Raw genomic sequence first — 116,853 nt, 5'->3', positions numbered from 1 at the left:
AAAAGGAAATTGAGAACAAATAAGCAAAGTTACTTGATAAAAAACTTATAGAAGAATCTTATAGTCCTTTTGCGGGCCCGGTAACTTTAGCTTTCAAAAAAAGAGGACAACAGAAAATCAAGATTATGTTATAGATTTTAGAGATCTAAATAAAATAGTGGTACCTCAAGCACAACCATTTCCATTGATGAAGACCTGGTGATTAAATGACAAAGAATTCAACATATTTCACAACATTGGACCATCATTTCAGCCTTCTGGTCAATCCCACTAAGAATTGAAGATAAGAAGAAAACTGCCTTTGTAACGCAGGAAGGACATTTATCAATGGACGTGTTTACCTTGGTTGAAGACATCACCAGCAATCTTCCAAAGGATACTAAGTACATTTTAAGAAAGCATAAACTTACCAATTTCGCAGTTAACTACATCGATGATATTTTGATATATTCAAAGACTTTTTCAGAACATATTAACCATTTAACACAATTTTTAGAGCTATAAAAATTGAGGGTTTTCGATTTAAAATTCACGAAATGTAACTTTGCTTCTGATACAGTAAAATATCTCGGTCATATAATACATAATAACACAGTACGACCAGTAAGAGATAATTAGTCTCGATAAAAGATTTCCCAATACCAAAAAATAAAAAAATGTTAGACAGTTTCTCGGAAAAATTAACTTTTATCATGAGTATATACCAAAAAGTTCGGTAATATTAGAACCCCTACATCAACTACTTAGGAAAAATCAGAAATTTGTTTGGTCTGCCGATTGTCAAAACTCATTTGAAAAGATAAAAAACCTATTGTGCTCACAGCCAATCTTAGAGATATTCGATCAAAATTTGCCGATAATAATTACACCCGATGCATGTTTAGAAGGTATTGGGGCAGTGTTAAAGCAAACACAAACAAAATGGAAAAAATAAGCCAGTGGCATACTTCTCAAAAAAACTAAATCCAAGCACAAAAGAAAAAAAAGGCAATTTATTTAGAATGTTTGGCTATTAAAGAAGCCCATAAAATACTGGCAATACTGGCTAATAGGTAAGTCGTTACAGTGTATTCTGATCATAAACCATTGGAAATTAAATATTAAATCTAGAACAGATGATGAATTAGGAGACTTAGCATATTACTTATCAAAATATGACTTTGAAATTAAATACGCTCCGGGGAAAGAAAATATAAAGCGGATTGTTTAAAGTAGGAATCCAGTTTTGGATGCAAGTTGATACAATGACCAATTAAAAATATTGTTAGAAGTATATAAATTATATCTAAATTGTACAGCCAACAAAACAATGAAAAAATACAAATAATAAGTCAAAATTAATGACAAAAAAAATGTTTATTTAAAAAAGTTCGAAAGGTGAAAATAATTTTATCGGAAGATTTTAGCAAAAAACTTGATTAAAGAAGTACACGAAAAATGTTGTCGCTTGGCGTAAGATAAATTCAAAATAAAATCGTATGTCCTTCCCTCAAAAATTTAACGATGAATATTAAACGCATTGTAAAAGTTGCGAGACATGTATAAAAAACAAAACGACAAAACGGATAAATTTGGTCTAATGTCAGGATTTAGGTAGGGGCCAACAAAACCCTTTCAAATAGTCTGCAATAGACACAAATGGAGGTTTTGGAGGGTCCAGATCAACAAAAAGATATTTACACCTTTTAGTGGACCACTTTACACGTTATGCCTATATTGTTACCTCAAAGACACAAAGTGCTAATGATTTTGTCAAACTAATCAATAAGTAACAGATTGTGATACAATTGAAATACTTCTTACCGACCAATATCCGGGAATTAACTCAAAAGAATTCAAAAGATTTTTAAATGAAAAGTCATACAATGATATTCACCGCAGTAAATGCCCCTTTTTCCAACGGCTTAAATGAAAGACTTAATCAGACGCTTGTGAACAAAATCAGATGTAAAATAAACGAAAAAAGTAAAAAAATAGCATGGACAACCATTGCTCATAACTGTGTAGATAAATATAATAAACGGAACACACTGTCACTGGTTTTGCACCAAAATACCTGTTGGATGTACAGATGTTTCCTTATTACAAATGAATTAAAACAAAATAAAACAGAAAATGAATGGGTTCGAGATAGGACAATAGCATTGGAAATACAATAAAATCACATAACTATAATAAAAAAATATTTGATAAAAACAGAACTTCATTTAACTTCAAAACAGGAGATATGGTATATGTAGAGAATGGAAACAAACTAAATAGAAAAAATTGATGAGCTGAAGATTGGACCGTATAAAAATTATGGAAAAAATATCAATTCAATATATAGAATTAATACAGGGCATAAAAAGTCAGAGTCGAATCTCTTTCATATCACAAAATTAATACCTATACCTGTATAAAAATAATAAGATAAGATAGTATATTTGCTTAATATAAACTTATTTATATCTATAATTTCATACTTTCCTATAAGTTAGGTGCAGATTAATGAAAATTTTTTTTGAAAATTTTCTTCTTTGAGGAGGGAGATGTAAAGAAACTTATTTCTTTAGTTTATGGTGCGCTCTATGACGGTTAATACGGTAAAGCAGATTATTTTTGGATTTGGAGTGACAGAAGTAGAATTCATCGTGATTACACATAATGTTTAAATATTACAATAAGTAACTAAATATAAAGGGAATTGTTAAACTTAATAATAGACTTTAAATGTCGTTTCTTTATTTTCAGGTAAGATAATGATTAAGTTAGTGTTTTTCATGTTTTATGTGTATGTAAGAACCTACTACAATAAAATCTTTATTTTCAGAGCAACACATATTGTTTATTTATCATTTAAAATTCCTGCAAAGTGACGAAAGTGTCTTATAATATATATATATTTTTAACAACACTGATAATGTGATTTACTTCTAAGTAAAGAATCTCCACAGTAGGTAGGTACACAAAAATACTGTAATGCCCCCGTGCCGCCCCCTCCCCCCTGGATCCGCCCTTGGAATTATCAGATCGTCACATAGCATGGTGACACCATGTCCCATGTTCTTGAAGATTTTGATGAAATATATTTACCTATTACTTAAATTTTTTTAGGTAGTGAGCATGCCTGCTCTACCAGTTCCCAATCAATGGCCTACCTTTCCAAGAAGAAATATAGCAGCTCTAGCTAGAGCGGGTTATCTTAGAGGATCCTCTTCCTTCAAAAGAAGCATTTCAACGTTGGCCAAAAATGGTCAATTGCCTACATTTAGGGCACCGTACGATGGAACTGACAAGCAAGAGCCAGATGATGAAGAATCTCACGAAAAAAGGAACATGGCTTCTATAGCACGACTTCGTAGCTACTCTGCCATGAAAAGGAATGTCCAAGCGTTAGCCAGAGACGGTTATCGCGGCGGAAGAGGGCAGTACAGTCAGCAAACCGATAAGCGCAATGTGGCCGCTTTAGCCCGGAATGGCATGATTCACCTACACAAAAAGGACGTGGCTAATGGCGATGAGTATTACTTTCCGTTTTATCAGAACCCCTTGCCACCGCTCTCCGATATCGACGGGCCGTTCGACGCAAATGAAATGTACGATTTCCAACAATCGGTAAATCCGGACATGTTCCCCCTCTATCACAAGTCTACAAAAGGGGTGGGCCTATGCGCAAAGTGAATATGAGTACTCAGATGACAATGGCTATGCTTATCCATCGGAAGATTATGATAATTGGTATTATAAACGTGGGTCTGCTGGTTTACCAGTATTTGGAATGTACAGGCCGACTATAGGAGACCAGAGCACTAGGACCAAGCGATACATTCTCTCACTTCCCGATGTCATCGATCATAATGATATTCATGAACCCGATGGCAATGATGTTGAAAATGAAGACAAACGCTCTGTGGGTAAGTACCTAATGCTTAGCTCCAAGATCTCAGCATTTTAATAATTGTCACAATGTTTACTCAAAGGTGATTATTTTGCCTTCATTGCGTCTGTTACAGATGAAGATAGCGATGTGCGCGATAATTTTGACAAGCGCCATATAGGGTCCCTGGCCCGGTTAGGCTTACTGCCGTCGTTTAGGTTTTCAGGAGGACGCTATAGTCGATCTGGCCGCGCCAGGTTGCTTTGGCCTAGTCAGGAAATGTACAGGTCTTGTGGACTTCGGATGTAATAAATAGCCATCGATGTAATAGTGTGTAATTTAACGCAGTAGATAAAGCAGATTCGCAATGCTTTATGCTTTAAGTTTAGAATTGGCGCATAACTTTAATAATTGACGATTATAGAGGCATGATAAGTGTTTAGGTATTTAATGCATCTGTTAAATGTTTCCGTAGGTGGGTCTATTTTTAGATAAGCAAGCCAGTTATGATCCGGACAAATAGTAGCAACAGTGGTGCAATTATTGTGCACGAAGATAACGATGTTAATAATATGTCGCATGGTTGTGAACGTCATAGAGTCACCGCAGGGTTCTACTAAAAAACACACGTGGTTCGTGGGTGTTATTACAGAAGATTAAGTAGTTACATTCATAGCGCAGCAGCGTGGGGTGCAGGATTAGAAATAGCATGACGATGTAAATAATACAATTTGTGTTTAGACTAAAAATAGCGCAAAACAAAATCTTTAATTAAATAGAGGGTGATGTTATAGCCGCAAGATAGTTGATGTTAGTTTGCAAGCGATGGTTAATTTACATAATTAAGTAACAAGCTCTATTATTTTGCAGGAAGCATTCCCCTGACGAGAATTTCGGAATTAGGTACGTATGCTACCAGTTTATATAAATAACTCTGTTTCTGTGTTTATTGGAACTTAAGTAGGAACATGTATTTCGGGAGGGCTTTGCATATGTTATCGGCTCTTTAGGATATGGAAATGAGGCTTGAACAGAATTACAATATTTTGGTTTAGTATTTTACTAAATGAATAATGTCGCTGTACAACAGGCGCGGTCGCATTGCAGCCTGAAATTTTGGTGGGGGTCACTAATAATAAATAATACAATATGTCGAGTAATGCTTTTTTTTATTTTGTAAATTCTTAGATTTACAATTTAACGTGTACAATTTTGGGAGGGTCATGACCCCTTTGACCACCCCCCCTCCCCCTTCGGAACGCGCCTGCCAACTTTCCTGATATTTAACCTAAATAAGCATGTTAAAGTAAAGGAAAAGATACTGAACAAGATTTTTTAATGTAGGTATATTTTTATGAGTGCTCTATCCTATCCTGGCTAATATTATAAATCCGAATTTGAGTTTTTTTCTTTGTTTGTTACGTTTTCACGCGTAAACTGAACCGATTTAAATGAAATTTAGCATGGAAATAAATCAAGGACTTAGAAAAGTAAAGGAGAAAAAGAAAGGGCGTAGGATAGTTTTATCTCGGAAAATTGCACAGTTCACAGACGAAGTCGCGGGCAATAGCTAGTTTTCATGAATACCTATAGTCATCGCATCAGCTGAGAAGCAGTGAATGTTATTTCGTTTGCAGGCAATATATCGCTAGTGCCGAAGCTGAGTCAGTCGATCCAGACGACGCCGACGTACCGCCGCCGCCAGTACTTGCTCACTCGCACCCGACCGGCCGGCTCCTCCACCGACCACTAGACAACGACCTCCCCAGCTCCACCCCACCTTTAAGCCCAGTAGAACCATTCACCAAGAACCGATGGCAACTGAACAACAAAGAAGTACCCAAATTCTATTATTTTAGGTCGCTTAAAGTTCCTTATCACACATCGGGCAAACGATATCTGCTGCTGCCGGCCGTGGACAATATTTTGTTGAGGAAAAATTACCCGAACAGCAGTCTGCCGGGACGTCGCAAGAACCAGTAGCCATGCAACTGCAGGCGGAACGAGGCGCAGCGGCGTCTCGCTTAGATCGCTAATCTCCACAAAACGCACCAAATTCTAAGACTAGGCTCTAGGCTGATCTGTTCAAGGTTCGCCTGAATCGATTTCGACAATTAATTATTCTGTCCTTATTTTGCGGTTTGCGAATTTGCCAGAGAACTATAATGTAATGAAGTATAAGCGAATAATTATTCTGTGGGAATTAACACAATCACATATAATTATTGGCTTGGCTTGTGGATACCTATTTTATTATGTGGCCTAGACGTTTCTTTACGAAATGCAAACATCTAATTGTGCTGAACTTATATTTAGTAAGGTATTTTTTTTACATCGCAGGAAAAAGGATACCGGATTTAAGATAGACAATAATTTTAGTCTAAATGATAAACATTATGAATTATTATATTGATGTTAAATGTTGTTGTGACAATGAATTAGTTAAGCACGAAGATACGTTTACATCAGTAGGCTAGTGAAACGTAGATTACAATGGAAAGGATCATTTTTATACAAACGACTTTGGCCAATGATACACGTGACAGATATTGTTTAACTAATTAATAAGTTTATGTTGTCAATCACAATACAAGAATAGTGAAAAACGTAAAAAACATGATGTACTTTTAACTTTATAATAGTTAAATAGAATTTCTTAAATAAATAACATAGTCCTAGGATACTTACCTGTCGACTGTCTTCTTACAGATTATTTAAAATAACAAAGGCAACAAAGCGATTAAAAGAGTATTTTTAGATCTCTTGCTAAAGTTAACCGTTGTACTTCGATAGCGTGTAAGACTCATTCTCTTCTCGACAGGACTAGCTGTGTTTGACAAATAAATTGAATAACATATTCTATTTTGCTTCTTACGAAGTTGTAATGTTTTAAGCAAGTTGAAGGCTGTAAACTAAAAAATTCTTTCGCTAATAATGGTGTTACGTCTTTAATTAAATACATTTAATATGTATCGTTTCGTTCAGCAACGGCTCTGTATTTTTTATTTATTAGTAAAGAGGTCTGTGATAAGATATAGGTTTCTAAAGGTTTTAACCAGAATTTAGAAGGTTCTATAACTTACTATTATAAAATTTCTTGGCTGAAGAAATTTGACAATAAATACAACCTAATGTGACCATAAAACGATAATAACTTTTGAAATCATTATATTTCTACTGTAGGTGCAACATTCTGTTTAAATTTTTTAAAATTAATTTGAAATAAGTATTTAACTTTACTGTCGTGTTTATTGTAAATATAGACAACCGTGCCAATAGATGTTTTATTTGGTTTTATATCCTTTTTGTTATCTTTTTCCTTATTCCTTAAATAATTACTCATTAAGCCGTGGTGGCCTAGTGGTTTGACCTATCGCCTCTCAAGCAGAGGGTCGTGGGTTCGAACCCCGGCTCGCACCTCTGAGTTTTTCGAAATTCATGTGCGGAATTACGTTTGAAATTTACCACGAGCTTTGCGGTGAAGGAAAACATCGTGAGGAAACCTGCACAAACCTGCGAAGCGATTGGTGGGAATTATGGCCCAAGCCCTCTTGTTCTGAGAGGAGGCCTGTGCCCAGCAGTGGGACGTATATAGGCTGGGATGATTACTCATTAACTCTATAAACAGAAAAGCGAATTATAATTTCAGTTTTCAAATATTTAACGACCATGTATCTTACAAGATATAGTAAGTAAGTATTTAAAAGAATGATGAAACAGCAGGTAATGGCGAGTAACAGATAAAAAGACTTTTTGCGCTTTAATTTATATATTTGTATAATCTGATCATATTCCAGGTTTTTATAACTCTATAACAAGGCCAGCGCACGTGAAGTAGCCGCTCTTCCATACTGTAAATAATAATAAAAACGTTATAAATATACGAAAAAAAAATACCTTTTTTGTTGTACAAAATACATAGGTGCAATATTTTTATCATGTTAAAAAAGAGATTGTAAAATCCACAAGGATTATAAGGCTGTCTCGTTCCTCGGGGTTCCTATTGGGATTGGAACAATATCTAACAAAAAAACCACGTAATAGCCATTCTTATGGGCATGATTTAGGTATGATCAGAGCTACATATGTAGGTTTTTAGGTTTGAAAAAAATTGATTATTATTGTTTTTTTCCCACATTAGTATTATTTTTTATCAACCTGAAAATAACGTGTGTTGATGTACAAGATATGAAAGATGATGCTGACGACGATGATGTCATCCACGGCTTATTCGTCGATTGCGTCCTCTTATGCAAACGAGGTAGATATGTTTCGCTCGGGTGAGCGAATACGACTGGTGAGTCCAAATTTTGTAGGTACTAAATGTACAAAAGGCACCCTGCCATCATGTTTCTAGGTGGTTGTCAATTAACCCTCGCCTTTGGTACATAAGACAACTTCCTGATAGCATAAATGTAAGTCGGCTGTACTCGTAGGTACCTACTCGTATCAAGTGCAAAAGGCGACTGTTAAAAACACGAAGCCAGTCGATAAACGAAATACTCAGTCATATAAAAGTGACTCTGGCGTTTCCTAAGTTGAATTAATGAATTTAATCTGTTACTTAATGCTTAAAGAATTTTACCTGCATGAATTAACCAGTGGAGTTACTGCATAGTTCACCGGGGAAGATAGAGCACCGGCCAATGTTACAGTAGGGATGAAAGCCGTGGCAATACTGTAGGCGGCCTACATTGTTGCTACCACAGCGAAGCGCCGTAGTGCAGCTGGTGCATGTGGCTCCGGCCTAAGTAGCAAATGAAAAATGGATTTAGTAGTCAACGTCAGCTTTAAATAACAATAATGATCAAGGTCACTAAACGCCCGTGGAAACTGTGTGTGACATTGACAGGCGTTAGCACTTACTCGGATTGCTTGCGTTGTTGTTTTCGAACATTTAAAATAAGATGGCGTAGTCTGCATTTACAGGTGTTGGGTTTGGGTTGTTGTGGTATTCACTTACTATCAGGTGGACCACTTACTCACGCCCTTGTCTTATTTTAAGGAAAATAGCCATAGTCAATCAGCGTCGATTCATGGTCAGACAGTAATTTGGTCATGTCATTCAGTCATTGTGGCAGGAAGTCACTTATTTTAATTTAAAATTAAATTATGATTGGTTTTGTTTGTTTTGTTGTGATGTAGTGTGTTTTTCTTGTCAATAAATGTTGTGAGTTTGTGAGTTTGAGTTTTTTTGGAGTCTTTTGGTATTTATTATTTCAACTCCAAATTTGTTACTTTTACGGGTATCCCGTGAAATAAAAATGAATGAATGAATTTAAAATTAAACTTACCTGGGTCGAAGAGTTGCAAGACACATAAACGGAAGGCGAGAAAAGGTTGAAGAAGAATCTATTCTGATGATCCCCGTCTTCGCTATTTTCTTCAGCCGCTGAAGCTTCGGCAGGAGCAGTGGCTTCAGCCTCGCGTTGGCCACCAAAGAAGGGGAGCTGGGAGAAATCGAAGGGGAACGGGAAGCCGAATAAGTTGGCGTGATTGTGGTTCGACTGGGAGCCATCAGAGCTTGAGTCACTACCACTCTGCGCCAGTGATAAATTCATGGTGGTCTGCAAATTTTAAATAAATATAATTAAATTAATACAGGGAATAAAACAATTTGTTGCACTGATAACACAGGTTTCCTGGGCTAACGTTTCGGCAAAACTGTAGGTGAGATAATGCTACCACTATTAGCCTACTTGTATTTCAATAGTCACTCCTTGTGTCGTAATCCTCACTACTCACTCCATGAAACATGTTTTTCGGACAATCGCTCTCTATTTGACACGGTCTTCGGCAGCGTGTATTGTACATACACACACATGGTAAGATTAAGGGAAATGTCTTGTTCGGAAAGAAAATACACACCACTAACGATGGGATTGTACGAGTAAGTAATGCCTTTATAATGTTTCATTCATACTGGTAGAGTCTCACCATGTAGCTTTAATAGGTTGGCCATAATTATAAGTCATAACTCCCTTAACTTAACAACTCGGCCAATCTAATGGTTAGGGTTAATTAAAGTTCCCCTTAAAAATTACACAGAACTATACGGAACCTATTGCGTAGATACGGGCTAGTGCTTAATTAGTTCTCTCGTTCAAATATTCACACAGTTTGGTTCGCAAATTTCTTGTTAGGGAAAGAATACACACTGCTAACGATGAGCTTGTAAGTAATGTAACATGTAAGCCTTTATCTGTTTCGTTCATACTGGTAGAGTCCCACCATATAACTACGAATAGAGACTACTCGCCATATTTTTTTTTTGTGGTGTCCGGAGTAAGATTTCTTTCAGCCAAGCAAGCCGCAAAAACCCACGTGACAATAATGAATGATTAATGAACCTAAACGATTTATTATTCCAAGAATGATTTAAATTTAACAGACTTTTAATTTTCCGTAAAAAACATTTAAATTGTTTATGATATAGCTCACCAGAACCGTGAATAACACAAAGAGCGATATTTTCAACATGGTGTCGTTCGGTAAGTTTTCTTCGTTAATTAATTTTGATATGTCTTCTTCAAGCCAGCTGAAATAGGTTGTGGTCGGTTTGCAGCTATTACCAGTTTATATGCAGTTAAATTATAATGGAATTATGCTAATGGCTATCAGCAGGGATGGCAGTCTTGGTGCTAATATTTTAATGAGTGGAGACTTTATTTCAATTAGTATTCTCAACTCAAGTGTTAATTAATACTGTGAAAATTGCCGGGTTAGAATAAAATTGTAATAGAACTGTGTCAAAATTAAACTTTAAATAAAAGTTTACCTCTTGCCTTAAGTAGTTTAAACAGAATAGTTACCTTAAGAACAGAATAGTCCTTTACCTACAGGCATGTAATGCAAATGCAAACATATTGGTAGGTAGATGGTACCACCTAATATTGTACCTCGGTATAATGGTCATAAGTCATAACTGCCTTAACTTACCAAATTCGGCCAATCTAACTGGTAGGGTTCATTAAAGTTTCCCTTAATAATTACCCAGAACTATATGAAACATATTGTGTATCTACGGGCTAGTGTTTAATTAGTTATCTAGTTCAAATATTCACACAGTTTGATTCGCCGTCAGCCCTGTACGATGAGCCGAAAGCAAACAACGTGGGAGCTGACTTCCTGTAAACAAGCATAGTACTAGCTGAAAGAGGCTTTCATTTGGAGCCTACGTCTGGCGTCATGTCACTTGAAGTGCGAACAAAAGGGTAGAATGTGAATCGTGAGTCGTGTCGTTTACCGTTTACAAAGGAATCTTACACAATTAGGGACAACATTAACTTCGTTATTGAATTCTGTTTGTGTTCATATAACTTTGTACGTTTTAATATTTTTTTATAATGGTTTGCTATCATGTAGTACACCCAAAAAAATAGTCAGGGCTCATGTGAAAACATCAAAGAAAATAGTTTCGCATTTTGTAATTTTTTAACCACGAGATTTCATCAAAACAGAAGAATAGTTATTTGTTATGCAAGGCTGGAAAGTAACTGTTTGGCACGAGTGCTTATATTGAAAGCCGAGCAAGCGAAGGATTCTAGGATTGAACCACGAGCGAAGCGAGAGGTTCAAAAGAAGAATCCTGAGCATAGTCGAGGGTTTCAAAGGCACGAGATGCTAAACAACTTTACAGCCGAGCGAAACAGACAATTTTTCACCTCACGACAGCGAGGAAAATGTAGATGGAAGAAAATAAAATGAACACTCTTATAAATCAGTTTCAGGTTATGCTAGCTAGCTTATGCCAATGGCTTCTTCTAAATCGCAGAATTCTCATCCCATGGAAATATAAAATACATCCACGTTCTTGTCTCCATAAAAAGAGGGAATTTCGAAGTCCAAGTATAAGTTCAGCTTTCTAGACCCAGGGTTTGGGTTGGACGTTGATAAGTGAGTTAGCCAGTAATTTTTACATTTAATTATGCAAGTAGCTAAACCTACTTAAATTTAAAATAATTATTCGGCACTAGAATGAGGGCTATCGCGAATGAATTCCCCGCTAGAGGCGCTAGTGTAGCGTGAGGTCTCCGAAATGTCAAATCTCATAGTTTTTGGGTGAGCTACGCGAGTTTATTTATAATTAGAATAATTTTGTGAATATTTTGCAATATCTGAAATTAATTATGCCTAATATGCGTTCCGGGGCAATGAATGTCCTTGTTTTGAGACAGTTTTGTCTTTCGGAAATCTTTGTGCTCCCTTTTTTCCGAACAAAACGGGGACTATGCAACTGTGGCATGCTCGATATTTTTATGGTACAGTTTTAAGGTGTATTAAATATGATTTTAATCTAAACTTTGTTTTCACGCCCGTAATAACAGACTTTGAAAGCCATACTTAAAAACCTCACGCAACAGTGCGCCATCTAGTGAGAAAAAAAACGATAGCCCTCATTGAATTGGTTTTTGATTGATAACATATGATATAAACAGATAAACAAAGATACAGATGTATCTCGACCAATATATATAATGTTGGCAAGTCATTTGGCTTAAGATAACTCGGAGTAGAGGATTGAAAATGGCTGCACTCATCAAGTTTACTGTTTTTGTGGTAAGTTAAGTACAATTAAATGATTTCTTGATAGATTACCTAGATTAATTAATGGGCGATTAAATTGATTAATTTGTACGCTCGTTGGAGATGTTAAAGTGATCGTTTTCTTTTCGAAGGTTTGTTGTTTTTTTTAATAAAACTAAGTATTAAAATTTCGTCAGCTGAATATGAATTTACAAATGTTAAATGGTTTTATTTAGAAAAATGTTTATTAAACAATACCTAGCCTAGTATATATCTATCTCCGGAATGCCGAGTTCTGAAATCACATCTATCGAAAATACTATTCAATAGAAATTAATCCGTGTTATTCACAGAAAAAATAGTCATAATTTTCTAATAGGGACTCTGCACATATTTCAAACTCAGCTCAATTTTTCACCACTCTGGAAAGGTTTTTTTGGATGATATGATTTGAATGAATCGGTAGGTATATACTCTGTAGTAAGTTTTAGCACGTGCCTTAAATATTTATAAAATTTCAGGTGGTGGTTATCGCGATGGCGAACTCCCAGCGTGTGAAAGATCTTCCCCAAGACATGCCCCCGGACCTGCCGTGGATCCCCAAATGGGTGGAGTGTGAGTTCGACTTAGAGGCCTACAAAAATGGGCCTATTTGCAACGACTGTTCCAGTACCATACATTGCACGCCTGTCGGAGGAGTGGTGAGGAACTGCTTTGGTTGGACGCCTTACTGCGTGAATGGACGGTGCACGAAGGAACCGAGCGCTGATTGTGCTGAAGTTGAAACCGTCACTGATCAAATTTTCGAGGCGTAATTGTATCTAACTTAATTACGTGTTAATAAATGTATTTGATGTTTTATAATAATTAAATTGCATTATTAATCCAAGGCTGACTTGGGTAATGGTTACTATCAAATCCGTATTTTTATATTTACCGATTACGAGTGCCTTGGACATTGAGATTATAATATTTTTTTCTCAAAATATTTATGTACATAAATATTATGGTAAGTATTATGAGGGCTTTAAATTAAGATTATGCTTGTGAACTTAAGCAAACTCTAATTGTCGTACCTATTGAGTTCGAAATTGGCAAGTGCTGTCAAAAAATTGGTAAAATGCAGTAAAAAGTACGTCAGCATGTCAAAAGCGTCCATCGAATTTCTTTGTAACATTTATATAATAGTGGACACATATACATAGTTAAGTAAAGAAAGGATAAGATTTGGTTTACCGGCTTCATTTTAAGATTTTGCATCTTTATCAGCATCAAATGCACTATTTATAACCAATTAGGCCCCAAGCTATTAACGTTGTCCAAGTGGAACAGCGTTAATTGGAAATACAACTCAGCTGGTAACAGACAAATTCGATATTGTTTACGAATCCTAGTTCGCATCTCGTTGACGTGAATTGGACGGGGTAACTAATGTCGGTTCAAATGATGGCTTTTGATTGTGGAGTGTACAGGGAACGAGCACAAACTCTGTGTATGCGAAAGTGTCCATCGATAAGTGTTAAATAGACGGCACTACAGTAGCAAGGGGTACATTGTAAAGGAAGCTTTATAATGTTAAACACAGTAAAATCACTGAATAGTGTTTTTTTACGATCACGAAAATTAAATCATCGTTCACGTTTCCTCACATAAGTTACATTAGGATAATATTAAAAAAATATTTCGGACTCTCTTGCTACTCTAGCGGAAATGTTTGGGATCCTTTTCTAATTTTTACCCGACTGCCCGAAGGAGGGTTATGTTTTTCGAGCGTATGTATGTATGTATGTATTTCCCTTAAAGACTTTGTCATCCTTCCCTGTACAATCTATTTCTTTATCTATCTATTGATATTTACAGCCTGTATCCAAAGAGTGTATGAGCGACACGACATAGCTTGAAATCACAAGCGATATTCTAACTCGCTCTTACGAATGTGAGTACTTAGTGAGCGTACGAATGGGATAAAATCTCGCTCGCGTTGTGCACCGATATTATATTATAAACGCATCGAATGCTAGTCTGGCTTGTACCGGGATTCACACGAAATGCTCATCAAATTGAATTTAGTGGTATTTACCAAACAGCAATACTCCAGTTTGACTACTTCAGATTCTATAGTTCGTATTTCGAGTATTTTCAATATAAATTTGAATAAATTTCTAAAATTATAATGGCATTGCGAAGTAAACATGTCAATGTCATTACATCGAAGTGGCGTTAGGCCACGTCATCACGTGTCACAGGTTCGGATTTCGTTTCTCCATTGTGACCTCTTTAATGCCACACACGGTGACTGTCGTTTCGCCGAGTTTCATTACGCAATTTTCGTTTCGCAGACAACTATTGGCAGATTTTTCTTTTGGCTGAGCAACGTTTGGTATAATTTCGTTACGCCTATTATTCGTTTCCGAGTAGTCGGCAGGAAGAATAGCGATAAGTAGATTTACGTTTAGTAGATTGTTTGTTTCATAATTGTTGGCAGTAAAATCGAGCAACTGTTCATCGAGACACAATAAGCAGAGTTATCATATGGCCATTAATATTGTTAAGTAGATTTAATTTTCAGTCGATTTTTGTTTCGTAATCTCGTAGATAAAATCGGTGAAACGACAACTAGGATTTATACTGAGTCTAACTATAATAAAAAATTTAAAAACTTTTTCAAAATGAAGTGAGGTGCGACGACGAGCGTCAGCGAGGAGGAGTGTTAGGTAGAATTGCGACCAACAATGTACGAGCCGAGCGAGCGAAGCGAGCGTGCCGCGGTGAGCGGCCGGCGAAGTGCCAGAACACAAACTGCTAGCATCGCGACAGTGTTTGTTTAGACTCCTATACAATGTAAATACAAAAAATGGTCAAATTACGTTTATACTTGCGTTATATGTTTAAAACTTGTGAGGGTAGTACATAAGAAAATCAAAAGAATGCGCGGTCAGCACGGTGTGTAAAAATGCAATAACGCCATAGTGTATTCACACATATTCGCGGTATTGAATGCCATTCCCATGCGAAACGAAAAGATGCGAAAAGTTGATATGCGCACTGAATAATAGTTCAACCGTTACAAAAGCGAAATGTTGTTCGACCAAATGTGCAAAATGTGTAGTGATTAATAGGCTAAACGAATTTCTGTAAATAGTTGTTCGGCTTACTGTCTCATATGCCAACTAAATAGTCTGCTAAAGGTTGAGTTACGAAACGTTAGTCTGCGAAACAATACATCTGGTACAAATTCATCGGCGTACCGTTACTCGGCGAAGCGTTGTCTGCCAATCAATAATCTGCCTAAAAATAGTCGGCGAATCATAAGTTCCCCCCACACGTACGATTAGTCGATCGAATCGTAAAAGATCATCAGATCGATCGTATCAAGACGAAAATCGTACCGTATATGGGTTGATTATGAGACAGAAGACAGTTAATTTGGGCAAATAAAATTTAGGAGAAATATCTACGTGAAATACGATACGTAGTTTAGCTGTGAAAGTACGGTTGTGATGAATATTAAGGCTGGAAATATACGTCAGATTTTTCGATAAGTACGCACAGTCTTACAACTGGCAAAAAATTGTTTTCAAACATATTATTATGAGTACATTTTAACCCGAGCGAAGGCCGGTTTTTATCTAGTTGTATAATAAACGCATCGCATGCTAGTCTGGATTGTACCGGGATTACACGAGACGAGGCTCATCTCGATGCTATTTCCATTTAGTGGTATTTACCAAACAGCAATACTCCATTTGACTACTTCAGATTCTAGTTTATCGTATTTCGGAGATCATCGCATGATCTGTGGTAATAAAATGGAAATTTTGGTGAGATGTCATAAAATATAATAATATTATTATAATGTACAACAGTATTTTGTGTTACTATTTTTAGGGTTCCGTACCTTAGTTGGCAAAAATGAAACCCTCTGGGATGGATCTTAATCACTTTGTTGCCCGTTTGTCTGTATGTCTGATCGCCTGTCAAAGCCCTTTTTCTCAGCGACGCGTGAATGTACCAAGCTGAAATTAATACATAATTCTCAGGTTTACTACGACTTATATAGAGCGGTGAAAAATTAAAACTTCTAATTATACCTACAGTCTAAAGATATGAAATTAAAAATAGGGAAATAAAAACCGTTCTCTAGTAAGATGACCCGACACTGCGCCCATTTTGCTTAGGAGAGGAATTCTGCTAACACTGCATATTCATAGAAATTTAGGTACTCAAGTACCAATGTACGGAGCTCTCGGTGTGCGAGTCCGACTCTATGTTTTCTTACGATTGCGCAATTATCACAAACTATCTTGAATCAACAGTGTTATCAAGTTGACAGATCGTACCTATTGTATGTTAGATAAAAAAAATCTTTAGATTTTGTTTGAATAGGTAGTCGTACCTACATTATACTGAACTAGCAAATAATAATTTGTATTTATTGGTATTATCTAAAATTGTTAGAAAATATTCTACATCTATTTTTTCTATTTCAAATTCTACGGATTATTCTAGGAATTCTCTATTTAAATAAAGTTAATATATTATTAATTACAGAATTATTGCTACATACAGTATCTAAATCCAATCTACAATCATTGGCAATACGATCTTTATGCAACCAGATAAAAATTTGTCAATATACATAACTATTGGAAAACTCGGCTGTACTATCCATAATTCATTATGATTATTACGAATAAACTACTTTCCAAATCTACTTCAGTTTTTCCAGATTTTTGTAAGAAGTACGATAGGTTGCCGTGCCAGACTTAGTTTATGTTACATCATCCTGTAAATGAACTTTATTGACGCTTAATTGAAAACTACTTTGTAACTATACTCATTAAAATGGCAAGCTGTATAACTCATATAAAATCGAAGGCTGATTCGGGTCTGGCAACTTGTCAGTAGCCTCGTACACAATAATGGGAAAGAATTTTCATTACTACGCTTTATGTGACTTGTATAAACCTACGGACAAGTCGGCGCCTAATTGGATTCTTGTGTGAGAATTTCAGGATACTAAACGTGGAAATGAAAATAAAATGTGTTTGTTTCAAATGTTATTGAGAATGAAATGTGCGATTACAAATTCATACTATGGTAACATACTATGGTCGTGTATTAAAAATGATGAAAGAATGACCGAAGTGAAGAATCGTATAGACTTACAATACGATTTTACAATAAAATGAAATTGAATAAATGGCGTTACTTTAAATAGTTAAAATTATATTAAACACTGATATTACAAGTCCGTTTTGGTTTTTATTAATACTATTGCAAACCTAAATCTGATAATAATACACAAATAACAACAATAAAATGAAATAAGATTGAATTAAATTTGCAATACTTAAATAAATTAATCAAAAGAGGCCTAAAACTTTCTTTTCATATTTTTACGTCCGTAGGTATAGAATAGATCAAAAGACAGTATTTAGGTAACTATGGTCGCAGTTTCTCAAGCGCTGGCGCACTCGGCGCTGGGAATTGGCGAGCAGAAGCCATTGTTGCAGTACGGCGCATACACATTGTCGCAGGCTATCACTTTTCCACCAATAGGAACGCAGATGATCCTAGTGCTGCAATCTTGACAAGTATACTTCGGGTCAACAGTATAGTCGCAGGTAGTCCAGTTAACGTGGCCCCTGGCGTAATTTTCATTAGCGGGACCATCTTGTGCTGCCTGTCTCTTCGCTCGGCCCTGGTTCTCGTGGGGCCCTCCTTGGGATGTGTGAGGTCCACCTTGAGATACCTGGCCTAAAACCAGACCGATGATGGTGAACTGAAAAATATGATTTTGTTCTTTTAGTAGACCTTAATAAGTTCACAACTATTGGTAGAGTTGTTTTACGATAATTCCTGTGTTAAAAACCGATCAAGTGCGTGTCGGGGCACGTGCAGTGTAGGGTTCCGTACTAAAACGCAACAATAATATTCAATATTCAGTTTTGATTGACTCATCCCAGCCTATATATGTCCCACTGCTGGGCACAGGCCTCCTCTCAGAATGAGAGGGCTTGAGCCGTAGTTCCCACGCGGGCCCAGTGCGGATTAGGAACTTCACACACACCATTGAATTGCTGAGCAGGTTTGTGCAGGTTTCCTCACGATGTTTTCCTTCACCGTAAAGCTCGTGGTAAATTTCAAATGTAATTTCGCACATGAATTTCGAAAAACTCAGGTGCGAGCCGCGGCTTGAATCCACGATCCTCTGCTTGAGAGGTGATAGGTCAAACCACTAGGCCACCACGGCTTTGATCGACTATTACTCGTCAACTTGTTTAGCTTACTATAAGCTGTGATAGTTTTTCTTTTAATTTCGCGGCGTATAAGTAATGTTATTATGATTTTTTACAAATTTTTCAAACCAACAGTTTAGCTTGGAGAGGTGAACACTTGACCTTAGGAAAATATTTTACAAATGGATCTTTAGCTAACTTATAAATTTAAAAGACTTATTTAACGAGACCTCACGTAATGGATTGAAACGGAAATAAATATCCCCACTTTACGTGTATTCTAACAAATATTTTTTATCAAGATTTTATTTCACCATTTAACTAAGCCATTTAACAAAGTGGGAGAGACAACTATAAATACCCATGCAAAGTTACAGTTTCCTAGCACTAACAACCTCCAAGCTAAGCTGCGGCCGGATGAACAGACAGACGGATGGACATGGCGAAACTATAAGGCTACGGAATTTTATGTCATCACTCTAGTAACAAAGTGTCATAGGCATAATCGTAAAATTACTCTATTCATAACTATAGTAAGTAGAATTACCTATCTAAAATTATGTCAAAACTGGTTCATATATGATTCCATAAATTAAACTTTAACTGCGAATCTGAACAAAAATCTAATTAAACTTACCAGTGCCAAAAGGCAAATGCTGTGACTAACAATCGACATATTAACCAATGCAATGATACTATAATGCACCTGAATGCGATCCACTGCTTTTATACTTCCTTAATATGCCTTATCATAACCTATTGCTAGACAACACCGGGTTTCCCTAGTGGAAAGTCAATAACGTAGCGCACATTGTTTTTAAACAGAAAATTCTATTATTTGCTTCAAGAAATAGAGAAAGCAAATTCTATTAATCCTTTTTACAGAGCTTGAGTTTTCCTTATTTTACGTCGGTGATAGGGTATAATTCCTTTGTTATGGTTTCATCTAAACTTATCTTCTTTAAGCTTTAAATTTCCGAGGTAATCGTCTGAGTACTAGCCATCACAATCTTTAATTTAATGTAGGTAATTATAGGCCATTACTTAGCATGTCAAGCTTAAAGACATTTTATTTTTATTTTTAGATCATAATGATATGTGTTTGAGCTTTAAATAAATTCGTGTGTTGGCTGTTAGCAGGGAGATCCTCTTGGTCCCATTATTTTTAGCTTAGCAATAAACCCTATAATTTCTTCTTTGATTTCAAAATTTAACGTATGGTACCTTGATGACGGTTCCCTCGGTGGAAGAGCATGCTCAGTGTTGGAGGACCTAGAATCCATAATTAGTAAATTTTCTGCTATTGGACTTCATCTCAATGTTAACAAATGCGAATTATTTTACTCTGATCATTTCCCAGTTCACAGTAGAGAAGGCATTCCAACTAAACTAAATTCCCTCTGTCCCAACATTTTAGTGCAAAACAAAGCTTCGCTGTCGCTTTTAGGTGCACCAATTTTCAACGAGGCAATACCTCCTCTAATAAATTCTAAAATAGAGCATTTTCTATCTAACTCATCTCGCCTCTTCGAAATTAAACCTCATATGACAATTTACATACTTCGGCTATGCCTTTTTGCTCCTAAATTCGTGTATCTTCTACGTAGTTGCCCTTTATGGAATTTTCATGGCGTAACCAATTTAGTGGATTTAACTTTGAAAACACATTGTCGAAAATTTTAAATATTCATTTTGATGATCGTTCTTGGACGCAGGCTTCCCTCCCCATTTCTCTTGGAGGTTTAGGCATTCGCCTTACCTCTAGTTTGGCTCTACCGGTCTTTCTGTCTTCTGGTCACGGCTCGCTATCCCCTCATCGGAATGATCCTCAATAAACCTATAGCCGATGTTCGGGTTGAAGGCCTGGCTGAAGCATTGTTGGCTTGGAGGGCTTTATGTCCTGATGCTAGTTTACCTTCCGAGACAGAGAAACAGAAAAAGTGGGACCTACCTCTATCAGAGTTGACCTACGCAAGTATTTTAGAACAGAGCCCGGACGACACGGACAGGGCGAGACTTCTTGCCGTGGCACAAGGAGAATCGGGCCTTCTTCTCCTTTTGATAATTTAGGTACGGTTTTGGATCCCAATTGTCTACGTATAGCAGTAGGGCTGCGTTTGGGCGCGAAAATTTGCGAGCCTCACAGTTGTCTGTGTGGTCACCCTGCAGATCATCTGGAGCATCACGGACTTGCATGTGTTAGAATATAGGATGTAAACACCTAAATTATTTTAATTTATAAGTTTTGTTATTGTAACATTAATTTAAATCATTTTGTTATTATGTATAATCAATTAAGAGTATCTAAACTGTTCAATCTGTGACAAATGGATGGAGGTGGGGATCGACCTTAAATACCGATGTTCACCCGCAAAGAGGGGTATTTCGCTTGGGAATGGCTTAACGGCTTGAACTCCCCGTCTCCAGTCTAATTTGTCACAGATAAGTATTTTTCGTATTATTAGCTAAGACCTACGTACCTAGTTTAGCTGGTAGTGGTAATTTTATTTAAAACAAAATAATTTATTTAAGTTTACTTTGAGTCAATTCAAATTTACTGTACAAAGTGAAAACCGTAAAATAAATGTTCAGCCTGTTTGTGTTTTTCTAAAATTTGTCTCTTCTATATTATATACCCATAGCCCGTTATAATTTTCTAGATTTTACAGTAAGATAATTTTACAAAACTCAGATGAACAATTGAAACCCCTATCTTTTTTTTATTAAATCTAACACATGCTTGAAGAGCGCCGGCCGTTTTTACCGGCATTGGAGTCTCAATGACATAGTCAAGCGAGCGCTCACCTCAGTTGCCGTGCCGGCAGTTCTCGAGCCGAGTGGCACGCTGAGGGATGATGGCAAGAGACCAGATGGAGCCACACTTGTGCCCTGGAGTCTTGGACGTGCTCTAGTTTGGGACGGCACTTGCGTGGATACGTTAGCTCCGTCTCACGTCACAAGCACCGCTCGGAGAGCTGGGGCTGCAGCCGAACAAGCGCAAATAATAAAGTCCAGAAAGTACTCACAGCTATGCGCTAACTACGAATTTGTTGCGCTGGTTGTAGAGACTTTGGGCCCGTCGTCGTCTCAAACAAAAAAACTATGCAAGGAGTTGTCCACAAGGTTGGTCCATGCCACTGGTGATCTCAGGGCTGGCTCCTACTTTGCCCAACGGCTAAGTCTCGCGATCCAGCGTGGCAATGCTGCCAGTATACTGGGATCCTTACCGCGGGTCAACTGCGATAGTTTGTATTTTTAAATTAGTATAACTTGGGACAGTTAAGAAAAAGGTCAAACACGCGTTTCGTACTCAACAAAGTTTATTAAGGAAACTGACAAAACACAGTGGTAACGGAACATCGTTATTATTTATAATGTAACACGCAAATAACCACATAAACAAAAGAAAAACATTGACTGGGAGAGATCGCGTGAGCCGCGGAAGACGCGGCTGCAGCGGGAGATGCAATTAATGCCCGAGCGTAGTGATGGATCGATCGCGACTGGTAATCCGCGGTCGCGCGGCGGTCTCTCGCGCTGCATCTCGCGCATGCGCTGTACGAGGCGCAGGCGATGAAAAAACAAATGGCGGCCGGCTACTGCGAGCGTAGGGTACCGTTAGGGCGTTGATGGGTTTCCGCGCGTTATAGTCTCCCCCTAGTCCGAGAAAGGCGCCCTCGCAGTCGACTAGGAGTCATTTGTAAAATTTTTGCGCGGCCCTACCACGACGTCGCTTCTGTCTGACTGGAGCTTCGACTTGGCCTACGAAAGGCGTAAGGTGCGAGACGTGGTATTTCCCTAAGTTGGAGCCGTCCTGTATATTCTCCAAGGAGTAAGTAGTCGGGCTAAGCGCGGACGCGACCCGGTAGGGTCCGTCGCGTCGTGGTATGAATTTGGCTGTTTGGCCAGGCCTGTATCGTTTGCCCCTGGGTCTTAAGAAGAACAAGGTCACCCACCTTGTAATCTGGAGGCGGCCGACGACCTTCGTCTGCGTATTTTTTCTGAGATGCCTGGGCCTTCTCGTGCACGTCACGGGCCTCTTCTAAGGTCGTGGACATACGTTTCAGGTGCGGCGTTATGTTTGGGACGAATTGTCCGTCTCAATCACTGCTCGTAAGTCAGTGGCGGCGTCGGACGGTGCGCGCAGCTCCCTGCCGAAGGTTAGATAAGCCGGCGTGAACCCAGTGCTAGCAGTTACAGCTGAGTTCATGGCGTACCTGATGCGGCGAGATGAGTGTCCCATGTTGCATGGTCCTGCCCGACGAGGATGGCCAGCTGGGGTTTGAGATCCCTGTTCTTTCTCTCGATCGGATTCGCCTCTGGATGGTAGTATGGAGTGAGGACTTGGTCGATGCCCAGCACGTGGCAGACCTGCTGCATGACTTCACTCACGAACTGCACGCCGTTGTCACTGAGAAGACGGCGAGGGACCCCATACCTGAAGAAGACTTCATTGATGAGAGTCTTGGCACACTCGAAACTCGTGGCTGACTCCAGCGGGAAAAGCTCGACCCAGCGCGAACAGACATCTTCTATTATTAGGATCCATTTGTTGTGTCGTGGCGTCTCCACCAACGGGCCAAAGAGGTCTACAGACACAACCTCGAACCGTTTGGACATCGCGGGGTCTGGAGTAGCCCCGCGGGTTTCCTGGTGTCGGCCTTGTAGCGCTGACATGGCAAACATCCCTTGATGTGGTTGACGACGTAAGCTCGCATGCCAGGCCAGTAGAAGCGTGACTTGATGCGGCTTAGCGTTCGCTCGACCCCGAAGTGACCCGCCGTGGGTGCATCATGGAAATCGGCTAAGATAGCGGCGCGCTCGTGCTCAGGTACTACCAGACGCGCCTCCTCACTATCGTCCCCTTCAAGATCGTACCTGTATAAGATGCTGTCAGACACGATGTACCCGCGGTCGGACCAGGGTCTCCCCCTAAACGGGTCGTCGGATTCCATATCTTCGAGGATTTTACGTACCTCAGGATCCTTGAGTTGGTTTGCACGCATATCAGCGCTACCTCTCGACGGTAAGTCCACGACCGTAAGACAAAGATCGCAGCTTACGTTTTCAGTACAAACCGGGCGCGAGAGTGTGTCGGCGACGACATTTGCTCGTCCCGGTGTATACTCGATGCGTAGGTTAAACTCCTGCAAAGTTAACGCCCACCTAGCCAGGCGACCACTGGGAGAGCGCATGCTCATCAACCAGCGCAGGGGTGGTGGTCGGACTTTACAGTAATTTGGGCTCCTTCAATATACCCGCGAAACTTACTCACGGCCCACACAACGGCTAATGCCTCGCGTTCTGTGGTCGAGTAGTTCTTCTCAGCGTCGTTGAGAAGGCGGCTCGCGTACTCCACTGGTCGCTCGTCAAGTCCCTCCCCCTGCATAAGGACAGCCCCTAAACAATACCCACTGCTGTCAGTTCTGAGGACGAACGGCTTTGTCTCGTCAGCTTGACGCAGAATGGGAGCGGATACGAGGAGAGACTTGACGCGCTCAAAAGCCTCTTGCTGCTTCGTACCCCAGTTCCAGGCGCTTGCCTTCTTGAGAAGATTCGTGAGTGGCCTCGCGACTTCGGCGTAATTAGGGATAAAACGGCGAAACCAACTGGACGTCTGCAAGAAACATTTTAAATGCTTCACGTTCTGAGGGGTGTTCATACCTGAGATGGCAGCCGTTTTATCTGGGTCTACGTGGATACCGCCCGGTACGATCACGTGCCCGAGGAACTTAACTGAGTCGCGAGCGAAATAACTTTTCGCTCGGTTGATTCGCAGCCCGAACATGGCGAGTCGGTCGAAGACGGCTCTGAGGTCTGTCAGGTGTCGTTCGAAAGGGCCCGGCGACAAGACGATCAGGTCATCTAGATACGCCAGTAGAGACACGTCCTTCACGTTGGACCGGAACCTATCGATCAACCGTTGGAACGTAGCGCCTGAGTTCCGCAAACCCATCGGCATACGTTTGAATCTGTACGTACCTTGAGGCGAAACGAATGCGGTCTTGTCTCGGTCATCTGGATGAACGTTTACCTGAAAATATCCAGACCGCAAATCTAGCGTTGTCATGAACTCGCTGGTTTTAGCCGTGTGCAAGATATCTTCGATTCTAGGGAGCGGGTATCTGTCGGCTTCGGTAACAGCGTTCAACTTACGATAATCGATGCAGAGCCTCATACTCCCGTCCTTCTTTGAAACTAAGACGACGTTAGAGGCCCAAGGCGATTCGCATTCCTCAATAACGTCGTCCCGTAACAACTTCTCCAGCTCCGTCTTCAAAGCTTCTCTGCGGCTTTGCGACAACCTATATGGGGGTGACGCTATTGGCTCCTGGTTCTCGCTTACTTTAATCCTATGGGTAGCGAATTCGGTGGCCGGGCCGTTAGGAGCGAACTGAGGCGCTCTCTCCTCGATGAAAGCGTTGAGCGCGCGTGCTTGGTCCTGGGACAGCTTTGATCCTTCGTCACCACGCAACGCCAAGCCGGATGACTCCGCACGCATCAGCTCGGTATCGCTGGCGCTGTTAAGGTGGTACTTACGCACAAAAACGAAGCGACGTTCAGGGTCATCAGCAAAACTCCAAGAGTCCCGGGATCCATCCAGTACTATACCGGCTTTAGCCAGGAACTCGAAGCCCAAGAGAGTCCTGGTATCGTCACCAGGAAGAACCATGAAATTTGCAGAGAAACAGCGACCCTCGATGGTGATGGGCACCTCAGCAGTGAGGACATCTCTGGTCTGCTGGGTGCCGTCGGCCAGGCGTAGAGTTCGTTGTACGTTCTGAAAACTTACATTATTTGCTACCAAGATAGCATAAAGACTGGGGCTTGCAACACAGTGGGTGGCCCCAGTATCGATAATCGCCACTCCTTCACGATCAAAAACACTTATCATCAATGTCGGATGCGGTGTGCATTGCACGTCATTGTTATAGTTGAAGTCGGCATTTTTGTCGGAATTGCACGTCTCGCACCTTGACCTTATCACCCCTTGCTTCCCACAACCGTAACAACGAATAGGCGCGGCTACCCCATTCGTGACAGGCGCGGTTGTCCTATCCGTATTGGGTGCACTTACCCTATCCGAAATAGAGAAGCGTTTACCTTACTAGAAAAAGGTGCACTCACCCTATTTCCTCCGTTAGTGTTTCGACAGACTTCAGCGGCGTGGCCGTAGACTTTGCATGCTGAACATCGTACTCGATTACGTTTAGGCTTATCGGGCGCGTTCGGAATAGACCCACCCGTATTAGTGTTATAGACGCTAATCGCAGGTACTTTCTCAGTAACGCTATCGCTCGCAATAGTTGTAGAACTTAGTTTTATCGCGGATTCGTTTATCGTGTCTTCCGCGGCTCGCGCTTTACTTAACAAGCTATCCACTGACTCGATAGTGTCGCGCGGCAGACGTTTACGCACGCGCCTATGCAATAGGCCGTAAATTACGTCAATTTGCATCGTTTCCGGCACTACATACGGTAATTTAACTAATAACGCGCGTATCTTGCAAACAAATACTTCGGCGCGTTCGGACTGTTGTTCCGCGCTGAAAATTTCGCGCAAAATTTTATACGCCGGTCGCGGTGCGCCGTAAACTGCGCGTAGGCGGGTGGCGGCGTCGCTCCACGTAGTTACGGTGCTCTTCACGCCGCGCCACCACACGGCGGCGTCCCCTTCTAGCAGCATGGACAGGCCCCGCACGGCGTGCTCGTCGCTCACGGCGGTGCACTCCTTGTATACTTCCACGGCGTCCAGGAAAGCTTCTAGTACTTCTGGGTCTCGCGCGCGTCCGTTAAAGCGCGCGGTGCACGTGCTGAAGTTCCCCGGCGGCGCGGCGGCGGCGGCTGGCTTCGTTTTTATTCTCCTACTTTTTTTATTAATATTTGTAACTTAATGTGTTAAATTTTTAGTTGCTATTTTTTCAGTTTAGTTATGATGTATATACTGTGTTAGTTTAGGTTAGGATAGTTTTTACTTCAATTGTACCATTTAAGCTGATCATTATTTTCTTAAACACCTAATTTTAATTGTATGGTTTATGGTTTTTATTTAATGCTTAATTCAGAAGAATTAATATAAGGGTACAGGAATGTGAATAAGTAAATATAGGTGCTTATGCTAGTTGTTTTTTTATTTATGGCACTACGTAATTAAATTACCTACAATGCTCTATGTTTTATGTGAATATAAAGAAATAACAGATGTACTGGATACAGTAAAACGTTTCTGGGATAAAATAGTAATAATTACTAGTACTTTCTGGAATTAAATGATGAAGATGATTGTTTTGGATTGCTGGAACTGGCTTATTCTTCTGTTTCTACTTCGCTCACGCTCACGCAGTCGTCGCTAGGAATAGCAGAACAGAAGCCGTTTCTGCAGTGAGGCATGGCAGCGCTGCCGCAGAACTTAAGTATTCCACCAACAGCCTTGCAGATAAGACGGGTGTTGCAATCGTGACACGTGAACTTGGGGATAGCTCTCCAATCACAGGTAGTCCAGTTTTTGTGTTTTCGTCTTTTGTTAGTGCTTTGATTAAATTCAGCATCATCGGCTCCAGTTTCTTCTGCAGCTGTGTCATCCACTTCTACTTCGTAGAGAGTGCCATAGCCTACTTTTTATCCTGGAAAAATGCACAGTTCCCGAGGGGACAGCGCGCGATAACCAAATTCCACGCTGGTGAAGCCACGGGCAAAAGCTACTAAATAATAAGTCCATAGTGTCAATAAATAGTCCAAAGCCTGACAATGCCAAATTGAAGCCAAATTGAAAGTGCAGGTTACCGATAATAGGTAAATAATGGAAAATTCTCATTCTAACTTGAATAAAGATTATTCCAGTTCAAAGCAGTGGCACGCTACGTCACAGTTGTGATGGTCAATTATAGGTTACTAGCTTTTGCCCGCGACTTCGTCTGCGTAGATTTCAATATTTACACAATACTCCCCATACAGTCCCAGTACAGTCGATCCTTTAGTCGAACCATTTGAGTCCCGGGTATGTACTGCCTTTTTAGAACTTTTCATTTCGGAACTCTAAAACTGTAAATATTTCAAGATTTATTTCAGGGCCATCGTGTAGAACCCTTTAGGTTACGTTAGGTTAGTTTTATATAAATCCTGAAACATTTATAGTTTTATTAATATTAAACAGTGGGAAATGAAAAGTTGCGAAATGAATCAGGTTGCCAAACGTTTTTCGCCGAAACATTAGTAATTCTTTGAGTCCTGAGTCAGGACCTAGCTGTAAAACAGGGTCTCCAGATGTCTCCCCAAAATTGTTAACGAAAATTATTAAGAAAAATACTTAAAAAAACGGACACATCCATACAATATTTTGGTTACACACCTGCAGACCCTGTTTTTACAGCTCGGAATCATGGACTGGGTTTACCTCCCAAATTTTGTTCAAATCGGAAAGATAAACTCAGGGAACAACGGTAGATAGAAATAATGGTATTGTATCATGCTCAAGGAACAAAATTTTACATACAGGAAGGCATGGGAACGCGTATAAAACGAGAGCCCAAAATTGTTTGACATTTATACTCCGCAAAGGCGCAAAGGAGGCGATACGTATGATTATCAATGCGCTATAATTTCGATTAGATATAGTTCATGTAATCATTAGGCAAGAGCCAGTTGGATTCGTAAGAGGACAGCAAATAAAATTTAAGGAATAATATCCAAATTGAACTTTATTATTACACATTATATATGACTATTAGAAAACTAACATGAGGTAAGTCTTAGGTATAATATGACAAGATATCTCAATACACAATACCTACTTAGGGTTTGTTTGTAATCGCAAACAAAACAATAACACACAGCCTTTTCAAAAACACAAATTTTATTACAATTTAACAAAATGCGTCACAGTTTGTGACCGCTAAAACAAATGAGGATCGGATGACCACATAATCGTTAGAGTATATGATCTTGGTATCAGAACAACGCTGCCGTTGATAGGTTGATCGAGGCTCAATAAAGGTGTTTAGGCTGTGGTTGGGACGGCACTGGCCGGGGCGCACCCAGCGGAGGGAGTGGCAGAGCACTCTCCGAGGTTGCAGTACGGGAGAGTGGGGTCAGTGCAGGCACGCTGCAGACCGCCGACTTTAGTGCAGACCAGTTTGGTGTTGCAGTTCACGCAGGCGCTTCCCACGGCGGTGCAAGGGTTCCACGTGGGGTACCAAGGGGCAGATGCTACCCACGGGGGCAACCAAGGGTTGGCAACGCCACCAGCGCCACCCCAGCCGCCGACTCCGGCACCCCACGGCCCAGCTATGGGTGCTCCCCAGCCACCAGCTGCTGGCACGGCTGACGCTACTGCGACCTGTAGATAACACAAGCAATTATTAACAATCTCCTAAAACTGTACCCAAGCTAGCCTGTTCATACTTTTTTCGCGATTAGAAACAATTTGAAATTTATATTTAGATAAGTACGAGTAGTTATTACTGAAAATTGTCTGGGTTTCAAACTTGAAATTTAAAATTGGCATTTAAATTTCTGATCCTTTAATGATGAACCTTTTTTTTTGATGATTTTGTATAAGATGAGCTAAACTCCAATATTATGACTTCAACACTTACCATAACACAAAGAGCTAATACAATCTTGGAAACCATTTTTGATGATTAAGTTGATTCGTAATCGTTCGTTCGTGTTTTTGCTTCAACTAGTTGTTGTGGAGGCGTACAGTGTTCCTTGTCTTTTATACAATATTCTATTTAGATAAAAGATTAATGTTTAACAACCCATTAAGATAGTAACAGCTGAGGTTTTCCCAATTGATGTGAATAATATTCAAAACAGATAAGGTAAGTTTTGTACCGATAGCAGCATCAATTTGCTGATGTTGAAAGATATCCATTTGTGTCTAAACAAGGAGAGGCAGTAGGTGAAAGATGTCTGCATATTACAATTTAATATGCTCTAATACTATCAACGTATTGCTTTGATAGTCTTCACTCTTCTTTCACAATAGACCAACATTCTGGTTTCACACACAGCCTACTCTAAAACTTAAGAAAAACATTTTATCATCTCATCTCGGCCTATGTACGTCTCACTGCAAGGCACACGTCTCCTCTCAGAGTGCCAGGGCTGTGGCCACAATTCCCACGCGGGCCCAGCGCGGATTGGGTACTAGACACACCACAATTTAGTCTTTTTGCAGGAGTATGTAAGGTTCCTCGCGATGTTTTCCTTCATCGTAAAGCTCATGGTAAACTTCAAATGTAATTCCACACATTAAATCTTGCTTTGAGAAAAAAAAATAGTAAATAGTGGTTTTAATATCAGTTAAAAAAAATTATGCCAAAGATTATGACAATGAAATTAAATGGCTTATCAAATTAACTACTTACTTACTATATGTATGTATGTTATATAAGATATTTTTAAATGGCATTGACAAAAGCACATTAACAACATTCTTTATTTGCTTTAAAATAAAGGGGGTTATCTATTGTTTGCTCGAAAGTTATATGCCATAATTTCATTATCCCGAACTTCACATGCCCAAAACTTCATTTGCCCGAATGTTTCGTTTATTAGAAAAATCATTTGATATATTCTTATTTTCCCGAAAATTAGATGCCATAATGATACGAATGCAATACGTATTGTTTTCCATATTATTAAGTGCAACAACATTATTTTATAGAATATTCAAACGCCATACTACATAGTGTTTATTTTGATTATGATTGATTAAAATTGCTTTTTTCTATTAAAAAAATACCTAACATTGAAGGCTAAGGCGGGAGCGAAGCGGAGCGTAGCTTCGGAACCTAACCTATCCGAGTCGCTTCTGCTCCGAAACGTTTTGCTCGCTCGCTTCGTTCGCTCGCACAAATCAAATGTCGCAATTTTTACCAAACGTAATCTTTGTGATTAAAATTTACCTAATTCAAAGGCTTGTTTGACGTATGGGATTTATTAGTATATAGTGTCGATACTCACCATTTATATGGATGGCAAATGATATTATGGCATGTGATACTTATGGCTTACAATGATTATGAAAAATGAAATTATTGAAATTAATATTATGGCAAAACAAAGATTCTGTCATTTGATTAATATGGTAAACAATTAGTAGTGAAAATGAATTTATAAGAAACAATATTATGACGGTTGAACATGAAATTCGGGCAAGCAAAGGTATACCAAAATAAAGGCCACTATTTTCTATTTTTGTTGGTAACCTTCTAGTTCGTAAATATCAGATTTTTATGTGTGTGATATTTGGAACAATTTATTTTGCCGACTCTACGTTCAACTAACTTGTTTTTGCAGTGTTTCTGTTGACACGGTAGGGAAATTTTCAGAGAGCTATTTGCACTTGGATTACATCCCGCTATGTGCACAATTACAGGGGGGCCGCTACCATGTGATTAAATTGCCGCTACGTGAAGCATGCAATCCTCATGCGTTGTTACTAGCTGGCACGAAATAATAATGATAATGAACCTAACCAAAAACCTGGCTCTTAGTAAATAAGCAATATCTAAACATGAAGCAAATAAAATGTGCTTCTTACTCGTAATACATGCCTACTTATCATGATCGGTATCGCCATCTTACGGTATCCGTTCATTTCGCAACTTACGTTTGGCAACCTGATTCATTTCGCAACTTTTACTTTCACAAACTCTAAAACTGTAAATATTTCAGGATTTATTTCAAGATCATCGTGTAAAACCCTTTAGGTTAGGTTAGGTTAGTTTAATAAAAATCCTGAAATATTTACAGTTTCAGAATATTAAAAAGTTGCGAAATGAATTAGGTTGCCAAACGTTAGTTGCGAAACATTAATGAACTCCATCTTACTGATTATATCTGCGCAGCTGCTGCAGCTGAAAATGCAACTGCAACCCTCTGAAGTTGCGGGTATTAATGTCCATGGGTTGTGGTGACCATTTACAAGTGACCCTATTTGCTCGGTTGCGTTTATGCTACCTACACAATTGTTTGGCTACAAAATTTTGGGTTGCAAGTGCTTTGTTATAAGTAGTTAATTTATAAAAATAGGTTAGTTAATTTATATAAACAGTCGTGTGATAAACAGAAAAACAAAATACTTAAAAAATAAATATATTTAATAATTATAATAATAATAATAATATTTTATTCATCAAGAAGAGATTGTACATAATTTTATGAAGTCACTGACCACTGAACTAGGTGTAAACCTGTATCTCAGGTGTCAGCATCTACTCTCAAATTCATTACAACATTACAAGTGAACGGTTTCAAGATAAAATCAAAACATTATTTATTTATTTTATTTCATAGTGCGCTAAATGACCTCATCCGTCGGGCCCTCACTACCGCTTCAATTCCAGCAACTCTATCTTAGGGTCAATGCCTGTGACGGAAAATCTTGACGAAATTTTTACTTTGTAATTTTAGTTTAGCTTATATTTAGTTTTCTAATTGTTTTTAGTCAACCGTAGTCAACTAGGAAAGGAACCCTTATAGTTTCGCTACGTCTGACCACGGCTAAGCTCAGAGTTCGTTAGTACTAGAAAGCTGTTATTTGACATGAATATACTTATCAGACACGCCGACAAAGTGGTAAAATAAAAAAAAACAAAAAAAAATTTTAGGGTGCCTCCCTTACACGCAAAGTGGGAATGATTTATTTTCACTTCCCTCCTATGTTGTGGGGTATCGTAGGTATTTAAAACAAAAATGAAAAGGGGTTTGCAAAATCAGAAAGCCAGTCTCGCCATTTCCTCCGCCTTTCCCTTAGACATTATGTATATTACAGTTACAGTAGACACTATATTTGAGCATAGGCTCGCCAATGCCGGTCGCAATTATTTCCTTAATACCTCCGTTTATGATGTAATTTTATATTACGCCATACATAATAATTAAGGTCTTCCTATGACATTAATAGACTGTTCATCAGTCAAAAAAAATGTATAAGGGCCATCTGCAATAAGCCCCCCTTAACATCGCGTAGACAACTATTTGATGACATGAAACTATTAACCCTACCATCGCTGTATATACTAGAGATGTGCAAATTCGTAAAATTAAATCCTAACCTATTTACGCAGCTCAAAAAATGTTGTCAGTTCAATACTAGGTATCCCAATAGACTAGTACTACCTAAAACTGTTTCGAAATTACGCTCAAGGAATTGTTACAATATGGCAGTAAGGTCTTTAACAATATTCCACGAGATATTGCTGACTTGAAATATAACCAATTTGTAAGAGTACTTTTTAAATGGTTACTCATAAAAAGATTCTATTGTTTATAGGATTTCCTGTCCAAAAGAAATTGATCGAAAGGAAATGAGAGTGACATGTCTTAATAATAATAATAATGATAATAATAATAGCTTATTTCCAGATAATTATCCATAAAATTGTTATGGGCTTAAAATATCTTAGTAATAAATATATGTGTCTGCTAATAATGTCTAATCTCCATAAATTATTTAATGTTATAAGTTGCTTGGCCTACTATTGGTTCTTCATCATCATCATCATCATCATCCCAGCCCCACCATAGGCCTCCTCTCAGAACAAGAGGGACTATTGGTTCTTAGTCGTAAATTATTACATGAAATTAATTTCTACGATTTCTACGATTTCAACTTTTATATTCACATGCTGGTGATGCCGGCGAGAGTGCTGAGCATTATACTCATTTTTATGTGTATAGCCTGAGATCTGGACGCGGGAAAAGCGATCGTCAATTGTCAGTTTGTAAAAGAAGTCTGGCCCGAGTCGACAGTCTCAGGAACTGTTACGCGTTTCTTTATTATCGTTATGATAGCTGCATTTCTAAGATTTCAGTGAATGAGTGTCGTATTGTTTTGGTTTTATCTTGACCAGTGGACTTTTGTTAGTTCTTCAAAATAGTTTCATTCTCTGCCCGAATCCCACTTATTATGCCCACATTGATCATGTCAGGGTCGGATCCCGGCTCTCTAAGTCCTATCTTACGACTTATCTATATAATGTCACTTTCTTCTTTAAAATATTGTATACCATGAAAAGACACTGTAAAACTTTTAATACCTTATTTATATATCTATGGTCTTACAATAAATGATTTGAATTTGAATTTGAAGATAAACTTGTATTTATACCAAATAAAAAAATCGGCACACTTTAAAAACCCTATAAATTTGCTGATCTAAAACTGATAAGTTTTTGGATATCGATACCTTTAGGTTCAATTGGCGTAAAGGACAAAATACCGAAAATGAGTTATATATACAGTTTTGTTCAGAATTTCAAGCTCTATCGATCTGTATTGTTAAAATTTTGATATCTTGAAAAATTCGACCTTTACGCCCCATATATTGACATGCCTAAAGACCAGAAACAAATAATTTATTGGGTGTAAATATCAAACCTGAAATAACATGGAACGTAAAGGTAATCATAAACTATAAACTACGACGTAAAGTCATAAATTTATGCATCTTGACCTTTAAGACCTGCCATTTGCATGACTATAATAACAAGACATGTAATGAATATGGGTGTATAGGACTCACTTTATAATGTTTGCCCTTTACGACCTGATTAGCTGGAACCGTTTCATGTTAGTTGGTCCTTTACTACCTACATTTATCATAAAAATAGTGAACTTATAAACAATATTTATTTATTATTCTTGTCTTTGATGATGTCACTTTGTAATTGAAACGTTTTAAGAGGTAGGTAAACGATAACTTTAGGTTCAATTGTCGTAAAGGACAAAATGCCACTTTTTACAAGAAAAAAACGTTTTTTATTTCAAAAAATCTGTTGTATTTTTTTTCTTTGTTGACCAATATTTTCGATGTCTATGAGAAAAGTGCTTAGAATTCTTGTCTTTACAGGTTAGTCTGGTGACCATAACGCTAAATAAGATAGTTAAAAAGTTAAGTGTCCTTTACACCGTGGAAAAAACGTCCAGTAGTCCCTTACGTCCACATCATTTTAAAAAATATATAGTAATTTGGGCCGTAAAGGTCACTTTCATACAAAGTAAATGCAATTTTGGGGTGTAAAGTTCACTATAACTTACTAAATACTTTTTATTTTCTGAAGATTACTATAGCTATAGGAGTAAATTATGTAAGAATATTTAGTATTTTGCTATAGTTATACCTCTTTAGCCCTCTTGTTCTGAGAGGAGGCCTGTGCCCAGCAGTGGGACGCGTATATAGGCTGGGATGATGATGATGATGATGATAGTTATACGCTAGTAATTATAAGGTAATGATATTATTGATTACGTAACGATAAATTATCGTAAAACACATTTTCACAGTGAATTAACATCCATGGAATATATTATATATTATTGTTGTGTAAATACTTATTAATTATATTTTGGTTCGTTGTTTTATGTTAGTAAATTAATCTAGGTTGTGTTGTGAATAGAAACTCAATGATGATAATGGTAACAAATTATTTTAATCATCTTTAAAAATCAGATAACTCGCAGCTAACATACATTAGGTATTTACTTCACTCTTATAATCAACTAACTCGACTTAGTCCAAGATATTTTTTTATAATGAGATCGCTTTAAAGTCAAGTTATGCTTACATTAACCCTAACAAGTCATATCTGAACAGCAAAACTCTTAACGCTTCAGTTGGAATCACAAAACAAAATATTTTGTTTTAATAAACAGTAGTTTTTTTCTAGAAACTTAATGATATTAGTTCCTGAGAGTAATAACTTACTAAAACATTTGTTTTGTTGCAGTGTTTGCTAATTTAAGGCTCTAAGTACAAAAATGTTATAGTAAATTATTACTGTCAGGAACTAATATTTATTTATAAGTATTTATTACATTTATTTATAAGTAATATTTATAAGTTCATTTTAACAAAATATTTTGTTTTGTGATTCCAACTGAAGCAGAGTTTTACTATTCAAGTACATTTTGTAATATGCAGCAAAAAGTACAAATATACTTTATTAGGGTTAATGATTTTTAATTTTATTTTGGATAAATCGCGTTAGTTGATTATAAGAATGAAGTAAATATCTAATGTATATGAGCTATGAGTTATCTGATTATTAAAGATGATTAAAATAAATTTTATTGTTACCTTTACCATCATTGTTTTCATTCACAATACAACCTAGATTAATTTACTAACATAAAACAACGAACCAAACGAATTAATAAATATTTACACAACAATAATTTACTTCCATGAATGTAAGTTCAGTGTGATAATGTGCTTTACGCTAATTTATCGTTACTTAACCAACAATATCACTACTATGTAATTACTAGCGTATAACTATAGCAAAATACTAAATATTCTTACATAATTGACTTCTGTAATTATAGTAATCTACCGAAAATAACAAGTATTTAGTAAGTTATAGTGAACTTTACACCCCAAAATTGCATTTACTTTGTATGAAAGTGACCTTTACGGCCTAAATTACTATATATTTTTTAAAATGATGTGGACGTAAGGGACTACTGGACGTTTTTTCCACGGTGTAAAGGACACTTAACTTTTTAACTATCTTATTTAGCGTTATGGTCACCAGACTACCCTGTAAAGACAAGAATTCTAAGCACTTTTCTCATAGACATCGTAAATATTGGTCAACAAAGAAAAAAAATACAACAGATTTTTTGAAATAAAAAACGTTTTTTGCTTCTCCTGAAAAGTGGCATTTTGTCCTTTACGCCAATTGAACCTAAAGGTATCGATATAATAAAAGTTGTTAAAAGATAGGCCATAATCGAGCAGTTCATTTGAAATTGCGAGTAAGTCCTTATTTATCACTTATCAGTCCCATGTTTGTAATGTACTTAGACAAATTTTCCAGTCTTTACTATTGTTACATTTCAAATGGAAATAAAGTACCTACGAGTATTTTTCACTGATAAGATAAAACATTTTATGTTTCTCTGACCGAAAATTTTACCGGAATTTCGTATATTAATTTGGCTTTAAAAATCCGCGAATTATTTAATACGATCTCGGTCTCTAGTGCACCCTTGTCCGTAGATTTTCATCCAGCAAAATACCTTTGTAGCTTCAATGATTCCTGAATTAAAACAGGTTTTAATATTACTTCTACACTGTTTCCTGGCAAAACATTTTCGTGTCCCCAATTCCCTGAAAGCCTCTTTAGGATTATCTGAATTTATTCTTAACATAATTTATATTAAAGACCAAGAGCAACCAAAGACAATTAACGTTTCTTAGGCATTCAATTAAGTACCAGTAACAGAGCCACATAGGTACATGTTTATTATCAAAGGACTCACACAACAACAACTTTCATGAAAATATCAGTAATGGTAAATATCAGCGGGGTGAAATCAACGAGTATATTTTGCTGCTAAATTCAGCCTGACAGCTGTATTTACTAAATCATGTCCAAACATTTTCCTTTTACGTATCATTTCAATGCATCGCACGTCCGTGGTAAGCCTTTGAAAGGTACACGACACGAATACATTTGATACCGAGCATTTATAGGACTTCGCCGAATAAATTTATAACGTAGCTCACAAAACCAGACGTTTATATTTTCAGGATATTGTTTTGGTAAAAAAATGGGATTGTTGTGAGAATAAAAAGCTTTCAAACATTTTGTTGAATTTGCCAATAGAGAGATGTATGTATCTTGATTAGGTTATTTGTAAAAATCTAAAAAGAACAATTAGTAAACAAAAGTCATGATAAAATACACATAATAAAGTAATAAAGAATTTGTAAAAGGAATAAATACAGTTTGAAATATTTAGATACTCCCAGGTGATCTGTTGGTAGGACACCAAAAGCGATACGGGCTCAACTTCCGTGTAATAAGTGCAAAAAATAAAATGTGACGCGACGCGAGTTTAGTTAAGGTGCGAGGCGTATAGGCGTAACATATGACCAGTATTAGGTACCGAGGGCACGGCGGTGGCCCTGCTAGCCGGGACGAGACAAGCGCAGCGCGATGGCACTGCGTTCCGTCGATTTTTTGGACCCTCATAACTTAGGTTTGGATTATACGAGTACCAGATAAACAAAATTCTCGTAATCTTATGTTAATAGTAAACTTATTACATGTGAAGTTTCAATTGCATAGCGCTTATATTTTAGATTTTATTGATATTATAACAAACTTCGATTTCATCACTGACCTGACTAACATCAGTCAGTCGATCATTAGGGCGTGTCCGTAAATTCAGCTAAGTTATATAACTTATGTTCTGTCCCTATGAATGGTCCGTGGGCATATAAATGGAAACCGGCCAAGAGCGTGTCGGACACGCCCAAAATAGGGTTCCGTAGCCATTACGAAAAAAATGACATATTTTTCTAAGGATTTATAGTATACGGACTCTTCCAAGTTTAGGTATATTTTATACCTTAGGCTGCTATTAAAGGGTAAAACTACTAAGTTAATAATTCTCAAGCAAACTTAGCCGTTATAGTTTTCCTTGAAAGTTTGATATACTTACTATCATCATGAATTTTTTGAAATTTTTCCACCCACCGGTTTAGATTTTACTGAAAATCGATTTTAATGAAAATTTGCACTTTAAAGTTGAATATTTCGCAAAAAAATCAATGAATCGAAAAATCGTCTTAGCAAACCCCTAATGGTTTTAAAAGACACCTATCCAACGATACCCCACACTATAGGGTTGGATGAGAAAAAAAAATCACCCCCACTTTACGTCTCTGGGAGGTACACTAAAAATTTTTTTTAATTTTTTTATTGTACCATTTTGTCAGCGTAGTGTACATATATATCCGTGCAAAATTACAGCTTTCCAGCATTAATAGTCCCTGGGAAAAGCCGCGGACGGACGGACAGACAGACATGGCGAAACGACAAAGGTTCCGTTTTTGCCATTTTGGCTCCGGAACCCTAAAAAAACAAGTTGATTTTCACTGCCAATACGTAGGTACTGAGATAGCAGCGCCTCTCACTAACTAACACGTCATTCACAGCTTCAAATATTTATGTTCTTTAAATTGCTATGTTTTATTAAGTATTTTTGTTAAATTGGAAGTTCTTTGTTATTTTTGGTATATTTAATGGTTCCAAGAACATTATGAGTTAAAATTACTGTACCCAGATTTATAAAAAAAAAACATTTATTTCAAACTCAAAGAATCCATATCGTGTTAGTAAAAAAGACAACTTAAAAACTAGATATTAAGTAGCTAGATATATGTAATATTTAAGATATTGGTTTTAAGGAAATTACAAATATAAAAAAAAAAACAAGGGAATAGGAAGAAAACGGCAAGCACCTATTATTGTTAGTCAGTTGTGTAGATATTATCGCTGGGCAGCAAAGTAAGTATTTACAAAATGTTTGCTGACAAACTGGTGGAGCATCGTCACCACCCAGACGCAGTAATCCTCTATGACATGACGAAGCAAAGCATTTAAGTAAGTGTACGCAGTTGGTTTTAAAATATTTGGAATAAAACTCACGTTGCTGAATATTTATTTTATTTATATCCTTTATTTTGATGTTATTATGGACGTATCTTAAATAGTTTTCAAAATGTTGCAAAGTCTCTACAATGTCAAGTGGTTTTTCTAAGCTGCAATTATTTTGCAAGATTCCTGGGTAAAGAGTAATATTCTATTTAGTCCGTTAGTTAGATACTCGTAAAATATTGGACATGGGACACAATTTTTTTGTTTTTTCAATTAAGCAAAAATTTACAATGATGGTAGTCGTCAAAGTTCGGAAGTTGGGAGTCCGTGACGTCACTCCTTAGTAAAAAGTGTACGTAGGCGTGACGTCACATGAAACTTCAATCGGCTATAATGTCCATAATTTTTTGTTTAGTAAATAAAAGAAAAAGTACATGTAGGATATTTTTTGAAAATCTAGCTGACGGATTAATTATATTTTTCAGAAATGTAGCCTTTTTCTCCTGATTATATTTACACAGTGGTTATTTTTTAGGTAAGGTAACGGCGCCTATTACCGTGGTACTTAAGGAAGTTTTCAAATGAGTCCCAAAAATTAAGGGTATCAAAGCTCCTTAACAAACGAGAATATTTTTTTTATTTAAGAGCGTTTATTGAACTTTCAGTGTCTTAACTTTTTGGGCTCGTTTTAGTTATTAGTATTTGATAAAATAATTATTGAAATCAAAATACCCAAATCTTCTATTACCGTGGTAATGGACAGGCTGTGATTCCATTACCGCGAATTGAGCTTCTATTACCGAGGGTATAAAAAAACGGCAATTTTCTACCATCGGTAAAAGGAACCCGACACATGTTTTGGAACTTAATACCGAGGGATTAAAAAAGGGTAATGGCTTTGGTTCTGTATAATAAATTGTACATCAAATTTTTTTGAGAAAATTTAAATAAAAAACTAAAGTATGATTCGAATAGTGTATCCAGCCCATTGTATTTTATTATGCTTATGCCACCAGTTATAGTTTGATGTATGCATGCTGAGTAAAAGTCACAACTTTATCTAAAAAATCTGCACTTACGGTACCCTAAATGTGAATTATTTTAACAGAAAAATAAAATGTCACTCGGTAATAGGGACTTCTTTAAGAACCTATTACCGACCCAAAGACAATTGAATGGGTCGGTAATAGATTCCCAAACATTCTATTACCGAGGGTTATGCGATCATACCATCGTTAATTGGCTTAATTTGGAGTATTGTAAAATCTAATTCCGACCTATAAAAACTATAGGATAGAGTTGTGTTTGAATTACAAATCAAATATACTTATTACATCCTTGGCATATAACCAAATTACATAACTGGTAAGTAAATATAAATTTCATCGCAATATTTAAACAACTTGGCAAAATAACGGTTTCTATAGAAACTACAAATTCAGTATTGAAGTTTTGCTAAAATTAAGAGTTTGTTAATACTTTTCATACCACGGAAATAGTTTTTTAAAAGCGTGAATAGATCAAGATTGAAATAACTGCAACAAATTATATAAACGATAATTTATACCAAAAATAAAGCTTGAAGAACCAAAACTACCACTTTAACTATTACCGTGATGTACCACGGTATTACAATCAACAGTTAAAATGGCGCCTATCGCCGCTGTATTTTATTTCCATTTTAATCGTATTTCCGGGCCAAAAATGTACAAAAAGTATTCAGAACTCGTACAAAAAACTATAAAAAGCCATTTAAAACCATAACATTAGTTCAATTGCCATAAATATTGTAAAACACTAAATAAGATTCGAGTCTGCTTGTATGTGGTGTCACGCGTTAGTATGGCAAATCCTCTCCGTCGGTGCCATTTCGAAAATCACGAATTGCGAGATGTTTGATTCATTCACATACACTAGCGCTAATAGATCCGTGAGTCGACTAAATAAGCTTTTATCTTGTAAATATATTTTTTTAAGAAATCTATCGGTTTGATTATAAAATGCGTATTTTAAATTGCCGCGGTGATGACCGTCGATTTCGATACCCCGGTAATAGGCGCCTTTACCTTATATAAGAAGGGGAAAACGGGCATGCGGATCACCTGATGGGTATGGGTTGTTATTATGTCGTGACGATTGTAATCAAGTTAATCGTTATGCAAAAACCCCTCAGTAACCTGTGTCTGTAGTGGTCGTAGTGGGTATGTGATATGCTAATACACCGCTTCCTCTAGTCGTTAATGAACAATTAAGAAAATATGCAAACACTGTAATCTACGAGATAAGTTCTGTATTGAGACACGTGACTTTCATTTACGTAATTTGTTTAACCTTGCCTTTCAGTGAAAACAACAGATTTTTTACACGAGTATATTTTAATGAACAGAGATTCCTTCTCGGAATAATTCTAAACAAAGGAAAACATCATAATAGACGGCAATAAACTTACCTTTAAGAGAAGTCGACTTTTGAGCTCCCGTAATTATGATATTACAATTTATATGAAAATCCGGAAAACCACAGGCATAGATAATTACGTCTAGTCCATACTTACACCATTTCATCTAAATATGTACTTCTGTTGCCTAGTTTTCAAATGAGACCGGGAGTACGTTTGTATGGAGAAAGGATCGAAGAGACAGCTCAGTTGCAATATCATTAACAAATGAATAGCGAAGACGTCTCAAAGATCCCAGAACTAAATTGTGCTACCGGAATAAGCTTTTTAATTTACCCTAAGATCTTACATATTTTGACTTAACCAGGAACGTATGGTTGATCAGCTACTTATAACAAAAATAAATAACATTATTATACATGTCAATTTACAGTTTCCGATATAGAGATATATTTCCCGCGAAGGTTTATGAAAAATACGCAAAGAGTACCTACGTGCGTGCGTGCGTGCGTGAGTGCCTGCGTACATATGTGTGTTTGTTTGTAACTCCTTCACGCTTAGACAGCTGGACAAATTCAAATAGAAATTTAGTATGTAAGTAGTTAGATAGCTGGACGTCTGGAATAACAAAGAGGCTACTTTTTATATCAGTACTCCTACGGATCGGAGTAAACTCCCAAAATTTCATCTGCTCAGTTGCCAAATTGCATGAATTTGGTGCGGGTGTTTTACATATATGCAGCCATAATGAAATTCACGATTTAATATTAGGATTTTTCATGAAAATTTTGTAAAATCCCGCGGAACTTCAATTCAACTGCCTAACCTTTTACGTGGGCGAAGCCGAGGATAAGTCTAGTTTTTAGAGTTCCGTAGCAATGGCAAAAACGGAACCCTTATAGTTTCGCCATGTTTGTCCGTCTGTCTGTCTGTATGTCTGCGGCTAAGCTCAGAGACCGTTGGTACTATAAAGCTGTATTTTGGCATGAATATACATATCAACGCCCACAAAGTGGTAAAAAAGAAAATAAAAAAAAATTAGGGTACCTCCCATACACGCAAAGTGGGGATGTTTTTTTTTCACTTCCACCCTATGTTGTGGGGTATCTTGGATAGGTATTTGAAAATGAATAGGGGTTTGCAAAAACATTTCTTGATAAAGTGAGAGATATTCACTTCGAAAGTTCAAAGTATCTAACTGTTGAACCGCACGTCTAAAAATATGGAAATTAAGCATAATAAAAACTTTATAGGAAAATTATTTTCAAATTAATCAGATAAGCAGTTTTTAAGTATTTGTAAAAAACGATTTCTAAGCTAAGATTGTAATTTAACCGACACTGCGTGCATTTTTTTAAAGTACCTATAAAATCACGCTAAAAGTATCTTCTTTCAAACAAATTAAAAATTGAAATCGGTTCATATTAATAAAGACTTATCTCTGAAAAACCATTTAACTAAAAAAGTCGTATTTTAAGTCCACCTATTGTGACGGTCAGGAACTACGGAACCCTACACTAAGCATGGCCCGACATGCTCTTGACCGTTTTGTTTACCTTCTATGTTGCTGTCCGGCTGATGATTTAACGATTTAATCGCTTCTAATGTCATCGCTCATTATTGTTAAATTTTAATGGCAACAAGCATCAACGCATTATTAAGTTAATAATGTTAACACAAGCTATACAGGGATTAGCTGTGCTAAACGTACCTTGATGTTGATTTAGAACATGTGTAAAAGAATAATCCTCAACGGCAGATTCTTCGATGTGTGTAGTGTAGAAAAAAAACCGACTTCAAAAAACCACGAAAATGATTTTCTACAAAGCCATTTGAAGTTTTTGAAGTCGAATCTATGTAGACGATACGGAATATAAATCACTGCTAGAATAAAAACGTTAATTGAATCAACCAATAATATTTTTTTTACCTTCTATGTTGATGTCTGGCTGATGATTTAACGATTTAATCGCTTCTAATGTCATCGCTCTATTTTTGTTAAATTTAATGGCAACAAGCATCAACGCATGACTTAACAAGCTATACAGAGGGATTAGCTGTGCTAAACGTATAATAATGTTGATTTAGAACATGTGTAAAAGAATAATCCTTATCGGCATATTCTTCGATGTGTGTACTGTAAAAAACCAAAACCGACTTAAAAAAAAACACGAAATTAAGTAATTTTCTACTAAGCCGTTTGAAGTGTTTGAAGTCAGTGTCTCAGCACGAGCCAGCAGGAGTGAAAGAAAATCAACGTATTTTAAGTAGCCAAGATAAATGACTAGGTGTACCTACGACTCCTCTTGGCGCGTGCTGCGGCACCGGCTTCGAACAGTTAGTAATGTTAAAATAGTTACTAAATACAGTTAATTAAAGTTGAAATCAATAATAAAATGAGTACTTTAAATGGAAAAAAACTCTAGACTTCACGTGATTAAAATCGTCGGTACTGGGTATCAAAGCTGGATATAAGACTTCTAGTGGATATACAATTCTTGGTTTTGGAAACAAGTAAGGTAAATCTCAAAACAAGTAGGTAAAGAGCCGAAAATCATAGTAGCCCCAAAACAGCTTTGTTTATCATAAAAATGGTATGAAGTTTTAAACTATATATTTGTTGACTTTTGAGTTTCTACGAAACCGTCAGTGTTCGAGTCCAACTCGCATTTGGCCGGTTTTTACACTAATTCTTCCAGAAGCTGTATATTTCTCACTAGATCAAAATTATAATCAACTAAAAATAATAATTCATCATTTTAATTTAGATCTTCCAGAAATATTGAATTATGTGAGTCTAAATCAAAATGGGATACCTATTATATTTTGAGTTGATTTTGTTTGGTACGTACTCGTACAGTCACCAGCACCAATATCTGACACAACAAGCGTGCATAAATATCTGATACGACTCTATTTCTAGGGCCGGAAGGACGTGTCAGATATTTTTGCACGCTCCGCTGTGGCAGATATTAATGCTGGTGACTGTACAAGCAAAACGTCTGGTTTTGGATAAAATCTGGCACATGGGTAGCTTCACACATCGGATTGTATGCACTATCAAAATGCTTAAATATGCACTAAAAAAAGGGCGAAATGTGCACAAAATATGCACAATCAAAAACGATTTATTATTAGAATTTAGGTTTTTTCGTTACATTATATTACATAAATATAATGAGAAAATGTATATACATTTATTTACGATCTTTCTATTCTATTTTGTTAGATAACGCAGTAGGTAGTTGTTGTCGACTTTTTGTAGGTTTCTGTCTTGCAGCTAAATAGGAAGCAGTACGTAACAGTACTCACATATTGATCGATTTGATATTTTTTTGAAGAAGGTATTCGCTTCTCAAAAACTTTGCAAAAAATCACAGTGCCATCAGTCGTAAATTGGCCTGGGTATTTTTTTATCAATATTCCATTAAAGTCTGGTTTTTTACTGGCGGGATTATTTCAACAAAAATAAGATTTTCGTAGATAGATCGAACGTGTCGACGGCATTAAACAATACGCTTAACTACTAATATAAGCACTGTCAATCAAAAACTACCAAAATATGCTATACCTAACGCTATAAAAATGCAAACATGCAAATGTATATAATACGATGTATACTTATAACCTAAATTAACAGATTAATACGATATTTTTATCGGGGCACTTGCAGCCGGGCTTTGCAGAGTTCCTAGTTGCCATAGATATGTTTCACAGACAAAGACGCGGACAGCTTTATTATAGTATTTTATGTAACAGTTTTCTAACAGGGTTAAAAAAAGGTGAGTGGCGTGAGTGTAAGCTCACATCGTAAGAAAAAGATTTTTTTGACTTACTTGTACAACGTTGCATACAATACTTTTTCTTCGACTGGGTACTTATTAATTACAATACAAAATTAGAGAAAAAGTAAACTTTAAATGTTTTCATACTTTAGTAAAAAGTATGGCAAACGCAAAGAGAAGCTAAACAACAATAAACAAGTGAGAAATATAAAAATGACAAAAAATGTCTAAGTTAAATTTTGCTTTTTATTAACATTTACTTGCCTGTGACGATGTTAAAGATATGCATTACTTATGTTGGCAGGCTATGGATTATGTTCAGAAAGTTTTTATTCTGTATAAAAACCATATAAAATAATGTAACTGGCTGCACCTTAGCCTGTCCGAACCTACGAATTAGGAAAAAAAACCGGCCAAGAGCATGTCTGACATGCCCAAAATAGGGTTCCGTAGCCATTTCGAAAAAATTAAGTAATATTTTTCTAAGGATTTCGTATTTTATACGGAGTCTTCCAAGTTTAGGTATATTTTATACCTTAGGCTGCTATTTACTCTTAAACTACTAATAATTCTCAAGCAAACTTAGCCATTATAGTTTTCCTTGAAAGTTTGATATACTTACTACCATCCTGATTTTTATCAAATTTTTCCACCCACCGGTTTAGATTTTAGAGCTGTTATGGGGAATAGACAATATAGATTTTTCCAGAATCTTGTTATGTATCATCATCATCATCATCCCAACCTATATACGTCCCACTGCTGGGCACAGGCCTCCTCTCAGAACAAGAGGGCTTGTTATGTATGCTGTTTGGTCGTGAATTCGTGATTAAGTAAATCACAGATTACAGTATAGGAGTAGAAAAAGTAATAAAGCAATATCAATACAGTAAAGACAGTTATTACGAGATTGTATGATATGCGACATCGTAGCAATACGATATTATTTAATTAATAGGTAGGTACCTAAAATAATTGAGATAGTGCTAGCAATTTATTTTGATGTTTTAGATTCACAAACTATCAAATTTTTTATTATGTAAGTAATGTAGTTTTCCTTTTTATAAACGATGGCCTTTCAGGATGTTCTTATTTTTTATCTTTATGAAGAATAATCTTTTCACTTCCTTTCGTAATTACAATCTTATGGAATTGTGCAAATATCCGGTTGTTTGTACAATCTAATTAGCACTTTACCATTCATCTGCAGTATTACGTGTGATAAATATACCATGTTTATTTTGAGTCAGACGACGCAAAACGTTCGTTTGTGTAAGGCTTCATTCGACACAGAGTTATCTCGGCAGTACCCTTTATCTCTCCTTATCTTCACTAATTGCTAGACGAAGTATAAAAGCATGGCTCTATAAAATTTGGAACAAATTCTAACGAACGAGCTCATATGAGACACACAAGTCTTAATACTTAAGTGTTAACCACGAACGAATTTCGCATTATATAAAAGTTTAAACATCCACGATGAGGATTATATATTTACTACTTATTGTAAGTTAAAGTTGATTTGTGTGATTTGTATTTTTATTATAAAGTAACGTCCTAATATTTTGTGAAATTTAATTTTGTAAACGTGATCATATCGATTAGAAAGTGCACTGCAATTTGTTAAAAAACAAATTATTTACCGACATAATCAATTGCCAACATTAATAATAACTTATCTTTGACATTGACTTGGAAAAAAGTTGTATTCAAAGTTTGCTTACTGATTTCATTTATTTATTTCGTTTTCAGGTAGGCGTATGTGCCGTCAGTGCGAAATATTTACCTAACGAATCGAATCCATTAGCTAGATCACTGCTATCATCTGACGATAATGACGATTCATCATCGTCTTCAGAAACCGATGAGGATGATAACAGTAATGTAGTGGATTCCTGGGAAAGAAAAATTGAGGAAAAGAATCGGAAACGTCTCGAAAAACTTGAAAGGGAGAGAGAAAAGTATGAAAAAGAACAGCTAAAGCAGCAACGAAGATTCGAGGAAGAAAAACATAAACGCCTGGAAGAACTTCAAAAACAAAAAGAGAAGCAGGCTGAAGAGCTACGTAAGCAACAGGAAAAACAAGCTGAACGGGAACGTAAGCTGCAAGAAAAATTAGCAGAACAGGAGCATAAGCGCCAGGAACAGTTGGAGAAGGAGAGGCATAAGCAGGAAGAACAAGCACATAAAGCAGAAGAACGAGCACGCAAAGCAGAAGAAAAACGCGCCAAAGCAGAACGTAAGCGTCAGGAAAAGATTCGTAAACAATTAGAAAAACTAGAAAAAGAAACCATTGAGAAGGAACAAGATTTCCAGGAAGCTATTGAATCAACGGAGTCTAATGATGTTGACCTAGATGATATTTGGAAGATTTATGTGTACGAAAAATATGGCTTAACTGCCCTGAGCACTAGCCTTGAGAGGAAAACTGCCCTAAGTAGATATTTGAATGAGGAACTGGGAATTAATGAGAACAGCACCAGGACGGAGAGGCGACAAGCTGTCAAGACATTTATTCAAACCAAGATATATGAAGATGTTGCCACCCTGGATGCCTGGAGAAATCATTTAGAGCGGTACTTAAATACAAAAACGGTACAAGCAGTGCGAGCTAAGCTCGAGAAGAAAATTGAGAAGCTTGAACATAAAACTGTCTTACTCCAAACTGTTAGTGCACCATGGACCGCAGTGGCGCGACAGAAAATTGAAGAAAAGAAAAGTTTACTACAGTCTTTTGCGCAACTTTTGTCAAATTTGCTTGCAAACTGGAATCCTTTTGCTTCATCCACAAATGGCGCTAATGGAGCTGGTAGCAACTCAGTAAATAATCCTGCATCTGCTATTATTCCTGCATCCGGATCCGGTGCTGAATCAAGTGTTTCAGGAGTAGCTGGCTCTGAAAGCCCTGCTGGACCTGAGGGTGCCATTGCCTCTGGAAACGATGCCGCTCCTGAAAGCCCTGCTGGATCTGAAGGTGTCGCTGCCTCTGGAAACGTTGCCGCCCCCGAAAGCCCTGCTGGATCTGAGGGTGCCGCTGCCCCTGGAAACGTTGCTAACCACGGAAACCCTGCTGGATCTGAAGGTGCCGCTGCCTCTGGAAACTCCGGCGCTCCTAGCAGTTCTGCCGGCTCTGAAGGGGTCGCTGCCTGTGGAAATGTTGCCACCCCTGTAAGCCCTGCAGGATCTGAGGGTACCACTGCATCTGGAAACTCCAGCGGTCCTGGTTCTGAAGGTGCCGCTGCCTCCGGTAACGTTGCTGCCCCTGAAAGCCCTGCTGGATCTGTGGGTGCCACTGCCCCTGGAAACGTTGCTGCCCCCGGAAGCCCCACTGGATCAGAAGGTGCCGCTGCCTCTGGAAACTCCGGTGCTCCTAGCGGTTCCATCGGCTCTGAAGGTGTCGCTGCCTCTGGAAACGTTGCCGCCCCTGAAAGCCCTGCAGGATCTGAGGGTATCACTGCATCTGGAAACTCCGGCGCTCCTGGTTCTGGAGGTGCTGCTGCCTCCGGAAACGTTGTTGGCCCCGGAAGCCCTACTGGATCTGAAAGTGCCGCTGCCTCTGAAAACTCCGGTGCTCCTAGCAGTTCTGCTGGTTCTGAAGATGCCACTGCCTCCGAAAACGCTGCCGCCCCTGGAAGCCCTGTTGGGTCTGAGGGTGCCGCTGGAAACGTTATCGCCCCCGGAAGCCTTCCTGGATCTGAGGGTGCCACTGCCTCTGAAATCTCCGGCACTCCTAGCAGTTCTGCTGGTTCTGAAGGTGCAGCTGCCTCCGAAAACGTTGCCGCCCCTGGAAACCCTGCTGGGTCTGAGGGTGCTGTTGCCGCTGGAAACGTTGTCGCCCCCGGAAGCCTTGCTGGATCTGAGGGTGCCGCTGCCCCTGGAAACGTTGCCGCTCCCGGAAGCGCTGCTGGATCTGAAGATGCTGCCTCTGGAAACTCCGGTGCTCCTAGCAGCCCCGCTGGCTCTGAGGGTGCAGCTGCTTCTGGAAACTCCGCTGCTTCTAGCAGCCTTACTGGATCTGAGGATGCCGCTGCCTCTGGAAACTCCGCCGCTCCTAGCAGTCCCGCTGGCTCTGAGGGTGCAGCTGCTTCTGGAAACTCCGCTGCTTCTAGCAGCCTTACTGGATCTGAGGATGCCGCTGCCTCTGGAAACTCCGCCGCTCCTAGCAGTCCCGCTGGCTCAGAGGGTGCCGCTGTCTCTGGAAACTCCGCCACCCCTGAAAGCTCTGCAGGATTTGAGGGTACTGGAAACTCTCCCGCTTCTGGTAGTCCTGTCAACTCTGAAGGTGTTGCTGCATCTGGAAACCCTGCCGCCTCTGAAAACTCGGCTGCTTCTGAGAGTGCTGCAACTGGCGCTTCTTCAGCTGCAGCTAACTCTGCTCCCCCTGCTGTATCTGACATTAATGCTCCTATTGTCCCTGTTGCACCTGATGCTGCTGCCCCTGAATTGGCTGCCGCAACTTTCCCTGCAGCTGCCAGTGATATTGCAGCTATCCCTGTAGCTGCAGCTGCTCCTGAAGCAGCAACTACTTCTAATACCGCAGTTGCCCCTGAAGCAGCAGCTGCCCCTAATGCTGCGGCAGCTGCCTCTAACATTGCACCTACACCTGCTGCTGCCCCTGAAGCCGCTGCCGCACCTGAAGCTGTTGCCACTTCTGAAGCTGCTGCAGCCCCTGAGTCTGCTGCTGTCCCTGATGCTGCTGCTACCCCTGAAGCTGCTGCTGCCCCTGATGCTGCTGCTAACCCTGAGGCTGTTGTTGCCCCTGAGGTCACTGCTGTGCCAGAAGCTGCTGCTGCTCCTGAGGCTGCTGTCACGTCCGAAGCTGCAACTGTCTCTGAATCTGCTGCTGCATCTGAAGCAGCAGCTGCCCCTGAAGCTGCCACCGCACCTGCACCCTCCGCTGCTCCTGCCGCGCCTGAAGCTACTGCTGTCCCTGCGGCCACTGCTGCTCCTGAGGTTGCTGCTGCCACTGAGTCAGCTGTCGCTCCTGAAGCCAATGCTGCCCCTGAAGCTGCCGCTGCACCTGCACCTTCTGCTGCTCCTGCCGCGCCTGAAGCCGCAGCTGTAACTGAATCTGTTGCCGCACCTGGAGCTACTGTTGTCCCTGAGGCCACTGCTGCTCCGGAGGTGTCTGTTGCCCCTGAGGCAGCTGCCGCTTCTGAAGCTGCTGCTGCTCCTGAGGCTGCTGCTGCCCCAGAGACTTCTGCTACCCCTGATGCTGCTGCTACTCTTGAAGCTGCTGCTGTCACTGATGCTGCTGCTGCCCCAGATGCTGCTGCCCCTGCTGCTGTTGCTGCTCCTGAGGCTGCTGCTGACTCTGTAGCCGCTGCTGCTCCTGAGACTGCTGCTGCACCTGAGATCGCTGCTGCTCCTGAAGTTACTGCTGTCTCTGAGGCTGCTGCTGCCCCTGAGATTGTTCCTGTCCCTGAGGCCAATGCTGCCCCTGAGGCTGCTGCTGTCCCTGAGGTCGCTGCTGTCTCTGAGGTTGCTGATGTCTCTGAGGCTGTTGCCGCTCCTGAGGCTGCTGCTGGTCCTGAGGCTGCTGTTTTCCCTGAGGCCACTGCTGCTCCTGAGATTGCTGCTACCCTTGCTGCTGCTGCCCCTGAGGCTGCTGCTGTCCCTGAGGCTGCTGCTGTCCCTGAGGCTGCTGTTGTCCCTGAGGCCTCTGCTGTCCCTGAGGCCGCTGCTGCTGCACCTGAGATCGCTGCAGTCCCTGAGGCTGCTGTTGCCCCTGAGGCCTCTGCTGTCCCTGAGGCCCCTGGTGTCCCTGAGGCCCCTGCTGTGCCTGAGGTTGTTTCCAACCCTGAGGCTGCTGCTGCCCCTGAGGCTGCTGTGGTCCCTGAGGACACTGCTGCTCCTGAGATCGCTGTTGTCACTGAGGTCACTGCTGCCCCTGAGGCTGCTATTGTTCCTGAGGCCCCTGCTGTCCCTGAGGCTGCTGCTGCTGCGCCTGAGATCGCTGCTGCCCCTGAGGCTGCTGTTGCCCCTGAAACCGCAGCCGCCCCGGAACCTGCTGCCGACCCTGAAGCAACACCTGCACCTGTGGATGCTGCAATTATTGAGTCTGTTGGTGCGTCTGAGTCCACTGTTGTCCCTGAAGCCGCGGCTGCCACAGAAGCTGCTGCAGTTCCTGCAGCGTCAACGCAGGGCCCTGTCGTTGATATTGTAACTGCAGCGCCAGTACAAGTTGCAAATGAGATTGCACCAGTAACCTCTGAATCTCCGGTCACCTTATTAGACATTATTTCTGGACCAGTAACACAAGCAAGTGTATCAGAAACCGCTGCACCAAATGTAGAGATAGACCAGAGCACGCCAACTGATTTACCTGCTGATATCGTTCCTATCCCGGTTGAACCCGGCGCGAGTGTTGTGGAAATCACCCCACAGTAAATTTACGTCTAAGCCGTCAAAGAAACATTTCAGTGTATAAGAACAATTTTATATTATGAATTATTTATAAAAATGTCCTGTTATATAATGCAATAAATTTAATTGGTAGATTAGAAGCAAATATTTATACAATTTTTATTTTGTATTTAATTTCTAGTCCCTACCTTTGATAATTTATGTGAACATCTCTGTTAAAGATGGTGTTGCAGATGTTTATGGGCGGTGGTGATGTCTTACCATCAGGAGACCACTTGCTCGTTTGCCATCCAGTCGAATAAAAAAAAACCACGGCTAGATCAGCAATGTTAGAAATTATCACCGTAAACAAAAAAGAACAGTCCCATATGGGTTTAACTGCCTAAAAACAGATGTTCAACAAGGTACTAAAACAAGTCATTATGGTGGTTTAGTCTCACGTTAAACACTCTTTTAAACATTCACAAACCGTGATTGACTGTTTAGGAGTTTCCATAGTAAATTTAAAAAAAATACTGTAATCCCTCGAGATTAATGAGGAGCTTTTAGTTCCGATATGCAGGCTAAAGTAACATTTTAGGAGCATGAGAAAGAAGGGAAAAAGGATTATTACACATGTTTTATTTGTAATATTGTTTGATTTTCGTTTTCGGGGGCCACGGCAGTGCCCCTACCAAGTCGAGCAAAACAAAACCAAAGGCACGGCCGCACCATACTTTTGTCGAAGTCATTCAGGCTATTTTCAACATCCTATAATTTTGTTATAGCTTAAGCTAGAACCCTGAATTTTCAGTTACCTATAAGGGCCTAATGGGCCTTACATATATTATTAAGAAGTCGAAGAAGATTACATGTTAAAGTTCCTCAGTTTTGTCACTGACATACTCACTGACTCACTATCATCACAATTCTAAGGTACTTCTATTGGACCCACAAGCTCCAAATTTGGGTGCCCCTTGAAATTACGACAAACTAATTATCGAATTTTATTTCATCAAAAACGATATATGAATATTCAACTCTTCTGCAGAGAATAAGCGGATTTTACAAATGTTTATGAAAAATCCACTATTATCTTTGCGTTCTGGGAAGAAAGGTTAAAGAAATATGGTTTATCTATATCTATAGATACAATACGAAGGCATTTGATGGAATATGGATTCAAATTTCGAAGTACTATGCAGAAACCTCTCCTTACTGAAAACACACGGAAAAGAGACTGTCATGGGCGAGTGAAAACAAAAACCGGGATTGGAACAGTAAAATATTTTCAGTTGAAACTTCATTTTGGGCAGCTAATTACTCGACTTGGGCTTGATTTACGGCTGATAAGAGATTGTTCGTGCGGACCGTGAAACACCCAGTAAAGGTGCATGTTTGGGGATGGTTCTCAATACAGGGTTTTGGCCTTTTGTACTTGTTCACTGGTTCATCCAAAAATGGCGAAAATTTATGAAAAGGCATTGTTACCTTCCACTAAGAAGATGTTCTCAAGGCATAATGCTTCATGGATCCTGCAAGAAGATAATGACCCTAAACACGGAAGTCGGGTTTGTACTGCGTGGAAGGCCGAAAATGGCATCGATGGTTTGGGTTGGCCCTCACAATCACCCGATGCCAATCCAATAGAAAATGTATGGGCGTGGATGAAGCTATATTACGAGGAAAAAATACTGTTAGTGTTGCTGATCTATCTCGAGAACTGAAGTCCATATGGAGGTCTTTACCTCGCAGTTACGCTGAAAATTTAGTTGAAAGTATGCCTCAAAGATGCCAAGCGATTATAGACAATTGGGGAGACTGGACGCCTTATTCGAATTCGAACGTTCATCAAAATACTCTTTCCAAGCTAGACAGTTGAAATTTTAAGCATCATAGATGATGTATTTCTGTTGCCGCTATAACAACAAATACTAATAAAAACAGAATAATATAAATATTTAAGGGGTACTTATTACGGCCACCTGCTTGAAATATTGACAGTATTTATTTGTATTTTCATTCACTTAAAAAAAAAAAATAGAATACAATAGAACTGAAGATATTGACTTTAGCCAGCCTATGCATTTGCGAAGTTGCAGTCTTTGTCAAGTCAAATCCTACGTTGTTTCCATTGCAATGTAACACACAACGGCTCCAGAAGTGTTCGCCATAAACATAAAATACAAATTATGAAAGGCAGAACAGCCTTGTTAAGGAAAAGTGTCCTAAGCATGGCAACAAAAAATTATAATTCATTGTCCGAAGGCCTTAAAGAGTTAGATATTAATAATTACAAAAAAAACATTTAAAGGCAAGGCTAATAACTGAAGCATATTATACTATTGATGAATTTCAAATTAATAAAACCTGGCATTACAATCAATTACCTATTTATTTTATCGTGACACTGTTATAATAATATTATAATCATTGCTGCTGTATAGATGTGATTGATTAATAATAATACTGTAATAATATATAATAATAATAATAATAATAGCATCTTAATAATACACTTCTTACATTCTTACTTTGACAACCGATCACAACACGTAGAAATCGAGCATACAGACCTTAAAACTGGTAGAATCCAACGAATTAGATCTGATATTTTGTTCATGATCTACATTAATGATCTACCCTCTATACTAACTGAGTACTGTACGCTCTTTGCCGATGACATTTCAGTCACATTTCCATGCTCAGATCCTAGTGAGGTGGAATAGTACATTGTGTCTTAAGGGCGGCAAATAAGGAATTACGAACGAGAGTCTATTAGAAGTCTTTAATGAGTCGATGTTCGTAATAATAGTACAATGTTTTTCATCACATTTGCAAGTAAAATTTTATATTTGTAAAAGAAAAAATATAATTCTTCCAAATATTGGCGATACCTTAGGCTGTGCTCTTGGCAGCGTCGCCCTCTACCTCCCTCGGCCGGCATGCGCCGCAACGTGCGTGTGCATGTGGTCCATGTAGTCCTGCAGCAGCGCGCGCAGCACCATCAGTACGGGCACTGACTCATTTACCGACCTTGGCCTTCATGGCAAGAAAATTTGTACGCGCAATGACTCATTTACCGACCACGGGTTTCATGACAAGCACATTAAGGTCGAGGGTTTTATTTGGGGGGTTGCAACTAAGGTAGCCTGCATGTTAAGACACTGTTTACGAGCAAGTGTGATGAAAAGTAAATTAAATCATGTACTCGATCAAATTGTAATATGGCTACAAATTCACAACTTACAACTCAACTTGGGAAAAACTAAAATCATTCAATTTAAACCATACCAGAAACCTGCCTTAACATTCAACTAGACGTTTCATAACACAGTTTTAGAAAACGTGAATTCAGCAAATTTATTAGGGATTGAACTAGATACGGGCCTAAATTGGCGGATGCACATAGAGAAGCTGTCCAAGAGACTTTCTTCTTTTATTTATGCCCTTCAACACCTGAAACGCGCCACCGATTTCCAGACTGCACTTTCTTTATATTACGCCTACGGTCACTCAAGAATTTCTTATGGTATTATGCTTTGGGGAAACAGCTGCAACGCTCAAAAAATGTTCGACCTTCAGAAGAAATGTATCAGAATACTCACAAATATTGAACAAATGGAGTCATGCAGGCCTCACTTCATCAAACATAAAATTCTCACCTTCACATCTATGTACATCCTAGAATCCTGCAAGTTTGTTAGAAAGCATATAAATTTGTACACAATAAAAACTGACCATAAAAGAAATAACCGCAATAAAAATATAATCAAACTGCCATTTTCCAAATTAAAAATAGTAAAATCAAACCCTCACTACATGACTATAAAAAATTACAATCATTTACCGAATTCATTAAAAGACATTGATAGTGCTGTAGCGTTTAATAACCAATTAAAAAAATCCTAATCAATAAATGCTTCTATAGCCTGGATGAGTTCTTCGACGACAAAATCGAGTAAGTTGTTTTGCCGAGGACTGGTGGGTGGTTCTTAGAGTTCATATGTGGCTAAAACTAAAAATGTGTCTCAGGTGAGTGTGTAATTATACCTATATGTTTATCTTTTTTTCATTCCCATGCATGTTAAATACATCCCAATTATAATAGGCACCCTCCGATTACTTGTATTGCCGTGCCCTGTCAGGGCGTCACATGTATACCTAGTTTGTAATTTTCCATCCCAATGCCTGTAATGTGACATGCAATAAACAATTTTGAATTATGAATTTTGAATTTAATAGTACTCTACTGTGATATTTAGTGTAGTTTTTTTATGTCTGTTTTTGTATTAGATATTGTTGTAGATTTAAGTTGAAAATTTGTACGCCTTTTAGGTAGATCGCAGAGAACTTTTTCTTATTCTATAGTACGACCCAATGTATTGTACATGTGTATCACAAATAAATAAATTAAAAAAAATTAAGGTGGGCTCCCGTATAATCCAGTAACTTTGTCGCCTGAAAGTATGGGGCAGTATGCGTCAAATCCGGTAGTTCTGAATTTTTGCAGACTTGTTTATGATGTTGGCCTATGGCGATTATAACCCTAAAGGACTAGTTTTTGAAAAAAAAACTTAAAACGTTTTTAAAGAAGACTAAATTTTCTACAATATGATACTAGAATTGTCTCTGTCGACCCAATAGTTTCCGAGATTAAGTCTTTCAAATTTGTCCATTTTTTTCGAACTTCGCAATTTTTTGCAATATTTTAGACGTCACTCGAACAACTCTAGTGGGATGAAGTTGAAGAACCTTCTCTCCTGGGGGTGGATATCCACGCCACAAGGCCTCTACCCCAAAATGATGACCAGAGATGCAGCCCCACAACACCTCTTGCAGATGATTTCTTCCGGCTGCACGAAGGGTTGTGAGAACGCGTGCAGCAGCAGGAAGGCAGGATTAAAATGCCCATCAGGCTGCAGGCACTGCAGCGGGGCCTCTTGTGACAATATACCTGATGTTGCAGTTGTAAACATCCCAGAAGGCGACGATCTGTCCGATATCGAAATGGAGGATGACTTGACGGCACAAGACGTCGACGATTCATTACCATCCCCTGAAGGGGATATGCCATCCCAATACGTCGATCCGGACACGGACGAACCTCAACCGAGACCTCCCAAGAGGGCTAAATTAATTTGATTTTTTGATTTTCAATATTACTAAATTTTCTAACAAATAAACTTATTAACTTTTGTTGTACTTTTCTTTTTTATTTACTTCATTATTCGTAGCTTAGCTTTAACATCATCGTTCACACTCCTCATTATCTTTTTTAACATCCCATCATAAAAGTACAGGGCTTCGATAGTATAATCAGGGTCAAAATTCATTCAGAACGACAGAATTGCAAAAAATTGCGGTTCGAAAAAATTATAAACTTTGAATGGCTTAATCTCGGAAACTATTGGGTCTACAGAGACCCAAATAAAGTTTAATCTACTTTAAATTCTAAGAATGTTTTTTTAAAAACTAGTCCATTAGGGTTATAATCGCGAAAATTAAAAAAAAAAATTCAATAGGCCAACATCATAAACAAGTCTGCAAAAAATCAGAACTACCGGATTTGACGCATACTACCGATGTATAAAGTTACTGGACTAGTACGGCAAATGGGGTTTTTTGTCATTTTTTGCTAATGTTGTATAGGTACGGAAGACTTCGGTGCGGGAGTCCGACTCGCACTTGGCCGTTTTTATTTTATTTTGCAGGTGCGAAACCGGGGCTGGTCGCTAGTATTATTATATCACTAGCTTTTGCCCGCGGCTCCGCCCGCGTGGTATTCGGTTATCGCGCGCTGTTCTCTCGGGAACTGTGCATTTTTCCGGGATAAAAAGTAGCCTATGTCACTCTCGGGCCCATAAACTATCTCTATGCCAAAAATCACGTCGATCCGTGACTCCGTTAAGTCGTGAAAGACGGACAAACACACAAACATTCAAACACACTTTCGAATTTATAATATTATATAACTAAATATAAGTATGGAAGTATGGATTTAACTTGCCCTGTTTGTTAGGTCAACCCACTTTCTGTGGTCGGAATAATATAAAATTTGGCATTCTTATATAAATCCGATGAGAATACATTAATCTGCTAGCGAAATTCTGGTAGTCCGGCCAAGACTTTTGTCGCTTGTCATTTAGTTTGTAAGTACTCATACTCTTTAAAACACATTACTCAAAAAAACGAGAAAATGGCACATGCTAGGTGTCCTCAAGAACTAAATACCCATGTGAAGGGAAGGCATTTTTTAATAGATAATTTTGCAAAAATATGAAGCAACTGTTAGAACTACAATTAATAAAAAAACGAAAGAATAAAGTTATTACTATATTTTTACTAATGACTTGAATAACTATTTACAATGTTTGGTATAAGGATATTTACTTACTTAGGAATGCACATTAGAGGTAAATTCTCACAATTTATTAAATTTAAATTTATCTATATTTATTACAGGTAATAATTTAAATAAAATTAACAATCTAAATTTATTACAACAAAGCCTTAAAATTAAATATCGTCAAATCCAGTATTTGCTACCAGGGTTTGGGGGATTGGAGTAGTTGTGCTGAGTAAGGGGATCAGGGATGTTGGGGAAAGCGTAGGGCTCATTCATGTACTTGTATTCTCCGGAGAGGCCGGCGAGGCTCATGTTCAAAGAATTATGCGATGGACTCCAGTTTGCAGGAGTTGGGTCACCCGGCACCTTAGAGTAATCAGCAGGTACTTTGTAATCACTAGCTGGTAATGTTTTATTGTACTCCTCAGACGATGGCTTCACAAAAGTATCTTCCCTCGGCTCGATAATTTCTTCACTCGCTATTTTATCGTCTTCAGTTTCTTTGGGTAAGTAGTTGATAGGCTTATTGTAGACATCATATCTAGCGTAGTCATTTCTTGGTACGCCAGGATCTAATATTTGGCTATGAGGAGATCCGTTTGCGCCGGCCACTAGATGGCCGAATGTGGCTCCAGAAGTGCTCGGAAAAGCAGCGCTTTGGAAGGCCTGATTTAGATGTTGGGACTGTGCCATAAGTTGATTGTAGTTGGAATACTTTTGGTGGTGCCAAGCGTCAGCGTGTTGTGGATGATGTTGTGAGAGAGATGGGATCTCGCCAGCAGGGTAAGGACAGGGTATCTGTGGCATTGGCAGTGTGGAGTAGCTGGCCAGGCTGGGCGCTGTATTGGATCCTGTGTGCTTGCGGAGTCTTGCTCGCCGGTTTGAGAACCATACCTGAAATTTGATAGGAAATATTGAATAGGGTAGCTATAAATCACTAGTGAATGTAGCTATATCCTACATTAATTAAATATATATACTCGTAGATAGTTTAGCAATACAAGCGGCGAAATATAGGTCGTAATCATGGTGGTAATTCACAATTAGTACGACAGAGTTTAGTTAAGTATATTCCTTTTAGTAGGAAGTTTATTTGCACATTTAATTTAGGTACGGCTCGCGTGCGTGATTTTTAAGGTTCTGTACCCGAAGAGTGATAAACAGAATCCTATCAATTAATTTATCAATCCATATGATATGATATGTAATCGGCGAACATAGGTTTATATTTAACTGCAATCTTTCAAGTGTCAATTCTTTAGAATTACAATTTCTATACAATTACAATTATTTTCAAATGAAGAGCCTGTCAAAATATAATAGCTAAGTGCTCGATATCTCACTTCATACAATATGTTTAGGAGTACCTGTATCCTGGCTTCGGTAAGCCCAGTCTGCTGCGCTAATTCCTCGCGTGTGTATACATCAGGGTACTGGGTCCTGTGGAAAGCTCTCTCCAAAGCGTCCAACTGTTCGCCTGTGAAAGTGGTACGCGACCTGCGCTGCTTCCTCTTCAGTGTCAATCCTGGCTCTGATTCAATGTCTGAAGAGTCTGATCCTCGACCTAAGTAAAAAGTAATCGCCATAAGTTGTAGAAACTTTTTAGTTGCTGTTTCTATGTATCTACATTACTAAAAAGTTTTAGGTGCACGATAGATTTGCTTTTGTATAAAGAAAATTATTGATGTAGGTACAGGTTCTATAAATTATAAGGGCCTAATCTAAACGCGGGCAACCCGAGCAATAAATTAGCTCGTAGCAATTTGTCTTCATCTGTTTTTTTGAACACGCGTTAGTTATTAATAAAGTGTTTTTTGTGAAAACCCATATCACTTTTTAAATCGCCCAAATCAAAAACCGTCAGCTCGCGGGTCGGCCAATCTCATTTATAAATCGGTAGCGGTATCCTACGGAAACAGATTAAAAAACACTAGTAACAATATGCGGCTTTGCTCTAAAAACTGATTTTAAAGAATGCGGCTTATATTAAATAGCCTTTGAAAAAGTCAAAATTGAATGAGATGGAAAAAACAGGGGCTCAGTGTGGTATAAGGAACACCCAGCGCGGCGGTGCTTTGTCGGTGCCTTTGCCGGCTGGTGACATTTTGGCACCATTCAATATTTTGGTGTCGCGATGCGGATTTACGACACGCAAAACGAAAGCGCGAGTTTAAATGCGATGGCACTGCGGTCCACGTTAAGGGTTAGCGGCCTTTGTTGTGGAAACACTTTAAACAGAATATTACCTAATAATTTTTCTGGTAGAAAAACTCAGAATGTTAAACGCAGCAACTTCATTCTCTTGGAAAAATAAAAATTGGCTAGCTCTCTTTTAAATTCGACTACTTATCCCTTTCTAATGTTATTCCATGATTTAATATCTGCTACATTTCTAGTCTCTAACTTCAGTGGTTTAACTTGTGCGTTACCTGCAAGTCAATCAGGCAGTCAGTCATGTCATGTCGCACGGGTTAGTTTTCATATTAGTTTCAATGGACAATGGCTTGTTATTTTTGCTCATCACGCGATACATTAATAACAACAATAGGGTCCCCTACAATTCATGATACAATTATCTAAATACGCAACATACATCTATACGGGGTACGTGCAAAAAAAAGCAATAAGAAGAATATTGGCAAATTGTGCAGTGATTAAATATATTATTTCGAGTTCCGAGATAGGAAAATTCATATTATTCATAGCTAAAGATATCTCTATCTATATATATATATGCTCACGAGAGCAATGACATGGAAAGCGAATAACTACATAGGTACAATATCAACAAGAACTGTCGTAATCCGACGGAAACAGACTATTAAATGTCGTAGGTGTCGGAAGAATCATTAAAAAATACGAAGCAATATCTAACCTCAAAGGCTGCGACACCGAATAAAAAACAACGTATTGTAATTTAATGATTTACATTGCTCAAATTCTTCGCTGGCTCGCGAGACAGGGACAGATTTATTTGGACTTTTTTTGTTCCGAGTCCTGATCATAACGTATGAGATTAAAATGACTAGTAGGTACGTATTGAAAACAAAACATTTATAATGAACGATTTGAGACCTTAAACTTAAGTCAGAAGGGCTGTATTGGATTGTTGAAAAGTGTGCAGGGCTATAGATGGGGATTTTATGTTCAAAGAAAGGCGAGAGGTTTATGGCAGTTCTGAATGTGGGAGAGGGCAGGATACACTTTAGCGATTGCCGAAATATGACCCCGTGAAGACCGCCGGCTTGGCTCAAAGTCATAATTTGGGAGTTGAAAGAGCAGCGGCGGCGGTTTAACACCTTCATAATCTGGGTTCATTAAAGCGGCCGGGCTGGCCTTTGTTTCAGCGGGTTGTTCCGAAAGTAACAGATGGCCGGATTAGCATGCCGCGGTGTATGCTTTAGTATGGTGGGCGTTTTCGGGTTTTATTGATATTTTTATGTGGTTTCTTAATTAGTAACCATTTGTTATTCGTACAGCGTAGCGAAAAGGGAATGTTTGGATTTTGGAATTATATTTTCAATATTTTTGACTTATGTATTGACCAGTCGAACCATTGTCATTGTTTTTTAAGGATAACTAAAAGTGTTATTTAAACGCTTCTTTAGTTGATTGTTCAGGGCTATTCAAACGACGTTCTTTGTCGGTCGTCCTCGTACTTCCGGAAAGGCTCGCGTCACTCTGGGAGGGCTCACTGAGTGATGTGATGCGACAAAATAATGAATACAACTCGACGTAACAAATGTCGTTTAAATAGTTGTCGCTTACCTATATGAGTTGGTTGTACTGGGTTTACATGAAGTTAAAGTCATTTTTTCCACACCTCTCCTTCAGAAAAGTAACATTTCCTCCCTGACGAGAGGGAGCAAAGTGCAACTTTTCTGTTCAAGACTTTTCTAAGTGTGTTATTGCAAATGCCATTTTTTGAAGTTGATAATTGTAAAGCCACGCCATTTTCTACGCTGGTTGTGCTTTAATAATTTCTAGGTTTTTTTTCAAGTTCTTAACCTCCTGCGGCTTACCATACAACAAAATATGACATCGAAATTAAAAACTTAATGTTTCATAGATAAAGTTGAATTTATTTTTTTGTAAATTTAAATGATCCAGAGAAAATGACACTTTATTCCTTTTTCAAAAGATATAAGTTTTATTGCGAACAATATGTACTAGTATTATCACTTTGAACCCCGGACAGAAGGTTAATGCTCGGTGTGAAAAGTTGTATGAGCCACTCGGGAGCAAAATTATTTTCATCTTGGGCGTGAGCACTTGAATCCCTCATTACGCTCAGGATTCTTCATTACGCTCAGGAGACTTTAGAATCCTTCGCTACATTCTGGATTCAATGTACGCACTCGCCGTAAACACAACATTTTGCTCCCTTGTGACACAAATAACTATTTCACACCTATCATTCAGAAAAGTAACTTTTACTCCCTGACGAGAGGAATCAAAGTGCAACTTTTCTGTTCAAGGCTTTTCCAAGTGTTTTTTTTGCAAATGCAATTTTTTGAAGTTGATGATTGTAAAAACCAGGTCATTTTCTATGTTGGTTGCTCTTTAATTATATTAACAATTGTTTTTTTTCTTAAGTTTCTCAATGCTCGGTGTGAAAAGTTGTACACCGACTGACTTTTCACACCGATTATGACGAAAATTATTATAAAACAATTCTAAATAGCATAGAAAATGGCGTGGTTTTACAATTATCTACTTCAAACAATTTCATTTGCAAAAAACCCTTAGAAAAGCCTTGAACAGAAAAGTTGTCCTTTCGTCAGGGAGGAAAATTACTTTTCTGAATGAGAGGTGTGAAAATAACTAATTCTTTTACTTTTGTTTCGGAAAACTTGTTGCTTTCCACGACATGTGAACTCACTCGAAGTGGAAAGTCGTTGGAGGTCCCACATTGACGATCCCAACGACATTAGCTCCTAACGACCGATGTTATTAAACAAATGCGAGATGTTATCGCGCAGTCTTTTGTTTCCCTGATGCGACTGTGAAAGTAACGCTTTGTCTTTCAAAACTTCAGATTACGACTATTTGCGAGATTAGGAAAATGGTTATTTTAAAATGACTGTCATGAAATTTGGAAGCGAATGCTTAATGTCACAGATATTCAAACTCAGTGCCTCAAACGAATATTATAAAATGACCAAGAGTTTACAATTATTTTTATGAAAAGAAGAGTAAAAAAAACTACGCTTACGCTTTAATAAATAAAATAATATCAAAGACATATTTTATTATCCAGCCTAGGGGCCGCCAAACTACGGCCCGCGGGCCAAGTCCGGCCCGCGAGCCCCTCTAATCCGGCCCGCGGAGAGAAAGCGGGAGAGCCCACGGTCCTGCGATAGCGTCCGATTTTACAAAGCTACAAGTAACTAGTAATTAGTTTTATAAGACCCGCCGCTGACGGTAATTGGTCATAATCATAGATAGCAACTCATGTACATAATCAACACAAAGTCGTTCCTTATGCGTTACTCGTATCTAGGTACCCCCTGAAGACAAAGGGGCTGTTTCACCACACATTGATTAGTGTTAACTGACGGTTAAATGTGATGCCGTCTCTATTTGTTTTGTTCGAATAGACGGAGACGGCATCACATTTAATCGTCAGTTAACACTAATCAATGGGTGGTGAAACAGCCCCTACGTCTACTTAACTAATGTATTACCCCCATGACCAGCCAAAGTCTTGGCCCGCACGAATTTACATTAAGTGCAGTGTGGCCTTTGAGTCAAAAAGTTTGAAGACCCCTGATCTAGCTCGTTCAACCGTTTCTTTATTGCTTTCTTTTCTGCTGACTGTTATGTAGGTATAAATGTTAAAGTCAGTGCGCTAGAGACACGTTTCAGAGAAACTTGCCAAAAAAATGTTCACCAGAGCCCAACTTCATAATTGGAAAAACAAATTATGTATTGACACGTGCCTAGACTCACCACCATCCGACGTACAAGACAAATCGACTGCCGCGCACTTTGAACATTAATAAATCCGACCAAGAGACAGACTGAATAAATTGGATATCTGCAAAGTAGAACTCGAATCGACTCAAAAAATAAAATTTATTAAATACAAAGGAAATAAAGACAAAGGCAAATTTAATTACTCTGCGAGTGTCAATCAGTTTATTGATTTTATTTCATTTTGTTATATAGTATGTTAGGATAAGAAGCAGTAAATGCGGTTTGTAGCAACAAGTCAGCGACGGTTGTAAATAACCAAGCCAAATGCAATGAAACTGACATTAAAGTCTGCGACAGTCTTAAGGTTCTCATAAAATTCGAGACAGGGAAAGCCCGTCGCAACAGGTAGGTACAGCGACGGCGGATTCAAAGGACAATCAACTTGGTGACAAAATAAGCGCAGAATAGCGACAATGGATACAAACTAAAACATGTTATGTGAATTGTTCGCGTTTTCAGCACTATCAAGAGGCGCGACGGGCGAGCGCGGTGCACTTTGTCGGGGGCTCTGCCGCGGCGCGCCAAACGTGCCGCCTTTTGACGTTTCAAGACCAAACTCCAATAATTCAAACGGCAACAATGACTATGTGAGATTTGTGTGCGGAAATTGATTTTTTGAGTCTGTGCGAAAGCTTTGACAAGTTGAGGCTATTAACGTTGTTCAATTGTGTTTTTCAATATGGGAAGTTGTTGTGCGAGTTTGGGTTGATTGTGGTCTACGATTCTTTTTTACGGAAGTAAGTTTGAATTAATACTTTTTAGTAAACATCCGAGTCACTATAATAAATTAAACAAACCAACATCGCGTAGGTAGCCTCTGTCTGGGAAAGGTTGTTATTACAACAATGTGCATTAACTCTTAAATTAACGTTGTTATTGGTTTCTTGGTAGAAACGCAGCTGCAACATAAGTACCTAGTCTAGATGTCTTTAGCAGCCTAGACTGCTTTTATGGCAGTTTATATCAGTTGAGACTGTAGATGGGAATCAATATTTTATTTAATCTTAAGTTTTCTCGTCGGTATAGTTTTGATGAAAACTGTAATAGGGCTATTATTGGGTTGTAGGGAGAGGATACAACAAAGATAGCTCTTTTCTCCAGGCAGTGGTTATATTCCGGAACTAAAGACCGAAAGAAGAGCACCGGGAGTTGTATTTATGCATCCGAGTTGAGAAATTCCGATAGCGCAATGGAGGATGTTAGAGTTTTTATATTTGCTAACTAGATGGCGCTAGGAGTCGATACAGGTTTTCTGCCTTTTTTATTTTAATATATGCAAGTTATAATTGAAAGTAGGACTGATTAGCGCCTACGTAGAGCCCAAAATCCAGAGTGTGCGGGCAGGCAGTAATCTTAGAAAAGTGCAGAACAAGTTCCTCATGCTACTCTCCGTGGACATAGCTCGTTGAGTTACTTGCTGGATTCTTCTCAACAGAGGTTTTTCCGAACAGGTGGTAGCTTTTTTCATATTCATAAGTGCTTGTTATAGCCTAAATTGAATTGAAATATTTTGATTTTTTTGACTTTGATATCAAACAACCATATGGCATTCATTGAAGTTCACGTACCTCCAAGAATGCCGTCAATGCTGTAATCCTTCTTGCCTTCGGGGTCGCGTGCGCCGCCGCGCAGCAGTCGCGAGATCGAGGAGATGCTGGGCGGGTCCGACACGCCTTCCTGCAATGCCAACATTGTTTGTCACTGAATGCTGGACAGAATGAGCAATCTTGCAATGATCGACGTAATGTGTGAGCGGCAAAGCCACCTGTCGCTGTGAAAGCGACTTAAAAGGCGTGAGACTTTTGGTAATTGATTGAATGAGACTCTGACCTAAACCTTGTATTCTGGGGAGAAGACAACGTAAGACCTAGACGTGGGTTATCATTAGCTTTGTTATTTTAGGTATTATTTCAACACTCTTAATTTGCCTCATCATAACGTTGTCATCGTAACGCCTGATTCAATAAATCATTATGGCTTGTTTTAGTCCCTTTTTGAACAATCTACTATTATACCTACCTGTTTGATTTTAAACACATTATTTTTCATAGACACGTCATTACATTGATATGCAATCAACACAATAGATACTATGACACGATTTCACAAACCAGAACATAAGGTAAACGTCCTAGAGCTTGACACGCTAATGCCTAGTAGATGACAACCTGCTGTCACTCTATTGCAATGACATAAAATTATATAGATGCTAATTATTAGTAAAGGATCCTTAAATTAAATATTAACTACAATAGTAATTGAGAGTACCTATCATTTCATGAATATCAAATTAAACCATTAAAGCTTTGTTAAGTGAGTTAACCTTAAGAGCGATCAGTTTATAAAGCTAGCTTACAGCTCGAATGAATATCTACGTTTAAACATTTGCCATCCCGAAACCTGTCGAGCGAACGTAGTTTGTTTCGTTTTTGTCTATTGCTCAAATTAGTCGGTGATCGCGGACTGCCAACGGAATTCATGATTGTTTAAAAAAGCGCTGTTCTAATTATAGCCTTTTTCGCTACTAACTTTTTGTTGTTCAGCAAAAGCAATTGCCTCATTCATTTATGCAATCACAAATTACAAATAACCCTTTCGTTAAAATTAAAGAACATGGCGTGTAGGTACCTATATAAAAAGTTGTTGATTGGAGAAATCGTATTCTCAAGCAAGGCACACACTTTTCAAATATTTCGTGTTCCCAGGCGTATTATATAAATATCGCACAAATTGGACGGAACTGTGCTTTAATTGTCCATCATTTTAATAACTCCAAGGTAAGAACTCTAACAAATGTTTAATTTGGTAAATAACGAAGCCTTAGAACGGAATACCTCGTTGAAATAAAAACAAATGTGCTTGGATGCCGTCTTAACGCTCGCAAGTTTCTAAATTTTATTACAGAGGGGCAGGAACCTTTTCGTCCTGACTTAATTAATTCTGATACTACTGTACTTCAGGTAAAGTGAGAGCTCGGATGTTTTAATTTTGAGCACAATGGCAGATTTAACGGAATACCTAAATAAACACACAGATATCTAACTAGAGGGATAAGAGCGGATAGAACTCAGTAAACCTTTGATGTGCTTAACAATCTACCTACCCTCACAGGGATTACGTTCCTTAGCGGATAACGAAATAAAACTTTGTGAGAAAGCAGTTCTTAATGCAGAACCGTCATACTTTGAAGTGCTGTCAAAGTGTGTCTGGTTGTTAGCTTAGGAACCAGATTTGCGGAGTAAGAAAATGAAAAAGCTCCAACAAACTGACAGGTCTTTTGAAGTGTTAAAGCGTTAAACGTAAAAGGACCATGGTATTAGCATTTATGGTAAAAATACTACGTATTTTATTTATAGTAAATATTCTTGTTGCTTTAGAGTAGAACAATGTTTGAAAATAAAATACATACCTTTATCAATTTCTCTCGTATTTCCCAGGAGAAAATTCCTGGGTTCTGGCGCTTCAGATCCTCAATTCTGGACTCCACCTCGGGCGTGGCTACTCTAGGCTTGGAGCCTCCAATCACGCCCGGTCTAATGGAACCGGTCTCCTAGACGAGACGTAAGCTTAGTTAGTTTTCATAATAGTGTAATGTATGTATAGGCAAGGTTTATTACGGCAAGTTTTTACGTTAAATTTAATGGTTGAAGAATTAGACATGAAAATAGCTAATCAATAGTCAATACCAAAAATTTGCCAACTAGCTAACAGTAGCCATCATAATTATTGTAGCTGTCTACGCGATCAAAAACATTTTGTAACGACTAATAATTGGTCGTGTTCAGATATTTTTGAGTATCTCGACAGCTTTACGATGGCGTATCAAGAGCTAGTTGGGCAGCTGTAACATCGTTAGCGTTGACAGTGAAGAAATTTCAGGCGGCATAAATGTGTTATGTCCATAAATTGTGTTGGAATAAAAAATCACCTGTCTCATTATTCCCCTTTAGTTGCGTGTGTTTAGTAAAGCACGAGTATATACAGCTAATAAACGAGGTAGTTACCAAAAGCTAATTTTCTCACAATGGTGGTAATAAACAGGCAGTATCAAAGGTCGTAGCCTACACTCGTGGAGCGTGGATAAATGCTTCCTGGGCAAAACAATCACTATTATTGTGGTTTTGTAGTCCCCATGGCACCATGGTGAAACCTTCGAGTTGCAGGGATCAATGGCGATTGTGTGACGGTTGAACAGCTGTGGCGATACAATGATTCTGATAAAACTTTAGTAAATCAATGAATTGCCAACAATACCATTCTGACTTTATTAAACAAACATTCGAGTATACAACACTCGAGAGCAAAAATTTCGGATCGCTAACACAAATCATGATATTTCAAAAACGAATTCACCTAGCTCAATTAAATAAATTATACCTTACCTATTGACAATTTAATGATCCATATTTAAAGTGTTAAAACTTATTGGCTAACATGAAATATTGGCCTATAAGAGATAAACAAAACGATAGTTTTTTTATAAAATATAATACACAATTTTATTCGCTTATCTGTGTTTGCTTTTGTTTTAGTTCTGTCAGAAAATGTGTTTATAAGAGGTGTCCTAGGTATCGAATGGTCATTAATAAAGCAGTAATTTTAATTATGCCACTTACACCTGAAGAATGTAAGGGAATGTCGAGAATCCTCACGACGCTGGAAAACGGGCGAAGCCAGCGAGATACAGCAAGAATAGCCCGCAGGCACAGGCAGCAGGCCGACCCAGGTGTACGGCGGCTCGGGCGGGAGGATCACACAAAGGTTCTTACGGGAACTGCATTGACACAACAATTTATATGGCTTGGTGGGAGCAACCCTAGTGCTTGGACTGTAAGACGGCGACTTGGTGAAGCTAACTAGAAACCATTTAGACCCGCAAATGGTCCTAAACTTGAAAGACACCATCGTACAGCCAGAAGAATTTACGCACGTGAACATTCATATTGGACGCCTGGAGATTGGCCAAGAGTCGTGTTTTCAAATTAATCAAAATTCATGCTGTATAAACACGACGGACGGGTAAGTACAGAAAATCAGGAGAAAGATTTATGCAAGCCTGTATTGAAGAAAAGCTTGCGTACTGTGGCGGCTCGGTACTCGTGTAGGCTTTAATTTCTGAGGAAAGCCGAACAGAGGTAGTACTGATCGAAAATGGTATACTCTGAATGGTTTAAGATACTTGGAAGAAATCCTAAATGAGCAGGTAGATCCATTTATTTTTATGGTAAGACTCGGTGAGAATGCTATTTTTATGCATGATGACGCCCGTCCCCATACTGTTCGTGTAGTGCAAGACTACTTGAATGACGTGGCCATTTGTCGTATGGAGTGGCCAGCACGCAGTTCTGATTTTAACCTAATTGAGCATGCCTGGGAAGAACTTGGACGACGTGTAAAGCAACGAGATCCTCCTTCAATTACGCTTCGTGAGCTGAAAAACGCATTGGTATAGAGAAATGGGAGAACATTCCCCAACTGTGTTTCAGAAACTTGTGGGTCGAAATTAGATATATGCAAAGGTCATTATTTTTCAATTTTTGTTTTACAATCAAATAGACGCCTAAATATTCACTACTTAATTTAAATGATGCATTTTCTTTAAGTAGCATTAAATTGTCTATGAAATGAAGTTAAATTTATTGCAACACGCTAGCTCTATTCGTTTTTACAATATTGGAGTCTACGCTAGTGACCCGAAATTTATGCTCTTGAGTGTGTTTTAGGAACAAGACTCAATTATTTGAACTTCAAAGTTCAAAGGTACGAGTGTATACCTAATGCCGGCTTGTGGCCTTACGTGTAGATCAAAGGAGTCAATTAAAACCTAATTCGAAAAGGATTCTTCTTATATTTTGTACCTGCAAGTTTAGGGATCGTAGTATAGCAGTTGAGGCTCTTAATTACATTTACAGTGTTCGTGTGAAAATTAATAATTAACAGCGAAATAATTAAACTTGCAAAAGGGCGCTCAGTCAAATACAATTATTGATATTCGATTAAAACGTGTCATTTGGTCGAAAACAAACACGGAAGTGACATTTATTTGCATTTATCAGTATTTATACGTCGCGTGCCTAAAATAGATTTTTAAATTCCCTGAATACTGATGCGGAGTAATAACATACAAAATAGAATAGAACTTTCATGTTAATCTAGTAAAGCAGAAGATTTAGTCAACTTTTTATTGAATTTTTACATATTTTCAAATTATATATTTACAAATCTGTGGCTAGAACGATAAAAGTATCTACATTGGCGCGTTTCTAGGAATTCGACAAAAAGGTACAAGATGGATAGGTATTGCAATAGAACATTGCCCAGATTCTTGATGTTTGTTTAGAGGAATGGACCTATCTAGAACGTTTAATCTGAGTTCGATATTTGTAATTCCTTAACCAAAAATATTGAATATGAACTCTCAGCCGACCCTTCAGTATGTACCAACCTAATATGCAATATTCCTTCGATAAGTTTCTTGTGGCTAAGCAGCTTTCATGTCAAGGACTTCAGTTTCTGGGAATTTATTGACGTCGTCAAAATATTACTCATATTTTTTCCTACACATTATTTTCAAGAATAGGGTTACTCCCTCCCTCTTCATTAATAAAGGTATCCAGAGATAGTAAGTGTCTTAAGGACAAGTTCCCCAAAATCACTCACAAATTTACGAATCATATAAAATTTTGATAGCTACATATTTCGGAAACATCCCTTAACTGTTTGAATGGAATTTACATGTTGTGGCTTCCAGGACGTGAAGTTTTGTGGTTTATAAATAGAATATCAGGAAAATTTGGAGCTTATCTCATACTAGTTTAGGGTTTCCGTTTCTTTTCTTAATTTCCTTGCCTGGAAAATCCTGGCTAACGTAAACGACTTTTTTTTAAATCAGATTCCATATCGGCACTACATGTATATTTTGTTGACATTGAAGGGATATTGTTGCCAGCTAAGGTAGTTTTGTATTTATTTAATTATGTTCAAAAGTTTTCTGTTAGAAAGAAAGCATATTCTTGAAAAAATATTTATTACTTTCTGGGCTGATAGAGTTTGTTTAGGTAAAGAAATTTTGTGACTATGCCCTAAAATAAATGTTGGGCATAATTGTTGAGTAAATTATAATTTTATAATGCAGAAGATATGTCGAGAGATGTACGGGGAAGTGGAATTATTCCAAAGTTAATGGAACTTTAACAATTTGTTTGAGAGTACCCTAGGAAGACTATTTTACTCGTAATTTCTAGTCCTCAAGGAACTGTGTTGAACTTGACTGGAACAAAAATCTTAAAATATTCTGATTCTTTTCAGTTTTTAGCTGTTATCTTTCAAACTTGCTAGTTTCACAAACATTTTCTGTGCATGACAAAATTAACGAAATTTAAAGTTCAAGCATTATACATATATAAAGAAAACACAAAATTGACAACGGGAGGAAGGGACAAACATTGTTGAGGTACTCGTAAACTATTTTTTTCTTTATTGATATCTACCTGTTGATTGCGACTTCCTCTGCAAAAAATCTGAACTGAACCCGTGTGCGCGAAATTTTGCAACAGTTAGAATTTTGATCTAGGGTGGGGCCCTGTAGAGCAAGCTACGCCACTTTTTTAGGTATAGTAACATTACAAGTATTACAAATGCGAAAGTTTGGATGTTTAAATGTTTGTTACTCGATCACGCAAAAATGGTTTAATTGAAATTCAAATTATGTGGTGACACGTATATGGGGGAGGTTTATGTCCAATAGTGGAAATCCTATGGCTTATATGATGATGATAATGGTGGTGACACTTCGGGGTCATAGTTATTGGGATTGAGACGTACAATAAAAAAACTTAAAAATAAGTCTAGCTAAGAAATTGCAGCAGTGGAGACCGAGAACGGTGCGCGTAAATGTGAGAGGACCAGATGGACTGATAATTTGGTACGAGTGGCTGCAAAAGATTGAATGCGTAGAACACATGACCGCACAAAATCGGCTAAAATGGAAGAGACCTTTGGGTAGCTCTAGGTTAAAAAAGAAGAGGAGAAAAACGCTAGCATCCTCACCTGGTACCTATTGAGGATCTTGGAGACGCATCCGTGCGAGACGCGCAGCTGTCGCGAGATGACGCAGGGCCTCACCCCAGCCGCCGCCATCTCCACGATCTTCAGACGGATGTGGTTAGGCAGAGGCCTCCCGTTGATGAATAAGCCACCTAATTGGTTGACGCGTCCTTGTCCTGTGGGTGAAGAGATGTTATGAAGAAAAGCTCACAAATTGTTTATAACTACTACTAAAGCCAATACACGTAACTTGTTACCCCTACAAAATCCTTAAGATCCCATATTATACCAGGACAAAAGGTAAGAAGCTTTAAATATAATGAGGGGCATACAGTTGACATTATAATGAAATAACCTTTGTGGGCTTATCAAAAGAAAATTACGTCTTAGACATGCCTAAAAATATAGTTTTCTATTAAGTTATTACATAGGTTCAGATTTTGTGATCCTAGTTTTCAGAGTACCCAATTTTGACGTTTGGAGAGCAACTTCTGATAAAAAAATACAAAAAGGTGATGGACACAGAACTAATAAGAAAAGGGATAGAAGTACCTATTATTTCCTTCCGGAATCGATTTCGGCTCTTTGTTTTCCTAAGTTTTACTAAATAACAGTAATTAGGTACTAGCTATAATATAATTCTTTTTGAATCACAATCTCTGCAAACCCATTTTTCGAGTACCTAAATAAAATTATTTTGATGCAGATTTAGCTGAGGAAAAAAATATACACGTATGTGTTTTAGCCATAAAAAGCTGTTCGCGTTACATAGGTATCTAATCGCCATTATTATTAACGCTTACATAGCTTAACTTGTACCTACGTATGTATCGATGTATTTATGAATGTAACATACTCTTTCAACTTGTTTTTCATTCACTTCTTGTTGTTGTTTTAATACGAATCTTGGCAACACTATGCTGAGTGGGGCCCAATTTACACCATTCGATGCTGTTTGAAAATGTTCTCCTTCTCAATGTTTTTTACCCTGTGCATCAAATATGTGTAGGTATAGAAATGTCTCTCTCTCTCTCTCTCTCTCTCTCTCTCTCTCTCTCTCTCTCTCTCTCTCTCTCTCGCTCGCTCTCAATTATGCGTAGTTCTGATTACAATACCTACAAATACTATGGTATTTACCATCAAATAATTTGTTGAATCCGGTATTACTTTGCGGAGGTCCCCATATCAATGCTCACCTGATCTAACATCTAGTAGCATGATGAACGGTTGTGTTGCTCTGAGAATGGGCTCTGATTGAGTTAGAAACGCGTCAGTGTAGCGTGGTGGTGGTGATAGATGGGGTTGTGTGATTTGTTCTGGGTGTTCTTACAGTGCGGAGGTGGAGGAACTGCATGAACACACATTTCTTGCATAAACGTAGCTATCATAAGGCCGGTGAGAACAGTAATTTTATTGTTTAGCATAGTAATTTTTATTCATGGTACCATCAAGCTGATTTGATGAAGGAGTGAGAAATTAGACACTAAAACTCCAAGACAGATCGACCTAATCCAGCCGTATTTGAACTTGTTTGAATGGGCTTAAGGTTTATTTTGACTAAAGGCAGTTCATTCCATTCTTTCAATGGTCGGGTGATGAAGCCGTTAGGAAGTTACCATTAAAGCGGGTTTTTTAGTTTTTTTTTACTATAATTTCTGGATTTATTGTGATGGAATATTCTAAATTACGACGTCATTCCATTGCCATTCTATTTTATTACTAGACTTAAATATTAGCACAGAATATATAATAGTACTATATTAGTCTAATAGAAAGTTGCAAAGGAGTCCATGAGATAGAGTTAAACAGAATCGTTGAAATTTCAACATGCCTACTTACCTAAGTACATATAAGAACTCCCCCTTCGGTGATATTTGATGGATCAAAATAACGTCACCCCTTTGATATTTTTCTCGTGTAACCATTAAAGGGATACGTTGAATTTGATATTTTTAATATCAACAGTTTATTGGCCCAGTATTTTTTACATTAGAAATCATCTTTTTTTCCTACAAAAATTACAAGTAAGTACGCTGATTATGGTGAAATGTAAAAATAAACAGTGATTAAATGGATATGCTATTATGAGAAACTGCTGACATTTTCCGTTCTCTACCTATATCCTTATTGATAATCGCATTTTAGATGATTGTGTACCTATGTCTTGTAATAATTTGGTCAAATTTCAATCCTGTTTGACGGAAGTTAAGAAGTTCTCGTAATAAGGGCTTCCAAATATATTATTGACAAAGCTACCGAGAAGCGCGAGTGAAGCGTCTTCGTTTCAGCTTCGGAAAAAATGCTTTCACATCTCCATCTATCGGGCTGTTCTTTTCTACTACAGGTCGCAGTTCTCAGCTGATTCTCGTGAAATTTTGGGATCGGTTCGATAATTATAATATGTTCTTACGGATTGTTAATGGATTTTTTCCAATGAGGGTTTTCTTTTCACAGAGGCGAGATATCGCTAGATGGCGTTAGTATCGTGAGGTCCATTTGACGTTTGACGTTTGCTTCCGATTGGCTCATTTTGTTTTTTAACCAATGACGAGCAAACGTCAAAAGTGAAACGGACCTCACGATTATAACGCCATCTAGCGATATTTCACCTCTGTGAAAACCCCCATTCCGGAATCATGGGGGTCGAAAATGTAAAATATAAATACCATATTTCAGTCAATTCACGAGGTAAACTACTTATACTAAGTAGGTACAGCTTACAGAATATTCTCTTTTCTTCTTATCTTATTCGCTTTTTTTTTTCATTATTCTTATTGGAATTTTTCACTATTTTCTCAAGAAACATTACGAAGTTTCACTACTGATCTTAATCTGACCACCACTACAACTCTGTCATGACTAGTCAAGAGTGTAGCGACTTAGCAGAACGATATTGGTTTATTTTTTTTGCAAAAGTGTTGAAAAAAAGGACATAAATAGGTATTATAATGTATTAGAATTCAGCCTGGCCCGCAGTTTTAGACTGATATGTATTATTTTGTTACTAATACTGCTTTATATCGATAAGCGACCACTTGCAAATTAACATAAATAAAACACGTGAAACTGAACTTTAAATCAATCCTTTAGAGTGACCCGTTAAATCAAACATTCGTTTGTCTTTTTCTGTCATTTTGACTTTTCATTATGTTACACACGGACAAAATTAATAAATTTGTTAATGTTGTCTAAACTTTTTATGAGTAACTAATTGGATTAATGTTCTAAATTACTGGTAGGAATTCCTAAGTTAGTAAAGATAGGTAGGTATTTTAATAAGATATGATTAATCTAAGAATAAATTTTTAATTCACAAAAGAAAATCCCATTAACGGTTTAGTTCTTTACCCTGTTTAGGTTGTTGGTTTGGGTTTTATATAGGAATACAGGTATATTAACATTATTGACTTCAATAATGTTAGGGAAAAAATAATTTAAACCTTGTCATTCAAATTGAAAAACAGTACAGAAATAGTAATAATAATATTAGATACTGATAAACGAAAAAACAGACGATATTGTTAAGAGAAGAAGAAGTCATGTCAAAAAGATTGAAAGACAAGCGCAAAATGTAATAGATGTTTAGGTACTAACAGTGACAAATAAAGAGACAGTTAACTGTGTTGATTGACTTTATAACTAAAGATAGTAAATAATAGATACTAAATATACCCTTACCTACCCACACATCCATACCATTCTGGTGGCGTTCCATAATGGTATGTCGTAGTCAGTTGGCGTCCATCGATGGTTCAGGCACTGGCCGAGATCGATTCCACTCCGGCGAGATTAAACATTTTACTGCCGCACAATAAACTAGCTTTCAACAAAAAATACCAAATCTCCGTACCATGACAACATTAGCACCGTAAAAACGCCACAAATTGATAAATATCTGTTTACATTAAATTAACCGAACGAGATCGAAACACATAATTTAAATTGATTATCGTCCATTTGTATTTACATAATTAAAACGACATGTTTAATTAATTACGCTGTCATAAATATTGTGATCGGAATAAATGTTATTCGGCTCAGGCGACGCGTTCGATTGTAGACGTCTGTCTTATTCGACTATTAGCCATGAAGCCTATCAGACAGTTTTTTTTTATAAAAAAGATCGATAGATCGCGTTATCTTTTTTTCTGCGCGTGAGTGCAGTAGAGGAGGTTGTGTAGTGGACTGAGAGTGCCCCTGTGTTAGTACGAACAGGGTAGCGCGCGTCTGTGTGCGTAAGCTCGGCCACGGAGGCTCTAGTCTGTGCACGTTGTAGAGGGACGGATCTCGGTGTGTGCGTGAGTGCACACGATACACCTACTTGTACAGACGTCAAGTGTGTAGTAAAGCCATGTGCTGGGGAATTTGGAACACCATAGCCGTATTGTCTGCCGTCGATCTCAGTTAGTGATAGGTGTATTTAAATAAGTAAGCGTTAAGTTTTACGACCATAATAGATTAAATCAACTTAATTTCTTCTTCTACTATAATATGTGTATTTACATGCTTATAGAAAAACAGCGACTCATTAGATACATTAAGTTCTACAATTCTTATTTTAAAGAAAACAAGAATACACGTTGCTTTACAATTTAAAAACAACATTATCAACTTGATTATCCTTAGTATTTTGAAGGTACCTCTGCAAATGAAAATACCTACTGTAAATATCTAAGTTACCTTATAGGGACCATAATTAATACTTATGAAAATAAAGTAAAAAATTTGTCACCCGAGTATTGTACCAAAACAGACGCTTGCGCAAATGGAGGGGCGAGTTCAGCCCACTCGCGGAGAGCGCCGACAGAAACATGGACGTCTCTTTCTTTCGAATGAAACTCACGCGTCGTCCGCTTAGTCTTGGTTGTACAACAAATTTTTAGATAAAGTTTATGAGCTTACGATCAATTTTAAATCCTTTGCTTATCATGTCTTAGAACATATTTATGAGCATTACCGCCCACTTAACCCGGCACTTGAGAAACAACAATAAATAGGAAAAGGGATCAGTTTGCACATGTGTTGGCATAGCTTAAGGAAATTTTTAATAGAATAATGAAAGGTTTTATCAAAACAGCTGATTTTTTGTGTGTAAAAACGTATAACGCAGTAACGTGTAACGTGGTTAGGATAAATTAATATGTCACATCATATCACAAGATTCATAAGAATTAGAAAAAAAAATAGGCACTTACCTTAGAAAATATTTATTACCTTTTTCATCTACATTTACTGTAATGGTTTATATTTAGTTACCTACCTAGAAGCTTTGGTGAATTTTATATAATTAAGCGCTCTAAGTTAGTTCCTAGTTGGTATTTTGATACTAGGTAAATACCTACCTACTAGGAACTATAGATGATAGTCGTATAGATATATAATTATGTATGAGAATACATAAATAAGTCTAATATATAAAATTCTCCGGTCACAATGTTTGTAACCGAACTCCTCTGAAACGGCTTTACCGATTTTTATGTTTTTTTTTGTGTATATTTGGTAGGTCTGGGAATAGGACGTAAGCTATTTTTCATACCCCTAAATATTAAGGGTGGCCCACCCCAAAAAAATTTTTTATATACATATATATATATTTTGATTTGCCATTAAAAATAATACAACCCTAAATTTTCACTCTTCTACCACTAACTAACTACCACCAACCCCCATTTTTTAATAGCGATATTAGTACTTTAATAGTTTTAAACCCTTGGTGGTCGATAATACAGTACACTCAAGGACTTTACTTCATGGGCCACCATGGAACCTTTTCAAAGGAAAGGTCATTACGACTTTCCTTGTTAATTAATGCGATGCCACTATGACGTTTACTGTGAAATGGTTCCGTAGTGGCTCATGACATGAATTATAGTCCTTGATCGTACAATGAATAAAAAAAATATGTTTTATGTTTTGCTGCCTGCAGTAGTTTTTAGTTTTCGATCAAGAATTAATAATGCTCGAATAATTCTGTAGTTAATGGTCCTTGGTAATACGTTAAGGGAAGATTTTCTTGTTTAATGGCATAGCTACTTAGAATCCTATCTGATCGACAGACGTTTAATTTTCTTGGATTTACCCATTTGTAGGATTCCATACCGCACAAAGAAAAAACGGAACGCTTCTAAGATCACTTTGTTAGGTATCTGTTTGTCCGTCTGTTGTCTGTTTTTCTCTGGGACGCGTAGATGTAACAAGCTGAAATTATAATTTTATTATCAACTCCAGTCAGCAATCGCTATTCAGCTTTGTAAAATCAAACTTTTAAGTCAATAAAATCAAAACATCCACCCGTTTCACCCGAAGAGTTTGTGTATCAATCCGAGCCGCAGGCGAGGGCTCATACCTTGAGTCAAGGCTAAAATGGATTTATTTTTCACTTCGCAACATTGCATATAAATGTTCATTTCACTATCATCATCAGCCGGACGACGTCCACTGCTGAACACCCTTTGTGAACAGGCCTTAGAACGCCACAATAAACGACAACTCGTCACTTGCATCCACTGGTTTCTCGCAACTCTCACGATGTCGTCAGTCCACCTGGTGGGAGGCCTGCCAACGCTTCGTCTTCCGGTTCGTGGTCACCACCCGAGGATTTTTCATTTACAAGCCTCCATTTATCGTGCATTGCTATTTGTATACTTAATAATTTATTAGTTTGCCTAGTTTTATAAATTTAGTGATATAAAACAGGGATTAATAAAAAAACAATTGCCTTCTTAGGCGAAGATAATCCATTTCTAATGAGAATAATGAATACCAATTAACGTTGATAGTAAGTACATATTTTGTAATTAATTAATTATCGATAATAGTTTAGGTATACCTAAATAATAAAATTACACATCCACTACGATTACTGTGCCATTGCTGTGCCCTTATAAGTAGGTTGCACGTTCGAATATATTAATCATCATCATCATCATCATCAGCCCGAAGACGTCCACTGCTGGACAAAGGCCTCCCCCTTAGAACGCCACAATGAACGACAACTTGCCACTTGCATCCACCGGTTTCCCGCCACTCTCACGATGTCGTCAGTCCACCTGTTGGGAGGCCTGCCAACGCTTCGTCTTCCGGTTCGTGGTCGCCACTCGAGGACTTTTCTCCCCCAACGGTTATCTGTTTTTCGAGCGATGTGGCTTGCCATTGTATTTTCGAATATATTAACCTACTTTAAAGAACTATGTAAGTATCTACAATGTAAATTATACCTACTTTTAATGGCCGGTTTAATATTTTTATTGATATTAAGTACTTATTTTTCTGAGCTAAATAATTAATTCCACCACAAAATGTGTCTCTCTATAGTCTCTATGCGCCTGCCGCAGAATAACCTAAATACTTTTATATCCATATGTTCAGCTGTACAACAGATAGGTATGTCTAATCAAAGTTTTCAGTGAATTTAGTAATATTAAATTGAATGTACAAATAAAAGCTTTCTAGGGAAAAATAAGCACAATAAAACATCTAAGAGTAATATTTGCCGTAAGCCAGACAATAACGGGCTGGCGAGCACAAATCGTAATTTGAACGGTCTCGGCGGCGAGTGACGATGGAAAATCGTCTCAAATCACCTTAATTAATTTATTCCAAACAGAATCGGCCTCCCAAAGCGTCGTCAAAGCATTCAATTTTGCATTGACTTGGTAATTTACACGGCACAATAATTTGTAACTGTATTACTTCGTCTTACTGTTTTTTGCCCTCATAGGCTATTACGTAGGTACTTGTTGCGATGAGAACGCTTTCTCACGGTTGGGAAAAGCAAATAATTTAGCTCTGCTTTGGATTTAGCAAATTGATCATCAAACTTAAATTATTACGAATCGAATATCCATTCTAGCAACCGTAAACAGATCCATTTCTTGTGCCTTTTCATGACACTCGTAGGCACCGGCAAAGGGAGAAAAATAATTAGGTAGTCAATAGATTCAGAATATTTGTGAGAAATATTCCGCAAAATTATGCAGATTTAAGAGCCGACATTAAGTAGGATTAACTAACGAAGTCGATAAATGACTATTTTTATAGATTTTACTTGAAATGTACCTATTTACTTTCATTTTTCGATTGCCCCTGTCAGAAAATTCGGAAGTTTGTAATTGAACTTTTCAACGGTCGTGAGATAAACTTCTTGTAACACTGGTAGCATCAAACTTATCAATGGATTCCACGGAATGAAATGCTATTGTAAATGATCCATTATTCTAAAAAGATCTAATGATACATTTTGAAGCGACAAAAGTTCAGAACTTAAGTCAGATCATTAAGAATGAAGATCGTTTGGCAGGTGAGGAATGTGGTTTTTATGCAGGTGAGCCTACGTCGGAGGCTATCAATGAAGTCCACCATAGTATTTGTGTTAAGTCATCGCATTTTAATGAACCTTCGATGACATGCTGTACGAGTAATAGACTCGGCGTTATTCTTTTTAGCGCCGAATTTTTTATCCTCTCCTGTGCTATGTTTGGGATAAGGCGTGGGTCGAAAATAAGTCTCTGAACAGTTTTTACAATTTATTTTTTAGCGCGCATACTAGCGAGTATCCTGTTGCTTTTTATTAAGCTTCCTCATTTTAATTTATCCCTGAATATGGTCAGCCTTTGATATGAGCCTTTCGTAAATTAGTTATAGAGATAGGGTAAGATTTTGGTTACATGCCTAAGCTTAACCGCCGTTAACTGCTTTATGGAAATAGTTGGAAACTATGTGGAGCGCCCAAGCCCAAAACAATGGGAATTTCTGTTGTATTAGTATTTTATTAGTATAGTTAACGAAGCCCTGTATTAAGTGAATCTAGATTTCAAACTGTTCGAAACAATTTACAATCTAAGAACCACTACCCCGAAATAGTACAAATACTTCGAGTCTCAACTTGTTATTAACGTTTCGCTATACAATCAAAATCTTGATTTATACAGCTGTTAAATTGAGACAGACTTCAGTCTATTTTAATGAAACCTTATTTGTTATTTATTGTCCTCGATTAATATTAATATTATTCAATTTCACGATAATAACAACGCTTATAAAGTGCTAATGGTCATAGTGTAAAAGAGTTGCACAGATATGCTTTGTAAGTAAAATCAGTCAGTCAAATTGAAAACCGTTAGTTGTTTAAGATCGAGTGAGTTTGTCTGCAGAGGCAGTTGTGAGGTCCCAGGCGGCACCGGAAGCCGTGCTGGCCACTGGAGCGACAACCTCGTTACTGCCCCTCATTTCATAGCTCCCGACTCATTTCCTTAGTTTTTTCCAGGAATTTTAAATCTCATTTAGTATCAATGCTGCTTCTCACAGTTTTAAAAGCAAAAAAAGTTCGGTTTGGCTACTGAATTGCGGTAGGATGACTTGCTTTTGTAATTTACTCTCAAGTTTGATTATTCTAAAACTTTGAAGGAAACGAGTGACAGTTTTCGACTGGCACTAATTCTTTGATAAAATATTTACACCAATTTTTATGGTATTACTTAATTAAAATATATCCGTCTGTCTTTGTGTATACCTAAGGTTTTATTAATCAAAAGCTCAACAAAGGTCGCGCTTGAATTGTGACGGTATTTGTCATAAAAACACGTGGACGCTTTTTATATCATGTCCTGTGACTCTGGAATTTCTAATTTCCGGTCTGATGTATTGTTCACATTTTTATATCAATGGTCTATTATATATTAACTCTAGGAGTTGCCTTAGTATTTATGTATTAGGTATTGCTAGGCTATTAGGTATTGTTGTTGTATTACAAACCAAAATAATTTAAGCTTTATTATTTCAAACACCTTGTCTTCAAAAACGTCTTTCATTATAATCCTAATCTTGAATTTAAATAAACTAAGACCGACTGCACGAATCAGTTTCTTTGTTATGAGCGATCAACATATCCGCGGGACAAGAACAATCTTGATACATCCACAGCACGTAATGAGTTTGTACACGTATAAAAAGTGTTCTATCGGTCGGTTGGTCCTTTGTTAAATAAATTAGTTTCGGTGTCTACCAAATTACGCCGCGTACCTATCTATATGTACATCACATTCGATCTTGGCAGGAAAATATGCTCTACCTATTATTTTACTTTGAATACATTAACATACTTTAAGATCGTTTAACAAAACGGAGTTGAAACAAAAGCAGATCATACATCATTGTAAGCAGCTTTTGGGAATACTAGTAGCCGAATACTATTTGTTTTCATTGATTTATTCATGGTCAGGCTAGAGATACAAGGCGCCGACAAACACGGTCCTTTTGAAATAACGTCTCGTCCGAATTGGTAATGAGTATGTGAAACGTTACTAAATAACAAGTCACGTACTTTTACCTAAAGTGAAACTGAACAATTGTTCAAAAAAGATGAGAATTTTGGAATGCCACCGGTGGGTTATCGTTGTAAAACGTTCGTGTTGCTACATAGTTTTAGATTTAACTTTTGTCATAAAAGTGTAAGTGCATTTTATGATAAGGTTGTATGTGATAAATTGGCTGTTTCATATGGCGTTCATTAGAAGCGTGTAGAATGCGCTCCGCTGCGCCGCGATAACGTCGCCGATAACGGTTTTATTGCTTTAAATATTACCTATTCGCGAATCACTGCTCGCGTTTTACATTAAACGTATATAAATAAAAAAAACCTGGGTTTTCTATAAAAAACTATTATTTAGAGAATAAGAAAAGAATATTTTGTTTTGATCATTATAGATAAGTAGAGCCAATTTTTCGATGTGCACTCTATTTAATAGGGCTTGGCTTATATACAGCAGGTTGCTAACTTATCTAAACTTACCATTTCAAAGTATCAGAATAGTTTAACGAGGTCGTATATTTAAGCTTTATTTATCAATTTATTCATATGGATATAAAGTTTTACTGGCAGTAAAATTGTAGATCGTCATTGTGGGTGATGATTTGATGGCATGAATCATATCAATGCGTAAAGTATGCATAGGTACATTATCCATTCGGACTTAAATGCTTCTTCCAATATCATTATTGACATAAACATTTTTTAATAGTTATTTGTAATACAAGGCTGTTATTGTTTAGCATAAGTGCTTGTATTGAAATTCAAGCAAGCGAAAGAATCTAGAATTGAACCACGAGTGAAGCGAGCGAATAAGGGTTTCAAGGGGCACGTATTTGGATATCGAAATTTAAAATATCTGAAGTTAAAACGTCAACGGTCAAAATATCGGAAATTAAAATATCGAATGATCTAAATATCTACTATCATTATATCGACGTCTGAAATTTCTAAAACCGATATATCGAATGGCTAAAATATCGAAAGTTCAAAATATTTACAACCAAATGATCGATATACCTACTTATGTTAATATCGAAACATAAAATATCAAACGCCAAAAAATCAAATTTTGAAATAAAAAAGAAAAATGCATAGAACTCGATTGTGGCACTCACCAGTCGCTGCCGCGGCACGCTCGCTTCGCTCGCTCGGCTCGTGCTTGTTTTGATCATGGTTGAACCTAACACACTCCTCCTCGCAGCGCTCGTCGTTGCACCTAATTTTTAGGTTAGATTACTAGCTTAGTACACATTCTGACTTTCGATATTTTGGTCGTCGATGTTTTAACTAGCGATATTTCAATTTTTGATGTTCAAATACGTGCCCGTTTCAAGGCAGGAGACACTTAACAACTTTACTGTCGAGGTAACACTCAATTTTTTACCTCACTGCAACGAAGAAATTAACAGATGAAAAAAAAAATAGTAAAATAGTTCAAAGTATTTTTAATTATTCATAATTATCTGCCGCGTTTTCTTCTTCATTTTAGAACTTCCCGTCTCTTGGGAATGTAAATTACATTCATATTCCTCGTCTCTATAATCGTCTCTGTAACTTCTATATCATAAGGCAGCTTCCTAAATCCAACCTCGAACTATAAACCATACATAAACAACAGCCTGTATATTCACTGAACAAGCGGATCTACATCGAATTAACTAGTGCAGAATTGACTACATTATTAGGAGTTGTCTTTACGCAACTCGCTTTATTTGTAGATATTTACCTGCATCTGTATAATATGTACATACGTATATACCGACTATAAAGAGTTATGTGGCTAACTGACATACCATGCATAGCTTGATTTACTGTACCTAAGGACTTGAAATTAAGAAGCATTAAGAAGTTATTTTTCAAAGATCTCAATTAAATTATTTGCAAGCTTTTATTTAAATTGCCCTGTTTGTCGTTGTTGTTGGGTCAAATCTTGTTAGTTGGTAGTGAAAGGGAAGCTATATACATTTCAATTATAAAAAATATTTTGCTAATTTATGCTTTCTTGTGAAACGGGACTCTCGGTATCTACGAGTAACGACGTACTTATAATAGGTCAAATAGAGTAAAGCACTTTTTTATTAGGTACAGTGTGTTTTCGTAACATGTTCTAAGAAGATTTTAATTAACAGAACAGTTCACTGAGACTCCTTGCGAATCTAAGCGGTTTTTGTATTTTAACGAACCTCAAAGAAGATTCCTTGTGATTTCGAGCATTAAATTATTTATAAGCATTAGAATGTATCTGGGTAGTGATTGTAGAGTTGATTGAAAAAAATTGAGTTTAATCATATCGCTTACTTACATGTGTTTTGTTATAAAACTTTCTTGTCAATGGCCTTTATTTTATTTTATTCATTCTCCTTCAGTAAGTAACTATTTTTGCCCGCAACTTCTGATCTGCCAAGAATTCGTTTATCGCTATCCGCTAAACTATCGTATGTTCTTTCAAGGACCTCAAACTATCTCCATATCAAATTTCATCTAAATCGGTTCAGAAATTTAAGCATGAAGATCTAACAAACAGACAGAGAGACAAAGTTAATTTTACATTTATAATATAATTAAGGAATGCGTATGAAACTCTTAGTGCAGGAGTCTGACTCACACTTGACTAGTTTTTTCATTACTATGAAAATACCTAATTCATTTAGAGAGATCTCTATAATATTAGTACATCCTGCGACCTGAACTAATCATTAAAATGGGTTATTATACAGTGGAACAATAAAATTTACGCCGAAGTTTAATTGAGATGGTATTATCAGCTCTCTGTCAATCTTGTCGAAGATTGCAGCTGACTTGCATTGCCGCGTTATTCACTTCTTTAATTAACTATCAAACCAGAGGCACTGTCGATTGTATGCGGCGGCTACTCGACTTTGTGCCAGCCGTACCTGTCGCATTCGATTACATTATGATTATTCAAATTTAAACAAACTAAAACCTACCCTATCAAAATCACACTAAAGCTGAGTTCACATAACAATCCCTCGCCTAATGTTTCTGTAAAGGGAGTAAAAGCCACCTTAAATCATCTAGAATAAGGCAGTCTTGTTCTTTACGGACTCCATGCAGGCGACTCGCTGTCTCGGTTTTGTATGTTTTTACGTAGGTGTTCATAATGACCTAAAATTCGAGAGAACACCGGGATTGTAAAATAAAAAGATAGTCGTACAGTCAAGGGCAAAGATATCGACACGGCCAAAGTTGCAAAAATATGTATACGCGACTCTATGCACTTAACATTAGGGCCGTGTATACATATTTTAGCAACTTTGGCCGTGTCTATACATTTGCCCCTGATTGTACATGTAATTTTGAATTTGACTGGTGTTCTAAACAAATCATAGGTTAGGTACATATCCATCGGGGAGAGTAACCTATATTGAACCGGCGCTTAAATTGGACCACTTCTGTACGTGTATTTCCACCAAATTGCACAATTTATTTACACTTGCAACAAAAAGTGAAGCGATGACAGTGCTACAAACAGTGTTTGTTGCCAGTGTAAATAAATTGTTTAATTTGGTGGAAATACAGAAGCGGTCCAATTTAAGCGCCGGTTCAATATAGGTTACTCTCCCTTATGTGGATAATTGTACGAGGCAACAAGAGTAAAAAATGCTGTTTATATAGGTACGGTCCAGGATGAGCTAAAGGAACCATTTTACAGTAAACGTTATAGTGACATCGCATTAACTCTAGCAAGGAAAATAGTTATGACTTTTCCTTTAAAAAGGTTTCATGGTAGCTCATGAATTAAAATCCTTGACCATACCTAATTGTTGCTAAAGTAAGATCACGATTTTATTTCCAGTTCCTTCCTATTTATTTGAAATTAAGTAAAATATAATACAAAATTGCATTACAAAATACATCATCGTCATCATCAAGACGTCCACTGCTGGACGCCTCCCCCAAGGCTCGACTCAGACCGGTCTGTGCTTTCCGCATCCAACGCGATCCCGCGATCTTAACCAGGTCGTCGCTCCATCTTGTTGGAGGCCTACCGACAGCTCGTCTCACCCCAACCTTCTGATCCCATCGGCTATCAGTCCTGCGAGCAATGTGCCCCGCCCACTGACACTTCAGTTTCGCAATTCTTCGGGCTATGTCGGTAACCTTAGTTCTACTGCGGATATCATAATTTCTGATTCTATCCCGCAGAGAAACCCCGAGCATAGACCTCTCCATAGCCCTTTGAGTGACTTTGAGCTTCCTAATGAGGCCAGTCTCAGATCCGTATATCATCACTGGCAACACACACTGGTCAAAGACTTTTGACTTCAAATACTGCGGTAATTTGACGAAAAGACACTGCGAAGCTTCCCGATCGCTTTTCAAAATACATTCACCAAAAATTGGGCGTTTCGCGATGGTATAGATCAATTCTCAAATCCTTCAATTTGATTACTTTGCCGAGGCTCTGACTAAAAACTTTTAGATGAATGTGAATACAACGAATGGGGGGTTAATTTCATAATCATAATTTCGGTGTGTTAGCAGACAAATTATGCCTCTATACTTACCTACTCTACTATTACATATGGTTGATGGATGAGGATTCTTTTATACGAATTTTGAAAATTTTAATATAATATATCTTCGACATTTTGTGTTCAATCTGATCCTTTCCTTAATCAACAACAGAACAATGGAAAATCACGTAAAGGTGGTGAATTTCAAATTTGTAACCCTAGCACGCAATATGGTACAACTATTTAGCCAGTAATTTATTTTTCATCACACTTTACTTGCTCGTCAATGATTCCTGCCAATGTCAATGATGCCTGTATACTAAAGGACAATTGCCTCAATTGTTCCCGGGGGGAGTTATGGATTTACGTATAGTTTTTCTTCTCAAGGGAGTTATGACTTTAGTTTTAAAAAGTAAGTAGATACGTCATTTCAGACTAAAGAAGTTTCAAGTCAGCCAACGTTTTATTTAAATCTTTAAATTTAGCTAAACCTAACCCAATTTTACACCATAAAAAATTTCCGCGCATTATGAAACTTCGTTATTTGTATGTATATTTTAAATTTATATAAAATTATTTTGCAATAATTTTAGTAAATATTTATTGGTATGTTGGAATAATTAGCTTAGCTATTAGCATTATCTATGGTAGACGATTCGAAAAAAGTGACAATCGGAAGGCTACTACGCAATTCGAAAATAGAAGTTCGTATCGAATTGCTGACGCAAATATTATTTAATACGAGAGTGAGAAGTTCGAATTTTGTTGTAGCCCCCTGTGTTGGTGGGTAGCCATTATTATTATATTCAGTTGTTTTCTTAGCGTCTTCCTTTTGCCGAGCTGTGAAGTGTTTAGAGACAAAATAATTTCATTTTTGCATTTTTTTTTCTCGCAATGTGATGATGAATGAAAATCATTGTATGTATCACGGGCCGTAAGGGGATTAAAAACTCGAGTCATTAAAAGCCCTCCGCCTTCGGCGTCGGGCTTCTAATAGACTCTCGTTAGTAATCCCCTTCTTACGCTCCTGAATGCACAATGTACTGTTATATGTATCTCATGTAACTACTTTATGTATACTCGTAACATAATTAAATATTAATGACGGCTGAATTATTCTGTCCAGGAAGTTTTGTTGTGATTCTCATAATTCGATATACTCCTCCGGGAAGGAGTAATAATCTTATTACGTAGGAAGCAAAAACAATTAGCCATTCTTGAGAATTTTGCTGAGCGTTTAAATGTTGTCATCTTCTTGACAAAATTGTCATTCATTCGCACAACAGGCTAACTAATGCGAGTGTATTGTGTCGTCGTTGGCCATAATAATTATTTAGACTATGGAAAATATTGTTTTTATTGTAAACTAGCTTTATTAACAGTAATCTAGTTGTAGTAGGCTTAGATACACAGCTAATTAAATTTGTGGTTTTAGTAATATAAAGTGTAACACTGATACCTACCTAATTATAAATAAATAAGTTGATTTATCTGCCTACTTACACACTTGCAATGAAAAATCATTGTCTACTCATGAAATTAAACGTGATCCGACAATAAGCACAATTGATGCCTCTAGCATAATCAAGTACCAAGCTATCAATATTAATGTATACTAGATATAATATATAACATTCGAGTAAATCATATGTTATATCAAAGGCGACAAATCAAAATAAACAAGACACGCATTCTCGGGAACAGGTGCAAGAAAGAAAATCAAAGCGAGGTTCGCACTTCGCTCAGCAATGTGAACGTAATATGTTGCTGGAAATTACTGGAACCAGTGTTTTATACGAGTGTAAAATATATAATTATACTAGTTGTTACCTACGACCTCTTCTGCGAAAATTGATTTATCGCACGCTCGCGGGCAATGTACAATGTTTCAGGTTGGAACTATCCTATGTCCTTTTCAGGGTCGCAAACAATCTCTATACCAAATGTCATCATGATCGGTTGAGTACCTACTTCAAGTGTGAAAGCGTAACAACAAACATACTCACATTCGCATTCATAATATTAGTTAGGATAGTTTATTTCACTGGATATATATAGCTAGGGGGTTTCTCTCACATGTCAAATTATTGGTTGTAGTTATCGAACGGGCGAGCGAGGGAGGACGCTGTTATATTTTATACTAACTTTCAGTGAGGTCAAGAGAAATAAGTTCCCACGTTCGTACAATATCTGTCTGACTTATCAGAAGTCATATATGAGGTAGGTACTTTATATAAGCTCAGACAAACAGAAAGAAAATTATTTTCAAGACCAAAATTAAAGAAATATTGCATAATTAATTGAAATAAACAATAACCATTATTCTCTCTTAATAAAAAGGGAAAAGAGACTTTCTGCCGAGTTTCTTGTGGCGTATACCAAGTGCCATCCACGAAGACGCGTGATTTTATCAAAATTAGCCATTAATGACATTGTAATATGACCACGGCACGCGTAAGCTTTTCGAAAGTGCTTGTAGTATAAAAAATACACGCAAAAAGCCTTGTGTTACCTCTTGATAGCATAAACGTTTTGATTTCGATTTAGATTAATACAACCCGAGATATTCTCGAATGCATTTGGAATTGCAATAATTTTCACCACTTCTTTCTATCACACGGCTTAGGATAAAAATAAAAAGGGATAGTGAATGCGACCGCGATCTCCCGGAAGGTAGACAATACGGTCTTCAGACACTCGAAAACATTATAATGCTTTTTCCTTTTATCAAAAAGATCTAGTCGACATTATTCCCGCAACACCACATACCTACGTATTAAATAACCTTACTGCGACATGGCATTCAGGTAAAAACATCGCAAAAACAGATCGCCATTACCATTATAGCTTATAACTCAATCAGCCGGCCATCGAGGCACGATAGGAATTTTATACTTTTTCACCCATTACTGAGACGCGACAAATATGTCAACCTCGTGACTAATGTAGTCTGCGAGCGACATATCATAGAAAATTGAAGATGAAAATTTCACACATTCCGTAACTTTTTTAAGTGGCATCATTGCCTTCCTTGCTGACATTCTGTAATGAACTATTAAAATTGAAATTTGGTATGGGTTCCCAAAAGCGGAAAAAACACGGTATTTACTTTTTAGACAGTCCATTGATAAAGCCGAATTTTTTTGAAATTGTTGAAAGTCATTCCGATAGCATTATCTTGTCAATCTGATTCGAAAGTGTCAAAGTTTGTCTTATTGAAATAAAACTAATTTAGGCAGATCATATCAGGTAGGCGTTTTAAATAATACAGAACTTTTGCGGTTGACATACCTGTATTATTGTATCTACCGTTTAAAGATATTGTGTAGGAGGAAGACAAACAGAAATTATTTTCACTACCTACACTGTTTATCTGTCTGTCCGTCATCAGGGCTGCATAGACAATAGATAGACAAATGTCATTACAAAATGTGAATTTAAGACGCCGCTATAACAAGAAATAACAAAAATTTAATTAAATTGCATTCTTTAACTAGTTATTACCCGCAACTTTGTTTGCGTCTCACGTCGTGGACTTTGTATTCGGGCGTAATAAAAAATAAAATATGTTATTCGATGATATTATAATTTTATATAAGTGAAGGATTTTTTTGAATTGGGTAAATCGATAGATAGTTTCTGTATTTATCCACTACAAACAACTAGGTACTACTGGTAAAACGCTTATTATCGAGTTTTAGCCCGAGCAAAGCTCGGTCACCCAGGTATAATAATTAAATACAGTAGTTAAGATAAATACATACCCAGGAGTCTAGACTTCAACTTATTGTAAGCTTTATCAAAGTTTTGTACCTATTTACGTACGTAGCGTAATCTCTTCCGTCTCAAGGAAAGGTTGGTAGGCGTACACACGTACACATTGTAATTAATCACACCTGCTACTGTTTCTGCTGATGACCATTGTTCCGTCTAATGGACGCGTGAGATGAGATCCAGGTCTTGATTCAATTTCAAACCACAAAGCTTTTTTGTTTATTTTCTTGTTACTCTCATTATTGTCGAGGTAATCTTACTGTGACTCGAGACCAGCATTGAGTCGTGTTCAACATAAGCGAATTCAGTGATAATACTTACCTGTTTTAATGCTTTCCGAGACTAAAATAAGTATATTGATGTAATGTAATGGAGATATTTATCAACGAGAAGGTTAGAAAGATGTCATTGTAATAAAATTCAAGTCTTAAATGATTCATTTATGGAGTTATCTTCCAAGAAGCTGCACAAATTCCCTAGACTTTTTTTTGTGTACAGTTTCATTATAAAAAAAATGTTCGGTCTTCCGAGAGCAATTTGACGACGTGAACTTAGGCTAATAAATAAAAATAAGTGACAAAACTTTTGCTTCAAACAATTTATCTTAGAGATTTAGATTTTTTTACTGAATTGAAGTTCCTATTTATTTCCTTTTCGTCGATGCGGTCATTACAGAATATTTTTTATGGGCAGAAAATTATTCTGTTCACAATTCATCAGTTCGAAAACGAGATTGAGCAAAAACTTCGGTTCTTCGGCATCGACGACTTACACATACTTGCTCACTTGAAACAGTTTTGACAGCGTTGTGAAATGACGGACAGTCATTACAATGTCATTGACATCATTTTATTTATCCTCCCTTTTGAAACGTGCGTGCCGTCGCGTCGCGACCGCAGAATAAACAGCCTCGGTGTGCGCTGTGGTCGACTACTGTACATGTTTTATTAATTTAGGTACGCGGGTAATTGTTGGGTACATCATTGTTGTGGCTAAAAGTTTTACTACCTTTGTAAGTACACTTGTGTTTATTTTATTTTAATTAAAAAAAACTGGATCAACAGTATTTTCAGTCGAAGGGATCTGAACTATACTATACATTTTTAGACCCTAATAGAGATGATTTGTTTATTAGGTAGATAGATTTAGACGTATAAGGAGCTATCGTAAGGTTCGCTGAGAGTTATGCGTGTCGCAATATTTATTGCTGTGCCGCAATATGAGTGATTCCATCAGTTAATCAGTAGGTTAGGTAGTACTCGTCCAATTCGGGATCAGTTACCCGGCATGCTGCATCATCACCGGTCTAATCATGCATCAGACGAGATTAAAACAGGCCGGTCGGATCGCTTCAAAGGCGGTATCACACTGTTATTTTGACTGATTGATCTCCGACAAAAAATGTTGCATCGCTACCGAGATCGACAGTAGCCGAGAAAAAACAAATTAGTTGGCTAAACCTTTTCATCCAACATTGTTATTATCATCACCTACCCCGTATAACAATTCGGCAAAGATTTTCATAAAAAACGAAACAGCGCTCCGTAACTCGACGGTGTAAGGTTTGGGTTTGGACCTTAAACGCGGTTCACGGCAGAGCAAGTAATCGCGTTTGTCGAAAGGCGAAAATCATGGTGCGTATGCGACCTTGGTTTCTTTACAAAAAACGCGATTTATTTTTTGGTGAAATGTTCCCGGTGTCAGATGTAGCGGCTCGAGCTTTGACTGTCGAGATTCTCATATTTAGTTTTAATTGGTGGCTTTATCGAGTTTACATTTTACGGTCGGAGTCGATGAGAGGTTAATAAGCGGCACGTTTGAAAGGTATCTTCGTTTTTTAGAGTTCAGCGTTAGACGTAGGAAACGATTAGGTTTTGATGTCTCGGGCATTGTGATTTTATTAGGGTTACGTCGTGCATAATCGGCGAGCTTTGTTTATTGGACACGCGGCTAAGCAATATTCTTAAATGAACGCTCCGATAATTTTTATCTGGAATACCTAATGATTGGTTATTGAACGAGTTCGTTATCGTATTTGGCGTTTTGTTTATATTTTATTTCGCTATAGAACGATTGATACGAAATCTATCTTTCTATAAATTGGGAGGTGACTTTATAAAAATCCGAGTACCTATTTCCAAGAAACATAATATTCGCATAATATTACCATTAAACTTTTACGAAAGCTTTAGCAATAATCACTACTGTCATGGTCAGTGTGTACATTACCGATATTATAGTTAGTACAAACTCAATCCGATTCCGATATCGATTTTCCCACACAATACGACCAAATGGCTCTTAACATAAACCCACTAAAGCTTTACGGAACCGTCCACAAAATATAAATGTAATGTACTCAATATGCGCTGTGCCCAATTTTTTATTATCGAGGCAATAGTCGATATTGATTTCGGGTCTTTGATTCCGACGTATTATTGCTTGTTTTATTGGTACCTGGGAACATAGTAATTAACCATATCGAACCTTTTTTCTCATATTTCAGGATCCTTTCGTGTCTATGGTCTATAATAATTCGAGACTCACCTTGAAAGGCGTATGCGCCGAAAATTGGTCTCATATTGTTCATTGATGACGTAGTTCCTGTTGTGTAATCCATTTTGATGATTTTTGAATACGTTTTAATGATCCATCACTTCACTATAAATATGCACTTTTGAGAGATGAATCACCACAGCCTCTTTTAAAACGTAACATTTTGATCACTTAATAATTTCATGATGAGAGTTGATGACAGCTTTTCAGGTTAACACTTATCAAAGAAAACTTCGTATCCAAATGTCCACGGCGTAAAACGGAATCAATTACTGCATCGTTGGCTCCTGCATTACAGCGACCCTACCCATATTCCATATTACAATAGTATTCGCTCCACCTCTTTGCTCCCCTACCACTTTTTATTTACTGCTAATAATACTAAATCACTGACAGCATTTACGTATGTGAAAAAGTTACAGTAAGGGGTGTTAAAAGGGGTGTAAAATGAAGCAGCGCAAATTTTGCAGCGTAACTTGTCCTTTTTCATCATATTGCGTCTAAATTATAAGTAGCTTTCAAATGATCTGCTATAGCCGAATTTAATTTTTCACAATGCAAACAATAGCATCAAATAATTAATAAAATTTAGTTTTACACCTTGCTTTTCTCAGGCAGCTCTATTTACATAATTCCTATAAACGAATACGACTTTATCGCGAGTTTAGCTTTCTCCCTCCGTGGTGCATTCTAATGCATTTGGACTTATTCGGAAGACGCCCATATTCAGTTTTGCTTGAATATAGAGCAGCAGAGGTTACAGTGACACCGACGTCACGTTAGTCACGTAGGTACAATTTGCATGATGCAGCGTTAATAATCTAACTTTAGCATAACACTTCTAGTACCATGGTGGTTAATTTAATTTATTCAATCATTAATATGAACACGAATTTTAACAGCATCGAGCACGGATCTAATTCAATGAAAATTGCGTAAAGCTAGCATTGTCAAATGATAAGTGATGATAGATAACAGGCACCAAGATGTGAAATAAACTTGGCTCGAAATGACATGAACTTCTCTGCTACCCAGTGTTGCCAACCCTCTCAAAGCAAAAAACAGTAGTTCGAACTTAAATAAAAAACAGTAGAAAACAGTAGCTGCAAATTTCAAAACAGTAAATCTATTGTCTTACAAACTTTTATTAGATTTAGGAGGTAGCTAAGTACAAAGTGGTAACATGTAACTAAAATACGTGGTAAAAATAAAAATAGGACTGTTAAATAAACCTGACATCAACTACACAAGTGACAGTTAAGCAGCGTTTCCAATATAGATCTAATAATCCTCCTAGTCCTTAATCTAATGACATATGCAATGTGTGTCCTATAGCTAGGTATACTATATGTAAAGTATACGTGTGTAAGTCTACACACCTCATGTGTGAGGATGTGTAAATGAAGCGTTTCTATTAGTTAGTGAAAAACACATCCTTCGCAACACATCCTCACACATTATTGGTAGAAACGATACTTTAAGCAATAGAAAAGAGACTCTGTTTGTCCTATTCTTATTTGAATCGCATAATAAGATTTTAAAAAATCGGATACAGGGTTAACTATTTTTTATAATTTTATTTTTCGGCTTTGAGTCCAAGCCAGTATGAGTGCATATTATTATAATATATGGCTAGAATGAAACTGGCCACCAAAAAATAGTAGAAAATGCTATTAAAACAGAAAACAGAGATGTTATTATGGTGAAAACAGTAGATCTACTGTTAAAACAGTAGGATTGGTAACACTGCTGCTACCTATGTCATCAGTAGCGTCCCCCGTCGACTTTGCAGCTGTTGTGCTGATAATAGCATATAAAAAACCGTCATGCAAATTATCTACTATTGTATCGATGTATTGAGTTTGTACGTACGTATAGTCGAATACGCGTCCCAATGCGGCCCGATTCGTTATGCGTCCAACATTTTCGAGGGATTCTTGCAAAGTTCCCGACAGTCAGCTGTTTATGAAGTATTTCACCCGATATCAAAAATCGTTAATCAGACTACCCGTTTATTTATTATACACCAACGTTTAAGGTTAAGCCCTTTCGCGACTTAAAATTAATATTACAAATTATGCTCCAAAGCGTAATTGTTAGCCTAAAGACTTAGCTTAATCGTTTTCGCTCGAACGACCTTTGCATTATGCGAAAAACAATATCGCTAAGCTGCTATGCGGCGAACTCGGGGTATTTTAACCGAGATAAATGTAATAGTCAACCTCTATTTAATTTCCTTAAAAGCTTGTACATTAAGGTCATTTTATGCAACATGGCTCTTAAGTTTTGGCGTCGAAAGTACAGGCACAGTATTTTATTGGTAGCTTTTACTGCTGTAGTAATTGTTATAGAAATTTATGAAGGACTGTAGAGTACTTGATCTACTTATTTATTGTGTTTGATTTCAGGTCTTAATAAATAAATAAAAATATTTCTCTATATAAACAAGTATTTTGGGTGGTGCACAGTTTCGTTGCTACAAAAAATGTTGTATAGGTAAATTTTGTACCTATATTATGTGTAGGTATGTATATGTTATTAACTCGTAATTTTCCTTTTTTTTCACGACTTCGTTTGAAGTACTTAATGATACTGTAGAGCATTTTTTTCCAAATGCTGTATCCGGTCCTATATTTGTTTAGGATGGGAAGGGGTTGTACATACGTACTACTCATCTAAGGGTTGAAGAGGATGTATAATTTTGTCGGAGTAATATTCGTGTCAAGTAAATAAATGCTCCAGCGAGTGCCTACCCACAAAATAAGATGAGAACCATTTTATTTTATACATATTTTTTTCCCTCGGTGTACTTTTATCCACGAATTATATAATTTTACAGACAAAATCATTCGATGTTTTTAATGTTTCTTATCAAAAAGCTATCGCGTTTATTATCAAATAAGTTAAAATTGAAACTGATTAGACGACGGTAGTTCATTCAGCACTTTTAAAACTGTCAAGTTCTCTAAAATAAATTACGGATAAAACTATATTCCAGAAATTTTTTACTTGCCTAGTTATTCAATTAAAATAGTTATAAGTCCCTTGTATAGTAAAAGGTATGAGAATTTTGAATTTTGTAGTGTTGATATTTAATCATTTAAAGATAGAACATTAAACACAACGAAATGATACCAAATTTCTACGAACACATAGTCCTTCGAAAATTCACATTATCTACTTTATAAAGAAAATCTAAAGATATAATATATCAAATGGAAAAAATAGCACACGTATAGAATCATTTAGTTTTTCGATTGTCTGTCGTCTTAGAACTGTCAGAACTATTTTCTTAAAAACGAGTATTGGTATCAAGTTTATTTAATGTTAGATTAATGCCAGACATTGTGATAGACTACAGACTATTACTAAAGCCGTAAAAATTACGACCATTAAAAAATTAATTTCCATATAAATAAAAATACAATCCTACAGAAAGGACGAGACTACAACGAAACCCTAAAAAGTGCGTTTCTGGCTAATTGTTAAAACCTTCTTAACTTTCATCTGAATACTCGTACCTGATGAGTTTTATAACAAATCCCAATCTAACCAAAATTCTCTCGCGATCTAAAAACTCAACTGTTTAACACGCACCACGTTCAATAGAATCTTCAATTCGTGAAATCCTGACTCATGGTTCATTATTGTGACTTTCATTCAAGGATGAAAAAAAAACTCATTCAACCCTCTTCGATTTGTTTTTTTTTTATGATGCTTATGTCCAGTGGCAGCACATGATACAGACAAGTTGGCGTGTGTCAAAACAAAATGGAATAGTGCCTGGGGACTGTTAGCTTGCTGGAAAGGCACCTACTGGGCTTCAAAAGAATAACACTCGAGGTGAAGTGCCATTTGATTGGTGTTTTGTACTATTTGCCATACTTGACGGGTTTTATAGGTGCATTGTAATTGAATAGGTTTTGGAATGTGTGTTGACTGCGAGAATTTGATTTAAGTATTTTATTTATCTTTCGAAGCTTAACGGTATGGCTTCGTAAAAAAATATAATATATATATAACTTTAATGTATGTACATATATTTTTAGTAGCTATTAAAGAATGTAAAAGAGCAATTGTGTATGCCTAGCTACAACCTTATTTGCTTGTAATGCTTTATAGTAAGTCGATAATCGGAGATAGATCTATAAACAATATCACCTTACCACCAAATATCCTTTACTTTTCAGCCACTCTTTTATTTCTCAGAAAAAATATTGTGCGTAAAAATCAATGGCAACGAAAGGCTTACTGCTGATATCCAGAAAACATACATTATGCAGGAAACGTGTGCGCCCGAATAGGCATAACATGGTTGAAGAAAATGGTACTTGTGGTTCAGGATTTTAGCACTGCACATGCGTTCTTTTCTAACTGACTCAGTAGGTAAGGGACGCACTGAGCTATAAGCGAGTGAATGGTACGCGTGTTACTGTGCAGAGGCTAAGAGTAAGGACTCGAAACGCAAATATCTAGCACCCACACTCTGCTGCAGTTGATGGGTTAAAAAATAACCTATAAAATATTCAGGGAATATATAAGTTAAAAGCTCAAAGTTTGCCAGAGCAGTATTATATTAATAACTTACAAATCGAGTGGTTATGCAAATATCTTAGGGACGAATATTTGAGGGCTCAAAGGGTAGCCTGAGATTATAAGGCTGGCGGCAACATTTGAAATTATATTAGTATGTTTCGGGTCTGTGTGACGGTGATGTATTGGTATAATGTGGGTTAGTAAAATTACTTTAAAAGACTGTAGAATTTAGTAGAGTTTTGAATAAGAAAAAAACTTATTATAATTATTGAGTATTCAGTATTTATAAAGTTACGACAGTTATTATAATAATCGTATAAATATTTACGTAAAAATCATATTTGCACTGACAAATGATATACAAGAAACTAGCTGTTATTAAGTTTATTCGCTTTGCTTTTTCATAAACGTAATAAAACTCAAGCCGTGGTGGCCTAGTGAAGCCGTGGTGGCCTAGTGAAGCCGTGGTGGCCTAGTGGTTTGACCTATCGCCTCTCAAGCAGAGGGTCGTGGGTTCAAACCCCGGCTCGCACCTCTGAGTTTTTCGAAATTCATGTGTGGAATTACAATTGAAATTTACCATGAGCTTTGCGGTGAAGGAAAACATCGTGAGAAAACCTGCACTATCCTGCGAAGCAATTCAATGGTGCGTGTGAAGTTCCCAATCCGCACTGGGCCCGCGTGGGAACTATGGCCCAAGCCCTCTTGTTCTGAGAGGAGGCCTGTGCCCAGCGTATATAGGCTGGGATGGAATAAAACTCAAATGGATATTTTTTAAATACCTAATTTAATTATGAAGAGCTGTCCATCCATAGCTATCCAACGTGGAAATGCCGCGAGCGTTATAGCACCTTTGCGCCGGGAATGGCAAGGGGCGAGTTATTTGACTAGATTATTTTTATAACAATAAGTGATATTGTTAAGTTGTATGTCCATTATGGTGTTGTTTATTCAATAAATCCTGAAATAATAGTTTTGAGCTTTCATAAATTAAAAATAATAAATTATGCGGGTTCCGTACCTACCTAAGTTAGTAAATACCGAAACTCTAGGGAATCACTTTCATGTCCGTCTGTCTGTCAGTCCATCTGAACTCTTTTCTCGGGAACACGTGGACGTATCCAGCTGAAATTAATATCATTTTCAGGTCTGCTATTTCTTGGAGCAGTGAAAAATCTCAACTTTTAAATCAACAAAGTCTAAAGGTACAGTTATAAAAAAAGAACTTCCATACAAATTGGTTGGGAAACAAAACTTAAAGAGAGGTAGGTATATACTTTCAGTGGTCCTAGAAACTTGAAATTTGGTGTGAAGGCAACACAAGTAATAAAAAAAATGAAAACCAAATAAAATACCTAATGACTTTTTGTCATTACAAAATTATTTGTAGTTGGTAAACTAACCATGGACTAATGTCGATGTATGGGGGCAGCAGTGTTCCAACGACAAAGTTAAGTTAGTTTCTTTTCGTTAGAAAAATGCTCGGTACTTTTATTAGTTCCCTAATAATTGTTTTTTATGTTTGTATGTCTACGTCAGTATCTAAAATGGCCCCACAAGTACCTACATTTTGCTTAGGACCTATATTTTTGCATAAATATGAACAGAATCCTCGGTGCACGAATCCGACTCGCACGTCGCCGGTTTTTTACATGACCATCGGTTAATATGTCCCAATTATGCATTAAGGTTAGTATAATTCAATTGTCCTGGAAGTGTAAAAGTCGCAGATAAAAAGGCAGACTCGAATTCTTAAAACTTGCTTTTACTTTATCATGCACTAACCATACATGTATACACCTCCATTGTAGTTAGCGCAGTGCTTTACTTATCTTTGAAAGAGTCCGGCGAGTTGCCATTGTTCAAGGCACGTCGTTGAAGGCTCTCGAAAGTGACCACTTTCTCTGGCTCGCACACAAATCGGCTTACATGTGCACTTTACTTGCATTATTCTGTAAAAGGTCGATCTGACCCGTAATGTTTGCTCTTGGCGTTAAACTATAGGTAGGTTATGCTTAATGACATAAGACAACATTATTTATCGTTTTTTGCGTTGACTACATAAATACCAGAGTTAGATCGGCAAGATGTTTATCAAATTAAACAAATTAAGAAATTAAAGGGATAGAGAACCTGACTACGAAGCTTGAGGTCCCGGGTTCGATTCCCGGCCGGGGCAAATATTTGTATGAATAATACGAATGTTTGTTCTCGGGTCTTGGTTGTTTAATATGTACATATTTAAGTATGTATTTATCTATATAAGTATGTTTATCCGTTGCTTAGTATCAATAGTATACAAGCTTTGCTTGGTTTGGGACCAGGTCAATTGGTGTCAAGTGTCCCATGATATTTTATTATTATTTATTTATTTAAATATATTATTAAACATTGTTCAAATAAAAGAAAAACACGAAATTAGGATTTGTCCATAAAACCACACATTCTACATACTTGGATTTGTCGAGTTATGCATTAAAATAATTTCATAGCAGTAGGTACAACATAAATAACAATGCACCTACTTCCATAAAGTTTCAGTATTTTAGATTATTTTTTTGGTCGTTATGTTTTTACAGTCAATCCCCCTCCTGGCCGCTTCCAGCCACGGCCGCTGCTTCACCTCCGTTCATGCGTCCTCATGTGGCTCACGTATCCAACCTTCCTCAAGAAGGTACGCGCACACAGCGGGCACATTTACACACATTATTACGTATTTTTTTAACAATAGATTAAATACCGTCACGGAATAACGAGGAACTGGATTTGATTTGTCGATTATTTTCCTATTGTTTATGTGCGTTTCTGTTACAGTAGTCAATTATGCTCTTTAAAAGAATAATTTGCTTAATTTATGTTCTTTGGTAATAGATGAAAATACCTATCCTAAATTTAAAATCGCTTCCTAAGTCTTCAGTGAGGGGAGTGTCAAACAGAATATTCAAGAGATATTAACTTTCATGAAATTAACAATTTCAAAACACCCCGACACAAAAAAACGCTAGCAAAAATAAAAAAAACGCCCGAGAAAAACGCCGCAAAGAAGACAATTAAAAAGTGAAAAATAATTATGCACTATCTAGCTGTTGCCCGCAACTTCATCTGCGAAGAATTCGTTTATCTCGAGGGGGCTATGCTGATTTCCTGCAAAATTAACCTAAGTTAATTTAGTATCAGTAGGGAGACCGCTAAGGTAAACAGGAAACTAAAGTAGATATGTTGTATTTTTTAAAGTATTAACCTTAGCGGTTCCCCGACACCGACGACGCTTAGATAAAAAAAAATACTAGGTACCTACTTATACTAAATGAACATAGGCTAATTTTGCGGGAAATCAGTATATCCGGTTTTCGTCAGGCGTTTTTATTTATTTTTACTGGTGTTTTTACTGTTGGTATTTTTTTAATTTTTTTATTTAAAGTTTTTTTATTTCATGTTTTTTAAACTTTGGTATATTATTTTTTAAAAAGTGTAATAGTGTGTTGGATATCTTGGCTGCAGCATCAGCTCATCGTGTTGCCACCACTGCATTGTATGTAGAATCAATTACTGATCAAAACGAATCCAAACACTACATACTCGTGTGTGCTATTATTTTTTATAGAGTGTACTAGTGTGCTGGATATCCTGGCTGCAGCATCAGACCGAGAATTCCATAATATTGCATAGTTATATTATAGCTAACCTACATGTGTGTTTCAAATTTTAGGTCCCAAATATGTCTGAAAGTAAAGTAAATACCCATTATGCGTCTAAGATTCCTGCCGCAGCGAACAAAAGAGCTGATAATCTTGAAATGGCTGAACCGATTTTGATAAAACATGTCTAAGGATCATCACTAGAAAACCTGCTTTCACATAAAAAAAACCGCATTCAAATCGGTCCACCCGTTTAAGAGCTACGGTGCCACAGACAGACATACAGACACACATAGCGGTCAAACTTAAAACACCACTCTTTTTGCGACGTGGGTTAAAAATGATTGTTAACGGCGTAGAAGCGTGTTCAGATATTTTGATCAAATTTTTGCTCCTTGTGAGCTCAATCTACGCGTAGGTTTATTATAATAAAACAATATTCATTTATTTCAAGGAACATGACTCATAGAAAATACAAAAAGAAAAGAGAAAAAAAATACACATCATAGAAACAAAATATACTTGATTAATAAATAAATTACATTGTCATTATACGCCGTTGGTCTCATTTACCTGTACGAGCTGTAAAAATCCCAAAACTTGTATCTTCTACTTTCTTTAGGATGTCTTGAAGAGACAGAATAAATAATTTCGGAAATAAATTGTAATAAGTTTACAGCCACTTTGAATTTCGGTGATTCGGTACTACGACATGAACGATGAGTAAATTAGAAAACACGCACTGCAATTCACATACATATTGTGCAATTTTCACCGATTCAGCTCAAAATTTCACCCATTTACTGTTCTATTCAAATTAACATTCCATACATAGGTAGTTGTCGACAAATAATTTACAGGTGTCAAAACATCACCCGCGACCTTCCTCAATCTCTCCGCGTTGACTAAACGTCAGCTCCATAGAAATTAATAATATGAGAGCGCTAATTAAAGTCATTAGTCCGAGAGTCGAGTCGTGAATATGCCGACGGAAAAAAGTGAGAAAAAAAGTGTGTGATCGCGCCGACACCCGCCCCCGCCACAAACGGTGTTTGTGGAAACAAGTCATATGTGTTAAATATGGAACGAGCTTGCCGCGTCGCGACTAGAAGAGGCTTAAAGAGGCTTATGAGCTACAGCGCTTACAGCGTTAGAAGATGAAATAATTTGATAGAAATGAGTAAAGTGATTAGTCTTTCTTGATACTTAAGTAGATAGGTTTTTTTTTATTCGACTGGATGGCAAACGAGCAAGTGGGCCTCCTGATGGCAAGAGATCACCACCGCCCATAAACATCTGCAACACCAGCAGTATTCTTGAAGAAATCTGTCTTTAGTAACAGTTTATCATTTGAAATTTTTGAACTTAGTTAACAAGAAGAAAAAATCACCGTTTCTTAATTATTACGCTGTTTTTTGCAGATGAAGAACTGTCTCTTCTACGTTTATTTCGTGTTTCCGTGTGATTCCCATTAAGTTATTCAATTCACAGTGAACGGCATTTTCTTTAGGTAGGCGCTATAATGGACCTTAATCCGTCGTCACACATGTCTTCAAGGGCGGTCGTGTATGGTACAAGTATTAAAACGGTAATGTTACCTGCAAAATCGATGACAAGCAGTTCAGCTAATATAAATAAATATAAGCTATAATGCATAACATGGGTAACGGTATCCAGGTTTATAATCACCTGATACGGTATTTGACTAATTTTTATATGTTTTATAAATTAAAACTTCAGAATGCCTGTTATCAAATGGAGAAACAATTTTTAAGCTACTTTTACAAATAATAAAGTTATAAAGGTTTGAAAGTCAAGATTAGACAGAGAAAGACGTACTTGCATGTGACGTCACACGCAAGTAGCGCCATACTTGCTGCATAGAGAAAAGCGTTTGAAAGAAAATATATATTTTTTTTTAATCATTATGAATCCAATTTTCAACCGATTTAAGTTTTCTCGTTGTTAAACAGTACAAATTCAGGCGTAGCAAATTCAGGAGTTGTCAAATACCGTATTTTGTAAATTAGTAAACATTGTGAAGGCGTCTTTCTGTTCATATGTACATACGTACACACGTATGAGTAAGTAGGTATAGTACTTGTAAGTCACAAAGGTGAGCAGAGTTTACTTGTTGTAAACACTTATCTGTATCTGTAGGAATTAGGGAGTAGGAAGAATTTTCCACAAATTTACTGTACAAATTAGAACTTTAAAAATTAGAAAGAAAAATTGCAAATAGGTAAAGTTCCTTTAATTTTTCACGCTATTGCTATTCCTTCAACAAACTTTAATTTGCCTAAATATAACAAGTATAAAACTCGGATTATAAAAGAGCCTAAAATATGTATATAGGTATCTAAACTGTACCTATCTGGTACCTAATAAACTACTGTATGTACCTACGAATGACTGTTGGCGCCCTCCGAAGATATTACTTTGCGCATCTGAGCATGAACAGTCATTCTATGCAGTCTACATACGAGTATACTTAGTGAAAACACTCAGGAAAAATCTTATCTATATATATAAAAGAAGAAACTGACTGACTGACTGACTGACTTATAGATCAACGCACAACCCAAACCGCTGTGTCTAGAAACTTGAAATTTGGAATATATGTTCCTTAATAGGTGTAGACGCGCACTAAGAAAGGATTTTTCGAAATTCCGACGGGATAGGGAATAAATTGAATTTATATTTTAACTTCGAAATGGCCCTATTTCAGTAACTATAGTTATTAGAAACTTCAAATTTGGCATGCAAGTAGGTAATACTTACAGCTTAAAAACACTTTTCAGGATTTTACGAAATTCCTACGGGATAGTGAATAAATGGGGTTTGTATTTTCACTTTTAATTTATAATAATAATAATATAATTTATTTCATGTAACTGGGACACATATTAATGACCCTATTTCCGTAACTATAATTATAAGAGTCTTCAAATTTGGTAAACAAGTAGGTAATACTAACAGCTAAAAACTATTTTCAGGATTTATCAAAATTCCCACGGGATAGGGAATAAAATGGGATTTATATTTTCACTTCAAAATGGCCCTATTTGCGGAACTATAATTATTAGAAACTTCAAATTTGGCATGCAAGTAGGTAATATTAACAGTTAAAACGGTTTTCAATAAAATAAAGACACAATGTGTCTCTAATCGACAATTAAGAATATTAAAATAGATCATAACAGTTATTCATGTCCCGCGGGAACTTTACAATTTCTCGGGATATAATCCTATATCGTGTATGAAGTCGCGGGCAAAAGAAACGCGTAGTATGTACTTTAACGTTTTCTAAAATTCCAACCCTGAATCAGCGAAGCAGGGTTTCAAAGTTGGTAAGAATCATAATTAATTACGTATGTAGGTCGATTTTTGTATTACAAAATTTGCACCATCTGTCTAAAAGAAAATCTGTCTGTATTTGTATTTCCATATAATCCTCCGAAAAATTAATCAAAACACGAAAAAAGGATTGTAGAAAGTAAATGTATGTTACTCCAAATTTAACGCGAGCGAAGCCGCGGGCAAAAGCTAGTTAAAAATAAATGTTTTTTTTTCGCAATTCTTTTCTCTAACGCTTTGTGGCCAGGTAGAATTAAAACCGCGCTTCCACGGAGGCAGAGTGGTGCACATTTTCTCGCCGCTACACCTCAATGGAAATGTCGCTTTTAGTATTTAATCAGTAAGTAACCACTTGATAAACGTAATATCCATTTCAATAAGTAATTTAGTACGAGTCATTCATAAACGCTCTCATCTCAACTTTTGAACCAAACTATAATGTCTCTCTTGCATGAGCCGCATTATATTTCTGGTAACGGATCATTACAATATCTCATCGTGACACAGAAAAATTTTACATGTCATTTGGACATATTTGTTTGAGTGTTTGTTTTTCACACAGGGCGGGCCTGCCCCACGGCGCGTTAGCCGCTCGTTTAACGAATGTTTCAGAACATTTACCATTCCAACGATTACGATCTACTGTTTTAAAAAATAATAACCCAGTTTTAATAATATTCATGCGTATTGTTACGTTATATCAGACTAAGTTCTTATTTATAGCAACCTTCACCTGAAGCGTATTAAATTATTAGATAAAATTTTAAACACTGAATTTTTAATCTAACGCTTTAGAAATAAAGCTCTTTTGTGTTTGCAGCTATTTCTATCATAAAATACTTTCGCGATAAATATTACATTGCACTTATATTAAAAATAGATAAAGTATACATGGAGTATTATTTGTAAGCTGGGTTTGAGTAATTACTGCAGAACTAAATAAAGCATAGCAAATGGGACTAATTACTGACGAGACCCGCCGGACGGTGCGACATGTGGCTTGAATTATAGTAGTATCAGGCAAAGGTGTTGCTGGCGCGAATACATTGTCTGTCACTGTCATCCTTATGGCAACAGAGAGAGAGAACACCATTTGAATTAGTTAAACTAGTAAAAGACACACGTTAAAAGATAATTACCTTTAGGGTTATGTAGCTAGTGCCAAAGGGTTGATATGATAGAACGGAAATGAGATTACGAAACTTAATATCACATTTATTATTTGGTTAAAAAATAATCGAGAACATGTTTATTTTGGTTACCTAGTGTTAAATACTAATTACTTAATAATATCTGTTTAAGAGTAGTATGACTCTAATTTTACTGAACTGTGGGACACGATCACTGGCTGGAGGGTCGCGAAACCTCATTAGTTCCAAAGTACCATAAAAATATGCTCATTGTAAAAATGTGCGCTTATTTAATATTTTTGCTATTATATATACACACCTACAAATTTCTAAAAGTAAAAGTAAGTATGGGATCGCCAAATATATTTTTACAGGCCAAAGGAGCGTCGTAAAAAGGCTAAAACATTAACTAAGAAGTAAGACCCCTTACGAGTTTACCTTGCGAGTATGTACTCGTACAGTGCGTATAATATATATCGACTTAAAGCAGAAACGTTCTTACCCACAAAACATAAAGTCTACAGACAAAAGACTTTACAAGTTAAAGAAAAAATCACAGACACAGATTTAATTTACGACTTGACTTTTGGCTTAATCTTTAACGTAGGTTACTATATTATCTTTAAAATGATAGAGAGCTTTTAATGTGACAAAGCGGCGATATTAATTTGGGACGCTATTGATAAGCGGACATTTCCCTGGGATCGCTATTGTGCCGATTTTCTGAAGCAAATTCCTTATGGATGGATATCCATAATTATTTTTATAGACCCTGAGTCACTACAATGTTGAGAAAATATAAAATATTTCAATTTTTTTACGTTGTATTACCTGCTTACAATTTTGTAGAAATAATGATCTTGTAAGATTCTTATTGTTTCAGGAACTTAGTAGGTTTACGTAGAAAATAAGATAATCTTTAATTACACACAACTTTCAAAGAAATTAACAAACGAAAAAATCGGCAATTTAATAGATTTTATACAAGATCTTTTAAAATAAGTAAGTACATATTTCAGAAGGTGCTGGGTGAATTTGGACACCACTGTTAATGTATTTCAGGTTTTTTTTTTAAATTATAAATAACAAGTGTAGAAACTTACATTGATTAGTGATCAAAGTGTATGATGCAAAAGGCGTGAATAAATTTTCAGTGTAAAATTAAAATGAAAACAAACACCAAGGTGTTCACTGAAACTAACCCAACCATCTGCTAAAGCATTTCGAATAATTTTTAAATACCTTGTATACGTCTGAGGTAAAGATATATAGCTACTATTTTTGCCCCATTTTTCGTGGGCGGTAAAACGTCAATACCTACCGTTCCTTTTAACTCCCACGTGAAAAGCCACGACAGTGTATAGCGGTTGTACTTGGTACCTAAGGGAAGAGAGCAAAAATATTGGAATTACGATATGGAAATAACATTAGTTAAATATTTATTCACTTGGTTGGTGATTCAATAAGATTTTAATAAATAAGTTTATGTAAAAAAAAATGTTTTTCTCATGCTGACTGTACTTTTTGTTGACTGTAGGTACATTATCACCCTTCCTACATATGAATACAAAATTTTAAGTGAATCTCTGACCACAGGGAGTGGATCAAAATATAATAATGCAAGATTAGACACAAACAAAAACAACAACAAATACTAACTAAAAGCTTTTGAAAATATTCATGTTTAGATGGTGATCCATAAATTAACGAAATTAAGTTATAGGTAAGTATTTGAAATAACTACTAGTTACTATGCTCTACATACTACTCGTAAGGAAGGTGAGGCATAGAAGGCCCACCTTTTTTAAAATGATATATTTGTAGAAACAGGATAATACGTAAAACTCATTATGGGTTTCTCACTTATTTAAATTTCTACATATAACAAAATAGTTTCAAAAATATAGGTTGGCAACGCATCTGCAATACCCTTGGTGTTACAGATGTTTATGGGCGGTGGTGATCTCTTACCATCAGGAGACCTTGCTCGTTTGCCATCTAGTCAAATAAAAAAAAAAAATTACGGTACTCTTGAGAATTCCAAGTTTTTTAAAAGTACTATTTTGGGCCTTACTAAACAATAACACGATATAAAGATCCTTGGTGATTATGTTTTGTACTCACTCATAGGAATTGCCAATTGTCTCCTCCATGTCTGCAAATTTCAACCGCCTATCATTCATAATCATATCTAGTATTTTATTCACATTTTCGTCCGTAAAAGCCGTTAATGGACATCCACACCTAGATTCATCTTCAACTGCTTCTCTGCCCCGTTTAAACTCTGCTACCCATCGTTTTACAGTGGCATATGATGGAGCGAATTCTCCTAAAGTCTGACAAATGTCTTCAAAAATTTGTTTTGCGTTAAGCCTTTTTTTTTAAAGTACTTTCCTTTTTTTTGACAGAACGGTGCTTAATTTTATTCATTCTAAAGGAAACTGCGAACCTCGTTTCATAATTCGATTACAAAATATGCAAATGTGACAAAAGAAAAACAAAAGATAGTGCATTATGATAAAAATAATGTAAGTCTTACGTGCCAGTATTATTTTTTCTTTTTAATTTCATTATCAACCTCAGGCTCAAAACTTTTCAATTCACCCTAGTAGGTATGAGTTTGTTCAGTCGTCCGGCGTGCATAGCATTCACTGTCCTATACAAATGTTACTCGATAGCACTGTTATGACTAAACTGGTATAACAGTTCCAAATATTCCATACAAATTTTTAGTGTCAAACAGGTGTGACTTACTGTCCGCGAACGTGTTAACATTGAGACACTTCACTTTTCTCTTATTTTTTAATTAGGAACCTATTATCAAATCATCCTTGTAAACAGATCAAGAGCTGGGCTATGTTACCAACGGAAGCAGTGGCCCTTCTAAGCTCTAGCACAAACTACAGAAGAACGGAGAATATTTAATATCAAAATAGATACAAAATTATTTATTTACCCTTGCTCATATATAAAAGAACTTCTGTTTGCACCCATATACATTAAAACACGAAATAAATCATGAGACTTAATAGAAACAAACCTTATTTTATCGAAAATACAAACTAAGACATGGATGCACAGAAAAACCAGAAATAGAGACCAGCGCTGGGAATCGAAGCCAGGTCAATAAAAATACAAAACACAAATACAAATATAAAAAATACAAAAGACTCCAAAAAACCAATCATAAACCTTATTTTATTAAAAATAATACGTGAAGCGCAGACGTGACCTCCGTTTTGATTGTATGGACTCTACTGACAAAGTGGCGGCTTGTGCAGCAGGTTGGTGCCAGCTCGTTGTATTGGCTACTTCTATGTCTTTGTGTGCGTGATGTGTTGAACGAATAGTATCATTACAACTGTTATTTTTGAATACTGGGCCTTGTTGCCCGCTGGGCCTTCTATGCCTCACCTACCTTATTTAAAAGATTTTCGTATTGAAAAATCTGTAAAAAATAATCAAAGGCAATTTAATAACCTCTTGCAAATCATTTTAAAATATCCGTAGACTTTTTTCGTTCTATGAAAATTTCCTACGTTTCAATTAGGTATAATTTAATCAAATTCCTTGAAAATTTAAATACATTTTTCCTTCCTCCTTACACAAAGTTACAAACCCGTTACAGCAAAATGAACTTTCGCTTGTGTTTAGCAAAGGCAAAAGTTAAGTGATAGATAAGATAAACAAATATGCAGTTAAAATAAACTTAAGTAGCGTTTATGGAAAAGGGTAGGTATTATTAAATATTGAGTCTGTTATTACTACGAGTAATAAAATTTAAAGTGGTTTCTCTATCGCATACAGAATCTAGTGTATGAAAACTTCCTCCAGTCGCTTCGGTTGGCACTGGCCTGCATCTACGGTGAACCCACGGCTTTAACCAGGTCATCCGTCCATCTCGCTGGTGGACGTCCTACGCTGCGCTTGCCAAACTAAGAAAACAAAGTATTAAAGATACTTTAAGATAAAACGAAAGAACAAGTATTCTATGGGTAACCTATACCAAGTTTGTGTTGGAAATCAACATCTTTTAGAAGATCCTTTCGTTTTTCTAGTTTGTGTTGATCGTATATTGTTTTGGCGTAAATTGAAAAACAAGCAAGTATTCACTAAAATAATTCGTGTGAACATGTAATGTTCTTCTGATCTTGACGTATTTTCGGTAAGCCTTATTTGCAGAAATAATACACTTTTGTTATTAGTTGATAGAGCAGTGATGCGTATTTTGTACAGCAGGTCGTTTACGGGGGCAAAATAGCTTCATTTTATATGAATAGCAACTAGCCTGTTACCCGCGACTCCGTCCGCGTAGAATTCGTTTATCGCTATCCCGCGGGAACCATACAATTTTCCGGGATAAAAAGTATCCGATGTCCTTCCCCGAGACTTAAACTATCTGTATACCGAATTTCATCTAAACAATACAATACAATTATTAGGATAGTACGAGTATAAAAGAGTTCGTTTACCGCGAGAACTTACAATTTTCCTGGACAAAAACTATCCTGTGTCTTTTTTTCTAATTATCTCCATACCAAGTTGGATCTAAGTCGGTTAAGAAATTTAATCGTGAAGAGTTTACAGACAGACAAACATACAGACAAACAGACAAGCCGAGTTAGTTATAAGATTAGTAAGAATAGATAGCTCTGACGTGGCCCGCGATTTTGTCTGCGAATAATCAATAATGTCAGCGGCAACTTATGCAGTTCATGTATAAATGTATAAAAAGTATTCTATGTCATTTTTAGGATCTACAACTATCCTTATACTTACCAAATTTAATCAAAAGTGGTTAAGTGGTTTAGTCTTGAAGAAGTAATAGACAGACAAGTAGAGTAATTTTCCGGGATAAAATCTATGTTTTATATCCTTCCTAGGGTCTCAAACTAATACCTCCATACCAAATTTTATCTAGGTACATAAATCAACGTGGTGGTGGTGGTGCTTGTACTGTTGTGTTTCGGCGTGGAGAGTAAGACAGCCGGTGAAATTACTGGCACTTGAGGTGGCATCTCAGACCTCTAGGTTGGCAACGCATCTGCAATACCCCTGGTGTTGCAGATGTTTATGGGCGGTGGTGATCTCTTACCATCAGGAGACCCACTTGCTCGTTTGCCATCCAGTCAAATAAAAAAAAGAATAAAAAAGACACAAAGACCGACAAAGATATCTTGGCAAATATAATACTTATTAGTAGCTATGGATGGATATGGATATGACTCACTCAGTGCCCATTTATGCAGCGCGATAGCCGTTTAAACAATCAAGGTTTTTACGAGTATGTGTTTGCTTGAATTAAGTTTGTCTCTTTGACTCTGTCCGGAATATTGATCGGTGCAAAAATGACAGTCCTTTTTTTTAGCGTGCAAAAAGAACATGACAATGTTATTTGGCCGATTCAAATCGTCCCGCAATTAATTGTCTTGCTCAAAAATACAATTTGAGCAACATTAAAACACACGAGTACATACTTCGCTTACTTTACCAGCTTATTAATTTGGTGGTCTTTCACATTCATAGAAAAACTGACTAAAGTATGCAGTGTTTTTTTTTACAGTAGAACAGTTTTGCATAGAAACACAATTGATTTCTAAAGGTCTCGTAATTCCGAGCCTAGTTTTTATAATCCTAAAAACCAGTCCTAGTAGGTAGTTTGCGTGGTTAGACAACGTTTTCAATATTTTTACAATTAAACAGAGGTATAGGTAAGGTGTAAGACCTCCCTAGAGCTGATATTATTATAGAAATTGTTTCGTTACTCCTAATTAGTGTTAAGCAACAAGGAATAACGTTATATTTCGAGGGGATTTAATGAACTGATCATTAATGATTTCTAAGAAAGGCGTACCAACGAGGCTGAAGGTTTTTTACTTATTTTCGTGTCTAAATTTCTTAGTTAATTTGTAGTAATATATGAGAGGTGCAAAGTGGTATGAAGTTGAACTACGTAGGTATGTATTATTTATACAAGTACAGCCAAAGAAACTGAATCGCGTATCAGGTCACTGTGGGACCTTTGTGCTACTGCTGTCATTTTTACATTTGATACGTCTGCCGAAGAAATAATAGCGAAATTGATTATAAAAATGGTTCCACCCTGGTACGCAATTCAGTTACCTTGACTGTACGTACTAGAATTTACTCGCAGCTTTGCTCGCGTTAACTATTAAATTTGGCAGTTAAATTGCGGAAATTCACTACATTACCGTGGGAATTTTCAAATATTAATAATAGGTACTCATTCTTCATTTAAATTGTCTGTAGACTTAGCAGTCGAGATTTCAGGATTTTACATGTGTACATTTTGATCCCATGAAATAGAGAATAAAAAGTAGCCTATGTGTAATTCCTGGGATTCAACTATGTGTACCAATCAATATCTACTAAATTTCGCCCAAATATGACAAAAAAATTGAGCGTAAGAGAGTAGAGTAACAAGTACTCACACTTACAAATACACACAAACTTTGGCATTTAAAATATAAGAGTCATGTAGAATTAGAAGGATATAAGTAGTTGAACTACTAGTGGACAAACCGGAATTGCAGCAGAAATGCAATCTTTGGTGTTGTGTCAAACGATCTTGTAATAGCAGACAAAAATAAATAAATAAAGCATCGTCAAACGTCGTGTGCGGCGCGAGCGCCACAGTTTCAGCGGTATCTTTGCGGTGCAATGGGCCCTGAAGCGTGCACGCAGCGATTTCAGCGCGTATTTCACGCCTTTTTTGTCAAGTCTGCGCAGACGCGTCGCTCGTATGAAGATTCTTAATAGCGCGTGAAGTGTCAACTAATTGCTAGGGAAAGCAAACCAGTTTTTGCTTAAGGGTTTCACAAAATAATTGGTGGCTAATCTTCAAGGAGCGTTGTTATTTTAGAATCAACGTTAAGAAGATTAAATTCGTTTTCCTATAATTGACCGAGGTAAAGTTGATGTTTAGTCGAGTTTAGGATCGTCTAAGTTGTTTTTAGCAAATAAAATCAAAAAGTTTCAAGCCTAAACTTAATTTTCATCTGACCGTTAACAAGTAGGTACATAGATACAAATAAGATTCTCAAATTTAATGGAAAATGAAGCAGTTTAGAAATTGTAAGAATCTAAATCTAATTGCAGGTTATTTTACTGATTGGAATAGGTACTCAATTATCAACTGAATAGATTTTGCAACAAAATAAATGAAAGAAGTTAAGGCTTTGTAGGTACTCATAAATGATCAAGACGGCAAATTAAGGGTTTTGTAAGCCGCAAGATCGTTGAAGCGTTCTTTGATTTTTAATTAAAATGCTACCGAGCGTCTCAAGGTTTGCGTTAATGAGTCGATTTCTATTCGATTCGACATCGTATTGTTTCTGTCCCATTTGCAGATGTGTCCGACATATATTTACCTGCGCTGGACTGAACTTCACCCTTTTGTTATAGTACACAGGAAAAGTGAACTTACTCAAAATTATCTACAGACGACTCTACTAAGGTAGCTCGTCGTAGCTATACACATCCATTTACAATCGTACTTTACAATTACGAGGAAAAAAGATAAAAATCAAACACTGTCATCGTGCTTGAACAAATATAAGATCTAGTGCGTGTACTTAGACAAAATTCGCACGTCTATTCCTACAATCGTGTAGGGACGCTAACTGCGATCTACTGCGGTCTTCGTAATGTGGCTAAACGTCGAGGTAATTACTGCAATATGTACCTATGTAAATAGAGATTAAATCACCGGTGTGCTGTGCTAACTATGATTATTAGTCTAAGATCCGAACTTAAACCTTTTTTCTTAAGTATAATAAATTTAATATATTAGAAAATATAAGTATTAGAAATAGGTTTGCTAAAAAATCCTGGAAAGGCTATTTTGAATTATTTTATAGCCTGCCCAGGATTTTTTAGCAAACCCATTTCTAACATATTTTCTATTACTTATACTAAATTTATTATAGAATACGTTTCAATCTATTATCAGACCGGTGAAGGTCAATTTAGGTTCGTATTTTCTACTATATGATAATGTCTTGAATTGATTACGCACAATTATATAATTACATGCCACTTTGGAATCTTATTACCTAATAAATTTCATAATTTTTATTGCGAAAAATAATGAAAACCGAAGTAACTAGCGTCAGCTGTTGACAAAGTTTTTACAACATTGAATTAAATAGGTAACCAACTACTTGATTTACCCTGACACTAACATTTCTGCGGTAATAAGTACCTACTACTCAGTTAGTAGGTACTACATGTAATCTTATGAAATGGCAAAATAATTTATAGGTAAGCTCGTCAGAAATGTAGACCAATTAATTAATCACTTTTCCTATTCTAATGATATGTCATAAATAGTTTCACTAGAACGAGAGCCCATGTTTACATTTTCTGATGTCATTAGGTACCTTTCCAAAAAGACACTGAAAATCGACTCAGGTTCAGGATTTCTAAGCCACGGCTAAATAGTTAAATTTTTTCATAACTTAGGATAATATTATAATTCGTTTTTTTGTACTTTCTTCAGTAATAAAATAATACTTTAGGTGTCTTGATCTTCATTCTTTCTCCCTTTCCAATTAGGTACATAATGTGTATAGTAATAGCTACAGGGTAGTGCAATAATTATGTGACATAAATAGATGTAAAAATTAGTTATTTTGCCAAGATTGTTTTTCTTTTACCCAAGAAGATGCACAACACCAAGAGTCCGGATGTAACGCAGCAGAAGACAGCTGAATGTAGCAACGGCTGCAACTATCAGCGCAACGGTGCATTATGCTTGTGCAACGCGGCCTTGCGGCTCGCTTCAACACTGAAATTAAACTTGCACAAACATAGCGTTTCCTTCATTACAGATAATAATGAAATAGTTTTTATTTTTATATTAAGTAGTAGGTTGTAGCGGAGACGAGACTCATTCAGTTTTTATATAACTGGAAGGAAACTTAGCATGAAACCTCGCCCGGTAACAAAAGATCAGCACTACCTAGTGTCACTAGTGTGTCCCATTTTTTTTAATTATACATACACAACTAGTAATAAAACTAAATATTTATGTAAATATTTATTACTTAGCAGTGGAGGGCAGGAAACATTAGGTATAAAATATATATTTTTTGTAATAACGGGGCAGCTAACACCGGATGACCTGAACTGAATTTGCGTGTCTGTTACTAGTAAATACCTAAAGTTGTTTAATAATTATGTCTGGTATAAAAAATTAAACTCCCAAGTACCGACTCGCATCACTACCCACAGGGTCATTTTGGAAATGTGGACAGAACCAACCCTACACCCTCAGTTATTATCCTTTCAGACATTTAAGTAAAACTCCCATCCTAAACTTATACGAGTAATTGTAGAGTGACCATGCACTTACTAAATAATTTAATAATTTTTGTTAACAACATTAAAAAAGAAGTTAATCTCACTAATAGTTGTACAATATATTAGCCTTAACTAAATGAAGCCGGTAGGGTTGGTGCTGCTCACGTCTCCCGAATCATCCTGTATACCTATATGTAATTCATCATATTTTAGTTATTTACTATTAGATATATTTAGGCGTATTATAAAGTTAATGATTATAATATCATGGACAGGGATATTTGGAACTAATTCCGATTCGCATTGGCGATCCCTTACCACAGAATAAGTAATATTTAGTACAAGTACCCTTACTTCAAATAGCAAACCTACTGTGTAAAAATAAATTTGTGTTAAATACTAGTGATGTAGGTATAGATAACATTTCATAATATTGTAAATCTGTTAAAAAAATATATACCTCATTGAGTTTCTTGCCGGATTATTCTCAACAGAGGTTGTTCCGAACCGGTGGTAGTTTTTTTTTTACAATCATAAGTGCTTGTTATAGCCTAAATTGAATTAAGATACCTATTTTGATTTTGATTTTGACTTTGATATATTTATTAAAATGAGAATTAGTCTACTATGGAAAAGGCATATTTTCCTTATTTTTTTATTACAATAGGTTCTTGTGATTAGTCTGTCTTGCTAACTTAGTAGTTTACGTAACGTAACGTAGTACTTAAGTAGATTTTTTTAAATAAAATATTCATCCTTTGTAGGTATACAAGGTGGGCCCTGTAACGGGAGCAAAAAATTAAACCACAGCTTCCACTCTTAATCTTGAGCTAGTTTAGTTCTACAACTTTTGAAAATAACTTTTATTAAGATTTTTTTTATAGTTTAAAGTTTAATTGGACAAGCAATGTATTGCGAAATCCGTCATTTTATATGTATGTAAAGTTTTTATTGCACATAAAAATAAAAATACAAATACACAGAGAGGAGAACAAAGGCGAGCTTATCCCTAAAAGGGATCTCTTCCAGCTAACCTAGCGTACATCATCATTTTGGTACGTGACAGGCGATTTCATTTAGGCTATTGGATGCCGTACATTAAAAATACCATTTAATTTGTTAGGAATAAACATTATGATAAAATTACTTAATTTTTGAGTTGCAGAATTAAAGTAGTTCTATTTGAGTACTTAGTAGAACCTGTGATTTAATTTTTTGCTCCTGTTACAGGGCCCACCCGGTAGACAGACTGTATCGCACACATTATGCAGTGTATGCATTATATTATGTATTTATGTATAATGCATCCATACTAATTTCTTAAGTAGACACAGCTTGCCTGAAATTATTCTACCTATTATACAGGTACTTATCAAAACTGAAAGTACAAAACCAACGACCCAAGTTGTTTTTAAATAAGTAATTATTTAAGTAGACGTAAATGATACAAGATTTATCAGTATAGGTAGGTACTTATTGGTCCCAATTATACCTACTGTACAGTGGTTGCGCCTACGCTGTCAAGGTGGTAGATACTATGGATATTGAGAGATGAGTTGAATAAGTTCACAATTGAAAATTTACTTTCTATTTACATTATTTTATATTTATCAATAAATTACCCAGTGGAATGTTGAAGGAGTTTTTTATTCAAGAAATGTACCTATCTTATTTCGACTAAATAAAAAAACCAGTAAGTAGGTACATACCTACCTTTTAGGAATGTGTATGGTAATAAGTATAAGTACATGTTTGTATACAGTACTTATATCATAAAGGTCATAAGTCCCGTTTATGGTATTTTGACTATGAGTATATCAT

The 116,853-nt window shown here is 37.1% G+C and overlaps 7 protein-coding genes across 13 annotated transcripts; 3 read left to right on the top strand and 4 right to left on the bottom strand.

Annotated features, from left to right (window-relative positions):
- Positions 1-3,100: 3,100 nt before the first annotated feature.
- LOC141441299 (neuropeptide-like precursor 1) lies at positions 3,101-7,135 on the top strand. The gene is made up of 5 exons (XM_074105984.1): positions 3,101-3,629; positions 3,661-3,896; positions 3,996-4,146; positions 4,730-4,762; positions 5,497-7,135. Exons 1-5 carry the CDS (start codon positions 3,106-3,108, stop codon positions 5,840-5,842), a joined length of 1,290 nt encoding a protein of 429 aa, XP_073962085.1. The 5' UTR covers positions 3,101-3,105; the 3' UTR covers positions 5,843-7,135.
- A 396-nt stretch (positions 7,136-7,531) lies between these two features.
- LOC141440992 (uncharacterized) lies at positions 7,532-10,392 on the bottom strand. Of its 2 annotated transcripts, none has more exons than XM_074105591.1 (4): positions 10,301-10,392; positions 9,154-9,426; positions 8,445-8,606; positions 7,532-7,710 (listed from the first exon to the last, which is right to left on the bottom strand). In XM_074105591.1, exons 1-3 carry the CDS (start codon positions 10,337-10,339, stop codon positions 8,454-8,456), a joined length of 465 nt encoding a protein of 154 aa, XP_073961692.1. In that variant the 5' UTR covers positions 10,340-10,392; the 3' UTR covers positions 7,532-7,710; positions 8,445-8,453. The 2 variants fall into 2 exon arrangements, with proteins under 2 accessions (XP_073961692.1, XP_073961693.1); XM_074105592.1 differs by lacking the exon at positions 10,301-10,392 and adding an exon at positions 9,921-9,989.
- A 620-nt stretch (positions 10,393-11,012) lies between these two features.
- Positions 11,013-13,257, top strand: LOC141440891 (uncharacterized). Of its 3 annotated transcripts, none has more exons than XM_074105476.1 (4): positions 11,014-11,087; positions 11,584-11,755; positions 12,298-12,418; positions 12,907-13,257. In XM_074105476.1, exons 3-4 carry the CDS (start codon positions 12,386-12,388, stop codon positions 13,198-13,200), a joined length of 327 nt encoding a protein of 108 aa, XP_073961577.1. In that variant the 5' UTR covers positions 11,014-11,087; positions 11,584-11,755; positions 12,298-12,385; the 3' UTR covers positions 13,201-13,257. The 3 variants fall into 3 exon arrangements, with proteins under 3 accessions (XP_073961579.1, XP_073961577.1, XP_073961578.1); XM_074105477.1 differs by having other exon boundaries at positions 11,069-11,182; XM_074105478.1 differs by lacking the exon at positions 12,298-12,418 and having other exon boundaries at positions 11,013-11,087.
- Positions 13,258-16,919: 3,662 nt separating this feature from the next.
- LOC141440958 (uncharacterized) lies at positions 16,920-19,355 on the bottom strand. The gene is made up of 2 exons (XM_074105551.1): positions 19,265-19,355; positions 16,920-18,170 (listed from the first exon to the last, which is right to left on the bottom strand). Exons 1-2 carry the CDS (start codon positions 19,301-19,303, stop codon positions 17,847-17,849), a joined length of 363 nt encoding a protein of 120 aa, XP_073961652.1. The 5' UTR covers positions 19,304-19,355; the 3' UTR covers positions 16,920-17,846.
- Positions 19,356-28,306: 8,951 nt separating this feature from the next.
- On the bottom strand, positions 28,307-29,329 carry LOC141440835 (uncharacterized). The gene is made up of 2 exons (XM_074105397.1): positions 29,222-29,329; positions 28,307-28,962 (listed from the first exon to the last, which is right to left on the bottom strand). Exons 1-2 carry the CDS (start codon positions 29,255-29,257, stop codon positions 28,624-28,626), a joined length of 375 nt encoding a protein of 124 aa, XP_073961498.1. The 5' UTR covers positions 29,258-29,329; the 3' UTR covers positions 28,307-28,623.
- Positions 29,330-46,585: 17,256 nt separating this feature from the next.
- LOC141440633 (uncharacterized) lies at positions 46,586-51,739 on the top strand. Its single transcript, XM_074105150.1, has 2 exons — positions 46,586-46,717; positions 46,964-51,739. Exons 1-2 carry the CDS (start codon positions 46,691-46,693, stop codon positions 51,599-51,601), a joined length of 4,665 nt encoding a protein of 1,554 aa, XP_073961251.1. The 5' UTR covers positions 46,586-46,690; the 3' UTR covers positions 51,602-51,739.
- Positions 51,740-57,879: 6,140 nt separating this feature from the next.
- LOC141440642 (protein gooseberry-neuro-like) lies at positions 57,880-93,277 on the bottom strand. Of its 4 annotated transcripts, none has more exons than XM_074105160.1 (6): positions 93,039-93,277; positions 71,934-72,106; positions 67,294-67,431; positions 65,453-65,561; positions 59,273-59,469; positions 57,880-58,799 (listed from the first exon to the last, which is right to left on the bottom strand). In XM_074105160.1, the coding sequence occupies exons 1-6, from the start codon at positions 93,109-93,111 to the stop codon at positions 58,086-58,088; spliced, it is 1,404 nt and encodes a 467-aa protein (XP_073961261.1). In that variant the 5' UTR covers positions 93,112-93,277; the 3' UTR covers positions 57,880-58,085. The 4 variants fall into 4 exon arrangements, with proteins under 4 accessions (XP_073961261.1, XP_073961260.1, XP_073961262.1 ...); XM_074105159.1 differs by having other exon boundaries at positions 67,294-67,434; positions 93,039-93,276; XM_074105161.1 differs by lacking the exon at positions 93,039-93,277 and adding an exon at positions 75,609-76,121 and having other exon boundaries at positions 67,294-67,434.
- Positions 93,278-116,853: the final 23,576 nt, after the last annotated feature.

The sequence above is a fragment of the Choristoneura fumiferana genome, chromosome 23, assembly GCF_025370935.1.
Source record: "Choristoneura fumiferana chromosome 23, NRCan_CFum_1, whole genome shotgun sequence".
In the NCBI taxonomy this organism is placed as follows: Eukaryota; Metazoa; Arthropoda; class Insecta; order Lepidoptera; family Tortricidae; genus Choristoneura; species Choristoneura fumiferana.
Note: the sequence above shows the minus strand (reverse complement) of the source record. Positions and strands in the feature narration are given on the sequence as shown.

What these genes read in the sequence shown, in the direction of transcription:
- LOC141441299 (XM_074105984.1), top strand. Translation starts at nt 3,106, where the DNA reads ATGCCTGCTCTACCAGTTCCCAATCAATGGCCTACCTTTCCAAGAAGA. An exon ending in TGAAGACAAACGCTCTGTGG is followed by an intron (nt 3,897 to 3,995) that starts GTAAGTACCTAA and finishes CGTCTGTTACAG; the next exon opens with ATGAAGATAGCGATGTGCGC. An exon ending in CCTAGTCAGGAAATGTACAG is followed by an intron (nt 4,147 to 4,729) that starts GTCTTGTGGACT and finishes ATTATTTTGCAG; the next exon opens with GAAGCATTCCCCTGACGAGA.
- LOC141440992 (XM_074105591.1), bottom strand. Translation starts at nt 10,339, where the DNA reads ATGTTGAAAATATCGCTCTTTGTGTTATTCACGGTTCTG. An exon ending in TTGTGTTATTCACGGTTCTG is followed by an intron (nt 9,427 to 10,300) that starts GTGAGCTATATC and finishes TAAAATTTGCAG; the next exon opens with ACCACCATGAATTTATCACT. An exon ending in CTTGCAACTCTTCGACCCAG is followed by an intron (nt 8,607 to 9,153) that starts GTAAGTTTAATT and finishes TTTGCTACTTAG; the next exon opens with GCCGGAGCCACATGCACCAG.
- LOC141440835 (XM_074105397.1), bottom strand. Translation starts at nt 29,257, where the DNA reads ATGGTTTCCAAGATTGTATTAGCTCTTTGTGTTATG. An exon ending in TATTAGCTCTTTGTGTTATG is followed by an intron (nt 28,963 to 29,221) that starts GTAAGTGTTGAA and finishes TGTTATCTACAG; the next exon opens with GTCGCAGTAGCGTCAGCCGT.
- LOC141440642 (XM_074105159.1), bottom strand. Translation starts at nt 93,111, where the DNA reads ATGGATTACACAACAGGAACTACGTCATCAATGAACAATATGAGACCA. An exon ending in CGGCGCATACGCCTTTCAAG is followed by an intron (nt 72,107 to 93,038) that starts GTGAGTCTCGAA and finishes CTTCACCCACAG; the next exon opens with GACAAGGACGCGTCAACCAA. An exon ending in TTACCGAAGCCAGGATACAG is followed by an intron (nt 58,800 to 59,272) that starts GTACTCCTAAAC and finishes ATCAAATTTCAG; the next exon opens with GTATGGTTCTCAAACCGGCG.
- LOC141440958 (XM_074105551.1), bottom strand. Translation starts at nt 19,303, where the DNA reads ATGTCGATTGTTAGTCACAGCATTTGCCTTTTGGCACTG. An exon ending in GCATTTGCCTTTTGGCACTG is followed by an intron (nt 18,171 to 19,264) that starts GTAAGTTTAATT and finishes CATATTTTTCAG; the next exon opens with TTCACCATCATCGGTCTGGT.
- LOC141440633 (XM_074105150.1), top strand. Translation starts at nt 46,691, where the DNA reads ATGAGGATTATATATTTACTACTTATT. An exon ending in TTATATATTTACTACTTATT is followed by an intron (nt 46,718 to 46,963) that starts GTAAGTTAAAGT and finishes TTTCGTTTTCAG; the next exon opens with GTAGGCGTATGTGCCGTCAG.
- LOC141440891 (XM_074105476.1), top strand. Translation starts at nt 12,386, where the DNA reads ATGGCTGCACTCATCAAGTTTACTGTTTTTGTG. An exon ending in TCAAGTTTACTGTTTTTGTG is followed by an intron (nt 12,419 to 12,906) that starts GTAAGTTAAGTA and finishes ATAAAATTTCAG; the next exon opens with GTGGTGGTTATCGCGATGGC.